We start from the raw sequence: 128723 nt of genomic DNA, 5'->3' as shown, positions 1-128723 counted from the left end.
TTAATGGAACTTGTTCCTAACTGGACCTAACCTGCGAGGTTTTCGTTGATTGGCTAAGTTTTTTCTATCTTTGGAGTCCGGCGGCCGCGAGACCGGCCGCGGGTCCGGCCGTAAATTTGTCCGAGACGTAGTCGGATTCACAGAGCATTAATTATTGTTAGAAGAAATGCAGTAATGAAGGTTTGGTCAATGCATTTCGATATTTTATGAAAATTTGTGACAAATTCTACATAAATTCCAAATTGTTATAGTTAGATAAAGTGTGGGTTGTTTTTAAATTTATATGCAAAGTCAATTCTACTTTAGATTAGGAAATGACGGATTCGTTGCAACTTGTTATATGAACTAAGCATTTAATTCAAAGAAAACGCCAAAAAATTCATTTTGTCTGCAGTGAAAACTTATCGGAGTCCAGCTCCATCATCAGTACAAAAACTTCATTAATACGATTTTGACCAAAATAGGACCTACAAATTGCCTAAGGAATGCAAAACCTATTGCATAGAATTCAACGGTTTCAAGTGGATACGAACTAATAACATCGTTTACTCAGTTGACGTCATAGCTTAAAGAAAGTGAGAGAGTACCACGGGTAGCTATCGCCATAAAAGTTTCACCACGATGGTATGCTGCTAATCTATCCACCGCAGCTATTTATAACCGTCCAATTGTCAAACTCCGAAGACGAGGATCAACAATGATTGAACCGTTACCGATGACGTGAGCTCTAGGTACAAGAGCAGCCACTTAAAGTGCTACTTTCGAGGTGCTACTTCAAGATCCAAAATAAATTTATCGAATTGAAACTTTAAACGCGTGCTGCGTATAAGCTTTACCAGGATTTCTAAGGAGAAGCCGAGCCAACTGCCACAACCAAACATGATTTAGGCTGGATCTTTCCATCACAGAAGACCCGGTGCGGTACTCAATAGTAGCTCTATCGTCCCCTTAGATAATATAATTATTAGAATTGATACATGAACGTGCGTTGATGTATACAAGGCAAGTGAGGATCCTGGGCCATCAAAGTTCGTTGATGCATCATTGAAAAACAAACAGTTTTTGTATTCTTCAAAGTTCATCTTATTAAGAAATAATCTATATACTCGACGAATCGATACTGAACTTTTTTTCACCGCGACATTGACGAATATACACGGCAAACTGTTTAAACGTTGTTAAGGCGTCAGCAAACTTCATTTCTTTTATAAATGTTACAAACTTGTTCAGTCGGAAGTAATTGATGGCAGATGTTGTGTTTTGCTGAGAGCTTTCAAAATAATTGGCCCCTTGCCATGGAAATTTAACCGATTTGCGCTAGCTATACGAAACACATAACGGTATATTTTTGTGTCAGAAACTGGCGATCATTTTCTGGATTATTAACAGCAGGTTTGCCTCAAATGTTAATTTTTTCAATTGAAAAGATGTGATTAAGTCGACGTAAAAACATTAGAAAAATTCAATTTTCACCAGAAAATACGTCAATTAAGCTTATGTTGATTGATTCACATCTGCAAATGGACACGATCGCGTCCAATGCCAGTTTTTACAACACTTCTCTTTAACTTCACTTCTTGTTTGTCTGTTTGTCTGCTACAAATCTTGTAATCGAAATTTAACTTCACTTCTTGTTTGTCTGTCTGTCTGCTACAAATCTTATAATCAAAATTTAACACACTTCTACTTATCCTATAGATATGAAATTTTGCACACTTGCACAAGGTTGGAGACAATGCATGAATCAAATGATAAAATAAATGATTTAATTTTTTTTTTCAATATTAAAAAAATTGAAAAAATAATTTTGTCAGCTACAAATCTTATAACTGATATTTGACACACTTTTACCTGCCCATTGTCCGAGATGACTCAATTGATCTGAAATTTTGCACACTTGTGTGAAGTCGGAGGCAATGCATAAATCAATTGTCAGAATAAATAATTTTAAACAAAATTTTCTATATTAAAAAATGAAAAAATAATTTATGTAATATCGAAAATAAAATGAAAAATTCATTGTACAACTGTAACATTGGAGACACTGGATTCTTTAGAAGTGTTGTCTTTAAAAAGTAATTTTTAAACGTATATTTTTTGTTTCATTTTGCTCATTAGTCATATATCCATGTACATAAAACAATGAATGCAAAGTTACGCCGTAAAAACAATGATCTGCTTATACAATAAAAATTATCACACCGCAGCCGATGAAAACATTTAAAACTTGCAGTAATAGTACTAAAGGCAGCACTTGGTTCACTTCATGACTGCAACTGTGACGTACAATTTACTATTTTGGACAGACGCACGACAGAGTCGTGACTTCTTTGCCACTTCACATGCAGTAGAGGTAGTCGCTGCCGCAAATTCAGAGGCAGCTCAGGGCAAATTTTGGGTTGGATGGCACAATTGCATCTTGCGATTTGCACTACAGGAAAAATTGTCGTCCGTATTTACTCGTTATTTCTAGTACGATTCCGAATCAATTTATTTGTCCTGTTCCCCAAAGTCTTCTCCCATCAAAACTCTTCATAAATTTGCCTCAACGTTTTTCTTAATAGAGTGTTTAATTGTGTGACATTCAATTGTGTAATGGCTCACATTTAATTGAATAATTAATATCGATCACGGATGATCGAAGGTGTATATAGATGCCGGAAACTTGTCTTGGGATGTATGGATGTAATACCTAACACAGCTTTTTAATGTAGTAATTCATAAAATAAGCCCAATTTTGCAAGTAATAATAATGGATGTTATATTGCACTTATGCCTTCATACGCAATTCAAAGTTGAAAGTCCACCTTTGGAAAATTAGATTATCACGAAATGTACTAGTGGAAATCTAGCAAGTTAAATTATTACCTACTACCAAGGCGGCAAGGCTCCTAGGACGATAACGTGATTGATTCACCACTAAATTTTGCAATTCATTCGACATCTAATACATTGTATAGCTCATCGAATTGACAAAAAACTATAGCTTGCCAATTCGAATTCTCGCAGAGCTCGATATTCATTGAATGAATGATTGATTCACACCACCAAATCATTCTGCATTCGCAGTGTCAGTGTTAAACGATCATTGTAACAATGGGTATTATCCTGCTGATCTAAGCAATATTAGTCTGTATTATGCGTTTTTGTACGGTGTAGAGTGGAGATTTACACATTATCATCATGATTTTTGCTATGTGACAACTGGGCGGGGTGGCCCAGTGGTTACAGTTCAGAGTACCGTGATTGGAGCAGAGAGGCGCGGGTTTGATCCCAGCTCTGTGCGCCAGTTTCTGGTCAGAATCGGCAAGGAGGCCGGGCGGTTAGAATAGAAGTGTCGGCGCTGAAGAAATAGGCCCATGGCCTGTTGCCGATTCTTGAACTTTTCGTGACTTGATTCACAAGGGATCCGGCCTTTGATCTAATTCTGGTTAAGCAAAGCAGAATTGTAGCAGTGTGTTGTGAGTTCGAGACCGTAAAATTCTGTGAATGTTCTGCGATGTTAGGAATCGGCGACAGGCCTACGGCCTACTAAACGCTGAAACTGCTATTATACAGGGTGTTTCAGAATTAAGTAACCCTTTTAATTTGTTCATAAATATAGAACTAAGAACGTTATGAAGTTGAAACCTGTTTTATTTAAAAGAAGAACATTTTTATGGTAATATTGTATCCTAGTTTTTAAATATAATATCTTTTAAATGCCCACCACAATTGTTTTGACAAAATAGGGCTCTTCTCTTCGTTGCTTTCATAACCTTCATTAGTGTTTCTTACGAGAGTGCAAATTTTTGATATCCGCAAATTTTCGATAAAGATATTTAAATGTGTTTTTTGAAGGATCCTTGTTTTGAAATGGATCCTCTAATCACGTTGAACTTCTGTTATTGACATCGTTATTGACTGTAGCGATAATTTTTGTTCTTCCTTCTCTGCTGTAGCGAATCATGATGAAAATTTAAGGCTTGATAATTAAACACAAATTTAGCAAGCTATACAGGATAATGACGTAACTATGATACAATATTACCATGAAAATGGGAGAGTCAGCTGTGTTCATCGAGTAAACATCTCTAGTGTCTATCGCCCTTGATTCCGCTAAGTTAACCGGTAAATAATCGCCTATAAGTCACATATTACTTGATCTTGGACTACTATATATACCACGAGTATATTTACTATAATTTAGTGAAGGGTCCTTCTAGCGTCAAGAACCCGGCTGGCTTTCTCTCCCCTCCCCCTCCTCTTCTCTTCATAAGAAGAGGCAGTAGGTAGGAGTAGGTTTGTGAGCCAGCCAAGGTTAGGTAGTTAAAATTCTTGCATTGTATTTAAACATTTTTATCATTTTCTGATTAAGGCTGAATTATTCTATTGAAACCTTGGCTACATCATTGTGTAACTTGTCATCTGTACTTATTATTATTTTTTGTATTATTAATATTTTGTCATCTTTTAGAATCAATCATATACTGCAAAATGCAAATGTCATGTGTTAAGTTTATGTTACATGTCCCAAACCAATTAGGTAGAACTCCTGTATAGTTTTGTATTTGAATATAACCATTGCTTCTGTTTTCAATATCAAATCTTGTTTGGCTCTGTTATCCATTGACAAATTGCTATGTTTTGCGGTTGTCCTGTGGCTTTAAGTCTACCCTGTGTGGACATCCCGAAAAGAAGAAGAAGAACCATGAAAATGTTCTTCTTTTAAATAAAACAAGTTTCAACTTCATAACGTTCTTAGTTTTTTATTTATTAACAAATTAAAAGGGTTACTTAATTCTGAAACACCCTGTATATTATAACTCTGCGCTCCATCACATAAGTTGAGATTGATATGGTTAAAAAATCCAAAATATCACAGAGCCATGGGCACTCACTGGGCAGTGACTCTTAGGTGCAACTAGCAAGGCATTGCTATAGAATGTGGTGTTATGACAAATATGTTATGTTGTTCATGTTTCAAATATTACACATTTTTTCAAGTTTTAAAGCGGAATTCGTCTCGCCACGAAAATTTTTAGATGATTTGTTTGCCACTTTAGCTTTCTAAATCTAAACTTTCTAGAAGTATTTTATGGGTGTGCACCATCTAACTGTACGAATACTTCTTGGAGGAGGCAACTACCGCAGAAGGGTTCAACATGCAATTATAAGAGCAACAATCACCTATTTGACGCAAACAAATCGTCTGACTTCCCTGTAGTGCATGAGCACCACCCTCCCTGGATTTACCTGTGATCAAATCTGGAAGACCAGCTAGCTAATAGATCCTTCAACTTCAAGGATCATTGACACTTGACGCTGAAACTTTCTGCTGAGTCCAGGTGTAACGAGTGGTTATCTTCCGACTACTTCTTCACCTTCAAGCCGTACACAACAACACAACATAGAAGTATTTTCCTTGGGGTTTGGCGTTTTCAACGGTTAACGAGTAACGATAGCCACAGTTGAAGTCGAACGCTACTGAGTTACCTTGCATGATTTTGCCCATCAGAATAGTAGCTGCATATATATCTCGTTCTTTTATATATATCAGCATTATATGTAATTGTAAATGGGTGGGTGCGTCACGTGTGTGACTGTGACTGTGAGGAGCAGAAGTTGAGCTTCTAAGCTTGTGCTCCTAATGACACTTTGAAACTGACTTGGACAATGATGCAGCGCCATAACTAAAAGGGAGGGTGTGCGTCAATGCCAGATTCAGATGAGGACGCCAGCTTCTCCTTTGCCTGCTTCTTTGCCTTTGTTACCATGATCATCATCAACACTCAGCAGTGTGACAGTGTGACTGTGTGTGGAATTCCAGTTTCCAGAGGGGTAATATATTAACTGGTTACTGGTAAACATAGCAAATCAGAAAGCAGGACCTTAAAACTGGAAAGGCCAGCTAACTTCCACTTTCAGTTGATCATCAATCATCATCACTGATGAATCTCTGCAAGCTGCCAGTCCACAGCTGAGCCTGTTAGTGTTTCATTGGCAAAAACAGTGCTTGGCACTGCTTGCATTATCAGTTATCACAGTAGCGAGAATCCAGATTATCCAGTCAATGCTAGAATGCATGCAATATATAATAGCCACAGGAACTGAGGAATCCAAATATCAATCATTGCTAGAAACTAATCATGTGGCTCCTAAGTCTCATATTTTCAATGACTTTTCAATGTTGTGGCTTGATTATGCACTTTTGTCAACAATATGAATTAAATAAGATTTTATTCATCTATTCAATTAATCATTATGGGAATTAAATTGCATATCTGTCTGCTACCAGTCAAAATTTTCCTAGGTACTTGTCTCTGAAATCTTGCAGCCCCAATGTGACAAATTTTTAATACAATTGCATTCTTGCAGCCCAATCATGTACTTTTGTTAACAATTACTTGAATTAGATAGGAGGTAGTTCATCTGGCAGAAATCTTGCGGTCCCGGAAATGGCGGGAAAGCTATAGTCACCAGTTGCGGCCCTAAAGGCTAATTGCTAAAGGTAGGCGTTTTAAAAGCTTGTCTGCTACCAGTCAATCAGACATGCAATTGGCAACTTTGCCATTCTTATTTACTGACCAGTATTGTTTCTTTTGTTAGCCTCAGTTTGAATTCATATTTCTAAGATAACCTTGATTTTCCAGGGTTAGAATTATGTCAACATAAAAGAGACTAGGGTAAACAGTAAACACGGTATATTCCGACACATTAAGGACGCATCGAGAAATGAAAAACTATAAAAAAAAATCGTATGCGTTACGTAAGTTCTGTTGCCTTCACGTGACTCTCAAAACACTTCACTACGCGTCAGCAACAATGAAACGTCACAAAATGTTGCCATATTTATTAAAAAAACGCATGGAACTAAAACAAAGCTTAATATAAAGGAAAAACTAGAGAAGTGACGGAATTACCTACGATGTCGGAATATACCGCGTTTACCCTACGAGTCTTTTCAATATTTGCCAACCAAGTAAAACTATGACCAAGATTAAAAATTTGACAAAAGCTGCTTGTGGTTGTGAAATAAGGTGAATGATACAAAAACTTCCATGCTTGCAAACAATTTCAACCATTTCAATGGCCCTTGCCTAATTTGTTATGCAAAAATGAAGAAATTTGCAGGCACTTGTGAAGAAATTGCAGGCACTTATGCCTGCAATTTTCAAAAATCATGACAGTCCTTATTTAAGAACTGTTTTATGCATACTATGCATGCATTGCATGCATATTTAAGAGATATTTTTCATAAATTAATTTGGTAAACACATCTACATCTCTTTTTCAGGCTTTTCCCAAATAATTTCGTTATCAAGCATGACTCTAGTTTTATTCAAGCAAGCATATTTGAGTTTAGTAATTTTGTTTCATATTGGACTCGTTGTTGGTGTTGCAAGTGAGGCTGCCAGTGAGAAGCGAGATGAGTCTGGAGGATCTCAGACTAATTTGGAGTATAGAACTGACTGTTCCAAACTGAGACCTGGCCAGTATTTATGTTTAGACTTCAACATAGACCCAAACACACAACAACCCAAGAACTGTCATCATCAGCTACACTATGCTAACATTACGTGTCAGAGCGCTCCTGGAATTATCTGCAGCGAGACAGGCAACTCTACCTTTACCAGCACCACACCCTGTCGGTATGTTTCATGAACTTACACCATGTAATAAATAATGCCTTTGCAGTTTGTAGCAATAATGTGTGTTAAGTTACTACAATAATTGTATGATGATACTCAGCAGTCTCAATTAATTGGTTTTCATGCCTGCCCATTATTTGATGTTTGCCTGCCCATTATTTGATCAAATTACATGGATTTGCTTTCATATGCTTGCCAGTGAAATTAATTTCACTCATCCCTCTCTTCAATTTTCAAAATCATTCATTTTATTAATAACCAATGAATTATTCAATTAAATACGAAAGCTGTGCTCTCTCAATTGCTGACAGATATTCATTATTCCTTACTGAAGTGTTACATAGTTTGGGTTTATGTGCATAAAGTTCATAATAAAATAGAGTAACATCTAGCTAAACAAATTTTGCAGGATATTTTTTATTAATGATTCATATATGATTCTATCTGTAGTTCAACTGTAATAGTATAAAATATTAACCTCATCATATTTTACTTTATCAGTAGTAATTCTTATAACTTCATTTGAGGCAGCAATAAATACCTTCATAAAATCACTACCAGCATCAAGTTTATTTAAACCTACACGTCATTTTGTTTTAATTGTTTCATAATTTGCATATCTGTTTAACTGTTTTAATGCTGAAGTGCTTCAAATGGATTCATGGAATTGATACTGTACTTCATGCAAATATACTAATGCTGGGACATATTCCAGCATTAATTCAAATTGACTGTCTTGATGTGGCTATCCTTAACACTCTAATGCTCATGTGATCTAATTCAAGATTGACTCGCTTGAAAATTTTGTGTGCAGACCCACTAGTGGCCACAATTATGAGACTGCCCTGCTGCTCTCCATATTTCTTGGAATGTTTGGGCTGGATCGGTTCTACCTTGGTTACCCTGCAATAGGTCTGGCAAAGCTAAGCACACTGGGCTTCTTCTTCCTGGGCCAGCTGATCGACATCGTGCTGATAGCCACGCAGACCATCGGACCAGCAGATGGGTCTCACTACGTTATCAGCTACTACGGCCCTGCAATCTCCGTGGTGACTCGTGACAATGACACATACCTCATGCCACAGCCTGATTGGCTTGTTGCATCATGAGAGGGATATTGCCCCATTGCGCCTAGTTATAATGTCGTTTTATGAGAAGTCACTCATTTTTTACTTTATCATTAGATATCATGTTTGTACTCTGATGCGTTGTGATGTTACCTAGTACTCAACTGCATCAGAATGTCTCTTGTATCCAAGAGTTGTGCCATTCTATGAGTGCTTTATTACATTATTTAAATGATTGCACGTTACATATTGGGTACCAACGTAATGCGGCACAGTGCTGCCTTTCACCATTGAAATTATATGATAACTTGATGCAGCCACCAATGCACTCACGCATGTTTTGGATGATACCAAATGCACCCACGATTCTGCTCGTCAGTCACGCGAGTCGGGTGCCCCACTTTTTACTAACTGAGACTGTTGGATACTACTTAAGCTCTACATTGAACCGAATAACCTATTTATTTCAACGCTTCTGTGGTAGTATCCTATTTATTGTACATATCATGATCATACATAAATTGTAAATACATTAGATATGTTTACATCGAATGAAACTCAGTATTGTATAACTTTATAAAGAACCGATACAACATAGAATTGTATCTGCAATATTATTTATCACCAGAAAAATTTAATTAAGAATATGAGGATGTATGTGGGATTCAATCCAATAATTCCACCTCCCTATTTCGAATAGTTGTTTGCCTGCTGACTGGAAGTTTTATTGAATAGTTATTTAGTGAATATTCTGAAGATTACTTTTCAATGTGATACATTTCAGGGCAAATATTTCCAGCAGTCGTAAAAGCGAGGTTAGAAAAAATGGAAGTTTATTTTCTTATTTGACGTGAACTGCTACAATCATGCTTATCTATTTCTTCAAATCCGTTTTAAGGCTTTGCTGCACGAAAACGTCTTGTTACATGTCACCCATGGGCTGGAATCATGGTCGTGAATTGCAGCTGGAACTAACGACCATTCTTTTTTTTTCCTGCCCAAACTAAAAATCACACTTTAAATCAAGTCGTCTTGCAAATTACGACCACCTCGGGCATTTTTTATGTCAACTGCGGCCTTTAGCGCTATTCTTCTCCCTATCACCAAAAGCGTTCAGTAATTCATATAGAGAATTTTGTAATCTTCCAATTGATTTCCACGACACTCGTTTTAGCCCCTCCCTGAAAAACAGTCATTTGAATCAAGTAAAGTATTGTAGTGTCCGGCAGCGTTCTTTGGCTGACGTGGATGTTGTAAATGATATTCCTTGTTCGTTGGCGCCGCGGAATGGGAGACACACAGGCTCAAGCAACCTTCGGCGGGCGCGAACCTTAGTAGGTAACTATTATCAGCTGAAAGTTAGAGGGCGCAAAATATGAACTTGCCGTGCCAGAAACTTAGGGAAATGGTTTCCAAAATATCTTGTCGGTATCAAGGATTTTCATAGTCAATTAAAAGTTTTTGTTTGAAGCGACTACCAAACAGCTGAGCAGCTCCTAGTCATAGAAATTCGTTATGTCATTCGATTGCTTTCTTCTGAACGGTATTGAGTGGATGCGGATTTGATAGAGAATTTTCAAAATCGAAGCATTGGATTAGATGCGCCATCTATCAAAATAAGCGCGAATCTGAAATAGGTACAATTCAGCCTTTTGTCTATCCGTAGTTTGTAAGTCTTGGGTGTATGCAAATGAGATCAGATTTGTGACAAGCAATAATCGAACAAAAATTTTCATGCATGTTGTTAGTGGTTAAGATGACCATGAGGCCATGCCGACTAATCCAAATGCTCCACGTCTGCCCAATGATAAATAAAGACGATTCCGATAAAAATAAGTCTTACCGTGTTTTTAACTGTACTTTATTAGTTTTTTTTATCTCAGTTGCTAACCTATTTCATATAAAATGTGCACTTCAATCAAGAACTGGAAGATTTACTGAGTAATAGTATGCATATTATATACAATTCTGATATTTGACTAACCTTGAACGAATTCACAGACGATAGGAAGAGTGGGAGCAAATGCATCAAACGTCAACAAATTTCAGTATGATAGCATTCAGACGTCATGAACAGCTATGAAGCTGTAGCGTCAGTCAAAGCACAAAGAATTTCAGCACAGTTGCCTACTCGGCCTTGGCTCACCCGTTTCTTGAATAAGAGTCATTTTCCATGTGTATTACTGCAACTACATTCTAGCTTCAAATTTTCCCCGATAGCTCGAGTTCTTAAATCTCATTGACAGTGAAAAAAAGCTTTAAAAACCCAAGTCTGATCCTAAGCCTAAAATAGCCCAGGAGACAAGAATGACTAAAGTTCCTGTGTAAGTGCGATCATTGCCCACAAATTAGTTATAATACTCTTCCACTTGCTGCTAAAGTTACGTATATGATAAATGCAACATAAAATATTTGCTGCAAAACCCTCCTATCAGAACCAAAGTTTATTTGGGTTTCTACCTTATAACTACACATATAAGAACGGACACCATAAAGTTTATCTTGAAATAAGAAGTAAGTAAGATGCTTTACCAAGTAAGAAAAACCGTAAAACGACAAGGAAAGACGACTGGAAGCAGAACTTCAACAGATAGGCCTTCGGAAGTTTGCCTTGCGGGCTTAAATTCAGGTTTTAGCGTTTGCAAGCTGGTCTAGCAGGCCATGCAGCTGCTTGTTCTCAGTTTGCTGCTGGGTAAGAGCGTCCTGCAGCGAGGTGATGCGCAGCTCAGCGCGCTTCAGCAGCACCACCATCTTGTGCTTCTCTTGCTCGTGCTTCTGTCGCTCCTCGGCAGCTTCTTCCTCAGCCCTGCGGGTGAAGGCGGTTATGAATATCTTGTGTGTGTGGTTTTTAACACCCTTTAGTGTATGGAATAGCCGTCGATAGCATCCGGGTGTAATAGCTACGGAAAGCTTGCGGGTGGAATAGTCAATCAGCTTGCACATGGAATGGCCATTGACAGCTGACTAGTTTGTCACTGCCGCTTGGGTAGTTATAGCTGGCAATTGTTAGTACCAGTCTAACATAGTAAGTCACGATCCACCAACGAGTAACGAAGAGTCAAGAAAAAACTTTCATGCTATTGTCAATAACAGCCAATGATAATTTAGAACAATATATAACCATAGATGATGCATGAATGAAAACTTAACAATAAATGCACGATCAAGTTCAGTAAAATATCACATGGCACATACAAGGCAAAGCAATAGGCAAATCATTAACCGTTTATTTCAAAATTGGTCCGTAGTTAACTCGCATCATTATTAAATTTTGGTCGCACTTGTGGGAGCTGACAACAATCTTTAGTTCACAGTCACAAGCAGTGAGAAGACAGTTAACTGAATGAATGCAGAATTTCTTCCCCAACATCGTAAATTATGAATCTATAAGAATATACTCCACAATAAACGTACAACTCACTCGATTCCATAGAGAATAGCGGGCATTGGTGGAGTATAAAATGTTTTTCATGAACAATCAGAGCAGTAGCAATATGCAAGCAAGATACGTATTAAATTATGAGCAGAAACTAACTTTTTGAACTTTCCCTCGATGACGACGAGCAGCTCCTTGACTTGCTCATTCTTATTGCGAAGTTTGGTGTGCAGTTCCTCGACGCGAGTTTTGAGCTGCGTCTCGTTCTCACGCAGCGTGGCGGTTGCTTCGCGCAGGCGTTGATACTTCCTGTAAACACATGGTAAAATTTCAAGTCTATGATTCAGTGCCCACTGACTACTCTATATCCTGCATACAGTGGGGGGAAATAAATATTCGTACACTTGAAAAAACGTATTTTAATGTATGTAAGTACACAAACCTAACAGGAAAAGTGATTTAAATTATGCATAGAGACGCATAGTATTCAAAAATACTATCAAAAGAAATTAAATCTCAATGCAACAAAAAACAATGCAACATGTTCACTTTTCGGGTGAAAAAAGTATTCGTACAAAACAATAAATCCGCATTATTTTAGTCTTTCTTGGGGTGCGTGATTTTAATTCGTTTCTGTGAAGTTCATTGTTTATCGTTCGTTTGGTTACTTGAATTCCTGAGGCACTCAGGTGACTTTGCAACTCTCCTCGAGTAATCTGTGGATTTTCTTGGATTTTTCGTCCCAATAATCTAGCAGATCGCGCAGAAATCTTCCTAGGAGCACCTGATCGTCTTTGGTTTTCAACGCTGTCACGGGTCTTGAAGCGTCCAATGAACGAAGCAACTGTACTAAAAGGAACATGCAAGTGGCTAGCAATCTTCCTATAACTTTCTCCTTTCTTCAAACGCGATAGAATTAGTTATTTTTGGGAACTTGTTAGTTCTTTACCTTTAGCAATTTTTGAGACCTTCTTGTACTACGGGCAGTTGCAGATTGATCTGGTAGTTGCAAAATACGTTAACTATGGTTACTGATTACATTACTGGAACGTGCTACATGTTTCTAGTACATTCTGGAATGTTCTGGTGTGAAATATTAGTCAAAAGTTGTTCTGTACGAATACTTTTTTGACCCGAAGAAGTTAACATGTTGCATTAATTTTTGTTGCATTGAGATTTAATTTCTATTGATGCTATTTTTGAATACAATGCGCCTCTATACATAATATAAATCACTTCTCCTGTTAAGTTTGTGTACTTACATACATTAAAATACGATTTTTCAAGTGTACGAATATTTATTTCCCCCTACTGTATATGCTCAACTGATATTAAAAAAATGTAATGCATCACACATGTTCAAGGATATATTAACCGTCGTCAATGCTACTGATATCTTGAGGCATGGTACTGCGAGTTGCCGGTGGCAAACAAGTGATAAATAAAAAATTTAAAAACTTGTAAGGCAAGCAGACTAAAAAGGAGTAATTGCTCTCTCCATATTATATCATATGCATGACCCGTCAAACATTACAGCCACAATAAAAACAAGCATGAACTTCAAATTACATAAAGCAATAATGAACATTTGATTAGTCCATTTGATCATGGAATTAAACTTATATCGTTTAAATACGCAGCATCGAACAGACGTCGCCAGATAATATCCTGATGACTGGACTAAGAAGCACCATACTTACTTTTCTGAAGATTAATTTTTTATACCAATAGCATTTCAGCTCAAAAACTGGCGAACACAAGAAGACACAAATTATCACTTTATAGGCGTGGCCATTTAATGGTAAAAGCAGAAACTTACTGTACAAGGTCGAAGTAATTGGCCTCAAGAGTTTGGTATTCAACTTGCAATTTCTCTGTATCTTTCTTGGCTGCTTCCACTTCACCAGTGAGGGTCTGCACGACAAGGGTTGACTTAGTGATTCACATCAAGAAATGAGCAAGTGCACCAACAATAAAATATATTCAACTATTTCTTAAAAAATACGTCACAGTTTTCGGTTTTGCAATTACTGGGTATACTATCATGATAAGGAAGATATATATTACCCAGTACAACTCTTTAATAGTCATTTTGTTGACTGTGAATGAGAGAACATAAAATAGAACAGGTAACAAGATTTAAATCCACGTACGTTGATATACTGCCGGGATAAACAATTTTGGAATTACATATAATAAATTTGAAACATTTGTAACATAAATATTCGTATTACCACATTGTGATCTGTTGTAAATTGATGTTTCAGGGGAGTAGAAGAAACCATAAAAACGTGTAGAAATAATCACATCAAGGAAGTCACTTTACGTCACAAGTTTTTTTACATACTACTGAAATTAAGCTAAATAAAACCTAGGCAAGCCACTATATGCCTCGGTGATCCACAGAACCTCTTTTACTGCAGGCATCAAAGTTCAAGCAAGTTTCTACAAATACATGCAAGTTAAACACAACTATATAAATGTAACAGACATGTTCAACTTCATAAATGAACAACTCGAGAGGTTGTAGGGCGTAAGATCCAGTTAGAAGTTATGAACTGTCCACTAACCTTGCGTTGCTGGTTCAACTGCTCCTCGTGTTCAGTCTCAAGTAATTTTTTCTGTTCGACGATCTGCAGCATCATCTTTTGCAGCTGCCGCAGTGTGGCTCTGCAATGCAAGATAAGTTGGACCCAACGCACCAGAGTAATGTTTGTTATGCATTCACTCTGGGAACTGAACTCGCTATTGCTACAATGAAAAAACATGGAAGAGTGGAAAAGGGCTGATATTACAAGAGTTAGTTTGTGATCTTAGCCACCCAATAATTTACAGGCTAACGTGTAAACTCTGAAGCAACTGATTTGTTGGACTATTATTGATCCAAATAGTATTTTATTTTGTTTTTCTCACTGAAATTTCTACCGATACACCTAAAGCATTTCAAATTTCAACCCCAGACAATCAAGGGCTAGAATAATTTCAACTAAAAAATGGTTAAGTGCAGCTTACATTGGAGTCATTACATCGTACTAATATTTGTATGCAATGAACTCACACGCTCAAGACACGGCTGAGAATAATTTCACCACATCTCACATCACAACATGGTGTTGTACCTTCTATTCGCTAGTTGTAAAAAAACAACAGTGTACAAAATCAAACAAAAATTGCTGATAAGAATCTTCACCAGGTATGTTAATATCGTTTGGTTAATTCGTGTTGTAAACATTGCACAAACTGACTGCAGTGGAGTTCATGACACACCTAGCGCTGTATTCCGAAAACTTGCCCAAGTACACACAGTGGCTGATTTCTCATCTGCGATTGGCACATGTTTAGATTTTGAAGCCGTCAGTGATTGGCTGACAGTTATGAACTTATAACTATTTTTGGTAGTATTGGCTCATATCATGCCCAGACCAGGGACTCACTCAAGCATGGCCTTATTCTCCTGCAGGTCGAGGCAAGCAATGGACTCTTGTTCGAGACGTTTCTTGTAGTCCGCCACCTGCTTCTCGCACTGCTGCAGGCTCCGCAGGTGTTTGGCCTGCACAAGACCTACATTAATACGTACTGCAAAACTATTTATATCTTAATACTAAGTCCATGTCATGCAACCTCAACTACCAAAATAAATCCAATTGTTACCGTCATGCTTCAACTGTTAATTAATTTGGTAACAGGGATTGAATATGTCTCTTAATTCAAGGCGGCGCATCAGCTTTACCTTTGACAAGAAGTCCTTAACTCATATCATAAGGTCAGGGAGTTGAGATTTGAGAGAAATTAATTTTTTCAAGAGCGAATCAAGTATTTTAATTGCAGTTCACCAGTAACACTCAGTATTTCATTACGGCATCCTGGAAAACTTGTTGGGTTTTGCACCAGCTTATCCATGTTGGGAACATTAGAACACACGAGAACATACACAAGATTCTGCAGCTTTGCAGTTAATTCAGAACGTTATGTTCTTCCTAAAAAAAATTGATTCAAGTGAGAAAAGCGTGTCCGTTTTGTCCTACTCGAAAAAAAAAACAGCTACAACTGAATGCACAGAGGAAGATTTTCAGGAATGAAAAAATAACGAGTACCAATAAATTCATTCGCCAACTTTTTACAACGCAACAAAATGTCCATCCGGACATCCTGACAAAAATGTCAGGATGTCTGGGAGAGATGAAAAAAGAATAAAAAATTAATGAGTTGCTCCAGACCGACGATAATTAAGACTTGACAAGATCATTTTATTTTTGCTAACACGCAAGTTTGAGCGTATGGAAATATGTTTTTTTTAACTTTTAAAGATATAAGTAACGTCAAACATTTCAGGTGCATCTCCTGAACAGAGTGCTGCACCTCCAATGCAATTTCTAGGTTAGTAAGTTCAGGCTCAAGGACGCAGTTCTCATAATACATCACCTCCAATGCGATTTCTAGGTTAGTAAGTTCAGCCTCAGGGACGCAGTTCTCATAATACATCACCTCCAATGCGATTTCTAGGTTAGTAAGTTCAGCCTCAGGGACGCAGTTCTCATAATCCATCACCTCCAATGCGAGTTCTAGGTTAGTAAGTTCAGCCTCAAGGACGGAGTTCTCATAATACATCACCCCAATGCGATTTCTAGGTTAGTAAGTTCAGCCTCAAGGACGCAGTTCTCATAATACATCACCTCCAATGCGAGTTCTAGGTTCTTAAGTTCAGTCTCGGGGACCCAGTTCTCGTCGGTGCTGCAGCGGCAGCAGGTCGTGAGCGTCTGGTCTTCTCTGAGCAAAGATTGCTGAGCAGCACCCGGCACAGCGGCGCCCTGGGAGGCCAACACGGTGCTGTCCAGCACTGACACGTCCAGCAGATTCTGCGTCGTGTCACCAGCCTTAATGAAAAAAAAGAGAACTGCAGGTCAATATGCTGAGATATGCACATTGAATAAATATGTCTCTCAATTCCTTTGCTAAAAACAAGACATTAGAAAATTATGTCCGCAATAAATTAATACCAATATAATATGTCTTTTTTATGGTAAAAAATAAGGTTGAGGGAAATTTTTTAGGTATCGCTCGTTGTGAAATCCTTACAAGTGATACTAACAACATTTCCATTCCCAAGAGCAACAACTAGCACAATCATCAGCACATACTGACAGATCCAGATCAACAAATTAGACTTAAGTACCTACCGTGCAATAATTAAACAAAGAAAACTTTAATTGCGTGCACCCTGACATACTTTCTGGGGGGAGGGGCTGAAGGAGATGAGGCCGCTTGTGCGTCGTGCATTCGTTTCGTCATCACTTTGCTCTTCCAGGAGCCTGTGAGTATAGAAGAATTCTTTTACGATCCAGAATGACATGCTGTCCAAAACTATTACCATAATACTTGACCAAACAAAGCTCTGACATCTGATTACAGACCGATGGAATCTTTATATGTAATAATCTGTATATCATATCAATATTTGAATGAACTCTCCTACTTGTGTAAATAAAACTTGCTGTATATGAAGTTATTAATTTATCCAATATAATAAGAGACCTTATAAAAGCCAAGTAAACTTCTGGTCTGAACTCTAACTCTTTTTAAAATAATGTAATATTTTAGGCCTAGTTTTTCAGGTAACAAACATTTGTTTGAATATGGCTGGAATTTACAAGACTTCATTATTCTGCAACAAGTCATTATCGTGGTATCATTTAAGAAAAGATTTAAACCTGTTCTGATGAAGAAGAGGCGCCAGAGATGGCCGGCCGGCCACTAGAGGGTCAAACTTGACGTAGAGAGAGTTGCGGATGAGGTTATACTTGTAGGACGACTGACTGCCGTGGCATTCCAGCTCATCCAATTCTTGAGGGTTGTTGAAAACTGAAAATAGGGAAGCCAATAAGAGGTGCATTCGTAATTTGCGATGTTCCTGCAACATAATAACATTTAAGAAAGAATTTATAAAAACTGTGATGTTATTCATTATTATATCACACCTAAAGTTTCATAAGTCAAGCGAAAAATATATGAAGGGAAGGTAAATTTTTCCATATTTCTCCAGTGCAAGTTTGCTTGGAAAAACTAAAAACCTTTTGCATGTTCCGTAAAGACCAATAAAATTTGTCATCAGCTTTCCTGGTAAATGACAATCTTCTGTCGGCATTGATTCAAATATTATTGAATCTGTAATGTCCTTTTCAAAAGCAAAACACACGCTTTTGCAGTAAGGGAAGCAATAGTGAAGAAGTTAATTACATCACTTTCCAACATTAACAACCTAAATAACAGGAACTGGTCAAATGCGATACTCACACTTAGATGCGTCAGTAAAAGTAAGGGGAGTGGAGGGAGAATCACTACTGTTGGATGTTGGGGTTTTGGCAGCAGTGAAGCGGCGGCTGCTGCCCACACGGTCAGGAGTGACTTGCCGGACCAGGGCTAAGGCACTGTTAGTTATCTCATCGAACTCCAAACTTGTCATCGACTGCCGCATCCGTGCAGAGGCAGTTTTGCCGGCGCTGTGGCACCGCTCCTCCTCCTTCATTAACACCTGCGTCAGTTCTGAGCTGAAGTCGTCACGTGTCGAAGTGAACTCGTCAAGACTGCCAGACTTCGCAAAGTTGCCCAGCACAACGGGAGAGTTAGAGATGATGCTCTTCTTTGTGAGACTGGCTTGGAAGGAAGGCGAATCTGAGCAAACTTTATCGTCGTTCTTCATCAGTTTTTTGCCATATTTAGGCTTACCAGGCCCTGTGGGCGTTTGGAACACTTCACTGCAACAGCTTGTGTCACCAGGGAGGTCAAGATCAACTTCCTTTAAACCAGCATTGTGAGACATTGAGCTTTCCAGACCCTGATTTTCTTTCTTTGCCGAGTTTCGAAACTCATTCATCACGCTTTTAGCTGATGCAATAGCAGGAAGTGGTGGCGATTTATACACAGTATTTTCTGGAATTGAGAGAGAAACGTCTTCTCCAACTGTAATTGTATCATCAAAAGATTTCAAGGTTTTATCTCTTCTATTAAACAGTGCAGATTTAAGCTCGTTCTCTAGCTCACATAATGTAGCATCAGCAACAGAATAATTGCCTTTGCCCGACAGAATAGATTCATTACCCATTTGTGACCTGTTACAATTTGTGTCGACAAAAGAATCCGAATTGGAGGTAATGGTATTACTTGAGAGGGATTTACGTTCATCTGAAACTTTTGGCTTGACCGTGGCTTGAACTGGAGATAAAACCGCTGTACCGGTATATTTAGTTCCTCCACTAGCTTGATAATCTTCTGATGATGAATGACTGCAAGGAATAGATCCTGACTTTTTGTGATCGGTTGCAAATTGCCATTCAATTTCTGAACCTAATTTCAGTACTTCAACATTTGCTGATAGATTATTTGCTTCAGTTGGCTCTTCAGTAGAATGTTCCTCAGTTGCAGGCAGTGTGACTTCAGCACAAGCCTGATCAAATACGGCGGCAGGAAGTTTCTCAACTTCGGCGGCAGGGAGCTTCTCAACTTCGGCGGCAGGGAGCTTCTCAACTTCGGCGGCTGGGAGCTTCTCAACTTCGGCGGCTGGGAGCTTCTCAACTTCGGCGGCTGGGAGCTTCTCAACTTCGGCGGCTGGGAGCTTCTCAACTTCGGCTGTAGGGAGCTTCTCAACTTCGGCGGCTAGGAGCTTCTCAACTTTGGCTGTAGGGAGCTTCTCAATTTCGGCGTCCGGGAGCTTCTCAACTTCGGCGGCAGGGAGCTTCTCAACTTCGGCAGCTGGGAGCTTCTCAACTTCGGCGGCAGGGAGCTTCTCAACTTCGGCGGCTGGGAGCTTCTCAACTTCGGCGTCCGGGAGCTTCTCAACTTCGGCGGCTCAGCTTATCAGCTTCGGACAGCTTATCAGCTTTGGACAGCTTATCAGCTTCGGGCAGCTTATCAGCTTCGGGCAGCTTATCAGCTTCGGGCAGCTTATCAGCTTCGGGCAGCTTATCAGTTTCAGGTATCACCATTTTAGCCAGTACTGCCACTTCAGACGGCACTGTCACTTCAGACGGTTTCGCCACTTCAGACGGCACTGCCACTTCAGACGGCACTGTCACTTCAGACGGCACTGCCACTTCAGACGGCACTGCCACTTCAGACGGCACTGCCACTTCAGACGGCACTGCCACTTCAGACGGCACTGCCACTTCAGACGGTTGCGCCACTTCACAAAGCTGCTCCATTCTCAAAGATTTCTCACTTTCACTACACCCATTGACTCCAGTGGCATCATTAACATCAGATTTCATTACATCAGAAAACAATGCAATGTTAGGTACAATATCCACCGCAACTTCCATTCCCACTGCAGTGCAGTCCTCAACTTCAGACCTGCTCTCACTTGCAAAAGATTGCTCAGCTGTCATTTTACTGAAATCAATAGGGTCATAAATTTGAGATTTTCTTTTCAGTTCTTTATCTTCACTCACTTGACTAGGTTCAAGTAGCTCTCGGCGTTCACATTTGTCTTCATTTTGTATCACAGATACACTCTCACCCAGTGACATGCGTTCAAGTTGCTCAGGCAGACAATAATTATTGTCTGCCTGTAGTTCAGGTAAAGATGCTGTTACCGCAGTATCTGCAGATTGATTTACTAGTGAACATGAAGAGGAGATAGCTAGGATATTTTCTTCATTTTGGCTGGGGTCAAGGTGAGGTAATGCATCATCAATTGTAGTTGTGTCAAGATTTTTTGATGAAAAAAATGCACACTCAACATTCCCTGAACAGTCTTGAGAAGAGTTTTCAGGAAGGGAAACATTATCACAGGATTTATTGCTGGTTTGAATTTCATTTGGTGAGGCTCGAGTGGCCATTGAATTAAAATCTTGCTCCTCAATACATGTTTCACTCTCTTTAGTCTGACAGTTATTTAAAAGTTTTGTATCATCACTGAACCCAGGACAAACTGACTTAGGAAGACATTCTTTGTCAGTACGATCTGAAGTTAGAGATCTGTTGAAATCTTCTTCAGTAACCACTTCATGCGTAGGAGTAGAGACTTGCTGTGTTGGATCATTGAGAATTACTGTCTCATCCAAGTGCATCTTCTCAAAGCTGCTAAGCAGAGAATCGTTGAAAGTAGAACTTCTGTAAAAGAGTTGACAGATTTGAGTGGTTTATGAAAGAGTAAAGTAACTTGTGGAAACGGTATATGAATTGGAAAGTAAGTATCTCAGGTGGGGAGGAACCGTGTAAATAACCATTTGATAATTAATTGAGAACACAAATTTAAATCTGAATTTCATTAATAAGTAAACTTTCTAGTCTACCCAGTAAAACTTGATTGACTCTTATCTGGGGCAACTTTGGCAATAATTACCAAAAATTTTATTTCCATGCTATTTATCACTGACCAATGTCACATGTTCACGGTAGAAACACACTACAGGAAAATGATGTAACCTTGATGATACAATAACGTATGCTACAATAAGTATTGAATCAATCCTGATAACAATTATCTAAACGTGTGATGCATGGAAAAAAACTTCTGCCCAAAGAATAAACAAGACCAACCTAAAAGAAACAGAACAAGTGGCTGTATACTTTCTAGATGGTCTGAAGGAAATGAAACTTACACAACACAAGATTATGGAAATGAGACTTAACATAACCTAGGCAGTATAGTTATTGAATGTGTAAGAACCAACCTGTTGGCAACTGGAGATGCAAGTGAAGATGACAAGCATGAAGAGAAGGAGTTGTCAGTCACACCTGTAAAAAGTGAACTGTTTAGAGAATTTGGTACATGCTAGAGCCAAGGACAATTTGATTCTAAAACTACACAAATTAATAAGCATCATGTTAATGGCAGGTAAAACAATGGATTACAACAACAATCACTATTACCATTATCAGTATTGTATATATACATATATATATATATATATATATATATATTGCACAAAGTTTGTCAATGTCATGTCAAACCATTTAAAATTGACATACAGAAACAATTACACAGGTTTATGATGATAAATCTGTTGAATAATAATTTAATTTGTGATTAAAATGTCATTCAACCTAGAAATGTGCCTCATTAACTCATTTACAATGCACATTAAATAGTACTGTTCAATGGCCATTTGATGCTAAACCTTTATACCATTCAACATAGTGACAAAGGGTACAGGTCTTACTTGGGCTTGCCATTATGCCAGGATTTCGCATGAGATGAGCTAGTTTCAGTTTGTTGAGCTGAGGAGTGCCCAGAGTCACAGAGCTCTGTGGTATATTGGTCTTGTTCCTGAGCACTGTGACGTTCCTGACAGCTTCCTCTATCACCTCAGACGCATACTCCAGGTAAGCATGATGCGACAGCTTGGTGACCACCTCAGCTCTTTCCCTCCAATTCTCCTTATCCTCATCATAGCTGGTGTTTGATGCCATCACTAAACAGCAATGCTAATGTTCAAGTTCAGAAAATTTTTACTGAAACATTAGAAAGTGGTTGAGGAATTGTTCAGACATAAAACTGAATGGAATGGACACATATATATTGGAAAGTAATCTCTAAAACTTTGCGTTTGGCCACCTTCCCTGTCATAAAGGCCAAAATATGTTATTATTACAATGCGGCAAATACAATCAAAATTTTACTAATTCACTGAGCTACTTACTCATAGGGCTCTCGAAGAAAGTGCAACTGAAGTTGCCAGTATTTTCTCTTTATGTCTGAGCTAATATTTTTAGATTGAGTTAAGATTGGAAAAATCCTGCATCCTCATGGCATGAAAATCATATAATTTCAGTGTATTTGAAATAGTGTACCTCCAAACTCAAAAATTGAGTATTTTGGTTTGATCAGAATTCAGAAATATAGAAATCCAAACTGCTTTTTGATAATATTGAAGTTGCAATCTAATGTGAAAAAGATTGACTCTCTGAGCTGCAACTGTGTTTTTTGGTGCTGTCAATTCATCAAATTTGTAACTGTAAGTTCAGTTTTCAAGATGTGAATGTATTTTATAAAATGTAAAGTTGATGGTCAAATCCCAAAATGTTTAGAGTTATATCTTCAATTTTACCCTATAAAGAGCAACAAAAACCATTTGCTTTATATTCAACTAATTCAAGGCAATGTAGCAAGGAGAGCGCAGCCGTGCACCACCAATTTTGTGTACCAATAAGCCCTGAATTGAACGCCTTGGATCTCTCCGGACCTACACCAATCAGCCGCGCACCACTTGGCTTTGTCCTCTTCCGGCCTTGACCACCACCAGCCGTTTACCACCAGGCCGCGGATCGAATATGACTTCCAGGCATCGTTAAATTACGTAATTTTACGTTCATTGCATCTGAGGTTAGGTTTCAGATAGCATAGTTCTGTTCCAAAATTTACCTTCCTTCGACAAGTGGCCGTTCGACCGAGGGCTGGTTTGACCCACGGCCTAGATACAGGCGGCTTGAAGTGTTGAAGGCTACGTTCCGGAAGCTGGAAGGCAGGAATCATGATGGTCCATTACCAGAGGTGGGCAGCAGCGCACTACATGTAGCGGCCGCTATATTTTCAGTAGTGGTAGCGGTGCTACATTTAAGCAATTGTAGCAGTAGCGGTAGCGCCCGCTTCATATTTAAGTAGCGATACGAGGTTTTGCCACTACAGTGCTACCGCTACATTTATAGATAAAGCCTTTTGATTTTACCTAATAGTATTATATATTATTTGAAAACCAGCATGATACATACACAATATAAATTACAGAATAAAACTGTACGAAAGATTTTGGTGTAATGTTGTCAACCTCAGCCTGTTACTAATGTCAACATGTTAGTTGTTATTTGTTAAGTTGTTACCAGTTACCACTTACAGGTATTTGCCAGTTTGCTTATAGTTATTTTTACAGTTATTTTTATGTTTCACCTTCCCTACATAGATGTCTACTTTAATTTACCAATTTCAAGTATAATCCATATATATATACAAATAAAAGACTGATTTTTTATATGTATATGTGGATAATTTTTGAGATTGGTAGATTAAAGTAGACATCCATGTAGGGAAGGTAAAACATAAAAATAACTGTAACTTTTATTTACTGTATCTAACCCGTACTACTTCGGTTAGGTTATGTGCAATAAAGTTGCATTGATATGTTTTGAAAATGGTTTATTAACATTAAATATTTATGAGTAAATCCCAATAGCAGAACAATAAATATTTAGAGATTTCCAATAATTTTGGCCATTGTAGCGGCGCTACATTTTACTGTAGCAGTAGCGCTCGCTACAATCTAATGGGTGTAGCGGTAGGCTCGGTAGCAGTAGCCGCTGCTACATTTCGAGCATGTAGCAGTAGCGGCGCTACATTTCAAAGTAGCGCTGCCCAGCACTGTCCATTACATCCAGGGCAGTGGTGGTATTAGGCAGGCAACCCGTAGCAAGTTGTATTAATCATTTTGTTTTTGAAAAAAAAATGCAAAAATAGTTGTCATGCAGTTAGCAAACTGCCAGACTAATTGCTGAGTGCTGACTGACTGACTAGTGACTAAGTGAAGGAAAATATTGTGGTGTTAAATTTTGAATAAAACATAGCTAGATGTTAAATGCTTAGCAGAGCATTCAACAATAATTTTTCTATTCAAAATTATTTCTGTTTATATCTGGATTTTTAGGCCTAAAAAGCTCACACTTCTTTTCAATTTCCTTGCTGTAAATTGATGAGCTCAGTGCTTCACAAATTTAGTTACAGCTAGCCTGGCCTGGAGCCCTGGACCAAGCATGTAAAACATCTACCTTTAGGGCTGCAAACTAGAGCTTTTCTGCCATTTCCGGAACCATGAGATTTCTGCCAGATGAATTACGGTACCTCCTATTTAATTCAACAACAAAACAAAATTTAATTCAACTATCAACAAAAATGCAAGATCGGGCCACAAGATTGCAAATGTATTAAAAATTTATCACATTTGAGCTGCAATATTTCAGAAACAAATAGGAAAATTTCAATCCTGGCTGGGACAATAGATAAATCAATAAAAGATGTAATATACATAATAAAATATTTGTTTAAGAATTACCCTAGTTGGCTAGTGTAAAAATTACAAGTTGACTGAGACAGTGGGACCAAGTTGGCTGCTACTAGATCAATACTTTACTCACTCCTTTCAATACTGTGGCAGTGTCAGACATAGTGGCAAAGCAGAGAGTTCTTTAGACTCACCTTCAACTCAAGTTCAATTTTGAGTCCTATAAGTAGACTAGCAAAGTATCATGGATACCAGCATGGCATCATCATAGTTAAGATATTGGTTTAATTCTCTAGTACAGTGGTTCCCAAAGTGGGCGATATCACCCCCCTAGGGGCGGTGGAAAGATTTTTGGGGGCGGTAAAGAAGAAGAGGGCGATAGGGGAGCGAAAGAGGGGGCGGCAGTCTGAAGTCGAAGTCAGAAATTCGAACGTTTGTTTGACGATTTGTCCACATCGCGTGCAGCACATAACTCCCGTCAATGATTTTTTCACCCAGATCTGTTTTTAGAGCATTTTCTCATTTACGGAAAAAATGCACTATTGTGCTCGCCATGTCCGTCCATCTGTCTGTCCATCTGTCCGCCTGTCTGTCCGTCCGTGACTTCACGTTTTCGTGGACGATAAAATGCGCTTTCTGTCACTCACTGCAGTGAGTACCGAGTTATATTTTTTTAACCTCTCCTGGGTTTACGTCTCGGACAAATTAACTGCCGGACTCGCGGCCGGTCCCACAGCCAATTTCCAAATTCAATGATCAAGAAATATCTCTCAAACTAATGAACTTAACTCGATGAAACTTGATACACGTATTCATTAGGACCTAACGGTAATGTAAAGCTCGTGAAAATTTTTTGAATTTTGCCTTCAATTGTTTTTGCCATAATTATATGGCAATGCGGGCTGAAATTCACAGTGATCAAGGAATTTCTTCCAAACTACTGAACAGATTCGAACGAAATTTTGAATTAACAGTCCTAACTACCAAACGGTGATGTTTAGCTTGTGAAAATTTTTTTGATTGTGCCTTCGTTCGCGAGTTTCATTCGTGATTTAAACAGCAAGGCTGAGCAATACGTGCTTTGATTCGCAGTAATCAAGATATTTCTTCCAAACTACTGAACAGATTTGAACGAAATTTAGTATTTGGATATCTAACCTCAGCAACGGTGATGTTTAGCTTGTTACAATTTTTTTAGTTTTGCCTTCTTTTCCGAGTTATACGGCTATACATAAACGGCTCTTGGTTAAACCAGCCGGTAGAAAAGCCGGTCGTTCCTCCTATATCTGTATAACTTGCAAACGAAAGCGAATAAGGAAGTGTGACAATCATGAATGACGGTGAAATGAAAAAAGTCTCACAAACGAAGGTAAAATCAAAAAAATTTTTGGAATCTAAATAGAACCATTTGTTAGTTAGGAATCTAAGGAATGTATATTCAAAATTTCGTTCGAATTTGTTCGGTAGTTTGAAAGAAATTCTTTGATCACTGTGAATTTCAGCCTTTATCGCAAAATAACTCACGAATGAAGGTGATATTTAAAAAAAATTTCACGAGCTAAACATCACCGATAGGTTCTGATGAATACGTGTTCCAAGTTTTATTGAGCTGCCTCCATTAGTTTAGGTAGGAGATATTACTTGAAAATTGAATTTGGAGATTGGTCGTGTGACCGGCCACGAGTCCGGCCGTAAATTTGCCCGAGAAGTCCTAGGTTTCTAGTGCTCAAACAGTTAAAGCAGCTTAAAAACATATTGGTTCACAGCGTTCACTAAAAGGGTTCTATTTGTGAAATATACATTTGCGTTTAACCTTTATCTTTTAAAATTGCAGCGTACTAAATTGTATAGAAAGGCGCATGATTTTATATGTGTATGTGGGGGGCGCTTGAAATTCACTAGGGAGCCGAAGGGGGCGCCAGCCTGAAAAAGTTTGGGAACCACTGCTCTAGTATATAAATGGGAAAATAGAAAATGAACTGATTCTAAAAAATTACTGGTTTGCCACTATGGTATCAGACACTGACACAGACAGAGTAGTGAGAGTACAGACTGTCAGTTATGAGCCAAGTAATGAATAGCTATATCATAGGGGCTTATGAAGTTTACATAGCAAACAGTTAATGCAAAACAAATTAAAAATAAATTGATACAAATAAAAAATACAATACTTATACGGTCTATTCTATTTTAAAAATTCAAACCACAAAACTATGCAAGAATTCTAACTGATTAACTTGTAAACTCATTTTAAAAGGACAAAGTAAACACTGTAAAGTTACTACTACTACAGTATACACAAACGATAAACATAAATTACATAATACTAGTGATAAGTTACATAATGGTGAAGCCAGGGTTAAAAAAAAATACATCCTTAAGAAATTTAGAAAATATTGTTATAGATATACCTACAATGCTGGGATTTTAACTACAGACTAGCCTAGCTACCTAAATACTCCTAGCCTACTAAAATAGTAAATTCAAAACTTGGCTGGAGCCTGGCTCACGTTCAGTCATCACAGACCTAACCCCACCTAACTATATACTCATGGTATATATAGAATTATAGTCCGACTCATAGGAGATTTATAAAGGATTTTTTGCAAGTTAACTTTACGCAATCAAGAACAAAACAAACTAGTAGGTAAGTAGGATGACAACTCGATGAACGCAGCTGACTCTCCCGAAGCACAAGCGGTGGTAGGGCGTTATTTGAATTTGGCTCTACTGTTGCCAACTTCACTAACAATACCCTAAATATCCGTGTCCCTCGAGTTCTGACAGTCAATTTTTCATTTATTGAAATTTGACCATTTTATATTGTATTCAAAGAATTCTACATAGAATTTGAAATTCTAACAATTAATCAAAATAAAATTTCATGGGATTATTACCATTGCTAATCAGGGTTGCCATTTGTTATTTGTTTGGCGCTGAAGAAAGGGTGTCGAATCGGTTTTGGCGCTGAAGAAATAGGCCCATGGCCTGTTGCCGATTCTTTTACTTATCGTGACTTGATTCCACAAGGGGTCCGGCCTTCTGAACCCGATCTTTATATAACTGGCGATTGATTGTGATAGCTGCTGGACTTATTGCAAGGCTCGTAAGGTGCTAGACATTTCAAGACAAAACAAATGCCCCTGTATAGCTTCGCCAAGTCTGTTCTTGAAGACGTTCATACTCGGAGCGTCAGCGAGGTTATAATAATAATAATAATAATAATAATAATAATAGCGGTTTCGGCGTTTATTAGGCCATAGGCCTGTCGCCGATTCTTAACATCGCAGAACGTCCACAGCTTGTTGCGGTCTCGAACTCACAACTCACTGATTAAAATTCTGCTGTGCTTAATTAACTGCCTGGCCGCCTTGACGATTCTGACCAGAAACTGGCGCGCAGAGCTGGGATCGAACCCGCGCCTCTCTGCGCCAATCTTGGTACTCTGAACTGTAACCATTGGGCCACCCTGCCCGTTCCATGTTATCAGGGAGGCTGTTCCATACGTCGATGACTCGAAACGAGAAGAAATGTTGTTGCATAGATGAGTTACGACGCAGTTTTTTTTAATTTATAGCCGCGGCCCCTGGTGTTGGTTCTTGTTTCAAATTCTAGTAATCCTTCAGGGGCCTTTTATAAACCATATCTCGGACAAATTTACGGCCGGACCTGCGGCCGGTCTCAAGGCCACTCCCCAAATTCAGTGAACAAGGAATATCTCCCAAAGTAATGGATGGTAGCTCGATGGAAGGAACATCACCTAACGGTGATGTTTAGGTGGTAAAAATTTTTTCGAGTTTTGCCTCCATTCGTGAGTTCTATGGCGATACGTGCCAAAATTCGCAGTGAACAAGACATTTCTTCCAGAGTACTGAACGGATTTGAACAAAGTTTTTTACATGTTGCCTTCGTTCGCGAGTTTTTTCCTTTTCCCCTCATTCGTGATTCCCACACTCACCATTCCAACAAAAAAAAAGGAATTGATTTTATTAATTAAAAACAGGGAATGGTTTCATGTCAATGATCAGGGCCCCGACCTTAACGCCTCTGATGGTGGCCTACACCGACTCCGAGGGTCACTGAGAAGGAACACGTCACGTCGCAGGCTGTTGAATGCATTCGCCATGTCAACCTTGAAAAACACTCTCCGGCCCGAGGCACGCCCGAGGTACGCATGGGCTGTATGAGCAGCAGCCTCGCACCCACCCCTTGTGGAGAACCCCAATTGGACCGGCCGAAGTGCTTCCCCTATTAACGGAGACAATGGCCATGCTCCAACCTTGGTAGCCAAGCGACGCAAGGTGTTCCCAACCGCTACGGGGCGAATACCCCCGTCTTTTTTTCCGTAGGGCGCACAGTGGCTCCATAGAACACCGGTCTTGCAAACTCAGGAACCCGCCCTCCAATCACCAGGTTGACGAACCCGGTAAGGGAGGCCAGTAGCCTCGCGCCCGCCTCACCCGCCTTCCGCGAAATCAGGGCCACCAGATGACCCGGGCGGAGCCCGTCCGGGCCACCCGCCGAACCCGGCCTGAAGGAAGCGATGGCTTTCCTCACATCCCCTTCCCCCACGATAGAAGGAGGTGGGTAGTCCCCTCCCGCAGGTTCAGGGAGAGATAGGTCCTCAGGTGCAGGAGGATGCTTCTGCCGGAGCACTTCTCGGGTTCTATCGTCCCTCGGGGCAATATCATCCGATGATGCCAGCATACGCACAGCCCCCCTTATGTCACCATCGGCCAGCCTGCTGGCCACTCGCCTTCCGAGCTCTTGACCTCCGTTTCCCGACTCCCGCCTCACTCTTTCTTCCGGAGCCACCAGATGATCAGATTCAATAAATGCTCGAATCTGCCTCTTGACTACTGTGGTTAGTGAGTGAGACGAACCGCTGCTCTCCGGCTGCCGCAGCGCGATCCACCCAAATGACAGCAATCTACCCCACGCTAATGGAGTACTGTCTTCACTTAACGCCGCTTCCAGCAGTTTCTGCAGAGCATCCGCTGCGCAGACCACAGCTCCCCGGGGCACCCTTTTCAGTGCTCTACCATTGGCACAATACCGAGAAACATACCCCAATAAGTCGATATCTACGGGTCTTTCTACTATACCGACACTGGCTCTACCCAAGCAACCCGGGCACAGCCAACGCCCGAAGGCGTCTGCCTGCGCTCTAGTCAGCCCTACGCATGAGAGATGGTAACATCCCTCACACGAGGAACAACCAACTGTCCTCTTCCTGTTGTTAACAGTCGAGCAACTCAGGCACCCGCGTCCTCTCCCCTCCATCCCATTTAAACTGCAATATGTGCTTAAATTCGCAGTGAACAAGAAATTTCTTCTAACATACTGAACAAATTTGGACAAACTTTGCATAAGAATACCTAACCTCCCAACGGTGATGTTTAGCTCGTGACAATTTTTTCGATTTTTCCTTCGTTCGCGAGTTATACGGCTATACGTATACGGATCTTGGTGAATGCAAATTTAACAATTGGCCAGAGAAATGCCGGTCGATTCTCCGTATATCCGTATGACTCCATAATTTCTCCGTATATCTGTGAGACATTGTGATCCTGAAAGAACATTTAGACTCAGACCTTCTTAACAGCTAGCTGCTTTGCTAGCCGTACTCATTTAATATTGGTGCAGGTGATGAGAGAGAAAGCAAGGTTGGAGAGGGGAGATACCTAGAAACCGGTCAGAAGGCAGAGATGGATAGTATCAATTTATCAAGGGCAAGATGACTGCAGATGAAATTCAATTTATGTAGGAAATAATCAGAATTAGCAATAGAATATTGTTATATCCTATTATTTGGATTGCAATTTCGACATTTATATTGCATAAAGGAAGCTTATAGTAGTAACATACCTACTGCACTTCTCTTAATACTAATACGCTGTTGATTTATTCCTTAACGACCTTTGGGACACCCCTACTTCCTCTTCCTTGCATCATCCATTCCTTCTCCAAGGCTCGCTTTCCCCTCAGACTCTTCGCCACGTCAGCCGTCACTTGTGCTGTCTTGCCCCCATTACTGCAATCCATTCACCCCCGTCCTCTCATACACGGGTACACCACTTTATCAACAGTACTGTCATCAACCATTCATCACTTTTCCATTGTACCCTGAGTGTGCTCAGTTCTCATACGACTCACACATACGTGAGAGTTGGTGAGTTTTTATGTATAAGAATGGATGTTATAACGATCAGTTAAATTTTAATGATTTATGTGAATTAGGTTTTTGGGCGCATAGAGCAGGTTTTCAACGGTCTTTAAAAATCTTCTTCGCTGGTGCCGATAACTATTTTAAACTTGGTTCATCAATCGATTTTGTAGAGTCTCCTACAGAGATTTTACATCAGTTTGACTTGTTTGATTATAAGAATTACTATAATTACTTGTGATCAGGATCCCTCGCGAGGACTCTCTGTTTGGAATTTTGCAAATTTATGACATCTGTGATAAGTAAGAGATTCTTCAGAAAAATCTCTATTGTGTTTTGCTTCGATATTTAAAAAGCGATTTTCAGGAACAGAGTGTGTAATTTCTTGAAACTAATTTGTAGATATTTTTTTCGAAAATTGCAAACTTGTGAGAATCCCAGATTCGTTAAATTGATTCATTGTGAAGAAAGATAAATTTCAACGCAAGTGTTAAAATTGCGTGGAAATTGTCAAACCGTTCGGACGCTGTTCAGCTTGAGCCGGTGAGCATCCTTGACTGTCTTTGCAACACGGGTCCTGGTATTGGTATAAAAAATAAATCTGATCGGTCTATGGTACGATCATATTCATATATTAATTGGTCGTACCCATAAAGCATTTATGTTTGTACGTATACAGTTGGTAGTTTTAGGTACCACTTGGCCTCAATACAATATAAATAACTTCAATTCTTTTTTCCAGCCTTCAAGTCCCTGAGAATATTATTTAAAGTTTTAGGCGAAAAATTCACTATTTTGATGAACTGAAGGACGAAAGCACTGTCGTTTTCTAACCGATTTCCTGATCACAATAGAATCTACTGCAATCTGGTGGAATACTCATCTGTTCACAATACTCATCTGTTCACAATAAACCGTAATCAGTAATCTTACCGAAAAGGATTCAGTCTGGCACACCGTTGCAGACTATCATAACATAGATGTCCTATCAATACGTCCGATAATTATAGAATAGAAGTGTCGGCGTTGAAGAAATAGGCCCATGGCCTGTTGCCGATTCTTGAACTTTTCGTGACTTGTTTCACAAGGGATCCGGCCTTTGGAACCCGATCTTTCTATAGCTGACGATTGTATAGTCGAACAAGGTAGTGGACTAGTGGAGTAGAGACGTCTGTTCAGGTTGCATTTAGTTCATCGCATGGTCGGCGCAGCCTAGCAGCTATTACTAATGCAAATTTCGTTTCAAAGTCTCCTGCTTCCAGGTAACATCAGTGTTATGGGGCAATGATATCCGCCACGAATTTTAGTATATTTTTTTTCAATCGAAATTTACTCAGTTTTTATTCTTTGATTCATACTATTGATAACATCTATAGCTTCACAAGTACGAGAATTATGGAACATTGGTATCCGACATCTGCGTAAACCGAATAAATTATAAAGGTTGAAAAAGACTGAGGATAATGAGCTTTATCCAGAAACTTGACAAAACTGTGCAGCAAATTGTCAGGTCAAACTTGTTAAACCGTTTCGTCCACTCGTCAAGTACGGTCAAGTCACGTTATCAAGTCACGTCATCAAGTCACGTCATCAAGTCACGTCATCAAGTCACGTCATCAAGTCACGTCATCAAGTCACGTCATCAAGTCACGTCATCAAATCACGTCATCAAGTCACGTCATCAAGTCACGTCATCAAGTCGTCAAGTTGCACGGAACAAGACAGTCTGAATGGACTTGGCAGGCAGGACGATGTTTATGTATTTCTCTTGGGACATTCGAGGCTGGAGGCTCACGGTCGTCTCTGTTTCCTCACTGCGAAATGAAACAAATCTTTAAGCCTGTTAACTTGGGAAAAAGACTATAAAATAACAATGATAATTTTGATTACAGTCAAAATTCAGGAAAGGAACATAAGTCACTGGTCTTTGATGATCTTCATTACAAAGATTAGATTTTAAGAAAGGAATAGACGCCAATAACAACGGGATCAAGTCACACGCAGCATGAAAGATAAATCTTCTACGTGATGTGAGGCACTTTAAACCGATTTACGTTATAAAATTTGATAACTTTAATAACTATATTGAAGAATAAAAACTACCTGCATGGTCTTTCATCAATAAGTTAACCACCGGAAATCAAATTGCGACCGAATCTCGTTTCCGTCCACTATTTCTCCCTACCATCGGACAAGTCGATATGTTATTCCAATAATTGATGAAATTTTTTCAGTAATAAATTAAAAAGAATTTATAGATTTTCCGATGATAAATAGAGAAAATTTACCACTCCAGCTCGCAAATCAATTGTGAAGTCGCTCAGAAATAAGATTAAGCGGCGAATAAACGACTTTCAACTATTTATGCATAATTTTATGCATCCTAATCAAGGACTACTACACACAGGACATGCATAGCCTATGTCCAGCCTCTGCTAGCAGAGGCGATCGCCTACACTATGAAAATGCTGTTGTTTTAGTGGCATCAACAAATGATATGCCCATAATTGTTTCATACAATAGTATTACAATGTGTGTAGTAGTCCTTGGTCAGAACCATAGACNATACTATTGTATGAAACAATTATGGGCATATCATTTGTTGATGCCACTAAAACACCAGCATTTTCATAGTGTAGGCGATCGCCTCTGCTAGCAGAGGCTGGACATAGGCTATGCATGTCCTGTGTGTAGTAGTCCTTGATCCTAATTTAAAAATTATCAATTACAATTCACCTAAAGCGGGGAAAATGCATGCAACTTGGGAAAAACCAAACACATGCGGACCTGTTGAGCAGCACGACCACCACCCCGCCGTCCGGGTTCAGGAATGCAGACGCTGCGACGCCAGGTAGCGGCGCATGCAGCAGCGACATGTACACGGCGCGCGCGCCCCTCGCGACGAACTTGCTGAAGTGTCCCAGCGCGTAGTACATGGGCTGCCTGTAGAACTTGTCGTGCTCCTGTCACGTTGTTCAATGTCAGGTTATTATTATTTAATTCAGGGATGACACTACAGGGATGACATGACACTACAGCGCTTTTAATTCAGAGAAATATTTTTCGTTACTTTACGAACAGTGTATGGGATTGAGCATTAGATACTCAAGCTGAAGTGCGCCAGCGTGCAGTACACAGATGTCTGCATGTTAGCAGATATCTTAACCACCCACCACATCCCACGTTCACCCACCACACCCCACCACCCACTGTGTCCACAATAATGGGGGAGTCCACGAAGTTGCTGGCCCAGTTAGGGCCGCCCTGGAGGTCCAACGCCAGGTTCCAGTCCACCCAGCCGCTGGTGCCGCGGTTGCTCGTCTGTGATAAAATCACGATAAACAGGTTGGAGAATTTCGAGGTTAAATTTGAAGACAATTTTTAAATTAAGGAAAAATTCACTTCTAAATAATTTGGTTGCACTTTAATGGTGCCCAGTACCTCAATAATGCTGCTGCCATAGCGCTGTTACCGTGCCCAGTACCTCAATAATGCTGCTGGCATAGCGCTGTTATCAGACTGGTACCTCAATAATGTTGCTGGCGTAGCGCTGTTGTCGGGCCAGTACCTCAATAATGCTGCTGTCGTAGCGCTGTTGTCGGGCCAGTACCTCAATAATGCTGCTGGCGTAGCGCTGTTGTCGGGCCAGTACCTCAATAATGCTGCTGGCGTAGCGCTGTTGTCGGGCCAGTACCTCAATAATGCTGCTGGCGTAGCGCTGTTGTCGGGCCCAGTACCTCAATAATGCTGCTGGCGTAGCGCTCGGCTCGTCCCCAGTCGCCGAGCTTGACCCGCTCAGTAGGAGGCGAGTCGTAGCCAAGGCACGCCTCGGTGTGTAGGGTGAAGTAGTCTGGCAGGACGGCGCGGGTCTCCGTCAAGTGGTGCAGGTTTTCAGGCGTGTCCTGGTACCAGTGAATGCCGATGCCTGATACCCGGCGGCTCAGCTCATCGTGTGCCAGAATCTAGAATTGAAATAGCCCAAAATTACACTTGATCCATCAAAAAGTTGAATGCTCGGTAGACTAAAATCTGGAAAAAATTGTGAAAAGTTCTCGAAATTTTAACTCAGGAAATCACCAAAGTTTTGTGATTCAGGGAAGACTCTGATAAATTTAGGGTTTACGCAACGAAATCATGTGAACGTGTTTAGCGAATATAGAAAATGGAAATTATTTATGATATTGGAGATATCGCCAAATAGCTTGCAATGGTACAGGCTTGTGGCCGACCACGATACGTATATCAATAGTCATACTAATGATATTTTTGATCTCTGAGTTAGACGGCCACGATAAGCAATAGTCATCCCAACTATTATGCTCAAGAATATGGGTCATGCCAAGAATATCAAATAATTATAAATATCAATTGTCATATATATGAACTTTGTGTGTGGTCATGAGATTAGTTGGCATCGCACCTGGGCAGGGTAGTGAGGCAGATGGTCCCTGCCCTGGTCAGAGATGATGAGCTCGAGGTCGTCATGCCCTCCTGCGGTCAGCGCGGGCAGCAGGTTCTCCACCAGCCACGCGCGCATGTCTTCCGCCGTGAACACCATTGCGTTGAACGCCACGTCGAACTGCAGCGTTGGGGTTAGAATGGTTAACTGAGTGTGAACGCGTCAGCTGGGGCGTTGGGGTTGAAATGGTTAACTGAGTGGGATAGCGTCAACGGGCGTTGGGGTTGTAATGGTTAACTGGGTGGAAGAGTATCAACGGGCGTTGGGGTTGGAATGGTTGACTGGGTGGAAGAGTGTCAACGGGCGTTGGGGTTGGAATGGTTGACTGGGTGGAAGAGTGTCAACGGGCGTTGGGGTTGGAATGGTTAACTGGGTGGAAGAGTGTCAACGGGCGTTGGGGTTGGAATGGTTAACTGGGTGGAAGAGTGTCAACGGGCGTTGGGGTTGGAATGGTTAACTGGGTGGAAGAGTGTCAACGGGCGTTGGGGTTGGAATGGTGAACTGGGTGGAAGAGTGTCAACGGGCGTTGGAGTTGGAATGGTTAACTGGGTGGAAGAATGTCAACGGGCGTTGGGGATGGAATGATTTACTGAGTGGGAGAGCGTCAATTGGGGCGTTTGGGTTAGATGATTAGCTGGGTTGAGGAGCGTCGTGTCGAAGCGTTAGGGTTTGAGGATGAAGTTATTGAATTATTATTTATTGTGAATAGCATCAACGAGGGCGTTGGGGGACGATGGAGGTGCGACGAACTCGTTTGTTCGCAATGAATAATATAACAGAGTATAATATTAATCATCCGGTACCAAAACAACTCGATATCTCGTGCGCGTGAGCAGCGTCCAGCCATCAAAGTAATTACTTTGATTATTATAGTGAATAAATGAATAAGTAACTACTGATAAAGATAATGAGGACGGTCGAAAAATCTCACTGTCCGAGTTCAGAGTGAGTGTCTTTCACTGTACGACCCAGAGTGCGTGCCCCTCTCACTCTACGACCCAGAGTGCGTGCCCCTCTCACTCTACGACCCAGAGTGCCTGCCTCTCTCACTCTACGACCCAGAGTGCCTGCCCCTCTCACTCTACGACCCAGAGTGCCTGCCTCTCTCACTCTACGACCCAGAGAGCCTGCCTCTCTCACTCTACGACCCAGAGAGCCTGCCTCTCTCACTTTACGACCCAGAGTGCGTGCTCCTCTCACTCTAAGCCCCAGAGTGAGCATAAGGACGGACCTGTAAGCCAGCTAGCGGTTCATTCTGCGTTGTGATGCCCCACATCCGCAGCCCACGGCTGGAGTACTCGTCCAGAAACCTGCTTTCAGAAAAAAATGATGGTCATATTGTCCAAATAGATACATTTGATACACGTAGCACTGATATGTTTTTTTGACGGGCCAAAATGGGTGAGGATGACCCACACGAGGGCAATAAGTGCATGGATATTTGGCTCATTTCTTGAGTGTGGGGGGAGTGCAAAGGACGAATCAAGTTCGGCAAGTCCACGGCACCAAGAATAATTCTGTTTGCAATAAAGAGAACATCTGTAACTAGGTGCAGGCATTCAAGTTTTTATAAAGACGCGAGTAGGATATTACCGATACATTCAATTTGGATTAACTATACCGGATAGGATCGTGATGAAGCTCCAAAACCGACATAACAGCTAGCAACACATGTTTCAAGGGGAACCAAAGTGATGTTGTATTCATGAAGATTCATTTTATCGTGAATTTCAAGTAACAGCCAGGTTAATAACCGGATGATGCAGCTATTATCCAATTATTTCAGCTAACCGGATGATGATTGCGAGACGCATCGCATAACCTGCAGTGCGCTTAATCCTCTGCCGCCTGACACGAATAACCATAGCAATATCGTCACTAGCCTACCCAGAAATGATACATTCTAGTGAGCGCAAAATGACTTGCACTGATGGTTGCCGCCATGTACGTCAACTTTAAAATGTTCTCTGTTGCGTACAAACGTCCTCAGGTTGCTACACTCATTAGTTTACGTATAATTTATGTTGAAAGTTACTTTAAAATGTTCTCTGTTGCGTACAAACGTCCTCAGGTTGCTACACTATATAGTAGACTCCTGCGTCTCGAAATAATTTTCTCGAAATGAACCGGGACAGACGAAACGAGACGAGAAAATTCCGGGAAAAAAATAACGGGACAGAGGGTAAAATTTGTCCCGGAATAAACGTATGAACCGAGACAAGACTTCTGTCCCGGACTTTAAGACTTGTGTCCCGGTAAATTATGAACCGGGACGAGACAGACAGATTTATTTCGTGCCTTGTTCACAGAAGATCTAAAATCGTGTCATTTGACCGGATCTTTTCATGACTGACGTTAGTTTGAAGAAGCTACTAGACTTCCACCGGGTTCGATAAGGAGCTAGGCATTTCAAATCTGAACATATATTTTTCCATGGCTTTATCTAGTCTATTCTTGAACGCGTTCATACTTGGAGCGCCAACGATGTCATCGGGGAGGCTGTTCCACATGTCGGCGATTCGAAGCGAGAAGAAATTTTGTCGCGTGGATAGTTGCAGCGAAGTTTTTTTTAGCTTATAGCCGTAGCCCCTGGTGTTGGTTCTTGTTTCAAATTCTAGTAATCTTTCGGGGGACCTTGTATAGACCATGAGTATACTTGTATACTTCAATGAGGTCCCCACGCAGACGTCGATAACTTCATTATCGGAGCTTCATTATCTTCAATCTTTCTTCATAGGACTTGCCCTTCAAGCCTGGAATTATCCTTGTTGCACGTCTTTAGCAAAATTTGTCTGACTAACTGACATGGCAGTTAATTAGTGGTCCGACAAACACCGCAAACCCGTCGATGTATGCATGGCTAAGTATTGAGTCACAAATGTAACTCTTAAGTCTTATCTAAGGCTTCGATGGCACTTATGGGAACCGTACGAATATGAGTCGAGTTTATTACGCGTTCGGAACGAGTTCAGGCGCCGTGGAAGCGCATAGGGAGTAGGGACGCAGTGCCTAGATTAGTCGGCCAATTAGTAGAGAGTGGAATGGAGACCTGGCAAGATATTCCTAATAATACTAAAGCTAGTATTAGATTATCTCTGCCTTTAGTAAAATTTTGTGCTAAGCCTGCAGGAAATCTTCACAATTGCGCAGTTTCCTGAATTGTTATCAAACACTTGGGCTTGTCTAACGTTGTTTATTATATTTTTTCCAATTTGAATTTCGTTGTATTTTAAAATGTTGTTGATTTTTCTTTCAAAACTTTTTGTTGAAGGAGATTGCTTAAGGCAAGATCGATGAATCTGATTCTGTGATTAAGCTGGAGGCAAATCAAAGTCTGTCCAGTCAGCCGATGTCACCAGCTACAGCTAGTATGGCCTCCTCCAAACCATCATAGAACACTATTTTTGAAAAAAAAAATGTTTTCCATTTTAATTTGCCTGTCTAGATTAACTACCATATTAAACCACAACATGTATTCGTCGCAAAAAATAATTTCAATTGCCGAGCTCCAATCAGAATAGTAAAAGGATACGTCTCAAGTTATTATATAAATGCAGAGGTGGGCAGTGGCGCGCTACATGTAGCGGCCGCTACATTTTCATTAGCGGTAGCGGCGCTACATTTAAGCAATTGTAGCGGTAGCGGTAGCGCCCGCTACATATTTAAGTAGCGATACGAGGTTTTGCCGCTATAGCGCTACCGCTACATTTATAGATAAAGCCTTTAGAGATTTTACTTAATAATATTAAATATTATTTAAAAATCAGCATGATACATACATAATATAAATTACAGAATAAAACTGTACCGTTACGAACAATTTTGGTGTAATGTTGTCAACCTCAGCCTTTTAATAGTGTCAACATGTTTGTTGTTACCAGAGGTGGGCAGTAGCGCGCTACATGTAGCGGCCGCTACATTTTCGGTAGCGGTAACGGCGCTACATTTAAGCCATTGTAGCGGTAGCGGTAGCGCCCGCTACATTTAGAGCATGTAGCGGTAGCGGCCGCTGCATTTCAAAGTAGCGCTGCCCAGCTCTGTATAAATGTGTGACGGTAAGTCAAAGTTTACACCACACCAATAATTGATTAGTCTCGTTATGCCTCGTTAAAATGTCTGTAAATTCCGGGAAATTTTAAGCTACCTATTTTAACCGGGACGTCTCGTCTCGTCTCGGTATCGTCCCGGAATTCCAACGGAAGGCTGAAAATTATCCCGGTTTTTATTGTGAACCGGGACAGAGCCTGTTGTCTCGCCTCGTCTCGTCTCGGATTAGAAAAAATACCAAACGCAGGAGTCTACTATATAGCTTACGTATGGTAATTTAAGTTGAATAATTTAAGTTGAAACTTATATTCCCAGAGAGTCTAATACAGCAGTAGAGGGTTAAGAGCGCACGCGAGAGTTTCGTGATATTTTGTCTCCAATTTGACGTCGATGCAAGAACTGACTTGACTATGTAATCGGCGTACGGCTGCCGCATGGCCGGAATGAGGGAGCCGGAGCCGTTGAAGCGGCCGTTGTTCTTCATCCAGGCAGGGGGCGACCAGGGCGATGCGAAGATCTTCAGCTCGCTGGTCTCTTTGGCCAGCGTCTGCGCCCGCTTCAGGAGCGGCACCTGTCGAAGGCCCGTACTCTCAAATCTAGTAAAGAGTTTGTTACTCCATCAGCCAATCACTGACGGCTTTTTGAATAAATCCACTAATCACAGACAAGGAATGAGCCGCTACGTGTGCTCAGGCCACGATCTAAGCTACTACGTGTAGGTACGTAGACCACTCCTTGTACGTATAAGCCACTACGTATACTGAGGCCGCTTTGTATACTGAGGCCGCTATGTATACTGAGGCCGCTATGTGTACTGATGCCGCTATGTGTACTGATGCCGCTATGTGTACTGATGCCACTTTGTGTACTTAGAACGCTATGTGTACTTAGGCCTTTACGTGTACTGAGGCCGCGACTACGTGAGAGTTTAAATAGTGAGTGCATGAGTGGTGGGTAGGTTAGTGACGCACGTTGAGCAAACGTATTATAAGACGCATGTTGCCTCGAGCACAGAAAGCGAGTATCGACAAGGCCGGCTTCGACAATACAAACGGTTTTATCCTTATAACAGCGGCAAAATTACCTCTCCCAATGAATAATTTGCCCTTACAATTGTCATCATTATACTCCGAATCATTAAGAACCAATAGCCCAACATTAATATGTCAAGTATTAAATAGCATAGAAGTGTCGGCGTTGAAGAAATATTTTATGGCAAATTGCCGATTCTTGTACAGGGTCCGCCATATTTATTGCAACGGATGTTTGCTATATAAAAATAAATTGGTTTCTAGGAGACTTTTCTTTTATAATGAAACTTAATATCATCTATTAATTCATCTATTTTATATTGCAAAAGTCTAAGGTGTTTAAATTTACTATTACTTATGGCAGTAGATAGAAATGCAATTGTAACCCTTCATGAAAAGGGCAAGAGTAATTCAGTCAGTGCAAAAAAGCTCCAAATTCGTTGTGAAACTGTGTGGAAGGTGATAAAAAAATTCAAGGAAACTGGTGAAACATAGAATCGACCTGATCAAGGAAGGAAACGAAGTGTCCGAACAAAACAATTGGTCAAAAACACAAGGGAGAAGTTGAGGAGAAACCCTCGTCGCTCAGCTGCAAAATTGGCTGCAGAAGTAGGAGTCAGTCAGACATTAATGCGTAGAGTCCTCAAAGATGACCTCAAAACCTCCCCTTACAAGATGCAAACAAGGCATGAACTAACAGACCGTCAAGAACGAATGAGGCTTGAAATATGCCAGCACATTCTGGATCTCATTGAGGATGGCACGCTGCCCAACTTGGTGTTCAGTGACGAGAAAAAATTTGACATTGAACAAAGCGTTAACCGTCGAAATGACAGAGTTTGGAGTCGGGATGGATCTGTGGCAACCAGAACAGCAACACGACGTCAAAATGTCCGTGATGGTTTGGGCCGCGGTAACCGCCACTGGGAGGTCCCCACTCGTGTTGTCCCCTCAGGAGTGAAATTGAACAGTCAGCAATACATTTCGGACATTTTGGAAGCTGTGTTGTTACCTTGGGCCCGTAAACACTTCAACGGCTCACCATGGAGTTTTCAACAAGACTCTGCCCCATCACATGGCTCAAACATGACCCAAAACTGGATTCAGGGTCACATCCACGCGTTCATTAGCAAAAATGAATGGCCCTCAAGAAGCCCTGATTTGAATCCTCTCGACTTTTCTGCGTGGGCTATTTTAGAAAGTAAGGTCTGCACCTCATGATTCTTCGGATAGTTTGAAGTCTAAGTTGACACGAGAATGGGACTTGATCCCTCAAGAAATGCTGCGTGTTTCCAGTGTAGATTGAAGGCTGTCATTAAAAATGGTTATTCTTGGCTACTAGGTCATCCAATAAAAAAACAATGCACCTGTTTGTTTCATTGAGAAATAACAAAAAACATGCTTTGCCATAAATATGGCGGATCCTGTACTTCTTGTGATTTGTTCAGAGGTGATAAAAAACCGGCCTATAGACAATAATGAAGTTGGACTGTGATAGCTGGATAGTCAAAGCCCTTATTATTAGCGTACGTTAACTGCGATGGTAAGAGAGGTCTGCCACCTTGTACATGAGGTCCTCCTGTGCGAGGGCGAAGTGGGCGAGCGCGACGTCGCCGGGGCGGTCGTCGTAAGAATACGGACGCTTTGAGAAGTCCGACCCGCCGATAGGCGTGCGGACGATGTTGTAGGCGATGCCGTCCGCACCGAAGTAGGACCTGCGTCACACGGCGTTTTGGGACCTTACTTTCGAAACTATTTCCGTGTTCGTAATTATGTCAGCCAATCACTGACGACTTAGCAAGCTAAATACACCAATATCAGATAAGAAATCGGCCACTGCGTGTACATAGGCTGCGACGCGAAGTTAGGCCGCCATGTGTAGGTATTTGAACGACCCCCGTAACGTAATACCACGCACGAGCAGGATGTGTATTTTGAAGAACAAATTCTCGTCCCATATGTGAACACATCTTTATTGATTATACAACATGATCAATAAATATTTTCCATGTAAACCAAACGATAACTATGACTGTAAATTATAAAATATTAGTATTTATCACATAATTAACCATAATGTGTCTCGTATAAACAAGCCGCAACATATTAAGAACATCACAGATATACCAGGCAAATTAATCCTAAAGCACCACGGTGCGTCCCTAGAAAGACCTGATCAGAAGATCCTGGACGGCTTCGCTGAGGCCGAAAAAAACGATGCCGGAGGCGTCGGTGACAGAGCCACCGAAGCCCAGCATTTGTTGGTAGGCGATGCGCGTGTTGAGGTGCACGACGTGGCCGCCTCCTGCAGTGGAGGGAATTCGGGGCGAGGCTAACAAGCGGCTAGTTAAGTATATAGCTTCTCTGTTACGCTGAACGAAATAAATGCGAAAAAGCATAACTCAGAGTGCATATATAACTGCAGTGGGTTACAGAGAGCGCATTTTCTCGTCGACTAAAACGTAAAGTCACGGACGGACAGACAGACGGATGGACGGACATGACGAGCACAATAGCGCCTTTTTTCCATAAATGAGAAAATGCGCTAAAAACAGTTTAGCCAGACTGACCGGCGTTCTAGCGGCCCGACGCCGCGCGGAGTGAAACGATGTCGCCGCTTCTTTGCAAGCATGGTTCAGGTTTATCATGCTACCATATCGCATGGTTTTATTTCAAGGAGCCTGTCACATTGTTTTATAGCGTTCTTCAGAAAAGTTTTTCAGCAACGCAGATCCTGCTCTATATATACCGTACTGTGGTTAAGGCAATCGACATCAGCAGCAACGCGAGTAGTAACCAATCATTCTAGACGACATACGGTGATGTGTAACAAGTTAACAACGCACAGAATGAATGGCATTTCAGTGTTACTTATATGTCATTTAGTAATAGAATCGTTCCATTCAATTAAAGGAACGAGCGCCCCTGGAAGCCCTGAAAATTTGCACGCATAAGTAGGTAAATTTTGACAACGAAGCGGCGAAATGATAAATAGAGGTGATTTATGGTAATCACCAAAGCAGCTACCATTGTGTATTAATGTTAAAACACTAAATCGTAAAAGATACAGAATTAATTATTACAATCATTAGTGATGACCTGCGTAGGAGAAGTGTTTGGTCGAGTAGACTGCATGCTTGCAGCAATAATGCACTAGACTGTAAGGTAACGATGAAGGCTGTCACGACATTATTTTCGAAGGACCTCGTATTTACAGCCTTAATATCTTAATTGCTACGTGAAAAGTACCTGTAGGTGCAGTAGACATGGTTCCGTGCGTGACGTGGAACCGATGGTGTTGTCTGTCTGACGTGACCACCGTGTACACGTCTGTCTGCTGGGGGTGCGGGATGCTGCCTGGCATGTCGCAGACCGAGGCGGTGCATACGCACACGAAACTGTCCCACCCCATCCGCTCCTGCAGACATTCTCCTGCCACCATAGGCCATCACATTGAACCTAAGATCACTAAGAAATAAATTGCCGATAGCACCTCCTAGCCTGTAGTAGGACAGTTTCCATATTGACTATGCACAGAAACATTTGTACATGCATTGAAACCTAACGCATTCGCTAGTTCACTCACGCATTAGGCAACAAAAGCAAATTTTTAGCTTACAGGTGATATTACAGGTTTAATTGAAATCGTTTCATTTCGCAAGTGAGAAATCTCATGGCCAACGAGGATGCGAACTAAAGTCGTATAAATGCAGCCGCAGCTAAACGGGTCTTTATGTTGTCAACAAGTTTAGGGCGCCTATCCCATCTTTAGTTTCTTACTTGAAATACTTAAGAAAACGATATACTTTCTCGGTACCAATCTTTCCGTATTACCGGTACTCTGCTTATTTTAACCTTCTATTAATTATACGCATAACTTCATCACATTAATAAATTAATTCATAATTTAAGCCGTTCTTTCAAAGCGGCTTGCGTTGCCACGAATTGAGAAAAATCCATTTTAATTTCATACAAACATCTGTTTGGGTTCTCGCAAATGTGAATGTTGGGTGCCTGGAAACTGGCGATGTGTTATTTTGTTCTGGATGATCCATGAGAAAATATGGCATGGCTATACAGTTACGCTGATAAGATTCATCATCTTCAGTCGCACCATCACGATATCGAGATACTGAGGTGGGTACCAACCATACCATGCCAAGCGACGGCGAACCACAATTCTGGTTAAAATTTCAGTGAGCGGCGTAGCTTCAAGGCATGGCAGTGCGAAACTAGGTACGAATAATTTTGACTAATTAATTTACAGCACTCGTTTGTGAGTCGGCCAATGACTACGTCAGGCGATGAATAATATTGAATGATTGGTGTAAGAGGTGAAATGCACTTTTCCTCACGTTTGCTTATTTATCTTCTTAACTGAGAGCATTCTTTAGGATTCGCGATCGTTGAGTAACTTTACTTAATGATAACAGCACAAATATACGAGGTGACAACTAAATGAGGATTGGCGATAATTAAATGATAATTTACGGTAAGTATGTACTGATTGACGGTAAGTGAATGATACTTGACGGTAAGTAAATGATAATTGTCGGTACGCAAATGATAATCGACGATCAAAAAACTGTAAGCGAGCATTGCCCCCTATTCCGATCTCCAGCTGGGAAGAGCCACGACCTCTCGAGTCTCAACTGTTGTGCCGATTCGGCCGCGTTTCAAGCAAGCGCAGTAGTTTGACCTTTCATTCGTACGCAGGCACTTCATTATTTTCGGTGATGTTCTGCGCATTGCAATGGATCCAAGCTGATTTGAAAGCACTTGCGATTTTTCGTCTTCATTAAATTTATGATACATGGAATGAACGGATAATTCGTGTAACGATTCGTTCATACATTATAGCTTGGGTGATAAGGCTACACCGACACGTCTGTACATCTAGCCGTGTTTGAACCACCTAGACTTCTAGAGGGACTCACGAGACGCTATTGACTGCCTGCAGCCACCAAAGTTAGGTAGCCAATGTACACATGCTGTTTAATAATTATACATCGGGGTCCGTTCAATAAAAAATAGTTCTAGTACGCTTAGCGGCAGATTTCTAGTCAGTGATTGTTGGGTTAGCTAAAAAAGCAATCAGCGATTAACTGTCGGAACTCTCAAGTATTTATGAGAGCACGGCCCCATACTATTAATCAGACTTACCCTGACTTGTCCAGGCGTTGTGCCGTTCTTCACAGCCGTCACCATCGCATTGACCATCGGCGTCTGCAGCCGCCACTGCACACAACTCCACGCCTGTAAAGAGCTATGACACTAACATGAAATGACTACCGTCAATTTGTGTCTAACACGAGTCGCCACTGTGTAGATACAGTACTGCACCTAACTTGATGCTCGTCAATAAAAACCATATAATACAAGTGAGACTACGCGTTTGTCGGGTTTGAGTAACGCATAAAAACGTTATAGAGTTATATAGTGTTGTTATACGTTGTTATAGGGAAGTGGCTAAGTTTTATTCATAAAATAGTTTTTTTTTCTGAAAGTCGTTGGCATTAGGTCTTTGGCGATTCTAATGGCATAGACTTTAGTGTTATACAATTAATCCAACTGTATTAAAATAACGCTCGGGTCATATTAGTTCAAACCTCAACAAAATCGCAATTTTGTGTTCGAAGAAATAATCCTCCCTATAGTTGAAAAAATAATAATAAAAAACATAATTATTGCAGCCTGCAGGTAGGTTCTAACTAACAGTAACAGCTAACTGTTACAAGCTCAGTCATTGGCGATCTGAAAAATTGACGATACAACCTGAAATTGTATAGTGAGGAATAGAAGTTATTACGGATTATAAAAATTGCATTTATCTATAATTTAGTTATGCGACACACTTTGGTAGTCAAGGGTGAAAGGTCATCAAGAACGCTCATTGAACGGAAAGATGCCTAGAACCTTTCCTCCTTCAAGAACAGACTAGTCAAAGCAGTGCAGGAGCATATGTTCAGTCTTGAAATGCCTAGCACCTTACCCGGGATCCGACATCAAGTCCAGCAGCTATCTCAAACAATCGTCAGATATGGAAAGATGAAAGATCGGGTTCAAAATGCCGGATCCCTGGTGAATTCCCATGTAACGAAAAGTAAAATAATCGGCAACAGGCCATGGGCCTATTTCTCATTGCCGACAATTCTATACTGTTCTATTACTATTGTGACCTTGGACTAAGAAATGAACATTAGCTTAGTCTCCACATATCCTGAACTGAATAAGTGTTTTGAAATTTAATCACCATGATAGAAAATTATTGCACACGGGAAAATACTTACCAAAAAGAATGATTAACATCATCCATGATCTACCTTGCCGTGATATGTACATTATGAGCGAGATTTTAGCAACACTAACACTGCTTATTGAAAGTTTTCATTGAGCAATAACCTGAATAGCGTCACATAACGACATCACTCAGCAACCGGTACCCGACTGACCGAGTAGTCTCGTCTGACTCGGCTCGCATGCAGTTGATAAGATTCAGCAACAAAAGATCGCTGTTGTCACTCTCCATAGCCAATATATCTGACACGTAGCTTAGAGTCGAATAAAAGCTATCCATGTGGTCAACCATTGACTAAGTAAGCAAAATATTATTGGTTCTATATCTTTACTACATAATGAAGAAATCCATATTCAAATCACCAGGAGAAAATTAAATACAAATGACCGAGATAAACCGGTTTACTTGGCCTTGAGATTTCTTTAACATTTTCAGGGCAGAATCTCAAGTATGACGGACAGATACTCCATCGTAAGAACTTTTTCAACATTTAATTCACATTTATCACAGAAGGTGACTTTACTTGGCATGTTAGTATCTTTAATTAGTTTATACATTGAAAATGAATTTCAAACAAGATGAAGGCGAAACAAAATTTGCAGCAGCTGTTGTCACACGGTTCCTCTCAACTGCCAAACGCACGGTTTGCCGAACTGTGAAATCTTGACTCATGTGCAGAGCACCGGCCAGGTGTCCAGCGGCTCTGTTGTGTTCTGCGGCTCTGCCGTACCCTGTTCTCTTTGAAAGGTGTGCTGTGCATGCTGGAGCTTTCTGTCTTGGGGCCACTTGGACGTGTCTTCGAAGCCCCCATTAAACAAGAACTAGAAGAAGAAGAGTTATATGAGACCCTCGTTGGAAGATAAACATTGCACAATGCATATGCCAACGTAAATTTTAATTAAGCTAAACAAAAATTTTTTTGCCTCACCCGGTATACTTCCAATCAAAAGTGTTGCGAGAAACAATCCTAGGTATGTTCCATGCAACTAAGCTCAGAACAAAAATTATATTAAACGATTGTTCATTACGGCAGCGGCGTTACAGACAGAGTTGGCAGCGCTTTCATTTGGCAACATGTTTCTTATTACTATCGGTATGTCAGCAGAAACCATGGATTTTAAATTTGACTGCCAAAAATCGTAATAAACTCTCTATGTAAGATCTCTGCAATGTTTAGTTCTCGAAAATTTCTATTCTTAAAGATCAAATGGGACTTGAAACAGTTTGTTATTTCCTGACATACTGCATTCGTAGTTTTCTCGTCCGTCATAAAGACTCGGAACCAAATACAATTTCAGCGATAAAAAAATAAGAAAAACTGTGTGAAACTTTGCGACGCCATTGTATGCTTGAGGTCAACGAAGATTGCCCGATTGCTTCGCTTGATATTTGTGGTAATTCTGCTCAAATGCTGCAAGCCAAGAATGGCTAACAAGAAGTGTTAACGCTGAATGTTTTTTTTTTAACGTAGAGAATGCTCGTGAAATTGAGAGAAGACTTTTTCTGAGCATTTTATGTTGGTCATCGCGTAAATATTTTTGAAGATATATAACTAAATTTTGCAAGAAACATTAGAGGGTCTTTCTATCTACGTTTGGAACCTTTCAAATAACTATCGTTACTCATACACTTATTTTCATGGAGATAAAGTCTAGGATCTACAGAATATTCCCGTCAGTTTTTTTTTATTTGATACTTTGAGTATAGAATAATAAACGGATCACAATTTAATAAGTTACGCATATATAAATACGTGCATCTGCACGTATCACATGTAACATAACATAACATATTGATCTCGGCGCTGAAGTGTAGGCCTGATGTGGCCTGTCGCCGATTCTTTTCCTTTTCGTGCCTTGTTCACAGAAGATAAAAAATCGTGTCATTTGACCGGATCTTTTCATGACTGACGATAGTTTGATGTAGCTACTAGACTTCCACCGGGTTCGATATTTTGCTAGGCATTTCAAATCTAAACATATATTTTTCCATAGCTTTATCTAGTCTGTTTTTGAACGCGTTCATACTTGGAGCGCCAACGATGTCATCGGGGAGGCTGTTCTGTTCCAAATGTCGGTGATTCGAAGCGAGAAGAAATTTTGCCGCGTGGAGAAGTTGCAGCGCAGTTTTTTTAGTTTATAGCCGTGGCCCCTGGTGTTGGTTCTTGTTTCAAATTCTAGTAATCCTTCGGGGACCTTGTATAAACCATGAGTATACTTGTATACTTCAATGAGGTCCCCACGCAGACGTCGATAACTGAGGCTTGGAAGCTTCATAATCTTCAATCTTTCTTAATAGGACTTGCCCTTCAAGCCTGGAATTATCCTTGTTGCACGTCTTTGAACATTCTCTATTAAATTTCTGTCCTTTTCAAATCTCGGTGACCACACAACGTTTCCAAACTCTAGATTCGGGCGCACGACAGCAACAAACAACTGATCAGCCCAGTTAACTAAACTGTCAAGATCATCTTGTAATTGCGCTTTATTTGACGCATCCTTCACTGTATTATAAACTTTTGTGTCGTCGGTATACATGGAGCACACGCTGGAGACTGCTTCTGGCAAATCGTTTATAAAAGCAACGAACAAAATAGGACCAAGAACGCTTCCTTGTGGCACGACACTGCGCACTGATGCCCAGTCCGACACGGCTCCGTTAATACTGACACGTTGTCGTCTACCTACTAGAAAATCTCTGATCCATTGGAGTACGTTTCCCTCAATTCCCAAAGACTTCACTTTACGCAACAGTCGCTCATGCGGAACACTCTCAAATGCTTTGGCAAAATCGAGGTACAATGCATCCACGGGCTCCCTTTCGTCCAGCAGACGAGTCCAATCGTTCAACGTAGATAATAAGTTAGTGGTGCAGGATCTACCGGCGATAAAACCATGTTGACAATCTGATATAATAATAATAATAATAATAATAATAGCGGTTTCAGCGTTTATTAGGCCGTAGGCCTGTCGCCGATACTTAACATCGCAGAACATCCACAGCTTGTTGCGGTCTCGAACTCGCAACGCACTGCTACAATTCTGCTGTGCTTAACCGCCCGGCCTCCTTGCCGATTCTGACCAGAAACTGGCGCACAGAGCTGGGATCGAACCCGCGGCTCTCTGCTCCAATCTTGGTACTCTGAACTTTAACCACTGAGATGGTGAGCAGTCAAGTGATCGATAATCCTATCCCTCACAACAGATTCCATTAGCTTACAAACAACACTTGTCAGACAGACATGGCGATAGTTGCCGTGGCTGTTTTTGTCACCTTTTTTGAACAATGGTGTTACTTGAGCTTCTTTCCAGTCGGACGGCAAAGTTCCTTCGTTCAAGGTTTTTTGAAAGAATACTGTCAATGGGCCGGCCAGAACAGTTGCTAATTCTTTGAGCAATCTGGGATGGAAGCCGTCTGGTCCACAAGACTCGTTGGGATTTAGAGCTACCAGGCGCTTGACAACCTCTTCTTCGTGTATTTTAAAACATGTTAACTTCGAGCCGACTGAGCGCTCCTCAATATCTGTGGAATACTGTTCAAGCCAAACTGGTAACTTGTTACTTGGAATGAGATAATTTACAAGAAAACAAATATATTTAAGGAGATCATGATAGATTTATTTGACCAGCTCGCAGGACCGCTGGACCGGAAATGCCTTGTGATTCTGTGGTCAGATTACAGATGTTAAGGGACTATAGGGATTGTATTGTGTCATTTTTTAGATCAGTGGTTCCCAAACTTTTTCAGGCTGGCGCCCCCTTCGGCTCCCTAGTGAATTTCTAGCCCCCCCCACAGACACATATAAAATCATGCGCCTTTCTATACAATTTAGTACGCTGCTATTTTGAAAGATAAAGGTTAAATGCAAATGTATATTTCACAAATAGAACCCTTTTTAGTGAACCAATATGTTTTTAAGCTGTTTTAACTTTTTGAGCACTAGAAACCTAGGACTTCTCGGGCAAATTTACGGCCGGACTCGTGGCCGGTCGCACGACCAATCTCCAAATTCAATTTTCAAGTAATATCTCCTACCTAAACTAATGAAGGCAGCTCAATAAAACTTGGAACACGTATTCATCAGAACCTATCGCTGATGTTTAGCTCGTGAATTTTTTTTAAATATCACCTTCATTCGTGAGTTATTTTGCGATAAAGGCTGAAATTCACAGTGATCAAAGAATTTCTTTCAACTACCGAACAAATTCGAACGAAATTTTGAATATACATTCCTAACTACCAAATGGTGCTTTTTAGATTCCAAAAATTTTTTTGATTTCACCTTCGTTTGCGAGACTTTTTTCATTTCACCGTCATTCATGATTTCACACTTCCTTATTCGTTTTCGTTCGCTAGTTATACAGATATAGGAGGAATGACCGGCTTTTCTACCGGCTGGTTTAACCAAGAGCCGTTTACGTATAGCCGTATAACTCGGAAAAGAAGGCAAAACTAAAAAAATTGTAACGAGCTAAACATCACCGTTGCTGAGGTTAGATATCCAAATACCAAGTTTCGTTCAAATCTGTTCAGTAGTTTGGAAGAAATATCTTGATTACTGCGAATTAAAGCACGTCTTGCTGTTTAAATCACGAATGAAACTCGCGAACGAAGGTACAATCGAAAAAATTTTCACGAGCTAAACATCACCGTTTGGTAATTATATAGGACTGTTAATTCAAAATTTCGTTCGAATCTGTTCAGTAGTTTTGAAGAAATTCCTTGATCACTGTGAATTTCAGCCCGCATTGCCATATAATTATGGCAAAAACAATTGAAGGCAAAATTAAAAAAATTTTCACGAGCTTTACATTACGGTTAGGTCCTAATGAATACGTGTACCATGTTTCATCGAGTTAAGTTCATTAGTTTGAGAGATATTTCTTGATCATTGAATTTGGAAATTGGCTGTGGGACCGGCCGCGAGTCCGGCAGTTAATTTGTCCTAGACGTAAACCTAGGAGAGGTTAAAAAATATAACTCGGTACTCACTGCAGTGAGTGACAGAAAGCGCATTTTCTCGTCCACGAAAACGTGAAGTCACGGACGGACAGACAGGCGGACAGATGGACAGACAGACGGACGGACATGGCGAGCACAATAGTGCATTTTTTCCGTAAATGAGAAAATGCTCTAAAAACAGATCTGGGTGAAAAAATCATTGACGGGAGTTATGTGCTGCACGCGATGTGAACAAATCGTCAAACAAACGTTCGAACTTCTGACTTCGACTGCAGACTGCCGCCCCCCGTATCGCCCCCCTATCGCCCTCTTCTTCTTTACCGCCCCCCCAAAATCTTTCCACCGCCCCTAGGGGGCGATATCGCCCACTTTGGGAACCACTGTTTTAGATGAAGCTTTATATCCTCCTTTATGACGCCCTAACGACGCTGTTTCTGAATGATATTTTATTCAACTGATAGATATAAAGTGAATGCATAAGTGAAAAATTAATGAACATTTTCTCAGTTCTTGGGTAGCATGTCGTTCAACAGTGCGGAACCGTACATAAAATCTCGTAAACGATAAATATTAACTTTATAGCAACTCAAATTGGTTTCGTTATTGATATGAAAAGACTATTGTGTTAATTCATATCAATAATTAAGCATCAGTATTAAATTTTTGGAAATCCTAAAGAAAAATTGTGTATGAAAGATATATACGACTATTTCGTCGTGGGAAATATAGAGTAGTATTAAGGAATAATAATGGAATCGTCTCCTCATTCTAGGTATTCGATCTTGAAATAATTTTTCCAAATAATACATTTATAAAACTCAAATATGATTAAGCTAATAATTTGCAAACATGAAATCATTGCCATTACAATCGCATGTCATGGGAACGCTGTGTAACATACCGAGCAAACAAGCTTAGCTTCCTGCCATGACTTGATAAAACGACATCGATGACCAGGTTACGGATCAATGCTGGGTTTATCGGCGCCGACACGGCCTCTGTGCTAGCAAGGCGCATGTTTGTTTGGCTTCATCGGCGCAGCCAAACAAACAGTGTCTCGATCACTGCGGCCGTGAACACCCAATCTGGCCAGTGTCTCTCACTGCGGCAGTGAACGCTTCTTCTGGCCAGGATCTCGGCCACTGCGGCACTGAACGCTCCTTCTGGCCAGTGTCCCGGCCACTGCGGCAGTGAACGCATTTATCCGGCCAGAGTCCGGCCACTAAGGCCTATTTTCGGCCTATCATTAATTTCAGTAAAAAAACGTATCTCCTTGCTTCAGTTCCGTTAGTTTGTCGCGTTCATAATTACATGAAGCAGATTGTGTTTAATTGTCAGTTATGTTGCGGTGATTGCCGTCTAATATATAGGACACATCTCATTAGAATGTTGTTGTCCGTGAGATACCTATTTTCAGGTTTTTGAAAGTATAAAACACCGCAATAAAATAGTGAGAGGGAAGAATAGAAATAATTAGATTAGCACCATAAAAGTTAAAGTTTTTGTATTGTTTAAAACTTAAGAACGGGTTAATGTAGCTTGATGGTATCATCATGTTGACATCTAATCATTTCAAATTGGTAGTAATCTGACTAAGTGTGTACATAGGAAAATGTTATCTAGTGTAACATATTTATAGTGAAATAATTCCTCATTCTTTTCTATCATTTAAAATATCTTCATTTACATCGGTGAATGAAAAACTGAGTTTGAGTTGTACGTTAAAACCGTGTCCATTAATAAAAGTTTAGGCTTTCCCGTGGTGTCGGGCATTGCACCCGCGCGTGCCTCTGCGCGTTATAAGAATAGCACTGACACAGATGATCTTAGCCAGCAGATCGACATTGAACGGCTTGATGCCATACTGTCGTTTTTATGACTGAACTGTAATTAATTCGAGTGACACTCTGTGATCATAAGATACCCGACTGGTGCTGTTAATTCCAACCCTGCAACATCAATCTGCGCTGGCACAGACGTCGATTTTTTAACTTGGAAGCGCCACCTACAATTTCGTTTGAAGCTGACTTCTCCCTACAGGTGTCTTCAAGCGAAGCGGTTTTGAATTTATTTAATGCAATACCTACTCTCTCTGGTAGAAGAAAAGCTGTTTAGCCCCTCGTTCACGCAACACTCTTGCTCAGACTCAAGAGTAGCTGTTTCGACTTTCGTTCACACAACTCTTGCTCAGACCCAATCGTAGTAGCTGTTTCGCCTTTCGTTCACACAACACTCTTGCTCCGATATCTCGCAATGTCTTTGTCTGGCTCGTACACACACTGCAGGGATGAAAATTTTGAAGAATTTCTAAAAGCAGCAGGTAAAGAAAATGCAAGATTTAGAGTTTTATTTGATAAGATGAAAATTGATCTTTATATAGTTCTAGAATTGATAAGTTATAGAAGCATTTATTGGTCTTAAATAGAGTTGTGGAAAGTGCTACATGGCTTCTTAAGGACGCTTAATGACAAAAATATCAACGTGCAACTGTCATCATTTTGAGATGATGGGGGTTTACCTTTTGATAACATGCAAAGTTCTAAAATATGAGGGGTCTCAAGACGTCTCGGACGAATTTACGGCCGGCCCCCTGCCGCTGTGTCCAAATTCAGTGTACCTGGAATATCTCCTAAAGTATTGAACGTAGCTCGATGAAACTTGGTACACGTATTCATTATTGCCTGACGGAGATATATGCAAAGTTTCGTTCAAATTTGTTCAGTATTTTAGAAGAAATCTCTGGTGCACTGCGAATTTAAGCACAATTTTGTTGTTCAAATCACGAATGAGGGAAAAGGGAAAAATACTCGCCAACGAAGGCAAAACGTAAAAAATTTTTATGAGTTAAACATCACCGTTTAGTATTCAGAAATTCATATTCAAAATTTCCTTCACATCTGTTCAGTACTCTGAAAGAAATGGCCGGTACACTGCAAATTTCGGCACGTTTCGTCATAAACTCACGAATGAAGGCGATATTAAAAAAATTGTCACGAGCTTGACATCACCGTCAGGCCATAATGAATACGTACGTGTACAAGGTTTCATCGAGCTACGCTCAGTACTTTGGGAGATATTCCAGGTACACTGAATTTGGACACCGCGGCCGCGAGATCGGCCGCAAGTTCGGCCGTAAATTTGTCTGAAACGTGGTCTCTCGGACGAGGTCCCGGCGCCCGCGGCCGCGGTGTCCACACTAATGATATTTCACAACCCTCTATTGGTCCAAAAAATTCTACAAGTTATCACAAGAGATGATTTACCGCCAGTTTGGGAATCACTGCATTCCATATCGTAAAGTAACTTCTCTACTGCAAGACAACGCTTACTGTCTAGGAAATATACACATGATAGGAAATATTTGGGCTAAGGAACCATTGCCTAGAGCTGTTCGGCCTCTTATTATTTTTGTATTAAAATTTTTCCTATTTCATGATATTATATGAGACGTTTAATTACAACTACTTTTCAATTTCAGGCGTAAACGATTCCATGATTCGCAAGATGTGCCCCAGCACACCCACGCTGGAAATGCAAGAAACTACGTCTGGCGTGACTATCACGTACGGCCACGGTGGCGACACCTACACCAACGTCGTGACCTACGGCCAAGAATCTCTCGTCGATGTCGCGGGTTTCAAGTATTACGTGGGTTCATCCGTCAATTAATATACAGACTAGAATGTACTTCTGATGATGGTCGCTCACGTTCTCCGAAGGAATCAATGCTTGAATGACGAGAAATCCGTTGTAACTAAGAAATAACGAAAACGAATATTTATTCCTCACTTCCTACAAAAGAAATGCGCTCATCATAAAGAAACTCATATCCGTTTATAGGGAGGAAATTTTCTAGATCACCTTTTTATTAACAGGTAAAGGCGTCGAAGACGCCTAACGGATACGAAGGAACATATCGCCTTGAGAACAAAACTGGTACGTCATCGGCTGAACTCATCGGTGATACCTTGACCAGGGTGAGTGCTGCGTGGAATTTAGGCAACGCTTAGGAAATGCGTGAATATGTAAATTGGATTTCAAGTCTTGCGTTGCAGCCACTCTTAAAACTGATTAATTTTTTTCATTTTTAACTTAAAGCATAGGAATTAAATTGCACTTTGAATCAGTATTAAGTGAGCCATCTCGCAATATCCTTTTATACCGTAAACGCTAAAATATCATTTTCCAGTATTTCTAGTGAAATGTCTCAATCGATACAACTTCATTGCCATCACTTGTTGATGTACAAATAATTGCGTACTGTATTGTTGCATGATACTGATCGTCATAAACAAGTTGAGGTCTTGAAATTAATGTATTGTAGAACGAATATCTTTCTAATTAATAAACGGAAATTTTTAATTCGTTTCATATTCTACAGACGGAGACTCTCAAGTCAATGATTGTTGTGAATGTGATACATGACATATATTTCCATAAATAAAAAACAAGAGCCTTCAATTATATATACATATGTTCTATTTACCATGGCTCTCAATGAATGTGATGGATGTTATCCTAGGACATATATTTTAATAATTAATATGCATATATATCAGAGCCGTTCAATATTTTTCTGTTTTACAGACCATGACTTTGGACGGCGTCGTGTCAAAGCGAATCTTCACGAAGCAGTAGCTATAAGCGTGCTGTCCTTGTAACTGTGCGCCGGCATTTTCGTCTGCAAATCTCTGAAATTTGATCTTGGACAATGGGCACTTGTGTGAATTCATAACACGCAAGCTGAAGGACTTTCATGGCATAGTAGTTTTGTTTTACTTTTAATTATGAATTATGGTTCCATAGCTGGCGGGAAAAATTTCACGCGGGAAAAATTTCACGAACCGAGTCCATGCAAATGTAAAACGGCTTCATCTCGAGCAGATGAAGAACCTTTGTCACGTTGTCTGGCTTGTATTTTTAGGTTGCGAAATTTGTCGCATTGCTTTCACAATTTTGTCGCATGTGCTTTCACAGGATGCAGCAGTAAGATCGCAAACATTCCGGTTAAAATCATCGAAAGATATTTGGGTGACACTTACGAATCTCAGCTTTCGAAGGACCCAATGAGCCATTTCGGGATATGAAATTTATACTGATAAATTTAAATATTGATAGATGGTTTCAAAGCTCGCATTAAGCTTCGTAGAAATTCGAACGCACAAATTTGATTGTTCGGCTTTTAGGCAAGATGGTGAAGTTTTATTAGCTGATTATCTCTATAATTGTCGCTGAGATGATTTTGCAATGCCAGTTCATCAAGAGTAATTCCACATTCCGCCGTCTGAAAAAAAAGAATACAACGTACAAGAACTGAATTCAATGCAGTGAGCAAAATTTTATTTCGCTACAACTGATGATTTGTAAAATTAACAACAGCATACATCTTATGTAAACGAGTAAGTGTTAAAAATATATTATTTTATTTGAAGTGAAAAAATTAGCAGGTATATGACATTTACGTGTAGAGTTCGGCGGTGAACCTTTTATAGGAGAAATCCTGTATGCAACAACCCAGCCAATATGAGGTCTAATTAACGGCTATACTGATTGGCTAGGTTAATCAATCTTCATTAAAATTCAGACTGACATGAATTATTGGCCTTGTGTACCAAACTCATTTACCTGGTCAGTTCCAAATGATAGGGCATGTAGCATGTCATCCAGCAATAATTGAATAACCAAGTAAACTCCAAGTAAATGCATTATAATTTCTTCGAAAAATTTCGGAAAGCAACTATAATAAGGTTTTCAATTATGATGGATTTTCTTGGCATTTTCCTATATACACGTTATAAATTTCGCAAGGACAATTTATTCAATCCGGTGTTTTAGAAATATGGAATCATTTACCGAGGGTATCCTATAGTATCATTATATCAACTTCTTCGAATGCATAGAGATATGATAACAGTTCATCAACAGTTTCGGAAAAATACACGTAATCTAATAAAATGGTGACTAAATGACTATTTTTCACCTCTAAATGCACCCTTTAACTATTTTACCTCGAACGACATCTCATTCAGAAATACACTGTGGGAATCGGAGCTTATTTTTTGGCTTTGCTGCACTCGCCACGTTCCAACCCTCAGGGTCTTGTATTTACTCCTGCTTGTAAACTGGAAGGATAAATACTCAACATGAATTTGTTCTTCAATGAAAAATATTCAAATGAACTTGAATATTTGTACACATTTCGACACAAACTTTTGATGCCGATTTCGTCATGAAAATGATGCGCACTCAGCACCTAAACAATAAATGTCATCACCATCATGCTTTATCGTCATGATCAATTCGACTAGATCGCATTTACCAGGATAATAAAAGGATTAATAAAAAGTTTCATCAAGTCATTGTGTCAGTCGCTAAATTTTTTCTTGACCTTCTGACATTCGAGTTAGTTGAAAATAAAAAAATTACTACCTTGAGGATAAGGGACCACGAGATTGTTTTAATTGTGGACAACGAATTCTCGAGCTGAAAAACTTTTCTATTGTAGCAAAAGTTGCGCCATGTCAACAGGAAATTTGCGAAACTGTTCGCGTAGTATTATGAAGTAGCATTGAACATTTACTTCGATTATGTAGTTCTGATTCTAACCTCGGCATTGCGTTAGAGACATATATATAGCGCAACCATGGTTGAACTAGTATAGTTCAAGCATGAACGCAACGGCGACATTGTTTCTACGAGGACTTTGCAGTTGTCGTACACGTCTATCAGCTGCTGACAGATCGTATAATGTCCATATATGTGCTGCCGAGCTTCTCGAGCGCTTTCAGTTTGTACACTTCTACGCCCGACGGAGTACGGATGTTGCAGATGTGTGAGGCCACTCGTAAGGTAGGGCATGCGTCGATGCGGTTTGTATATCTTTATTATAGAACAATAATGTCAGCACTGGTAACAGGGGGCGAATTAAAACGTGCAAATGTGTGAAATTTTGAATGCGAAGAATGATTTCACGATCAATTCAAGTTGGAGTCGGGAGGTTTATGCAATGAGACGTTGGTCTAAGACTCTAAGTGTATGCAGTGTACGTTGTAGCGCGGGTTGTAGCGCGGTACGTAAGTATGCAGTGCGATGTTGGCGTTCAATGCAGTGGTCTAAGAGAGACGTTAACTTCCGGATGCTTTTGTTGAATAACACGCCGAGCACCAAAATTTTTCTAATTGTAATCTAGTTGGTAAAACATGTGCACGCTTTGAGTCTTTTATTTCAAGTCGTCTAAGATGTTTGAGAATGTTTTTGATACCTATTTTAAGCCGTGTTTTCTAGTTTCTACGTGGCCTGAGTAGCCCGTGTTGCAAAGCGCCGACACCTTCACATATGATACTGATAGTGACTCGCTAAATGACGATAGAACTGCAAATCTTAAAGATGACTCTTTACATACATAGTTTTACGTTCTTTCAATTCTATACTTGGGCTGCAAAGCCTCTTAGAAGCTGATAACTAATCTTATTACGAGTACCATGTATGAGAATCTGATGGCCGACGATGAACTTGGTTCTTATCGTGCTAATGAGCCAAGATCCTTGATGCCAGTTACTTTGCTTATCATGAACCATGATAAGTATTCGTTCATTATTTTTCCGCCTTGTTAGGTAATTAATTGAATCTTTGTGAATCTACCTTGGTTTGAATCACTTTAACCACAGGTTTCCATCGAGTAGATTTGATCCGAAGCTTTGTTAGAAGAATATATATTTCAAATTCGGTTTACCGAGATTAAAGCGGTAAAATTCTTTCTTTTGCAGACTGCCAGAGGTACGAAAGAGTATCAACTTCCGTCAGCCATGGCTACATCGAGTGACTTCGAGGAGCGTAAATTGCGCAAGCTTAGCCCAATCGAGAAATTTTTCCAGTTTTCCAACGATCATACAGTAAATGTGACGGTTTACTGCCTAACAATTGCGACTCTGAGCCCTTTACAACGAAGCTCAGTGCACTCTGTCCTCCTGCACCTGTACAGGTTAGAGGATATTATAATATTTGTACTATGATTACCATGATATCGACTTATCGAGGACGACTGGAATAAGATCTAGAGAGCTGAAATCGTTTATTTTTCATATGATGAACACGATGCACTCAGAAATCACTACCAATATTTTCCAATTTCAGTTTTTTAATAAAAAAATTGTCGTATTTGAGTGGATAAAATTGCAGTCCAGAACTTGTTATGATTTAGGATTTAGTTTCCACAGTTCATAATTAATTTAGCAACGAGGCATGATGCCTCATTGTCATCGATGACTCATAATCTGAGGAGGCCAAAAGTACACTCATTTGCTACTGTATGTACAATTCAAAGTGTATAAATTTTACTACAGAATAGTGTTACTTCATTCTGCTTCTATAAAAAGATAATTCTATAAGCAAGCAATTTTCTACATGGGAATGTTCCTTAATGAGAAAGAAATGTTCCTCAATAAACAATGGATTCTTTCACGACAGGAAACTGCCAAATTTGCGAGTGTGCATCGAAGAGGACAGAAATGGCGAGCTTTGGCTGTGTCAAATGGCTCAAGAAAACATACTTCTGAAGGTAACATTTTATTTACATCGTAAATACATCGCTATTGACTGAACTAAAATTATTTTGAGCACTAATTGAAGCCCATTGCCGATTATTAATTGTCTGAAAGTAGTTTTCACATTTTATACAATATGTTGGCCAAATTTCACGCATTTGTGTGCATTTTTATTCTATCTTCATTTTCCCCCAAAGTTTCGAATCGATCTCGATTAACATGCCTTCTGTTCTGGTATATCACTTTTTAGCGCATTTTCTCCTTTATGGAATAAAGGCGCTATTGTGCTTGTCATGTCCGTCCGTCCGTCTGTCCATGACTTCACGTCGTTCACGATTTTAAGAATACTTTAAAACGTGTCGTGATTTAGATTATAGTTTGAGATTGGCTGAAGATTTGCCTCTCCAAAAATATGTAACTTGACGCAGGTCTTGGTCTCAGATCCTTAATACAGGACTTTGCCTTCCTTGCGCCACGGAAAGAAGTACTTCAACTGATTTATGCACGAGAAAATGCGCTGTCCGTCACTCACTGCAGTGAGTACTGATCTAATTTTTTTGCAGTGGCTGACTTCCCCAGAGGATTTCGACGCTGTGTACATTGGGGAGACCCGCAAGCCCCACGATGCGAGGGTGGGTCCATTATGGCGCGTGACAGTCATGCCAGCTCAGGACGGGCCGACTCCTGATGCAGAGTTCAAGCATCATTATAGAGTGATGTTCGGACTGCATCATTCCATCACCGACGGCCACTCATCCATGCGACTGTGCGGTCACTTTCTATCTTTACTCAATTCTGAACTTGAAGGGAACGAAGTCGACGACAACGAACAGTTTGCTGATTACGTGGGGCCAGAGTTTCACGATAAGCTTGTAGAAGAAGCCAAGCTCACCCTCAGCACGAACTTGTACTTGCAATGTAAAATGCGTGATGATTATGCGGCTATTGCTGCGGCCGAATCTCTCCTCACCAAGGTTTTTCCTCCAAAGGAAGAGGTAGCTGATCCGAAAACAGAAACACTCTTCATCAAATTTGACGAGGCTTCCACTACAAAGTTTGTAAAGAAAACGAAATCAGAAGGAGTGAGCGTGCATTCAGGATTCTGCTCGGTGTTGCACAGCGCATTTGTCGAGTTGTTCCAAGAAGCAGGAGCTTCTTCTGAAAAATTTGACATCTTTTCTTTCCACGACGTGAATGAGAGAAGATACTGGAACTCTGAGTCGGAGAAATCTTACGGCCCACATTTATCTCTGATACGAATAATCTTAACCGTTGACAAAGATTGTCCCTCCAACGTGTGGGAAAGCGCCCGCCAGTTCCATAAGGTCTTCCTCGAGTGCTTGGACAACAAACAGACGTTCTTCATGGAAATTATAGATGCTGAAGTCTCTCCTACTGTAGAGAAGTCCACAGACTTTTACAGTCAGAAAATTTCCAGCCCAAGCGTCTATAGCACCTCGAACATGGGCAACGTCACCAAAATATTCCTAGCACCAGACGGGGCTGAATATCCTCAGGTGAAGGCAACAGAGATACGGCGGAGCACGTCATTACACACATATTTGAATAATAACGGTTTTTGTTTCCAAACATTCCGCGGAGAGTTGCTTGTTTCTTTTGATTACAATACGCGGTATATTTCAACTGAGCTTGCTAACAGAATTGTTGAGAAAGTCCGAGCCCATTTTCTGCGCCATTTGTCTTGAATTACGCATTTAAATTTTTACTAACATCTTGCTCATGCATTAGCTTGTAAAAACCTTGGTTTTTATCACCGTGGTGCAGTTGAACGGTTGAAGCGGAAATAAAGTAAATTAACTCATCACTAAAGTAGTTTTAAAATGCTTTCTATTTGAAAATTGAAATGACGATTCTTCCGATGATATGAATTTTACGATATGAATAGTTGGAAAATTGATTTTACAAAATGCGAAATAATAGCGAGAGATCAATGATAACGACATAAAAATGCCTCCAAACTAAATTTGCATGAATTATATTAAAATTATTATTTGGTTAAATTCAAAGGTGTGGAAGTTTTTTTATACAAACATTTGTGTAGAAAAGATAGCTTCATTTGGGTCAGCTATTGACTTAGTTATGGTATGATCGTTAATGGTTTATTTGTGGTGACTCTTGACTTCGTGAAACAATATTATTTTGCCGTGGTTGTTTTACTAAGCTGATTTTTATTTACTGCAATAATTTTTTTTAATTTTCATAATTGTTGGATTTTAAACTTTATTACCTTTAATTGTGGCTTGTCCATTTCTTAACAGAACTTATTATTGAAAACATCGAATCATTGTCCAACAGTTCAAGACCTTGAAACATAGATATTCTTAGGTTTTAAACTAGAGTCGTTACTTTTAATGAGTTGTTCACTTTATATACTATAGAACATAACTCGCATCGGCATTCATAATTAAATTAAAATATTAAACTGATGAGCTGGAAAATTACCTTTTTTCGGTGTGAATATGTGAAAAAACAACCTGGATCAAGGACCCACGACGACAAATGATTTAGCAATTAAATATACTCATTGTGCAAGTAAATGCAGTGATTTCTTAGCTACGAAATATTGAAAAGTTTTTAGATGTAAAACCTCAAGGAGTTCATTATTTACCCGTTGAATGCGATACGAGCAGAGCACACCGGTGAGTTGTAGCGCACGCAACGGGTTAAGTGGGAAGACGACAATAAAATAAAAATAAATTTTATTTCCTTCTCAAACTTTAATTTATTGGATTTTGTAAAACGGATATACGGCAGTCCCAAGATGAAGAAAACTATCGGTTAAGCCTCTTAATTAGTAGAAGATCGTTGGTTTTTTTTTTTAAGGGAAGAGTCAAATTGTAGGAACATTAGACCTTATTTAAATCAGGTCCTATTTTCATCACGGTGCTAGCGGTATGATCTTATATAACGTACATAATGATATTACAGATGAAGAGGAAAATTTCTGTGAGGGTGGGCGAACCTTTAGTTGAACCATTGAAATGCTGCAGTTGTCGTACGCGACAATTGAATACAGCAGTTGTCGTACGCGACCATTGAAAACAGCAGTTATCGTACGCATCTCCCAGTTACTGATTACTGTGTTCTCTAGCCTCTAACTTCCCTTCACTGCGCTGCCGAGCCCCACGACACCAAGAGTGCCATAACATTTGTTGAACTCGAGTGCAGCTGAAGCAGAAGCGCAAGGTCATTCATGTGGTTAGGATTGCGCGTTTTTTCGTGCGTAGCCGGTAATCAGTTGTAATTAAAATTACTACCTAAATTCAATCGTGTACTTGAGTAAATTTGAATGGAGAGATTAAGATCAAGTGAATTTACTTCTATGTGCAATTAACTGCTATTAATCTACCGTGACCATTGACATTGTCCAGTGCAGTGAAGTGTCAACGGTCGATGACTTGCAGATCTACACAAGTGTGCTCTTGTGTTACTAGGAACTCGATCATTGGTAATGACTAATGAGATATATTAATAAGGCTCAGTGAGAACCGCGAACCCTCAGGCAGGCTCGGATGGTGCCCTATGGAATTCTATGGCTACGAGTCTACAACCGTCAACTACGGTGACTCGGTATAATCTACGCTAGTAAATGATATCTCAATCTGAAATTTTTTCATGAATATTCAGCAATTTATTTGCATTTTCTATACAAAAAGAAAATATATGTAAATATTGTACAACATCAGTTATGATAGTTATGTTAAAAATCGATCTTCATTTTACATGCGACTTGCCTAAAATTTGTGAGACACAAGGAAGTAGTACTATTTATTCTCTATTGATCGGTAGGTATTGAATGCATATCTGAATCAACCTCTATTTTAATGATATTTTTCACCAAAAACGAGTTATATACAAGCACACTCTCATGTGGAGTAGAAACCCCGTATACTACCTGCTCAAATGCACGCGTTGTAGAAGATATGAGGGGAAACAGATATCGTACTCAATTCCTCACCTGTCAGTCCAAGACGGGCGATGCAGAGAACTCAATGAGGGGCGACTCAATGAGTGATACGTGGCCTGAGGTCGGCAGAAGCCAAGTATTAGTTCTAGCCGACCGCTAGCCATTCCTCGGCTACCTGAAAGACACCCGTTACCGCAAGAAAAGGGCTAAAAGACTACAAAGACTACAAGCTCAAGAGTAGCAACTGGCCGATTTTAGGACCGATCGAGTATTTCACAAGATGGTCGCGAATACCCCGCGCTCAGTGCATGGATGCTTGCCGGTCTACGGCTTCGCATCCGCTCTCAGCTTTGCCGCACTATATATGACTACTAGTCTTAATCTATAGATATCCACATACTCACTACATTGCACTCCATTTCAGGTATAATGCATCTCATTTTAATGTTAATTATAAAATTTTAGGAAATCATTTCAATGTGGCATAGGGAGACCGCATAGCTAAGCACCCATCTACTCAAAGCATATGCGCTTGGTTATTTTTTTTTAAGAGGAGACGAGATGATTGTACTCGTATAAGCTTTGTCCCAATTATCAATAAAAATCTGAGAAATTTAAACTTTCCTTGGAAATCCGAGACAAGATGTCCTAGACTGTTGAGGAGCTTAAACATTTTCTGAATTGTCCAGCTTATTGGCGGGACATAACTGTGACGATACTTGGTGACACTAGTTAATCCTTAAAATGAAATCTAAATGAGTATTCCAAAATTATTTTCTTATGGATCAAAATTTTGAGTATTATTGTCAGTAAAACGATACTGCTGATGTCCATCGAAAATGGTAGCAAATTTGAGGTACTGGAGAAAGTAAGTTTTTGCTTTTCTGACAGCCGCATCATAGCGGTCAGACCCGAGCAAACACCATTACATTTGAAATGCGTGCTTACCTCGTACGTTTCTCTCTATAGCCCGCGAATGATGGAAGAGTGTCAACTATCATATATTATGAGAGAAAGGCTAAATGATAGAATTATTTTGCCTGATATACATAGTCAAGTTTGTCTATTAAAATTTACTGTCTAGTTGGTTTTTCAGCCAAATGTCGTCAACTCAGCCCATCAATGCTCAATAGTTTAAATTGTGTAATCGTTAATCCGCGCGGAATATCTCGCTTTATCTCGCATCGTAAGTAACGTCTTGTTTCGATCCTTCTTTACCGTAACGTTTCATAATATTTGGGGCGCAATTTTTTAATTTCGCTACACAATTATTGCCAGGATTGATAACTTTTATCGGACGGGACAATTTAATTTCCTCGTATAATAATGGCGAATATTCCGGCTTCCTGCATCATTTTAGTCAGGCTCTGTGAGACTCTTGATGGGTCATTCTAACCATTTATTTTCGTTCAGAATTTTTTGCCAATTATTCAATCCAGAACGTCCATGGTTTCAAAGTTCGTTTAGACTTTAGAGAGATTACAGCCTCAGACAAAAATTTTCGTTTCAGACTTCCAGACTTACAAGAGATTCAGCTTCTATAAGCACTGGTCATGCATTCTAGTGACTCCGAGAAGCGCAAATTACGCAAGCTCAGACCTATCGAGAAATATTTTCATTATTCTAACAATCATAAGATGAATTTATCGGTTTATTGTTTAACTATTGGGACTCAGCGCCCTCTACAACGAAACTCCGTGCACTCGGCCCTCCTGCACCTGTACAGGTTTGAATATATTATAACCTTTTTACCATGAAAAAATTTACAGCAGGGAGGTCCAGATTATTGAACATAAAGTAGGTAATCTGAGGACATTTATAATATTCACCGGGTAACAGAATTTATCAAAACTCTATACAATATCTTTTTTAGAAGCATATATTCCTCAAAGATATGATTTTATTGGCAGGAAAATGCCAAACTTACGCGTGCTCATCGAAGAGGACGAAAATTGCGAGCTCTGGCTGTTTGACATGGCTCAAGAAATCATACTCCTGGAGGTAACATTTGAAGTCTGAGTCTAAATGTGGGAGAAGTCGCGCAACTTCTTCAGCAAGTTTAAAGATTATAATAATGAACCAAGAAAATAACTAACATGGAATGGATTGTACTGAATATTTCTACACTGTTTTAATAATATTTTTGTCCAATTCATCCAAGATTGTTTGCATTATCAGCGTTTGTAATATCTATTTTCGTGTTCCTACAGTTCTTAGTCGCGCTCGGTTGTCTTTTTCTTTCAAATTGGTATCAAGGTTTTCCTTTTGTGCAGTGGCTGACTTCTCCAGAAGATTTCGACGCTGTGTACATTGGAGAGACCCGCAAGCCCTACGATGCCAAAGTGGGGCCGTTATGGCGCGTGACGGTCATGCCAGCTCAGGACGGGCCGACTCCTGATGCAGAGTTCAAGCATCATTATAGAGTGATGTTCGGACTGCATCATTCCATCACCGACGGCCACTCATCCATGCGATTGTGTGGTCACTTTCTGTCTTTACTCAATTCTGAACTTGAAGGGAACGAAGTCGACGACAACGAACAGTTTGCTGATTACGTGGGGCCAGAGTTTCACGATAAGCTTGTAGAAGAAGCCAAGCTCACCCTCAGCACGAACTTGGACTTGCAATGTAAAATGCGTGATGATTATGCGGCTATTGCTGCGGCCGAATCTCTCCTCACCAAGGTTTTCCCTCCAAAGGATGAGGTAGCTGATCCGAAAACAGAAACACTCTTCATCAAATTTGACGAGGCTTCCACTACAAAATTTATAAAGAAAACGAAATCAGAAGGAGTGAGCGTGCATTCAGGATTCTGCTCGGTGTTGCACAGCGCATTTGTCGAGTTGTTTCAAGAAGCAGGAGTTTCTTCGGAAAAGTATGAAATTGTTTCTTTCCACGACGTAAATGAGAGAAGATACTGGGACTCTGAGTCTGAGAAATCTTACGGACCGCACGTAGGTAGGCAACGAATAATATTCACGGTTGATAAGGATTGTCCCACCAATGTGTGGGAAAGTGCCCGCCAGTTCCACAAGGTCTTCCACGATTACTTGGACATCAAACAGACGCTCTTCATGGATATACTAGAAGCAGAAGTCTCTCCAGCTGCACAGAAATCCGAGGACTTTTACAATTACAATATCATCTGCCCGACAGTCTTCAAGATTTCCAATATGGGCAACGTCACAAAATTATTCCTTCAATCGGAAGGAGCTGAATATTCTCATGTTAAAGCCCTTGAGATCCGGCGGAGCACGTCGATTCACAAATTGAAAACCAATAATGTCTTCTGCTTGCAAACATTCCGCAGAGAATTGCTCTGTTCTTTCGACTACAACACGCGGTACATAACCCATAAGCTTGCTGCCAAAATTCTGGAGAAGGTTCAGGCACATTTGAAGCGACACTCGTCTTGAGTTACCATTTTTTCACAGTGTGTGACATCTCCATCGAGGTTGATCAGCCGCATCGCGTTATTCTTCCATCAATGGCTAGTGGTGCTCAGCAAACCTTGAAAATAATTGGTGTTTGTTAAACAACACGTTGATGAATATTATCATTGTCAGATACAATAACAAAACTCGCTCCTTCATTATAACAACAAAGAAAAGGGCCTCGTCTTCGAAATTTTAGCTAAACCAGGATCGTTTAAGAGCTTTAGATTGTGAGTATTATAGATGTTGACCAAGAATTTATTTGCCCGTAATAGGAGTGACTGTCAGTAACCCGCGTATGACGAGTTTCCAGGTTTTTTCCTTTCCAGAGTAAGTTTGGCCAGTACTATCTACATTTCGATGGTGAATAACTATCCCTTCCGTTTGCAGAGTTTAGTAGCTCTATTTTCGACTTTTCGCTCGCGTCGCATAGGTCATGGCCTCATGGGTTATGCGTGACTTTCACTGAATTTTGATTTTTAACTGAACGAGTCTGTCCAAATTCAGGGGCGTCTGTATACGAGAGGACGAGAATGAAAAGGGACGGAAGAATACCTGCAATATTCACGTAATTCTTTTGAATTTCATAGCGAAATGACTATAATTTTTTCATATAATTTTTCATTTTCATCATTTGTTACCTAGAAAATGATCGCCTATGAAGAGAAAATGAAAAACCTTTCGCTAAGTTCACATACTGGACAATTGTTACACTGGATCAACATTCCATTTCAAATTAATTATTGTAAACATTGGTACCTGCTATTGGTGCGGGCATTGCCGAACTCTGGTCACATTTCCACCATTTTGGTTGTCTGCTAAAAGCTGAAAAGACATATACCTGACATAATTTTTTCATTAGCTCAAGAGATATGAAAAATTTTTACTTATTTTGGCAGCAAATCGGATCTGTAATTTTTATTGGAGTGCTCGTTCCACGCGCCGCGCGTGAGCCTTTGAACACCGATTATGGCAATCACTCCAATGCTGAATGTGCCTTGCTAAGATTTTGCTTCTGTACTAATCTCGCAATTCACCCACAAAATCACTTAAATTTGACCAATTCGGCTGAAGTAGCACATGAATATATGTACTTAGAGTTTTCTTCGAGTCACGACGGTATCTCGGAAACCTATGGTTATCCTCTAAGTTGGTTGAAAATCGAGGCAAAATTCGTTGCACAAAATTGATGAGAACGCTTGATAGATTTTGGGAACTTTAGTGACGGCAGTCACAACTTGAAAATCGCTTATTGCGTAGCTGCTTATCAATACGGAAGCGAATCTGATGAGCTTCTTTTCAGTTAACATGCCTCCTTTTATTAAAGTCAGGTTCGATTCTTAGCACAGCTTTAGAGATATAAGTCGGTGAGACTTGAAAGTGCGCAAAATTGTCAGGTAAAATTTCTCTGCAGGTAAGCCAACAATGTAGAAGCTAAACTAAGTTACTGAAGTTTTTCGGGCAATCTCGAGCTAATGTCGCAGTTGTCGTACGCTTCTCCCAGTTGCTGCCTATGCTGTTCTCTGCACTCCGCTGCCGAACCACTTAAGCGTCATAAGCTCATAACAATTGCTGTTAGGGTACGCGACTATACGTCTGCTGCGTGCTGCCTACAATAGATGCACGCGGTCAATCATGAGGTTAGGATTACGTCGGTGTATTGCTAATGATCTATGACTATGGTAATCGTGTAGCCGACGAAAAAGCAGCCGAATTCAAACGTCTAGATGAGAAAACCTAAAGGGGGGTAATCGTTTACGACCAAGTGAATTTAGTATCATGTGTTTTGTAATGGTTAAAATTATACCGAGACTATTGGTGGTGGTGTGACGTGTCAGTTCAAGACAGTTGTGTCAACTGCCATCTGCAAACGTCAACGACTCGCGGAGCTCCGGACTGGCAGAAGTGTTTTCTTTTGTTTCATACAAGGCAACCTTTGGAAATAAATTAAATTAAGTGAAATAACCATGCAATTGCTGAGTTTATCTCCATTTTCAGGTATTCTGTAGTTTTTTCATTTGTTGATTATAAAAATTCTAATCAATGATTTCAGCGTGGCATGGTACACTCGTGTTTTATAATCGCCAATCGAAGCATAGTTTTTGTTATTTTTTTTTTCAAGAGAGGATTGAGACGATCCTGAAACTCCTGCTGAAATGTGCTTACTAGTTTTCTTGCTTGAATCATCCGTAGGAGACTTATATAAAACTCAGCTTGAATCTGATACTCGCTCCGCCGATTCGCTCGACTCGAGTCAAGATCCTTGAAGCCAACTGTTTCGCTTATCATCAACCATGATAAGTAATGACGCTACACATGTCTCTTCACCCAGCTTGATTACGGAGATGAAAGTTAAATTTGTATTGCATGGTATCCAGACGTTAGCTAATGCAGAGTGGTGACTCGTGCGTTTGATGCATTACGAATGCCGTTTATATTTTACTTCGAAAAAAAAAAAATGATGATCGAAATTCGATATTTTTGTTGTTCTGCTGGGCAAATTGCATCAGCATTACGGCTTGGACAACGATATTTATTTACAATATAATCCTCTCCTAGGAGATTGGATTTGGCTTGATTATTCCATTTACTACTTATAATTTAGTTTCTTGAGTCAATATACTCGTAGTCGTAGATGCAAGTCAAATGAGGAATGAAAGTTACAAGTAATTTTTACTTGAGTTTTTCCTTGAGTGAATAGCGGGCTGCACTGCGGGAGCTATTCCAGCCAAGGTCGCGATGATTTGTGCGTACCAGGGGCGTTATTAGATTTTACAGACACGGGGGCTACAGATTTTACAATTTTACAAATGTGAATGAACGCTTAATATCGCAAACGGCTAACATATTTAGTACAAAGAGTACAACTTCGGTACACATGAACAACGCAGCTGTCTTCAACTCCAATGTCTTTCCATAATGATAATGATAGATAGATCTTTCCATAGATAGTATAATATGCTGCCGACAACACTGTAGTGTTGTTTTTACCGGCACGTTGGAACCATGGTATAGCCGTTGTACCGTAAAAAAAATTCTACTCCCCCCTATCATGGCTATCATATTAAAGTATTTTACATAGGTATTATTATAAATATTATTTCATGTATACAGGACATTTTAGGTTGATCAAAGCACATTGAAAACCAGCAGTAGTTATACTGTAGTACATGTATTGTTTTTACCGGTACGTCCGACAGTTTAAAAGCGGTTGCACCGTAACCAAAACATCGTGTTTTGAACGTCAATTCGTTACCTGGGGACTCCTTGTACAGTACAGCAGCAAAAACTGTAATTACTGTACTAATTACATCATTGACAACATCCAGGCTACATTATATTGAATTTCTCGGCATTTTATGTAAATAATAATGATATTACTTTTAATAAATGAACATCAAATATTTAGGGAGTTTAATAACATTTTATTAGGGCCTGAAGTCCCAGAAAAATACACAATAACGGCGCTGGTATATTGTTTCTGTGAGGTTCCGATATGCCTAAGTTATGAGCTGAGACATCAGTTTCGCACGCCACCATATTCAGGCCATTTTCAACCCTGAGACAAATTTCTATTGCAGACTGCCAGACGTACGAAGGTGATTCAACTCTTGTTAGCCATGGCCACATCAAGTGACTTCGAAGAGCGTAAATTACGCAAGCTTAGCCCTATTGAGAAATATTTCCAGTTTTCTAACGAAAATAACATAAATTTGACTGTTTACTGTCTAACTATTGCGACTCAGAACCCTTTGCAATGGAGCTTCGTGCACTCTGCTCTCCAGCATCTGTACAGGTTAGTGGACCTATCCGACCTAATAATATTTGTACGTTGAAATAATCAAAAGCCGGGATGGCTTGATCACGAATAAGGTTCAGCCGCCAACTGCAACGGCCGATATAGTTTTTCGTGTAACCACAATGTACACATTAGACATTTTAACATTCGTCTGGTAGTAATTTTCTTCATAGATGCGTGCAAAATTGGGTTGGAGAATTTTGGAGGGTCATATTTTGTATTCTTATGTGGTTTTCATCTTTCAAAATTTGACTTTCTGGCTCGACAAGACGACGCTAAACATACTCTCTATTTTAGCTAAAGAATGGAAGAAGTATATTTTACTTTAGAACTGAAAAGCGTCGAAACTTGCGGCCTCTTGTTCACCAGCAGATAATCTACTAGATATGAAATACTAAACTCCCCCTTATTTTACGTCTTGTCAAGTCAAAATGCAAAATAAATTCGTTTCCCTGAGTGGATATGTAAAATTTTTTGCGTTATCCCACTCCTGCTATAGATCCGAAAACGGAATTTTTCAAGGAACAAGTTATCCTCAAAAATGTATTTTTCTACGACAGGAAAATGCCAAATTTGCGCGTCTGCATCTGTGAGGACGGAAATGGCGACCTATGGCTGTGTCGAATGGCGGAAGAAAATATAATTTTGAAGGTAAAATGAATGTTGTGTTTAAGCGCAAATGCGGCAAAAATCGTGGAACTCTGCCGGCAAGTTTACAAAAAAATAATAATAAAACGAGATGATTTCTAAGAAGGCACTCATTGAGCTGAAAATAGTTGAGCATTTATGAACCCACTCATGTTTGTCTGTATTTTTAATTATTATTTTTGTATGTTTCTATTATTCTTACTGGTCTTCGGTCATCTTCTCCATCCGTTTTGTTATCAGTTTTTTTTTATGTACAGTGGCTGACTTCTCCAGAGGGCTACGACGCTGTGTACATTGGAGAGACCCGCAAGCCCTACGATGCCAAAGTGGGGCCGTTATGGCGCGTGACGGTCATGCCAGCTCAGGACGGACCGACTCCTGATGCAGAGTTCAAGCATCATTATAGAGTGATGTTCGGACTGCATCATTCCATCACCGACGGCCACTCATCCATGCGATTGTGTGGACACTTTCTATCTTTACTCAATTCTGAACTTGAAGGGAACGAAGTCGACGACAACGAACAGTTTGCTGATTACGTGGGGCCAGAGTTTCACGATAAGCTTGTAGAGGAAGCCAAGCTCACTCTCAGCACGAACTTGGACTTGCAACATAAAATGCGGGATGATTACTCTGCTATTGCTGCTGCTGGTTCTCTCCTCACAAAGTTTTTTCCGCCGAAGGAAGAGGTAACTGATCCAGAAACTGAAACACTCTTCATGAAATTTGATGAGACATCCACTTCCAAATTTTTGCAGAAAATAAAATCAGAAGGAGTGAGCGTGCATTCAGGATTCTGCTCGGTGTTGCACAGCGCATTTGTAGAGATGTTTCAAGAAGCAGGAGTTTCTTCGGAAAAGTTTGACATTGTTTCTTTCCACGACGTAAATGAGAGAAGATACTGGGATTCTGAGTCTGAGAAATCTTACGGACCACATGTTGGTATGCAACGAATACTCTTTACAGTTGATAAGGACTGTCCTTCAAAAGTGTGGGTAAGTGCCCGCCACTTTCACAAGGTCTTCCATGAATGCTTGAATAACAAACAGATGTTCTTTATGGATATTATAGACGCCGAAGTCTTTCCTCCTGTGAAGAAATCATCGGAACTTTACAGCTATAAGCTCCCTTGCCCCACCGCCTATAACACTTCCAACATGGGCAACGTCACCAAAATATTCCTAGCACCAAACGGGGATGAATATTCTCACGTGAAGGCCACGGAGATCCGGCGGAGCACGTCGATTCATCCATATTTCACAAATAACGTGTTTTGTGTGCAAACATTCCGTGGGGAATTGCTATTTTCATTTGACTACAACACGAGGTTTGTCACAGACGAGCTCGCAAAAAAAATTCTGGAGAAAGTCCGTCAACATTTTCTGCGTCACTCCATTTGAATAGCTAATTTTCACATATCTACTCAGTTTGGCAGAATGAGCTTGTATACACTCTAAGTGTCAGTGCAGCGATAAATAGCGCTATCCGTCTCAAAAAGCATTTTTTTGGGGGGGGGTTAGTGGACCTATCTTTTTTTTTTATCACGCGGAGGTGAACTATATGGTTTTACTTCAGCAATATGATAAAAAAAACACCATTCTGACATTTATGGAGCGGTCGTCCAGCCGATTTCCAATGCGTAGTGACTTTTGCATGATGCATATCTTCTGAACTACTACACAGATGTCAATTAAACCTTACACTTGAACTTCAATCAAACTGCAGCTGTCGTTTAGTGGTGAGGCTGTTTCGATTTTATTCACAAGTTTTCGAGCAGTTCCTAGAGATATTTTCCGTAAATAATTAAGGAACTTCTACGGACTCTATTTATTAATCGTTATCTCAGGATTTAGACCCACAACGTCACTCAGATAATTTTTATTAATCAAAATTGACAGTGTATGGGATCACGACTGAACCGAGGTCTCCACCACAACTCGAGTGGAAAGTTGATGAGATGTTCACGAGTCCAGTTTAATTTAAATTTGAGCATTACTTATATATCATGGCCAGTAAAACATACCGTAATTCCTCAAGCGGACATTTTCGGCTGCGACGAAAAACTTAGAAAAGCTGTTTTGTTTCCATGCTCACTGACGCATGATTTAAATACGGCCAATGGCATGTAGAAGTATGATTTGATGTTAAAGGATACCTATGCGGTTGAGCTCGGCAAAAAATGTTGTGAGTGCAGTAAGTCGTCCAATTCTCGACAAGAGGCAAATATAATAAACGCGACAGAAAAATGATTTATAACAGCAGCGTTCACGAGACCATGTCGCCTAAATATTTTCGGTAAACTATAAACCACAATTAAATTCATAGGATACAAATGTTGACTATTACGCAGGGATGTATTATGTATGTTTTTTATTATATATAAGCAGGTTTTTGATTGCGCTGATATGCAGGTTTACCAGTTCTCAGTAACAACAGCGAGTGATGTTCGTAATGATCGCGTTTTGTGTGTGATTTTACTGGAGGAAGATCGTAATATTTGATTAGTTGATGGGAATTAAATGTTGACTTTTGTGGTACGAATTGGATTAATAATTTATCAAATAGGAAATGTTATAGAGCGATCAACGATATAAAAAAAAGTATCTCTTCAAAATAAATACGCATGCAGTAGCTTAAGATTTTATTGAGGTTAAATTTGATTCTTGGGTTTGTGTTATTTGTGTGTTGGTTTTTTATTTGTGGTGACACGATTTGGTCGAACAATATTATTTTGTGTCATTGATGTTTTATGTAATTGCAATATGATTCGTTTAAATCCTGTAATCGCTTGGTTATAAATTTAATCTCCCTCTATTGTAGCTCCTCTATTCTTATCAAAACATAACTTATGCGAAATTTAAAATGATGCTTTGTTTCAGGCTTTGAAATACAGCTCAAGAAAAGGCTCTGAGCTAGAGACGTCGTTTTGAATTGAGTTGTTACATTTAACACTTTTGATTGTAACTCAAAATGTGAGATGAGAAGCCGACATGATTAAACAACAGGAGTTTCAACAGCATTTTGGGCGCGATAGTTGTTCTTATACTGTACAACTATTTGCGTCATTGACTGAGACGGCTGGCGTTGGAAAAGTTGCAACTAAAAATTTCCTCGTAAAGAAGCGCTATGAAGTAAATTTACGAACAAGACAGGATAATTTAAAATAATTATTCCTCTCACTGGGTACACATAAGCTTTGTTAACATCAAAATACAATTGCCTCTTCAACCCTCGACTAGAGAGGCAAGCCGTGGCTTGGATATTTTATCCTCGCCATTTTTTTGACGATGAAAGTTGATAATAATCTTTATAATAGTTTTGTCGGGGTCGAGAATTTCAAGCTGGGTTGTGAGAGATCTAATCAGCAAGATAAACCCGCTATCGGGAGACTCATGCAATTTTGTCTCGGCTGAAAAGTTTGAAAAATCTCTGAAGAAGTAATTTCAGTGTCGAAGATACAACGAACTTCATTTGCTATATTCTACACCGCTGGTTTGAATTATTTTAACCCCAGGTTTCCGTCGAAAAAATTTGATCTGAAGCTTTGTTAGGTGAATATGTTGTGCGAATTTGGTTTAGAAAAATTATAGCCTTGAAATTCTTTCTTTTACAGACTACCAGAAGTACGACAGAGGACCAACTTCCTTGAGCCATGGCTACATCAAGTGACTTCGAGGAGCGTAAATTGCGCAAGCTTAGCCCCGTCGAGAAATTGATCCAGTTTTGCCACGATCATACAGTAAATGTGACGGTTTACTGCCTAACAATTGCGACTCGGAGCCCTTTACAACGAAGCTCAGTGCACTCTGCCCTCCTGCACTTGTACAGGTTAGAGGATATTATAATATTTTTACTATGAACACCATGATATCGAGGACGACTGGAATAAGATCTAGAGAGCTGAAATCGTTTATTTTACAAATGATAAACACGAAGCACTCAGAAATCACTACCAACATTCTGCAGATAACAGTTTTTTAAATTGTCCCATTTGTGGGGATAAAATAGAAGTGCTGCACTTGTTATGATTTACGGTTTAGTTTTCACCGATCTTAATTAATTTCACCACGAGGCAAGATGCCTCATAATCTGACGAGGCTAAAAAGTACACTCTTTTACTACTGTAAAATCCAAAATGTATAAATTTCACAACAGAAAAGCGCCACCTCTCGCTGCTTCTCGAAAAAGATTTTTCTGTAAGCAAGCAATCTTCCACAAGGAAATGTACCTCAATGAGAAAGAAATGCTCCTCAATAAACAATGAATTCTTTCATGGCAGGAAACTGCCAAATTTGCGAGTGTGCATCGACGAGGACAGAAATGGCGAGCTTTGGCTGTGTCAAGAAAACATACTTCTCAAGGTAACATTTTATTTACATCGTAAATACATCGCTATAGACTGAACTGAAATTATTTTGAGCTTTTATTGGAACCCTATCCAAATTTGTAATTTGCCTGAAAGTAGTTTTCTCATTTTATAAATAATTTTGGCCAAATTTTACACATTTATGCACATTTTTATTCAATCATCATTTTTCCCCAAGGATCGAATCGTTTTCGCTCAACAAAACTCCTGTTCAGGTATCACGTTTTTTTACAGTGGCTGACTTCCCCTGAGGATTTCGACATTGTGTACATTGGGGAGACCCGCAAGCCCCACGATGCGAGGGTGGGGCCGTTATGGCGCGTGACGGACATGCCAGCTCAGAAGGGCCGAATCCTGACACAGAATTCAAGCATCATTATAGAGTGATGTTCGGACTGCATCATTCCATCACCGATGGCCACTCATCCATGCGATTGTGTGGCCACTTTCTGGCTTTACTCAATTTTGAACTTGAAGGGAACGAAGTCGACGACAACGAACAGTTTGCTGATCTTGTGGGGCCAGAGTTCCACGATAAGCTTGTAGAAGAAACCAAGCTCACCCTCAGCACGAACTTGGACTTGCAATGTAAAATGCGTGATGATTATGCGGCTTTTGCTGCGGCTGAATCTCTCCTCACCAAGGTTTTCCCTCCGAAGGAAGAGGTAACTGACCCGAAAACTGAAACACTCTTTATCAAATTTGACGAGGCTTCCACTACAAAATTTATGAAGAAAACGAAATCAGAAGGGGTGCGCGTGCATTCAGGATTCTGCTCGGTGTTACACAGCGCATTTGTGGAGATGTTCCAAGAAGCTGGAGCTTCTTCAGAAAAATTCGACATCTCTTCTTTCCACGACGTGAATGAGATAAGATACTGGGACTCTGAGTCGGAGAAGTCTTACGGACTGCATTTATCTCTGATACGATTAATCTTAACCGTTGACAAAGATTGTCCCTCCAACGTGTGGAAAAGCGCCCGCCAGTTCCATTAGGTCTTCCTTGAGTGCTTGGACAACAAACAGACGTTTTTCATGGAAATTATAGATGCTGAAGTCTCCCCGACAGTGGATAAATCCACGGACTTATACAGTCAGAAAATTTCCTGCCCAAGCGTCTATAGCACCTCAAACATGGGCAACGTCACCAAAATATTCCTATCACCAGACGGAACTGAATATTCTCAGGTGAAGGCCACAGAGATACGGCGGAGCACCTCATTACACATATATTTGATTAATGGCGGATTTTGTTTCCAAACATTCCGCAGAGAGTTGCTTGTTTCTTTTGATTACAATATGCGGTATATTTCAACTGAGCTTGCTAACAGAATTGTTGAGAAAGTCCGAGCCCATTTTCTGCGCCATTTGTCTTGAACTACGCATCTTGACTTTTACTAACATCTTGCACTTGCATTAGCTTGCACAAACCTTGCTTCTTACCACTGTGGTTGAGTTAAACGGCTGAAACAAAGTAAATTAACTCATCACTAAATCAGTTATGTTGTTTTAAAATGCTCTTTATTTGAAGCTTGAAATGACGATTCTTCTGATGGAAAGTTGTATTATTTGAACCAATAATGGTATCCGAATATTCCAGTGGATGTCACTTATAGCATCTGAGGAATGAATGTTTTGCGGTATGAATAGGTGGAAAATTGATTTTACAGAAGGCGATCTAATAACGAGAGATCATTGATAATTACATGAAAATGCCTCCAAACTAGGACAATTCCCATGAATTATATTAAAATTATCATTTGGTTGAATTTAAAGGTATGGAAGTGTTTTATTTAAACATTAATGGCTTCGGTTGGTTCATCCATTTATGGGGTATGGTCGTTTATACTTTATTTGTTTGTGGTGACTCTTGACCCCGTAGAACAATATTATTTTGCTGTGGTTATTTTACTAAACTGATTTTTTACTGCAATAAATGCTTCCAATTTGAAAAACTGTCGGCTTATAAGCTTTAATACCTTTCATATTGGCTTTTCCATTTTTAAGCAGAACTTATTATTGAACATTGATTCATAGTACGAAGAGTTGTTCAAGACCTTGAAATATGGATATCGTGAGGTTTTAAATTCATACTTTGAATGAGTTGTTCACTTTATATACTATAGTATAGAACATAATTCGCATCGGAATTCAGAGTTGAATGGAAACGTTGAAATGATGAGCTGGATAATTATAATTTTTCGGCGTGGTAATGTGCAAAAAAACGCCTGGATCAACGGCCAACGACAACAAATTATTTAGAAATTAAATCCCCTTATTATGCAAGTAAATGAAGTGAATTCTTAGGAATGAAATTTTGAAGAGTTTTTAGATATAAAACCTCGAGGAGTTCATAATTATTAACACGTTGATTGCGATACGACCAAAGCCCACTTGTGGGATGTAGCGCAAGCAACGGGTTAAGTGGGAAGACTACAATAAAAATAAAAATAGTTTTTATTACCTTCTCAAACTTTAAGGTATCAGGTTTTGTAAACGTATATACGGCAGTCCCAAGATGACGAAAACTATCGGCGAAACCTCTTAATTAGTAGCAGATGATCGTTGGCTTTTTTGAAGGGAATAGTCGAATTGAAGGAACATTAGACTTTATAAATCTGAGGTCCTATTTTAATCACAGTGCTAGCGGTATGAATAGAATAGAATAGAAGTGTCGGCATTGAAGAAATAGGCCCATGGCCTGTTGCCGATTCTTGAACTTTTCGTGAGTTGATTCAAAATGGATCCGGCCTTTGGAACCCGATCTTTCTATAAGTGACGAATGACGATTGATTGCGATAGCTGCTGGACTTATTGCCTGGTCCGTTTAAGTTGCTAGGCATTTTCAACATATGCTCCTGCATAGCTTCGTCTAGTCCCTTAGAATAGAAGATCTTACATAACGTTTATAATCATATTACAGATGGAAAGAAAATTTCTGTGAGGGTGGGCGAACCTTTAGTTGGTTATGCCATTGAAATGCTGCAATTGTCATACGCGGTCATTGAATACAGCAGTTGTCGTACGCGACCATTGAATACAGCAGTTGTCGTACGCGTGTCTCCCAGTACCTGATTGCTGTGTTCTCTAGACTCAAACCTCTTCACTGCGCTGCCGAGCCCCACGACACCAAGAGTGCCATAACATTTGTTGAACATGGCTCAGTGGCTGCTGGCTGCAGCAGAAGTGCAAGGTCATTCATGAGGTTAGGATTGCGCGTTTTTTTCGTGCGTAGGCGGTAATAAATTGTAATTAATTACAATCTAAATTGAAGAATGTAATTGAGTAAATTTGAAAGACGAGATTACGATGAAGTGAAATTAGTTTTATGTGCTATAAACTGCTGTTAATCTATCGTGACCATTGTCCAGAGCAGTGAAGTGTCAATGAAGGGCGACTCAATGAGTGATACGTGGCCTGAGGTCGGCCGAAGCCAATTAGTTCTAGCCGACCGCTGGCCATTCCTCGGCTACCTGAAAGACAGTCGTTACCACAAGAAAGGGGCTGGCTAGGTTAAAAGACTACAAGCTCGAGAGTAGCGACTGGCCGATTTTAGGACCGATCGAGTATTTCACAAGATGGTCGCGAATACCTCGCTCTTAGTTTCGCCGCATTATGACTACTAGTCTTAATCTAGATATCCATTCACTCGCTACATTGCACTCCATTTCAGGCATAACGCATCTCATTTTAATGTTAATTATAAAATTATAGGCAATCATTTTAATGTGGCATAGAGAGCGCGTATTGCTAAGCATCCGTCTACTCTATGCATATGCGTTTTTTTTTTCAAGAGAAGACGAGATTATCGTATAAGCTTTGTCCTAATTAGCGATAAAAATATCAGAAATCTAAAACTTTCCTCGGAAATCCGAGACAAGACATCCTAGACTGTATGAGCTTGAAAAATTTCTTTATTATCCAGCTTATTAGCGGGATATAACCGAAACGATTCTTGGTGATACATATTAGTTAATCCTTAAAATGAAATTTAATTAAGTATTCCGTAATTATTTGCAAAATGTTTTCTCATGGTCCAAAATTTCGCGTATTATAGTCTGTAAAACGATACTGCTGATGCCCTTCTTGAAAATGGTAGCAAATTTGAGATTCCGCTACACAATCATTGCCTGGATTGATAACTTTTATCCAGGACAATTTAATTTCCTCGTAAATAAATGGCGAATATTCCGGCTTCCTGTATCATTTTAGTCAGGCTCTTTGAGATCGTTGATGGGACATTTTAACCATTTATTTTTGTTCAGTATTTTATCGGCAACTATTCAATTTAGAACGTGGATTAAAAGTTCGTTTAAAGATTAAAGTCATCAGACATCAATTTCCGTTTCAGACTGCCAGACTTACAAGAGATTAAACTTCTATCAGCACTGGCCATGTCAAGTGACTCCGAGAACCGCAAATTACGCAAGCTCAGGCCAATTGAGAAATATTTTCATTTTTCTAACAATCATAAGATAAATTTATCGATTTATTGTTTAACGATTGGGACTCAGCGCCCTTTACAACGAAACTCCGTGCACTTGGCCCTCCTGCACCTTTTCAGGTTTGTATATATTATACCTTTAAATCCTGAAAAAATTGACAGCAGGGACGTCCGGATTATTGAACACGTGGTACACTGAAGACATTCATAATATACACCGGGTAATAGTATTTCTCAAAACTATTTACAATCTCTTTTTTTAGAAGCATATATTCCTCAAAAATATGATTTTATTGGCAGGAAAATGCAAAACTTACGCCTGCACATCGTCGGGGACGAAAATGGCGAGTTCTGGCTGTTTGACATGGCTCAAGAACTTATACTCTTGGAAGTAACATTTTAAGTCTGAGAGTAAATATGGAATAAGTCGCGCAACTACTCCAGCAAGTTTAAATATTCTAATAATGAACCATGAAATGTAACTGACATGGAACCGATTGTACTGTACATTTCTCCACTATTTTAATAATATTTCTGTCCAATCCATCTATGATAGTTTGCATTAATTATCAGTGTTTGTTAGATTTATTTTCGTGTTCCTACAGTTCTTACTCGCGCTCGGTTGTCTTTTTCTTTCAAATTGGGATCAAGGTTTTCCTTTTGTGCAGTGGCTGACATCTCCACAAGATTTCGACGCTGTGTACATTGGGGAGACCCGCAAGCCCCACGATGCGAGGGAGGGGCCGTTATGGCGCGTGACGGTCGTGCCAGCTCAGGACGGGCCGACTCCTGATGCGGAGTTCAAGCATCATTATAGAGTGATGTTCGGACTGCATCATTCCATCACCGACGGCCACTCATCCATGCGATTGTGTGGCCACTTTCTTTTTTTACTCAATAGTGAACTTGCAGGGAACGAAGTCGACAACGGACACAGATTGCTGCCTACTTGGGGCCAGAGTTCCACGATAAGCTTGTAGAGGAAGCCAAGCTCACCCTCAGCACTAACTTGACTTGCAACGTAAAATACGGGATGAATATGCGGCTATTGCTGCGGCTGAATCTCTCCTCACCAAGGTTTTCCCTCCGAAGGTAGAAGTAGCTGATCCGAAAACAGAAACACTCATCGTAAAATTTGACGAGGCTTCCACTACAAAATTTATGAAGAAAACGAAATCAGAAGGAGTGAGCGTGCATTAAAGATTCTGCTCGGTGTTGCACAGCGCATTTGTCGAGTTGTTCCAAGAAAGAGGAGTTTCTTCGGAAAAGTTTGACATTGTTTCCTTCCACGACGTAAATGAGAGAAGATACTGGGACTCTGAGTCTGAGAAATCTTATATACGGACCACACGTAGGTAGGTAACGAATAATATTCACGGTTGATAATGATTGTCCCACCAATGTGAGGGAAAGTGCTCGCCAGTTCCATAAGGTCTTTCACGATTGCTTGGACTACAAACAGACGCTCTTCATGGATATACTAGAAGCAGAAGTCTCTCCAGCTGCACAGAAATCCGAGGACTTTTACAATTACAATATCATCTGCCCGACCGTTTTCAAGATTTCCAGTATGGACAACGTCACAAAATTATTCCTTCAATTGGAAGGAGCGGAATATTCTCACGTTAAAGCTCTGGAGATCCGGCGGAGCACGTTTATTCACAAATTGAAAACCAATAATGTCTTCTGCTTGCAAACATTCCGCAGAGAATTGCTCTGTTCTTTCGACTACAACACGCGTTACATAAGCAATGAGCTTGCTAACAAAATTTTGAGAAGGTTCGGGCACATTTGAAGCAACTCTCGTCTTGAGTTACCATTTTTTCATAGTGTGTGACATCTCCATCGAGGTTTATCAGCCGCAGCGCGTTATTCTTTATCAATGGCTATAGTGGTGCTCATCAAACCTTGAAAGCAATTGGTATTTGATTAACAACTCATTGATGAGTTATCATTGTCAGATAGAATAACAAAACTCGCTCCTTCATTATAACAACAAAGAAAAAGATCTCGTCTTCGAAATTGTAGCTAAGCCAGGATCGTTTAAGAGTTTATAGATTGTGAGGATTATAGACGTTGACTAACAATTCATTCGCCCATTCAACAACAATTCATTCATTTCATTGTATGACTCGAAATTGCGCAGAATTGTCAACTTAAATTTCTCTGAGGGTAGGCCAACATTGTAGAAGCTAAACGATATGTTACTGAAGCATTTCGGAAATTCGGGCAATCTAGGGCTAATATTGCAGTTGTCGTACGCGTCTAACAGTTGCTGCCCACGCTGTTCTCTGCACTCCGCTGCCGGGCCACAATTGTTCTACTTAGTACTTTGACAACGCGCTGCAGTAGAGGCACACGGTGAGGAATGAGGATAGTGTTGATGTATTTTGTGTACTGCTACTGCTAGTGATCTATCGTAATTATGCAGCCGACGATAAAGAAGCCAAATTCAAGCGTCTAGCTGAGATAACTTGAAGGGTAATAGTTTACCAAGTGAATTTAAATCATGTGCTTTGTACTTGTCAAAATTTTACTGTGATTATTGGGGGTGGAGTCAGTTGTGTCAACACAACTGCCAGGTGCCAGCGACTCACACTCACAGATGTGCCGTCTGCAGAAGTGTTTTCTTTTGTTTCTAGCAATTCAACCTTTGGAAATGAATGACAGTAGTGAAATAACCATGCAATTGCTGATTTTATTTTTTTAGACATTCCTTAGTTTTTTCATGTATTGATTAGAAAAATTTTATTCCTTAAATTCAGTGTGGGCACGATTCTCGCGGGTTTCAAAAACGTCAATCGTAGCATGATTTTGTCATTTTTTTCAAGATTGGCCAGAGACGATCCTAGAACTCCTGCTGGAATATGCTAACTAGTTTAATTCTTTAACCATTCGTAAGAGACATATAACTCAGCTTGAATGATAGGCTCAGTTATCTGATACTCGACTCAAGATCCTTGAAGCTGTTTCGCTTGCCATATCATCAACCATGATAAATACCTAATGACGCTACAAATGTCACTTCACCTAGCTTGATTACGGAGATGAATGTTAAAGGTTTATTGCATTGTATCCAGACGTTAGCAAAATAAGCAAATGCCGAGCGATGACTCGTGCTTGATGCATTACGAATGCCGTTCATATTTTACTTCGATAATTTATGATCGAAGTTCGCATTTTTTTGTTCTGCGGGGCAAATTGCAACAGCATTACGTAAGTCATGGACAACAATATTTATTTGTTTCTTAATCCTCGTCTTTAGGAGATGAAATTTGGCTTTATTTTTGGTTTTACTACTTATACTGTAGATCAGTTTCTTGAGGCAATATAGAAGCAAATCAAATGAGGAATAAAAGTTACCGTACAAGTAATTTTTACCAGAGTTTTTCCTTTAGTGAATAACGGGCAGTGCTGCGGCAGCAGGCAGCTGAGGGAGCCAAGGTCACGGTGATATGTACGTACCAGGGGCGTTATTACATTTTACAGACATTTGGGCTATAGATTTCACAGATGTGAACGAACGCTTGATTTAACAAACGGCTAACAACATATTTAGTACAACGAGTCCCCTGGGTACGAACTTCCAAGTGCGAACTTCGGTACATACGAACAACGCTGTCCTCAACTTCAATGCCTGTCCATAAGGATAGTTCGCATGCCTGCTGCCGAGTAGTTTTACTGTAGTATTGTTTTTACCGGCCTGTAGGACAGTATAGCCGTAGTACAATAGCCCACCCACCCCACAAAAATGTAAGAATAAAGCCTATAATGTAAGAATAAAGTATTTTACTTATTATGAATTTTATTTCATGTATACAGGGTATTTGAAGGTAGTTCAAATTATATTAAAAACCAGCTGTAGTTTTACTGTAGTACAGGTATTGTTTTTACCGGTACGTCCAACAGTATAGCCGGTTGCACGCAGCAACCAAAACATACCTACTGTTTTGGACATGCGAACAAATGTATTTACGAACCGCCTCCAGAAAGGAACTTATTCACCCTCAGACATAAATTTCTATTGCAGGCTTCCAGACGTACGAAAGTGATTCAACTCCTATTAGCCATGGCCACATCAAGTGTCTTCGATGAGCGTAAATTACGCAAGCTTAGCCCCATTGAGAAATTTTTCCAGTTTTCTAATGAAAATAACATAAATTTGACTGTTTACTGTCTAACTATTGCGACTCTGAATCCTTTGCAACGAAGCTCTGTGCATTCTGCTCTCCTGCACCTTTACAGGTTAGTGGACAATAATATTTGTAGGTTGAAAAACTAAAGCAGGAATGCTTGATCACGAATAAGGTTCAGCCGCCATCCGCCCCCGCCGATTTCGTTTTTCGTGTGAACACAATGTACACATTAGACATTTTAATATTCGTCTGGGACTGGTGGTAATTTTCCTCATAGACGTGGGCGAAATTGCGTTGCAGAATTTCGGAGGATCATATTTTATATTCTTATGTGGTTTTCATCCTTCCAAATTTGACGTTCTGGCTCGACAAGACGATGCTAAACATACTTACTATTTTAGCTGGACAATGGAAGAAGTAAATTTTACTTTAGAACTGAAAAGCGTCGAAACTTGCTGCCTCTTGTTCACCTGCAGATAATCTACAAGATATGAAATGTTAAACTCCCCCTTATTTCACGGCTTGAAAAGTTAAAATACAGAAAAAAAAGTTCGTTTTCCTGAGAGGAAATGTAAATTTTTTTTTGCTTTTTCCCAATCTTGATAGTATAGATCCGAAAATAGCATTTTTCAATAAATAAGTTATACTCAAAAATGTATTATTCTACAACAGGAAAATGCCAAATTTGCGCGTCTGCATATGTGTGGACGGGAATGGCGAGCTCTGGCTGTGTCGAATGGCTGAAGAAAATATAATTTTGAAGGTAACATTTTTTGTTTAAGCGTAAATGCGGCATAAGTTGTGGAACTCTGCCAGCAAGTTTACAGATAATAATAATAAAATAAGATGGTTTCTAAGAAGTCACTCATTGAGCTGAAAATATCTTGAGCATTAATGATCCCACTCATGTTTGTCTGCATTTTAAATTATTTTTTTTGGTGAATTCTATTGTCCTTAATGGGTATTCGGTCATCTTTTCCATCTGTTTTAATATCAGTTTTTAGCGCATTTTCTCATTTATGGAAAAAATGCACTATTGTGCTCGCCATGTCCGTCTGTCTGTCTGTCCGTCCGTCTGTCCGTCCGTCCGTGATCTCAAGTTTTCGTCGACGAGAAAATACGCTCTCTGTCACTCACTGCAGTGAGTACTGAGTTATATTTTTTATGTGCAGTGGCTGACTTCTCCAGAGGGCTTCGACGCCGTGTACATTGGGGAGACCCGCAAGCCCCACGATGCCAGGTTGGGGCCATTATGGCGCGTGACGGTCATGCCAGCTCAGGACGGACCGACTCCCGATGCAGAGTTCAAGCATCATTATAGAGTGATGTTCGGTCTGCATCATTCCATCACCGACGGCCACTCATCCATGCGATTGTGTGGACACTTTCTGTCTTTACTCAATTCTGAACTTGAAGGGAACGAAGTCGACGACAACGAACAGTTTGCTGATTACGTGGGGCCAGAGTTTCACGATAAGCTTGTAGAAGAAGCCAAGCTCACCCTCAGCACGAACTTGTACTTGCAACGTAAAATGCGTGATGATTATGCGGCTATTGCTGCTGCTGGTTCTCTCCTCACTAAGGTTTTTCCGCCGAAGGTAGAAGTAACTGATCCGGAAACTGCAACACTGTTCACCAAATTTGATGAGACATCCACTTCCAAATTTTTGCAGAAAATAAAATCAGAAGGAGTGAGCGTGCATTCAGGATTCTGCTCGTTGTTGCACAGCGCATTTGTAGAGATGTTCCAAGAAGCAGGAGTTTCTTCAGAAAAGTTCGACATTGTTTCCTTCCACGACGTAAATGAGAGAAGATACTGGGACTCTGAGTCGGAGAAATCGTACGGACCGCATGTTGGTATGCAACGAATACTCTTTACAGTTGATAAGGACTGTCCTTCAAAAGTGTGGGAAAGTGCCCGCCACTTCCACAAGGTCTTCCATGAATGCTTGAACAACAAACAGATGTTCTTTATGGATATTATAGACGCCGAAGTCTTTCCGCCTGTGAAGAAATCGTCGGAACTTTACAGCTATAAGCTCCCTTGCACCGCTGTCTACTTCACTTCCAACATGGGCAACGTCACCAAAATATTCCTAGCACCAAACGGGGATGAATATTCTCACGTGAAGGCCACGGAGATCCGACGGAGCACGTCGATTCACCAATATTTCTCAAATAACACGTTTTGCGTGCAAACATTCCGTGGGGAATTGTTATTTTCTTTTGACTACAACACGAGGTTTATTACAGACGAGCTGGCAAAAAAAATTCTGGAGAAAGTCCGTGAACATTTTGTGCGTCACTCCATTTGAATTGCTAATTTCTACAACTCAGGTTGGCAGATTGAGCTTGTATACCTCTAAGTGTCATTGTAGTGATAAATAGCGAAATATGTCTCAGACATTTTTTTGGGGGGAGTGTATATCACGCGGAGGTGAACTAGGTATATGGTGTTACTTCAGCAATATGATAAAAAACACCCTTCTTACATTTTATCGAGCGGTTGTCCTGCCGGTTCCCAATGCGTAGTGACCTTTGCATGATGCATATCTTCTGAACTACTATACAGATGTCAATTAAACCTCACATTTGAACTTCAATCAACCTTCAGCTGTCGTTTAGTGGTGAGATCGTTTCGGTTTTATTCACAAGTTTTCGGGGAGCTCCTAGACTGATGTTTTCCGTAAATGAATAGAGAACTTCGACGGATTCGATTTAGTAATCGTGATCTCAGTGTTTAGACCCACCCCGTCAGTCAGATAATTTTTTATTAATCAAAATTGACAGTGTATGGGACCACGACTGAACAAAGGACCCCACCCCAACTCGAGTGGAAAGCTGATGAGATGTTCATGCGTTCAGTTTAATTTAAATCTGCGCATTACTTTGTTAGATATACTGTATCATGGCCAATGAAACATACCGTAAGACCTCAAGCGGACATTTTCGGCTGGGATGAAAAACTTAGGAAAGCTGTTTAGTTTCAATGCTCGCTGACGAATGATTTAAATCCGGCCAATGGCCTGTAGAAGTAGGATTTAATGTTGAAGGATATACGGTTGAGCTCAACAAAAAAAAGTGAGTGCAGTAAATCATCCAATTCTCCACAAGAGGCGATTAATCAACACGACAGAGATATGATTTATAACAGCAGCGTTTTTGAGACCGTGTCACCTAAATAATTTTGGTAAACTATTAACCACAATTGTATTCATAGGATGCGAAGGTTAACTATTACGCAGGTTTTTTTATTATATATAAGCAGGTGTTTGATAACGCTGCTTTGCAGGTATAACTCTCAGTTCTCTGTTACAACACCCAGTGATGTTCGTAATGATCGCGTTTTGGGTGTGATGTTGCTGGAGGAAGATAGTAATATTTGACCGGTTGATTAGCATTAAATGTTGACTTTTGCGGTACGAATAGTTTGATTATTAATTATTCAAATAGGGAAATGTGTTAGAGCGATCAACTATACCAAAAAGGCATCTCTTCAAAGTAAATACGCATGCGTTAGCTTAAGATTTTATTGGGGTTGAGTTTGATTCTTGGGTTTGTGTTATTTGTGCGTTGGTTTTTTATTTGTGGTGACACGATTGGTCGAACAATATTATTTTGTGTCATTGATGTTTTATGCAATTGCAATATGATTCGTTTAAATCCTGAAATTGTTTGGTTATAAATTTAATCTCCCTCTATTGTAGCTCCTCTATTCTTATCAAAACATAACTTATTATACATTTAAAATTTATGCTTTGTTTCAGGCTCTGAAATACAGCTCAAGAAAAGGCTCTGAGCTAGAGTCGTCGTTTTGAATTGAGTTGTTACATTTAACACTATTGATTGTAACTCAAAATTTGAGGTGTGTAGCTGACATGAATAAACAATAGGAGTTTCAACAGCTTTTTGGGCGCGATAGCTGTACTGATACTGTAAAACTATTTGCGTCTTGACTGGAACGGCTAGCGTTGGAAAAGTTGCAAACTAAAAATTTCCTCGTAAATAAGCGCTATGAAGTAAATTTACGATTATATCGCTAAATGTAAGCTATTGGTATTAAAGGGGAGAAAATACTGAACACTAATCCATAACTACAGCGCGAATGCTTCAGTAGGCCTGGTAACATTCAGTCACAGATTTACCAAGCAAAAGACGTCCGTAAACAAACTGGCGTCGTCAACACACGTCAAGTTGCTTGTGTCGAAACCGACATCGGTAGAACACGAAGAGTCGAAACTCTTGCAAGTTAAGTTATTCCATCAATCACGATCGCGTGTGTGCAACATCACAGACATTTTCGATCTACGCGGCGTGGATGTCTGGATGAAGTAACTGAAGGAACGGCGATGGAGGGGATATGGTCTCAGCAGCGGGATAGGAAGAGGCTGCAAGAGTACGATGGAGGTGATTCAATCTAAGTAGCGAGATTAGAAGAGGCTTTAAGAGTAACTATATAGGACGCGGAGATATACTGGGCCGACTGCTGGATGTTGCTTGCCCACCGTGTGCGCAAAGGACCCCGCATCGAAACAGATGCAGCTAAGGAGAAAGTTTCTGTAGAGTTACGATGAAAATTATGCTTTGTATGAAATGGTGGAGGAATGGTTTTCAGTGGCAGCATATGAAGTCAGCTTCGCCTAGACAATGGGGGATGAAGAGGCTTTAGGGGCGACGATGGCGGTGATCCAATCGAGGTAGGATGCGACTTTGGTGTAAGCTCCCAAACGACCGCACAGCGGCCCAAAGCTGACGATGCCGGCCACCTCCCTGGGCATGCAGGTGCCCGCTAAGACCTCCGGGAGGTTTGACTCTTGCATCAGAGGCCCCCCGCTGTCGCCCTGCCCGTCAAATGTTGGGATTACGGACGTGAAATTTTGGAAAAATTTCATTCGACTGATTTCCTTTAAGACTCGGCAGGAAATACAAATCGTATCAACTATCTCAAGGAAGTATGGTAGGAAATATGAATTATGTATCATTCAATGCATGGGTGATGCTTATGAATTATTCTTTACATGCGACTGGATTTATGTGTGATGGGAGCGAAACGTTGTATTTGCGTTGGAGATTCATTATATTATCACATGTATCACATTTCGATCAAGGAAAAGTACAATTTGTGAAATATTACGTACTTACATACGAATAACCCTCGTGCATTAATCATTGTTTCGGATGTGACGGAAATACATGATGTAGAAAAAGAATGTTGCTCACTGGAAAGTTTCCTATGTCGGCGTAGTGTATTATAATAGAAGTCCTCAAATATCATGAACGAACGAAGCACATTTGGCAGATTGGATTTAAATCGATCAGTTAAGGAACGTTTACAGGCTAGACAAAGTAATGTGAATTATATTATTCATCACTGCAAGTTATTCAAAACAATCAGCAATTTAAAAAAAGTAACTGCTTCCATGCATGGAAAACCCAGAAGACGTTTTTCATAACGTTTGGTAAAATTCAGATTGCATAAGTGAATCACAACCCAAATGTTAGGGAAGCACAACCCCTACTGTGTTTAATAGGTTTTTTAGCACCGAATCGCCTCTCGCACTAAAATATCCTAACACATTTTCCAATTCTCGCCCAACATTCGCTCTTTCACAACGTTAATAACACTCCATACCTACCTACATGTACGATGTACCATTGTCGGTGAATGGAGCGGGCCGGGGTATATGTCAACTTTCAGCCCTAATCTCACATTAAGACATGTTTTTGCAAAAGCTGGTCCTTTCCTAACTTATAAGTCACTAAAAATATTAAGAGCTTCTCTAGGCAGTCACCTTGGCGTCCGTTAAGTGTGTGCCACAACGGACGAATGCGGATTATTTAATTATCATAACCTGCACATTAGACCCTGGTTCTGATCTAAATCTTTTTTCGAAACCGAGCACTCACCGGTTTTTATCCAATTTTTTTTTTCTGGAACCAATGACTCACATATTTTTGCAAAATTTTGTTTTTGCAACCAATCTCTCACAAACTTTCTTCTAATTTTGTTTTAGCAACCGATCACTCACAAATTTTCTTTTAAATTTTGTTTTCGGAACCAATCTCTCGTATATATTATTTAAAATTTTATTTTTGGAATCGATTTTTCACCACTTTCCTTCAAAATTATGTTATCGCAATCGATCACTCACCCTACACGAATCCTTCCCCTCAGCGCCGGCGCAGATGAGGTCGCTGGTGATGCCCCAGGGTGGCCGGACGAGGGGGTTGGAGCTCCACATGTCGATGCACTCGTTCGGGTCGATGTAGTTGATCTTGGCCTTGCGTAGCTTGTCGCTGTTGTCGCCATGAGCTGACGGGCGGAAGCGAGTGGATCTTGTTATTTATGTTTGTTTATTTATTTGTTCTATTTTTAGCGCATTCTCTCATTTATGGAAAAAATGTACTATTGTGCTCACCATGTCCGTCCGTCTGTCCGTTCGTCTGTCTGTCCATCCGTGACTTCACGTTTTCGTCGACGAGAAAATGCGCTCTCTCTCACTCACTGCAGTGAGTACTGAGCTATATTTTTTTACCGTGTTAAGAAGAGTAGGGAGTAGGATATTATTTAGGGATATGACGTAATATCATTAAAGTATATGTTTCATAAGTTATTATAATATTTTAGCGTAGTTATGAATATGTTATTCGTTCCTGTCACAATATATCGGAAATTTAATATAATAATCCCAATTTGGTTATAAGTTGATGTACTGCTACCCGCCTATATATTGATATAACAATCTCCTTTTCAATATATTTTGACTATTTTATCAATCATATAGGTTTAATAGTATCATACTTCACTTTTCTTTAGTTCTGAGTCCAGACATTGTAAATGTTTCAAGCATTTTAAACTAGAAAAGTGATCAACGCAATTTATTGGATGATCATGAAGCGGTTTCCAAATGTAAAATTTCACTAACGGTTCAACTCAACTCAAGTTATTTTTTAGCCTGTAACATGTCGCAATGAATATTGACATGAAAAATGAACTTATTAGGTATTCGCCGACCATCATTGATTGACATTACGAAATAGATAATGGTTTACGTAATGAATAACACAAAAAATATTAATAATATAAATCGAATAAGTTGCAAAATTTTATTTAGATTAGCGCCAAATTAAAATGCAGTAGGCTAGATCTATTTAACAGTCCTCTAGAAAGTTTTCAAGTATGTAAAATCAAACTGTTGCATAGCGCCCCACCTCGCCACTGCATCGAGGTAACTCACGTGTAACAGCGCCCCACCCCGCCACTGGCATCGAGGTAACTCACGTGTAACAGCGCCCCACCCTGCCACTGGCATCGAGGTAACTCACGTGTAACAGCGCCCCACCCTGCCACTGCATCGAGGTAACTCACGTGTAACAGCGCCCCACCCTGCCACTGCATCGAGGTAACTCACGTGTAACAGCGCCCACCCTGCCACTGGCATCGAGGTAACTCACGTGTAACAGCGCCCCACCCCGCCACGATGAACGAGACGCTGGTGTCGAAGTGTTGTACCCTCGAGTTCGGCAGACATGACGGCAAGACGCGAGCCGTCAGCGTCGCCTACAGGAAGTTAGATACGAGCACTAGAAAATAAGTTGTGTATTACAAAATTTTAAATCATAATATTTCATTGCATGGTAAGTTATTATTGACAAAATCCATCAACTGCACCGCCGTTTGAAGAGGGACAATAGGAAATATTTGTGGAGTGATAAATATTTCATCTAAATTTTCACCAATCAAAGAAGCAATTGTAATAATTGATGTGGTAGGTCATAACATTAGCCAAATAATTATACAGTCTACAACTATTTTCCTAGTAAATCCTACACTGCAAGTAAGCATATAAGTAAAATCGTTCGTACAGAAATAGTAATAACGGATTCAGCGCTTATTAGGCCGTAGGCCTGTCGCCGATTCCTAACATAGCAGAACATTCACAGAGTGTTGCGGTCTCGAACTCGCAACTCGCTGCTCCAAATAAAAATAGTAGGGACAAGCATCCTGCAGCAACGCAGGACTCACCGGATACTGGAGCTTGAGTAGGGCGATGTCATGATAGCGGGATTGGTATTCCGGATACACGAACACCTCCGTGACCTGCCCAGCACAGTCGTTAGTCTTATGACCACACATGGTTATGCGCACGGTAAGAAGTTACACTTAATGTGGTGATCAACCTTTATCATAAAATTTAGAAGTTTATCCTGATTTATTACCTTTGAGAGAACCAGAGCATACGTTCTAATAAAACGCAAGTTATACTTTGCACCGATGAAAGTGTCAGAAACTTTAAACATATTTTTTTAGTTTCAATAACTCACTGTGCACCACGCTTCAATATATAAAGACTTTAACTAACTCTGTTTCAAAAAAATGAGCATACGTTTCAGTTATATTTCTCACCAATGGTTTTATTATCTCTAATTATAACTATACTGAAAGTATTGCTGCTCTTAAATCGATTGCGTTCTTCGCTGAAGTGCGTCCATGTCTTGATTGAGTGACTTCGCGAGTAGGACTTCCAGCAATTATAGAATTGCGTCTATTTCTGAACGGTAACGGAGCTAAGCTAACGTCTTGCTATGTCACTCAGCACATCACTAATCTCACTTACTGGAACATATTTGTGATATCTGAAAATGTGATCACACTAAATCTGGAAAACTAACGTTCTAACAGGTGCACAGGAACAGTGACATGCATTCATACCCAAAGACTCACTGATTCTCTTTCCACAGCTACACTGAAGAACCTCTTGGTACACTGACACAATCCTGATGTTCGGAAACGCCCTCAGATACGGTGATCTCATGATCTCACCAGGTAACATCTACCCGGAATTTATTTTGAGGGACCAATCAAGGCCATGCTGAAGCACCGTCCACGACGGCTACCAACAAATGCCCGCCAGCGAAGCCGAGAAATGAACTGATTTTTCCTGGACTCGATCTAATGGCTACCTTTTCTCATTTCGGTGCCGCTGCGGCGCTGCCACTCAGCTACATTGGTAAACGAAGAACCCCCTGACATGCTGACTCACGTTGATCATTTGCTCGATGCTGGTGTGCGGGACGGCGTTGAAACGGAAGCGTTCCTCCCCCCACAGTCCCGGTGGGAAGCCCAGGTCGAGACGAGGCAGCACTCCGGTCCCTGGCGCGGACCTGTCGTGCTCCCCCAGCGTGACCACATGGTCCGAACTGAGGAGGAGGAGGGAAGAGATGGTAGGTGGGTGAGGGAAGTCTCACTTGCCATCATCGCTTCACCTAACAACACACTATACACACGGATTAATTGGTCGGCGTCTCTTTCCGAATGTTTTCTTACATGCTGTGTTCGATTCTAATGGCATTTATATATTCACTAAGTTGGATTCTAATCTCGATGAATGCTCACGGTTTTATAACTCATTCGGCTGACGGCAGATCACTAACTTGTCAGGCCTTCAGTTAAGGAACCTTATCCACCAACTTTAGCTACGCACAGACTCACCTGATACAGTGGGCGGCCGTGAGGACGAAAAATGGCGTGATGAGTGTGCCGCCACACTGCCACTTTCGCTGGCCGTCTTCCCACTTGCCCAAGGAAACCTGCGGACACCTTGGTATTAAATAGGTAAACTAGCGTGCGCACCATAGTTGTTCTTAATGCATCACAAGTCACAGTGCGTTTTAATTTAATCATTACATTTCACCACTTCAAAAATCCCATTGTTATCACAACATCGTTATAAATAGCCATAGAAGTTTTAGTCATCTTTTGCAACTAAGAGTTAATTCGTTCTTCAATTAAATGGAATCAATTGTTTAGCAATGACTTATTGTACATCCATTTTGCTGATGAAGCGTTTGATGTTAAGATTGCGAACTCCTCCAACACCCACAATGTTGGTGGACTCGTCAGTATCGGCGTGTTTGGGAGCTTCCTCATCACATATTGCTTTGGGGAAATTCCCAGGCATCCATCATGTTTGGGAACTCTCTTAGCACCCATCATGTGGGGGATTTTACCCCGCACTCGCAATTTTAGAAACTGCATCGAGGAAATCTTGTAGCACCCATGATGTAAGTTAAACTTTCCATGCAGCACCCACCATATCTGGGAACTCCCTATCACCCACCATGTTGGTCCCCATCACCCGCCATGTGGGTCCCCATCACCCACCATGTTGGTCGCCATCACCCACCATGTTGGTCCCCATCACCCACCATGTTGGTCCCCATCACCCACCATGTTGGGTCCCCATCACCCACCATGTTGGTCCCCATCAATCCCCATCACCCACCATGTTGGGTCCCCATCACCCACCATGTTAGGCCTCCATCACCCACCATGTTGGTCCCCATCACCCACCATGTTGGGTCCCCATCACCCACCATGTTGGGGAACTCCCCCAAGATGGCCTCCTCCCCGTCGTAGATAAGCGGTCGCTGAGTCACGCACGTGTTGTTGAAGGTGCGAGAGGCGGCGCTCCAGTAGCGCGACCACACGGAACACACTGCAAGAAGTGGGTCAAAGGTACACACTGCTAGAAGTGGGTCAAAGGTACACACTGCTAGAAGTGGGTCAAAGGTACACACTGCAAGTGGGTCAAAGGTACACACTGCAAGAAGTGGGTCAACGGGACACATTGCAAGAAGTGGGTCAAAGGTACAGACTGCAAGAAGTGGGTCAACGGTACACACGGCAAGAAGTGGGTCAACGGTACACAATGCAAGAAGTGGGTCAACAGTACACACTACAAGAAGTGGGTCAACGGTATACACTGCAAGAAGTGGGTCAACGTTACACAATGCAAGAAGTGGGTCAACGGTACACACTACAAGAAGTGGGTCAACGGGACACACTACAAGAAGTGGGTCAACGGTACACAATGCAACGAATTAAGGCTGGGAAGCAACTAAGGGGCGGGAGTTGCTAAGTAAGAATTGACGCTGCATGTGTTAATATCAATATATCAGGATACATATCATAAGTCCCAATATTATATATCAGGATACATATCAATAAGTCCCAATAAATTGATAAATAATCACCTTACGAGTAGAGGCAAAGCTGTTCTAGCGATAAATTGTAAAAAAAAATCAAATCTTCATCATTGAGAGGTCAGACTGACTTGATACCGCACTCTGACAGACTTAATTCATAGCTGGGGTTTAGCTGATTAGAGTCGGAGGTACATCAAGGCTAAATACTGCGCCGGGCTGGCGCTAGGAATATCGTCTCCAAATAGGACATTCCTGCTCTGTCGTGCTTGAGATGAACTCACTGTTTTCGGCGATGATGTGCGGCCGCCTGCAGCAGATGTAGACGCCAGTAGAGGAGCTGGAGCAGACCGATGCGGCGGCGCCCCTCGTGGTGGTGCTCAGGCGCCTGATCACGCCGCCTGAGGCGCGACAAGCGCGCAGTTCCGTGCACTCGCCCACAACACCGTCAGCAAATTCACACGGATCCCCGGGCTTGCCACGCGTCCGGATCACAGCTGCGCGCGAGAGGTAAATGTCCAGGAGCCGTACTATCATAAATAGTAAAATAGTATGCGTTCGTAACTCCGTGAGCCAATCACTGTCATCTTTTCAAGCTAAACACACAAATTTTGGATGCTACGTGTGCATTGGCTGCTACCTGTTCTTAGGCCAGTTTTGAAAGGACCTTTTGCTATCGATTTAGGTTGTCGTCTATTTTCAGCACACGCTGTGATGATTTTATAGAAAAATTATCATTTATGGCCATTGGCAATCCTTCATCGTAATTCATCATGTATTCATCGAATTCATGTATGACCATACCTCGAGTGTAGTACCATTTCTGAGCAATTTTGTCGGGTGAAATTATTTTCACAATTGAGAAAAACAAACGTGATTGAACTTAAGTACAAAGTTTTTTCCTAGGTACATAGTATTATTTGTGTGACTTGATCAACATAATTAATGTATTTAATAATTGAACATGCATGATTATATCTCACCAGTGCCCTGCGAGTTGACAGTTGCCAGCTGCGCGACAACAACCGCACACACCAGCAGCCATGAGCCCATGACGTCACGCATCTTACTAGGCAGTCGTCGCGCGGCTTGTGGAGTCCCTCCTGCAAGTCAGGCTACATTAACACAATATAATACGCAATACAAAATACCCATATAATATTCAATTCATACCGACCTTACCAACATGTGGCCAGTGGGTAACATAGGGTTAGCGTGCTACATTCGGCCATCGGGACTCATGTACATGTCCATAACCTGAAGGCCGCAAATTAATCCGGCTAGGGCCACATTGTGGCCGCATACGGCCAGCGGGATAAATCCGGCCAGGGCCACATAGCGGCTGCATTCAGCAAGCGGGATGAATCCGGCCATAATACCGGCCAATAAATCCGGGAGTAAATTGGCGGGATAAATCCGTCCAATGTATCCGGCCAGTGGCCTCATACAGCCAGCTGGACAAATCCGGCCAGAGCCACATAGTGGCCGCATTCGGCCAGCGGAACATATCCGGCCAGGGCCACATACCGGCCGCATTCAGCAAGCGGGATAAATCCGGCCAGGGCTACATATTGGCCTCATACGACCAGCTGGACAAATCCGGCCAAGCCACATAGCTCCAGCAGGTCGTATACGGACAAGTATGAAAGTGGCTCAAGCAGCCTGCAGGTCGTATGCGGCACAATAAAGTGGCTCAAGCAACCTGCAAACCAGACACAGGACGATGTCACCACTATTGCCCGACAGAACTAAAGTTTCCGCATTTTAGACAAGATTTCTCAGAAGATAAAGTAGTCTCGGGGCCTCTTTAACTTACAGCACGCGTAGCGTATCGTGTAGCGTCGGCTGCAGTGTCGATCGCAATGAGCGTCAAACCCTGCATTTTTTAATCATCCTGAGAGCTGCCATAGGGCGAAAAAAACTGCCCTGTTCACGTGACACTGTGACAGCCACTTACTTATTCGATCCATGAAAGTCACTTATTCGGCCCAGACAGTCACTTATTCGTCCGTGACAGTCACCTATTCGGCCCTGACAGTCACTTATTCGATCCCTGACAGTCACTTATTCGATGGCTGACAGTCACGATCTCGATCCTCGAAGCACAAAAATATGTATCGGTCGGACATTTCAGTCTAATAAAAATGCAAAGCAAGGAACGAAATAAAAATTTGAGCGAAGCATAACTCCCTAAACTTTATTATATAGAACAAAATAAGTTTCTCATTCTCCTAGATTGAACTTAATTTTTCACCGTATATAGTAGGCTCATTATAGGTATAACAACCTTGTATGCACTCAGCAATGACTATCCGAAAATACGTGTCAATTTACGAAAATACGTGAAAAATACAATCAGTTATTATTCATCAATGGGAATGAAGTCTTGATATTTGAAAGCACCCCATCCGAAATCTTCAATCAAATCATACACTTTCATTTTCGTAACCGCGATTGAAGAAAAAACGAACACCTGTTGAAAACAAAGAAAAGCTAAACTGAATTATGTATTGTATTGATGGAAAAAATTTAATAAGTACCAAGGCTATTTGTACAAATTCAAGGCTTTGGCGAGCGTTAACTTCAGTTATAATCATTGTTATTAATATAACGGCATCTAACGATTTGCATATGACGTGCTTTGAAAATTATGTCATTACGGCTGAAGGCATCATGCATACCAATACTGCATACAAGTTCTTACTAAGAACTCCCACATGGGCACTCCAAGTTCATTTATACATGAAAAGTGAAGACTTCTCCATGAACGAAACCTGTCTTAATTTCCAAGTCTTCTCAAGACTCAAGATTAAGAATGCAAGTCAAGATTAAGACTGCCAACAAATTAAATTCTTGAGCTACGGGAGTTTTTTCAATAGAACACTATGCTGAAATCCTGCTACAAGAACGATAAGCTACTCATTTCAGCATCAACAAAGCTTGGATATTTACAGAAGTTAGGCTGCAAGCTCCTGATAATAAATATATTGTAGGTAGTAAGCAACCCTTGATGTTTTGCAAGAAGTTTAGGATAGAAACCATAGCTTTTACCAGTACCACAACGGGACAAGAGGCTCCGTTATCTGTTGTAAGATATTCCTGTTTACGCTGTCTGTGGGATTTACTGTTGAGAAAGAAGGTGGGAATAAATTAATTATTTTAAAGTTAGAATGTGTTTTCTTATTTTCAACACGCTTCATGAATTTGTCCTCGAAAAATTCGAGGATCATCACCAGTGTACCATACATGATTGAGATTGTACCATTATATATAAGGAATTTTGAGCAAATACCTTAAAGAGTTAAAGCGCTGCACGTTTATGGACGCTGCTAGGCACTCACACCCAAACACAAACGCAGTCAGAGGGCAACTGGCGAGTGACAAGACATTAAAGTCACAACCCGCAGGAGTTGATATGTTCAGCACCGCCGCTGGTTTTTCGCAGCGGAAACAGGGTTAGGTATTACCACGCTTGGGAATAGTCCCAATACATATTTCCTGCAATCAATATATTATGCAGGAAAGAAATATATCTGGACCTCTGTAGCGCTTACAATCTTCATATATCTTGTTACTAGTGTCTGCAATTATGGGCTTATTGTTAAGATTGACTTGTTATTAAGTTAAGCATATTGAGCCAGACGATTCTGGAGGAGGATCTGCTCTGTTGCTTTGTTCACCCTCACCGCGTTTATTTTAATTAAAATATCATCATGTCAAACGAAGCAAGCAATTCCATTATCTTTGTGGTTAATGTTACTTCAAATGAATGTAAAGCTTAGCCTAATTTTCTTACGTTAATTTCAAAGATACACTTAGCAATAACAAAAACCATACCGCATGATTACGACCATACCGCATTATTATGTCCATACCGTGGATGACCGTATGGTATTACAAATACCATACCGCATGGTACCATAAATGGTACATACATGTGCATGTCTTCATAGATGCACAGGAAATTATTTTATCAACTGTTTTATAAGATCATTTCATGGAGGAACTGCAGCAGACATCCTGGTGTACCATGCTTTGAGATTCGACTTCACAGTAAACACATTGAACTGTTGAAGTCCTTTGTATTTACATTGAGTAAAAATGAAGCTAGAACCGAACCAAGTAAAATTTCGAACTTTGCAGCAATTTTCCCATCAGGTGCATCAGTGGGCTCAGTGATTAGGACCTGAATCATCAGTATCAAACATCAGTTGACCAATCGCTAAGAAATATCAGAGCCAACTGCAGTGATTTTTGTAGTCATCTCTGGGCTGGAATATCTGAAGCTGGCTTTGAGAGAATTTGATAATGAATTAAGTTTCTGATTTCACCTTGGCTGAAAGCATGTTTGAATTAAACCATGGGCTGAAACTGTTACACAATTTACAGACGGTTTTCCGGTTTTGTCTTTTGTCTATCTGACTCCATACTTGTGAGAAGCGATTAAACAGCTTGAGACATGGACAACTGGAACATCCCATTAACAAATTGGAAAAATTTGTACGTATAATTAGTTCATGAACGTATTGCCTGCATGCTAAACTAAAAGACAGCTTCTGCAGCTTCTTTTACAGTAGGGAGCTCCATGAAGCATGTGTACCAATGTTGCTGGCAGTGACGTCAGAATATGTCAGCTTGATTCTGTCGTGGAATTGTCAGCCATCAATTCACCGCAAAAAAAAAAAAACATTTACTTACACTTCACCAGTTCCGCTCGGAATATTGCGGAAAAATAATCTAGCAGAAAGATCTAGCAATAACTAAGAATATAATAAATAAAGATCTAGCAATAAATAATCTAGCAATAACAAATTACCAACGAAGAATAAGAAATGCAACGCCTAATTTTCAGTGAATTGCTGAAAATTGGTCATATTATATCATTTGATATAACTAAATCAGCTCATGTCATAAAATGGCCTAGCTTTTCTTTTAAATCATACTGGCATTATTACCAAAATAATGATGTATTTGTGCAACCAGTAAATCTTGAGACATCTTATATTGAGATATAAGTTTTTGGCTTCATACTGAGGCGAAGAGGAAAATTTGTAGAGGGGTCAGAACATAATAAAATTGTGTTCTAATTTTTACCATTAATTTCATTGGTACCATGCATAGTGGATGCTTTATATACGGGGTGTACTTTCACAGGTATAATAATTCTTAGGAATACTTTCGGACGTACATATTCGGAGGAGTAAATTTCAGGGCATAAATTAATGGTATAAATTCGGCGGGATACATTCAGGCGCATATATTCGGGATACATATCCGGGACAATAAATTCTAGGGCATAAGTACAGGGTGTTTCAGAATTAAGTAACCCTTTTAATTTGTTAATAAATAAAAAACTAAGAACGTTATGAAGTTGAAACTTGTTTTATTTAAAAGAAGAACCTTTTCATGGTAATATTGTATCATAGTTACGTCATTATCCTGTATAGCTTGCTAAATTTGTGTTTAATTATCAAGCCTTAAATTTTCATCATGATTCGCTACAGCAAAGAAGAAAGAACAAAAATTATCGCTACAGTCAATAACGATGTCAATAACAGAAGTTCAACGTGATTACAGGATCCATTTCAAAACAAGGATCCTTCAAAAAACACATTTAAATATCTTTATCGAAAATTTGCGGATATCAAAAATTTGCACTCTCGTCAGAAACACTAATGAAGGTTATGAAAGCAACGAAGAGAAGAGCCCTATTTTGTCAAAACAATTGTGGTGGGCATTTAAAAGATATTATATTTAAAAACTAGGATACAATATTACCATAAAAATGTTCTTCTTTTAAATAAAACAAGTTTCAACTTCATAACGTTCTTAGTTTTTTATTTATTAACAAATTAAAAGGTTACTTAATTCTGAAACACCCTGTATTAGGTGAACAAGGGTATTCATCCGGTCCCATACATTTAGTTGCAGACATACTCAGAAAATTCAATTGATAAAATATGTTTAACTGAGTGGGAATTATTGCGTTCATGGCCGAGCCCTTCTCTACATAAAGTGTGTTACTTACAAAAGTAAGTATATGAATTTAGTGCAATGTGCACATATAACAGAAATAATGAGGTGTGGTGGTATGAGGTGTGGTGGTATGATGTGTGGTGGTATGAGGTGTGGTGGTATGAGGTGTGGTGGTATGAGGTGTGGTGGTGTGAAGTGTGGTGGTGTGAAGTGTGGTGGTATGAGGTGTGGTGGTGTGAAGTGTGGTGGTATGAGGTGCGGTGGTGTGAAGTGTGGTGGTATGAGGTGTGGTGGTATGAGGTGTGGTGGAATGAGGTGTGGTGGTATGATGTGTGGTGGTATGATGTGTGGTGGTATGAGGTGTGGTGGTATGAGGTGTGTTGGAATGCGGTGTGGTGGTATGAGGTATGGTGGTATGAGGTGTGGTGGTATGAGGTGTGTTGGTATGAGGTGTGTTGGAATGAGGTGTGGTGGTATGAGGTGTGGTGGTATGAGGTGTGGTGGTATGATGTGTGGTGGTATGAGGTGTGGTGGTATGAGGTGTGTTGGAATGAGGTGTGGTGGTGTGAAGTGTGGTGGTATGAGGTGTGGTGGTATGATGTGTGGTGGTATGAGGTGTGGTGGTGTGAAGTGTGGTGGTATGAGGTGTGGTGGTATGAGGTATTATGATATGAGCATATATAGCAAGAAAATTCATGCTATACTCATGCCCCAGAGTCATATTAGAGTTATATTCATGCCACAGAGTTCCAGTCTCGTTATACTCATGCCTCAGAGTTCTATCCATGTTATACTCATGCCTCAGAGTTCTATTAATTATAGCTCTTCTCAATTTACTCATTCCTCGGAGTTCGTCTTCACAAGTTCCGGGACTGTCCTAGACCGTATCACTGATACCTATCACATTACCGCCGCGATGTCGATTCCAACGGCAAGTTTACCGGCTGGAATTACCTCCTATTTGTTCATTAATTATGCTGTGCACCCAGTGCAGTGCTTGCTGGTCTGTATAAATGTACACTGTGCAGGCGCCCGATTAGCGTAGTGCTTATACGTATCCGGAATAATGTGTGACACAATACGGTGGGCATTACTAAATGGTGAAGAACATACTGTTAGATGATGTTCATTTTTACAAAATTTATTTTTATCTTCACTTCTTGTTGTTTGTTTGTTTGTCTGCTACAAATCTCATAATCGATATTTAAGACACTTCTATACCTCCCCAATCGATCTGAAATTTTGTACACTTGCGTAAAGATGGAGACAATGCATGAATCAGTTGACAGAAAAATAAAAATTAAAAAATTAATTTTCTTTGTTAAAAAAAAGTAAAAAATAATTTAGTCAGTTACAAATTTTATAATTCATATTCAAAACACTTCTACCTGTCCAACCAATCTGAAATTTTGCACACTTACGTAAAATCAGAGACAATGCATGAATCACTTGTCAGATTAAATAAATTTTAAAATTTAATTTTTTATATGTTAAAAAAAATTAAAAATGAATTTTTTAGTTTTTTAAAATAAAATAAGAAATTCATTGTACATGTGTAACATCGGAGACACTGGATTTTTAAAAAGTGTTGTCTTCAAGAAGTGATTTGTAAACTTATATTATTTTACTATGCTCTAGCATAGTATTTGCTGACATCCCACTTCGCAGCGCTTTGTATTTAATGATTAGTTCAAAAATATCTTAGTACTGCGTTATTGTTTCGTTGATTTAGTATTTTTTTTAGAATAATGTCGTGTGGATGTGACGAAGCGTTATATTAACTGTGAAGAATATGATAAACTCTCGCGATCCGGCTGCAGCAAGTTCAGAATATTTGATGAATTTGTCGAATTTCACTTGTTTTAGCATTAACTTCAATCCAAAGGACTGAAAATTGATACTTATAAGTGTAGTGTAGGTGTAGCGACCACCGAATTCAATAATATGACACTGAATGCCGCTTGTATGCAAAATACTCGTCTCTGCTATATTTGATGAAAAAGAATCAGCTGGTAATCGTACATCATGACGGAAACAGTACTTATATAGTAGATGGTGAGATGGTGAATACACTTTTACGACGCGGGTCTGCATAATCCATACTGCAATTTAGCATGTTAGTAGTTACATGACCGAGCGCATGGCGCCATTTTCCATAAACAGCTTAAATCATAGACCACCACAACCATTTACCCCGAATCTTGTCCAACAAAATTAACCAATTGCTCCTGAATAAAACCTATTCATTTACTCACAATCTTATTTCGAATATTACCCATCGTAACACTTTCCATAAACAGCTTAAATTATAGNATTCCAATCTCTGTTTGATGATAGTATCATGAAAATGATAATGGTTTTTTCAGAAAAGAAGGCAGTAGAACTTGGTCATCCTGAATGGAAATTGGAGAGAGAGATATCTGTCTCTTATACACATCTAGATGTGTATAAGAGACCCGCTCTAGGTTAAGTCCTGAGTTTTCGGTTAAAGAATGCTCAATCGGGGTAAATGATCGTTAAGTCGTGATTCGGGAGTAATTGGTTAATTGTGTTGGGCAAGATTCGTGGTAAATGATCCTGTTAAGCTGTTTATGCAGATTTGGGGGTAATTGTTCGTAATAATATTGAAGGATCAGGGGTAATTAGTTAATTTTGTTGGGTAAGATTCGAGGGTAAATGGTTGGTAAACTATAATTTAAGCTGTTTATGGAAAGTGTGACGATGGGTAATATTCGGAATAAGATTGTGAGTGAATGAATAGGTTTTATTCAGGAGCAATTGGTTAATTTTGTTGGACAAGATTCGGGGTAAATGGTTGTGGTGGTCTATGATTTAAGCTGTTTATGGAAAATGGCGCCATGCGCTCGGTCATGTAACTACTCATGTTTGTATGTCGGTGTGAAGTCTTCATAATTTCATTAGTTCTTTTAATATTTCACATATTCCACGATCATGCCCAAGAAGCCATTATACAGCGATAATTGTATTAAAATTTGAGTAAGATAATAATCTAGAGATCAACTATCACAACTTGCCACTAACACATGAGCCTCAAATTATTAATTGACTGTTCTATTGGCTATAAAACATGAATGGTGTTTGCACAAAGTTTTGATTGCTTGCCATTAATTTTATATTGTGGACATCCGGTAACAATCCTACTTGCAGAGATGGTATAAGTAAAGTTAAGCTATCAAAGCTATCATAAAATTTGTAATTATGGGAATGGAAAATTTCAATCATTGAAATGTGAGTTCTAACTCACGTGTTGTGCATGTGTTTTAGAGACAGGATCGTGACCGCAACATCGGTGATTTTATTAAAATCAAATAAAAGAAAAAAAGTAAAAGTCAACTTCAACTTCAAGGATCCCAGGGATTTTTCCAATGAAATGTATAACTTTGAGGTTCATCCGAACTTTAACGTCAGAGATCGTTAGAGAGAGACCTGAAGTTGTGTTCAGCGTTGATTCTGCCGCTAGGCGAGTGACCTCTGCCTGTCACGTCGAATAGATGCTGGGTGGAGACCGGCGCGACCTCAGAAGTTTAATTTCAGTAATGATAGAATGAATTGATTCATCGAAGAGGAAATAGTACATTCTGTGTGAGTAGCTCGTGTGTGGCAAGTAAGAGTGGCTCGTGTTTTGCGAGTTGAAGTTGGCAAAATGTGTCAGAGGAAGACGATTCAGCAACTAATGAATTACCAGAAATTCATATGTATGTAAACCTACGATTGGAAGGCCGAGTATAATCGGTAATATTGAATTGTAAGAGAAAGAGCATTTCCAATGTATGTATGTCAACGGGTGGAAACGCAATAGAGGTCAATGCAATGGTGATAGCGCATAAGAGGTCAATGCATGGTGGCATCGCAATGGAGGTATATCAGTGGTTGGCAACACTTTAGAGGTCAGTGGGTGGCAGCACATTAGAGGTCAATGGGTGGCAATTAACGCATCAGAGGTCCATGGATGGCAACTCATTAGAGGTCAATTAATTAATGGCAACAGGCGACAGGTGTACGAGAGACCGGGCTCGAAATTAGTGGGTTGATCAGGAAATAATCATTTCACTAATTTACTGAACCTGATTAGACTTTTTAGTGTCTTGTATATTTTAGTTGTGCGCTGTACTTATTATGTGTTCTTTTCAAGCTAATCATCAACTATTCAATTACGTTCAGTGTCAGTCAGCGAGTTAATATGGCGCTGAAAAATTTGTATAAGGTCATTGAGCTGTAAAGGGCGGCAGTGAATATCATAATATCAATTAATCAATTGGAATTCAATATTAATAAACAGGCCCTTCAACGTTACACCCTGAAATTATACAACGAATTGGAATAATCATGGTGCAATATTTAATATAACTCTCAAGCAGAAAAAAACACAGAGAATCATGACAGGATATGCTTGGCGTTAAACTTCAAATATACCAGTAAAATTATTTGAAATTATATTAGTTATTAAACCTGGAAAAAATGAAATGATTTCCGTATTGATTATTGCCACAATTGTTATCACAGCTTTTTTTACAGATTTTAATTACGTATATTAATCTTATCACCTCATCTAAACGATGTAATGTAAAATGTTATAAATATAAATGGTATATTTGAGAATTTATTAAGTTATTTGAGAGCAGAGAGTGGCTCTCGGCCACTCGAGTTTCCCACTAGACGCTCCTATTAATTTTTGAAGTGCACAACAACTCAGGCACTCAATTCTGTTATCCGTATTGTCATTACACTAGAGCATACTAATGTGAGTGCAATATAAAACTTGTTACGCAAAATGGAAATACAGGTTAAATCTTACATGCTCAATCTGTTGAGCAAAATTGAAACACGTGGCGAATCTGATAAACTCACTCCGTACAGTCTCACGGGGGTTTGAAGAAAATGAATAATAAGATTATCAATGCTGCATTAATAATATTCCATATGCTATTTTAAACCTTTTGTACAATTGTCTTCATGTTTATTATGAATTTGGCGAATAAAAAAGTTGAATGGAATTTTTTAAACCTTTTGTATGTATGTTTTCATATTTATTATGAATTTGGTGAATGAAAAGATGAATGGAATTAAATGCAATCAATGCATACTGAGTCTGAAGTCGTGTTGCTGATTTTTTTTTGCTGTGGAGAAGACTGGTGTAAATTTAGTTTATATTCAAATTCATTTTATGTGGTCAGAAGGTCTGTCATGTATATATTTTAATCAAAATTACAACCAATGTATTTTATTCATCATCTGACGATGCTAATTTTCATAGGTTGGCCTAACTTACAGCAATGAAGCCATTTCGTGTTCAGTGAAGAATTTTATTTTGTTCGTCCTCTGTGAACACAGATATAAAATAATATGTTAAATAAATAAAATATATCAGTCTCCCCTCCAAACGACGAACGAAGCGAAGATCTGGCCCAAGTACTGATAACCTGGAAATAAAAAGTTTTTTGCCTATAAATGCCGAGTTAACTTTTTCCTCTTTGCCTCAAAACCATCAGATAACATGGTGAATTGTCCACAGTATTCACTGCTGCTACGATTTGTGCTCATCAACCAAGGCTTTCTTGTCGAAGGTTGAACTCTATTTATTTTTAATGCTTTTCCACTACACAAAGGGAGTTACATAAAATTAAAATCCCGGAATTTACATACGGTATATCTAGAGCAGATGGTCGAATTATTACTTTGATGACAAATTATAACATTCCCGCACTGAATTTTTCATTTTTTTTGGGGGGGGGGGAAATTTATTATATATCTGCTACTGCTGAATAACTTTTAGGTACTAATTAAATTTCGAGATATATGAAATTTTTTTAAGTTTCGCAAAGTCAAGTTATTCAATCAGTTTTTTTGCTTTCATGTTAGCTTGTGTTCAGTTTATGCGGTTCCACATATTTATTTTATATTTGTATTATTGTATAATAATATTGTATAATATTATATTTGTAGAACGCAGCAGGTTGAGCAAATACGGAGGACCGGATGAAAATGTCTAAAACATTCAAATAAAGTTTGGTGTCTTTATGAGACAACCGCCGTATGTTCAGAAAATTTGAACTCATCGAAAAAAATGTTCAGAATTAATTATAACACAACTACAGGTGCTTCCTCAACCCCAACTTTGGCGTTCCTATCATCCGGAAGTATTAATGTTTTATTATTGTTTCTATTGTAATTGTGCCGATCTAAACAAGTTTTCTGTACAACCTTTATGGCCGACATTGAACACTACATTTAAATCCAGAACAGCTAAACTTCGATTTTTCCCCGACAGGTTCATACCGCACAACCTTATTTTCGGTTATTTTTCATTCCCGCACTTTTTAAAATCATGTTACCAACAACGGACATTAAAAACCTGCAGGTTCTAAATTCTCGATGTATTTTGAAGATTGCTGCCACAAATTGCATTTACAGCTAGAAAAAAATTTAGCCGTTATTTTTCAGAGTTTCTTGTTCGTAAATTTGCTGCCTGACTGCCCTTACCTACAAATTCTCTTTGCCTAACTTCACCTGAAAGCGGTGTACTGGAGGACAGCCATCAGACGGTCCAAAAATTTTAAACCAATTTTCAGTGATGCTATAAAGTTATTTTGAGTGTACGAACAGTTTAAACCTCTGAAATTGGAGCAAAATTATCTCCTTTATAACTAAATCTATCGCAAATCTATTTATAATTTTCCCGTCCTCAAATCTAATAATCAAAAAACCCGTTTGATGGTGTAGAAGCTGCTGGGTCGCTCAATTTCATAATAATTTTCAGTGAAAAGGAAACAAGCTTCGTGCATGATCGCTGTGTTCACATGTTTTAGAGGCAGAATTAATCTTAACCATAGCATGAACCTATTTTACATTCATTTACGTGGGATCAGCTGTGCTGCTTTACACAAATTAAAATGAAGTGTAGTCAATTATATGTGAGTGGCAGTTACGCCGGGATACGTGTAATCAATGAGATCTAATAAGCATTTATTAGCGATCACATGTTTGCCAGGCGAACAACAATTGCCATGTGATATTAAATTATAATAGTTATCAATGTATGACGGTTTGTTCAAACCCTACTATTCAACAGAGAACCTCTATATATATACATATATCACGTTTGACAGAATTTTTAACAAAATTAGACAGAATTTTTATTTTTTTTCACCCAGAATTTAAATTTCCTCCCACAATGATCAATTTATAACTATAATTTATTTATTTAGGTAAAAATGATCAGTTTTATTTGCCTTTACGTTATCAAGAGTGTATTCAACTATTCTACGAAGAACAAATTTGTACTGAAGGTTGTGAAATTTTTGTTAGTGAAAAATTAGATTGCTGGAGGATTTTTCCAAGTTTCAACACATCACTCACGTAATCAGAAATTAGTTTAACCGAAGCTTAGTATTTTTCACACCGACGATTTAAAGCAGTGGTTCCCAAACTTTTTCAGGCTGGCGCCCCCTTTGGCACCCTTGTGAATTTCTAGCGCCCCCACACAGACAGGCGCCTCTTTTCTTTAAATTTAGTACGCTGCAATTTTAAAAGATAAAGGTTAAACACAAATGTGTATTTCAGAAATAGAACCCATATAGAGAACCAATATATTTTTCAGCTGTTTTAACTGTTTCAGCACTAGAAACCTAGGACGTCGCGGGCGAATTGACCGGCCGGACTCGCGGCCGGTCTCACGACCAATCTCCAAATTCAGTTATCAAATAATATCTCCCAAACTAATGAACGCAGCTCTATGAAACTTGGAACACGTATTCATAAGAACCTAACTGTGATATTTAGCTCGTAAATTTTTTAAATTTCACCTTCATTCGTGAGTTACGCGTATATTGCGAATAAGGCCGAAATTCGCAATGATCAAAGAATTTCTTCCAAACTACTGCAGATTTGAACGAAATTTTGAATATACATTCCTAACTACCAAACGGTGATTTTTTTAGCTTATAAATTTTCTCGATTTAACCTTCGTTTGCGAGTTTTTTTTTCATTTCACCGTCATTCTTGATTTCGCGCTTCCTTATATTCGGCCCGTGTCGCCGGGTAATTTGTCGCTTAAATTCGCGTCGATCAAGAAATTTCTTCTAAACAACAGAACAGATTTCAACGAAACTCTGTATATAAATACCTAACCTCCAACGGTGATTTTTAGCTCGTGACAATTTTTCTATTTTGCTTTCGTTCGCGAGTTATACATATATAGGAGGAACGACCGGCATTTCTACCGGCTTAACCAAGAGCCTTATACGTATAGCCGTATAACTTGCAAACGAAGGCAAAACAAAAAAATTGTAAACCTCACCGTTGCTGAGGTTAGGAATTTAAATACTAAGTTTCGTTCAAATCTGTTCAGTAGTTTGTAAAAAATTTCTTGATTACTGCGAATTTAAGCACGCATTGCTGTTTAAATCACGAATGAAGGTGAAATGAAAAAATAAACTCGCGAACGAAGGCATAATCGAAAAAATTTTCACGACCTAAACATTACCGTTCGGTAGTTAGGACTGTAAATTCAAAATTTCGTTCGAATCTGTTCAGTAGTTTGGAAGAAATTACTTGATAACTGTGAATTTCGGCCCGTATTGCCGTATAACTATGCAAAAACAATCGATGGCAAAATTCCAACAATTTTCACGAGCAAAACATTATCGTTAGGTCCTAATGAATATGTGTACCAAGTTTCATCGAGTCAAGTTCATTAGTTTGAGAGATATTCCTTGATCATTGAATTTAGAGTCCGGCCGTTAATTTATCCGAGACGTACACCCAGGAGAGGTTAAAAAACAGATCTGGGTGAAAAAAACCATCGCTGGGAGTCATGTGCTGCACGTGTTGTGTACAAATCGTTTAACAAACGTTAGAACTTCTGACATTGACTTCAGACTATCGCCCCCCCTATCGCCCCCCTACCGCCCTCTTCTTCCTTATCGCCCCCCAAAATTTTTCCACCGCCCCTAGGGGGCGATATCGCCCACTTTGGGAACCACTGATTTAAAGCAAGGATAATATTTTTCCCTGGTAGTCCTTCTCTCTACCAATATTTTAATTTCTGAATCAGTCCTTTGCCATGAAAGTAATAATAAAAAATATAACTCAGTACTCACTGCAGTGAGTGACAGAGAGCGCATTTTCTACGAAAACGTGAAGCCACAGACAGACGGACGGACGGACGGACATGACGAGCACAATAGGATTTTTTTTCATAAATGAGAAAATTCGCTAATAATACAAATTTCTGATTTCTTTTTGTTTACGAAATTCTTGTGTTTTGACAATCCCGATCTAGTTAACGATGGTTAGTACATATGAGAAAGCGCTAAACTTTGATCACAAATTCTTTTTCTTTCTGCATTCAATTATCGCAAAATATAAGGCACGTGTGGAGACTGTGGCGGCCTCAAATTCTATCACCAAGCCCCGTTATAGTCGAGTGATGATCGTATCAATATTACGCATCATTCAACATCGCAAGGCAAGTGATTCTCATTTCTTTATAATGAGTCACTAAGCACCGCTGGGGCGCGATAATATACTTTCTTTATTTCGTGCTACTGCTTTAAGCCAGACAAGTGATATATATATATAATCGCATCATCCTCTCGTGTCATAGCTTAAAGAAACGCTAGAGATAATCACATCTGCATTACGTGTCACTGAACACCACGGCATTTTATTTATATCATTATTATAGTTATTATTTTGATCGTATTTATTTGTATTACGTTTCAGTAAACCCCGCATGGTAATATTACCTGTAGTCTTACAAATGCAGAGCAGTGTATACGACCATCAAAGCAGATCTTTATTGCTCGACTTTAATTATCTTAGAGCGAAGGTTAAGTGTCGACCTCATCGCGGGGCGGACGGTGCCCCTGGGTACACATCATGGCCTTGAATTTCTCCCATAAGAGCTCCGCGAGTCAAAAATGTGGCAATTCAACACCGAGTTTTAATACCGCCAACGAGCCCATTATTGTAAAAGCCTGAACTGTAAATTTGCGCTTGAGGTGCGATTGAGTAATTGGTATTATATTGTACATGTGTATTGTTTGTATATTGTATGAGCTCATCGTTTTTGATGAGAATTAGGAGGATTGTTCTTATTGCGCAGTGCGATCTTTCAGTAGAGAGAAAAGTAGATATTGGAATAAAATTCGTTCGATGCTCGATCGAGTGGAGATGAGTTGTTTCAGATCGTGGCTAAATTTTTAATAAATTTCAAGAGATGTTAACATAATTTCGATTACTGTTGTTATTTTCGATGATGAGTTGTTACAAAATCAAAATTATAAAAAATTATGATTAGCTTTATTATTAAGATTCATCAATTGATATAACTTGAAGCGACTTTAGGACTGAACAGATGACGAAATAATGTCTCAGAAGAAAAAAAGGATTCGTAGAATGAAATATATTTCAAATTGTATTATATATTTTTAGAATACAAGCTAATTAGACTACAACTTTGCGTTACCTTCGCCAAGGATTATGAGAAACTCCACAACTAAATGCAAAGAAATATATATAGATGATTTTTCAAAATAGGAATGAAAATAATGCACCCATACACTTTGATTTCACCTTAATTGCCAACTGACAATAGAATACAAACCAAACATATTCAAATTCCTGAAATTATTTTAGAAACACCAATAACAAAAACCTGGCGGAAAACTGATTGGAATTGAATAGCCAAACAAGGGCGTGAAAAAGCGAAGGAAGCTCGTCAGGATCCCGGGGTCTTTTCCTATTCGGTTTTGTGCTCCATGAATTGTCAAATTCTGTGGTCAGAAACTTCAGCTGACATTTTCTTCTGGACTGAAAATCGGATAATAATAAGCTGGAGATATTTAAGTTTTAGGCCATAAAGTCTATCATATGGCTGGGGTACCCACAACTGCAAAGCGGCGGTGGAGACACCAAACACAGAATCTTCTGCGCCGGACACGAAGATAGAAAATTACATTCTGCAGAAAATTTATGTTCATCAAAAATGAAATTACATTGTTGCAAATTAAAGAGGCTGTTTCACATGCCGAAAATAAGTTCATAACAGCGTTGAATTCAGCTACAAAATAAATCGATTTGATGCTATTGATTTTGAAAAAAACAGCGTTCACAATAAAATTAACCAATACCATGAGCATTTCTGACAGGCTCAAAATTAATGTAAGATTTCAGAGACCTCACAAAAATAAAAATGAGGAGATTCCTGAAAAGAAGTGCACAAATATTAAAACCGACACACCCACTAGGACATAACTATATATGAAGGTTTTAACTCCATAACTTTTTTGGTAACATAACACGAGGTCAAAACTTTTGTACTGTCGCCAAAGAATGCTGAAAAAGGGGTCTAATCTTTCCTTTGTTAGGATCGAGATTAAATTAATACTCTTAAGTGCTCATCGGCTCAACAAAGCAATGGTTCTTTGTGGCCTGACAAGCATAGAAACGGGAACTTTAGGTGAACTGAGGAAACTCTTGTATCAAGATTCCGTGGCCTGTAGGCTAGTGGACAGATCTATTAGCTCGCTTTTGCATTCTCGGTTTAGCCGACAAAAAGAAATTGGAGCGATGCTGGAACAGCAAGAAAAAATTAGGTTAACGATAGGGAAGAATACAATAACAATATTCAAAATCTGCATGACAATAGCTGAGTGCAGCATTGGTTAATATCTTTGGCTTAACATTCATCGGAGCATCCGTAACTGTCAATTGTTGGCGATGACAATCGTACTAGCCGAACGAACAAGCACTTTATTGGGAGGCAATTAAGTACCTCGAGATCGTATGACATCCATGCAGAAAAAATCGTACGTATTGAAATGTTCGATGACCAAATTCCTCTCAATAACAAGTATTCGTACTTCTGTTTCGCAGAAGACAAGCGGTAAGAACAACTAAATGTGGATGCTCGAATATATAAAATGAAACGAAATTTAATGTAAACACGACGGAAAAAAAAAAGATCCACATCACACACACACGTAGAATCTTCATTTGGTTCACAATTTCACATACAAACATCGGCGACAAAAGTCACGCGCACACACGTCCAACACACTTCACTAATTAAGACGCTATGCATGTACACGCCACGCACACGTAAGTCTTGGGAGTTTTTCTAAACCGGAAACCTAGTCTGGTATCCGGTGATAGTTTTCACTTGCATCCCCAGTCTCAGCTAGTTACCAGTCTTAGTGCTTGCAGTGCTGGTGTAGGATGCGTTATAGGTACAGTTAGGGATTATCTGATACTAAAATTTATCGTATACCTTCAGAAAAAAGTCTCTCCGGAAAATGGAAAAAATTGTTTTTTTTTATTTAATGAGGTCATTTTGTAGCTGCGAAAAAAGTCTCGTCTAACCCAGCAAATGGAATATATGTGCATTGTGCATGCCTTAGTTTGTACGTGAGGCAGTTTTTTGCTTGTGAAAAATTTACATTTTCTGACAATCAATACAAATTTTTCTTATAAAATAACTTGTTAGTCGACTATTATTTACTATAAACTTGTCAAAAAAGGAGTCATGTGACACAAGATGGTGTCCTAATTGCGAGTACTAGTCGATGAAGGGAATACATTAACAAATGGTATATTTAGCCTTCTTTTTGAAACTATTTAGGTTTCTATGTTCCCTGAACAAATGAAATTTCCAACTTATTAAGCTATATTTTTCATTATGGAGCAGAAGCATCGAGAGAGACATCATTACAAACAGTATCATTAACCTCGTAATACAAATATCTATCGACTCTAGATACCTTTTTTCAATTATTTTACATATTTTTTATATATTATTATGAAATGTAAGGGTGTCAAGAGAGGTATAAAGTGAGTAAAGAGGAGGGGATATGAGGTGTATGGTTAACGTAAAGCTTCCCCCCCTCAAAAAAAAGTGAAAAAATAAAATGAAAAAATTAACGAAATAAATGAATTTCTAGTGCCGATAGGCATATGATATAAATTTTTTCAGAATTTTAATACTGAAATTGTGCGAGGAGATTCCTTCAAAGGCCCACTTCTTTGGCATTCTTCAAATTTTACGTTTTATTATATAAGTGTACAAAGTTTCAAGAGTGTGTTATGAAGGCTGTTCTTCATCGGGTTCGTTTCAACTGTGGGTCCTTCAAACGTTGAACGTTGAAACGAACGTTTCAACGTTAACGTCCTTCAAACGTTAACGAACAATAGCAATTTGTTTAAATACGAGAAGGAGGCTAAAATTACATTAAAGGAAAACAAAATACATGAAACCGTTTGACATACTAACTGCCAAGTCTAACTGTTCAGCACGAGCTAGAGATCTGTTCTTGTCCTGGAGCCATACTTTCAAAACTCGCTTAGTGAACGTAAGTACTTACGCTCTATTTTCTTGTCTATGTTTGGTGGATTTTGCTTGAAAAGCCGTCAATGATTGGCTGATGAACTTACGATCTCTTAACTTTTTTTGAAAGTATGGGCCCTGGCACGTGACAGCGGTCGCGGCACCTCCATGGATCTGAAAGTGCACACGAGGCTTTCTTCAAGCAAGAACTTCAAACTCGGTAGTCTCGAGATCCGCAACCCAATAAAGGCAGTGTTATTCAACTCAGAACCAAAACATTTAACCCTCTCCCGCCTGACATGAGTACCGGAGCAATATTAAAACACGCCTACTTCCAAAAAAGGATACGTTCTAGTGAGTGTAAAATGACTTGCACTGATGGTTGCCGCTACGTACGACAACTTTAAAATATTCTCTGTTGCGTACAAACATCCTCAGGTTGCTACACTCAATGGTTTACGTGTAATTTAAGTTGAAAGTTATGTTCCTGGGCCCATACTTTCAAAAAAATTAAGAGATCGTAAGTTCATCAGCCAATCATTGATGTCCTTTCAAGCAAAATCCACTAATCATAGACAAGAAAATAGAGCGTAAGTACTTACGTTCACTTAGCGAATTTTAAAAGTATGGCCGCTGGAGATAAACATACGGCGGTAGAGGGTTAAGGGGCGTAGTGACAATAGTCAAAGATGCCTCGAAATGGGTTATTCACAAGAGGACTGCCTGGGAACGACTGGCCTAAGGCACAGACTATCTCTTATATCAGAGATTACCAGTCGATGTCTTCAATAACATTTAATTTACAACCTTACAGAGAGAATAGTTAACCAATAAAGAATATTAAATTAGTTTGTTGGTTTGTTGTAGTTAGATCCTTCACGAAAACTAGCAGTTTTTGGCAACATATTTACGATTATTGGCTAGCCGATGCTTAACGAATTTTGCTGCTCCTTTATCTATTAGTAATCTGGTACTGACACAAAGTCGCGTTACTAAAGAATTAATGTTTTGTGCGTATCTAAATACTAATAAATCTTGGTTTTACTTAAAATGACCCATAATTCTTAATTAGTCTGCCTCGTCCTCATGATTTCAGAGAAGAATTTCAAGGAGAAACCGTGGTCATAAAAAGGATGATGACTTAAAACCAAGTGATTTTTCAGAGCGTGGTCTTTTCTGCAAGTGTTTTTGCAAGAACAAATGGTTGTAAAACAAAAATTTGTGCAATACAGCAAAAGTATTCTAGTGCGCGCTGGTGCATGCAAGTATTCGTGATGTCATACGCACCGATGAGCATCATGTTGGCGATAATCTGTTCGTTAACACTTGCTTATGGCGGCCAGTGCTCAGGTTTTTACCTCGTGCAAAACTATTCTAACCCTGACTACATGCCAGCCGTTAACTCCATATCTCACAATCCGACGTATGTTTGGAGGTTTTCACCTCACCATTACGAAGCTAAACACCCACTCGTCAGTAACGATCGACGCTCATCAATTTCTGACGCGATGATAATCTTTCGTCCTAACCTGAACCGAACAAAAAGAAGCCCACAAGCTCGAACGCGCTCTCAAGCAGCAAGAGAAAGATCAAGAGCTTCTGTCCCGGTCATCGGTCATCAAGAAAGAATGTCTACCTCAATGTCTGTAACTCCTTCACAAGGCTCCCAGATGTCCCTTTCATGCAAGCACTATTCAACAGCCAAATCGAATTCAACTAACAATTGCCTTCCAGCTAATGTTAAAACATTCACTAACGAAACTTATGAAAGCCGTAGTATGAATGTGACCCTCAACGTATTTCCGTTGAACTTGAGCGCACAAATACGGCTTCGTTTGGTCTTTTGTTGCGATGAAAAAGACATGCATCAAGCAAGTAATTTTAACACTGATTTCTCACAATTGGACATCATCAAAACTGAACTGTGGTATGAGCTTATTATTCAAGTTCTAAATATTACATCTACGAATACGCGTGCAAGGAAGACATGGGAGATTTCCTTCTCATCCGGGAATGTGACTTTTAAAATAAAAAGTAATTACTCACTTGGGAAATCATTTAAACAGTGGAATATCAGCATGAGCGGATGCGACGTTCTGTGGTATATAGGACCGCCTGCAATTTGTGACCACTACCCTTCGTCTGCTAACGTGAACGACGAGACGGCAGAACGTCACCAGACAACTGAGACAGAGAGAGGCAAAACGAAAGATGAAACACATGAAGCAAAATACGCGGATGCACCTGGGGACGGTAATATAATAAATAAAGGCGGCGAGAAATATGTTGAACAGGAAAATGCATCTAACCCGACCACGACCAACATACATGCATACAACACTAACAGATCCAATCTTTAATGGGAGGGGTTATGTATTTTAATTTCCTTTTCTATTTCATCAAATGAAATGTTATAATTTTGCAACTATCAAGCTGAGAATACTTAACAGCGAACAAGGAGAAGCCTTGTCGGCTATCATTCGGGAGGCTGAAGCCCCTAAATAAGAACGAATTAATAGCCTTCCTTATGATTCAAACCCATCTAAGTTGTTTGCTCACATCACTATAATACTAAGAGCCTTTTTAAATCTCGCCTAATAAGTTTGTGTTCACATCCAGACCAGACAAACCTCGCTGTCCCTGCTGACGCAGAACAACCCGCCTCTCCTGGAGCGTCTGGGCCGCAGCTGCTCTGGCTGCTGCTGCTGGCCGTCCCGGTGGTGGCCTGCATTGCTGTGATCATAGCAAGGATGAAAAGAAGAGGTAATATTTAAGAGCCGTTAATATATCCAAAAATATCCTACATATCCTACTTACTAATACATACATAATCCCTAAAAAAGTCTACGAGATAAATACTACACAAAAACACTTTTCTGTTTAAAGTCAAAAGATCCAGAGCTCACATCATACAACGATCATAAATAAATTATAATTAATATGTTGGACACTCAATGATCGGAAATCAATTTAACAATTTAAATTGCTATTTTAAAACGAATTATTCAATCTATCAAAATAGCATTAAATTACTTGCGTACAAAGACTTCGAAAGTTTCTCTAATTTCAGAGAAGGAAACTGAGGCGAAAATGTCGAAAGGAATCCGAAATGAGAACATCAGTCCCATTAACGATGACATTCGTGGTCAGACACACCGGACCCAAATCACTCGCCAAATGTCGGTCAACAGTCTGTATGGTCAAATAGCTCCCGACCAGATCCCAAATCGACTGATTTTCAACAGCCATTCTGGTGGGAATAGTCAAACCCAAATCACTCGCCAGATGTCAGTCAACAGCCTCTATGGTCAAGAAGTCCACCACCAAATCGCGAATCGATCGACTATCAACAGCCTTTTTGGCCCTGACGCCCCTCGTTATGTTCGCTTTGACCATCAGAAAAACTCGCGCCAAAATTTGGCGAGTAACATTACTGCCCCAAACAAGTGCATCAACTCTGGCAGGAGTGGACCCGAGGACGAAGCTCATAACGAATTGTATCTTCGGACGAATGGGCCTGTGAACAGTAACATATATGAGAACGACGGAGAAATGTAGATCCTAATATAAAATATACATGAGAAGTTGTTATATACGTATATAGGTACATCAGTCGATATCAAGTAGGATGAGCCAAGCATGATAAACTGAACGTCACAACTATTTCTTTTCTAAATAGGTTTAAGCAGAAATGAAATTATTTCATACAATCGTTCAAATCCAATTTTATTTGTTATTAATTAGTGTATAAATTTTTTTAACAATTGGACAACTAACATATCAAACCGATGTTGTTCAGGATAGATAGACGATACATGAGACTCGAGAACACCGCATTCCTGAATCCCTTTAATGAATTTTAGACCAAAGTATTATAAATTAATGAAACAAGCATTGGAGTTTTGTAGTATCCGGTCGTGAACTAGAAAACTGCAGGAAATAACCCACAACATGGATTGGGCTGAAGAAAACATGTGCAACACAGGAATGCCAGATAGGCCTCTTTCCGGCAAAATTGACAATTTGGGCCTTTTTCAACAGCGTTGACCTGCAAAAACCAATGATGGCCTCAAGTTTATTGATTTTTCACTGTATAAAAAACCCCCTAAAATTTAATTGTTGTGCTTCATATTACAAATTTACTATTAATAAATATTGCATTTAAGCAGATTTTGGCAGTTCTTATGAGTGGATTCAGCAGTTTTGTCTTGCCACCATATGGCAGCCGTGATGCATTATAATTCTCATGGAACTAATATTTATGAATATAAATGAAATTTTACAATCAAAATTTAAAAATTTAATATAATTATTTTGAAATTAATCTGAATATGGATTCTAATTTCATTTTTAAAACAGGGTTTCAACGAAATTTAAATAAATGTAAAGTAAGTCGCGTAAAAGTACTTGCTCGGGTTTGAATATAACCCCAGGCTTATGTGAATAATGTGTATGTATTTATTTTAATTTAGTTTTGTTCATAATTGCATTAATTATGTGTTCTCCAAAAGTCGAAGCGGAAGTGCTTGAGGAGGTAAATGTAGAGGTATCGCCTTCGTGAAGTGGGGAATTCAGTAAGTAATTATGGGGAGGATCTTCTTACCTAATGAGTAGCGGCATGTATTAGAAGTGATAGTGCAGGGGTTAAAATCTTTATAGTACGACAAAACGACCTTAGGACCTTAGACTAAGCGATGTTGTAGATTGTAGAGATAGGATGTGTTAGATAGATCATTTTCTTAAAAAGGTTGGATAGATCATTGAAGCAGGGACTTTAGACTGCCGAGCTGAGTATAGCTACTGCATGTGAGGGTGGGCGTTAGTTAATTAAAGAGGGCTAACTCAAGAGTTAAAACGGTGGCATAAGACTGCGCTCCCTTCTCGATTGCGTCGCTGAGTTTACTTTTCTGATATCCAGTTGCTGCCTGAGTAATAGTCTAACTTACGGCGTGCAACGTTGTGCAGAACTTTTGCGACGCGGACTGTGTAATGAGCTAATGGCAGATTGTTAGGAATGGCCGTAGTAACTACCCGCTCTGGATCGCTGTAGTCCTTCTGTACCGTTCCGAGGCGTTAAGCCGACGGTATTCATGGAGCTAAACCTACAGTTCTACACTAGTCATCACTACACTACATCACTAGTCATTCTACACTAGTCATCACTACCTCTCCGAACTATTCCGATCTTTACGGTTTGCTGCTAGCGCCTTACCAGGATTAAAACATCTGACTACCTCCCAAGCGCGGTCGGCCTTAACAGATGTGGTTGGTTGCTCCAGTTGCGTTGGTGCCCCTGAGAGTGTGGTTATTGTAGCGCCCATTTCACTCCGTTGGTGTATGGCTAGTGCCCCCAGATGAGGTGGTTAGTGCCCCAGATGTGCTCCAATGATTTTGTTCTGGAGTGTGAATCTCTGCCCTGGAGTGGGACTCTCTGCCATGGAGTGTGACTCTCGGCCCTGGAGTGGGACTCTCTGCCCTGGAGTGGGACTCTCTGCCACTGGAGTGGGACTCTCTGCTCTGGAGTGGGACTCTCTGCTCTGGAGTGGGATTCTCTTCTCTGGAGTGGGACTCTCTGCTCTGGAGTGGGACTCTCTGCTCTGGAGTGGGATTCTCTTCTCTGGAGTGGGACTCTGCTCTGTGTAGCGGGGAACCACTAACACGAACTGGTCGTAATCGAAAGTTTACTGTACATTGCGTTGCAAATAAGCTGGGAATATAAGGTACACAATAAAAGAATTTTAAATTAATAAATATTTTAATGGAATAAACCTTGACGAACATAAGTTATTCATAATTAACGCGAATTATCTCTGTACAGGTCAAATAATCTGTCAACTTGTTTTGTAAACTGTAAACTTGACAACAGAGCTTGACAACTACCGCTGACAACTATCGGAAGAAGCCGTACCAATACAACGCAAATATTGCGTCTCTATGGCGTCAACGGTTGAAGTTTCTTGTACTGTCAGGGATATCCGATAAAAAGCTTATCCTTCTGAGTGAGGGGCAACTGGCCTGCGAACGTTCTTGAAGAACATTTTTAATTGCTAGTCAGGCAGATAAATAATAACAATAGATGATGATTTCGGTGGATGGGTTCAGCCAGCAAATTGTTATGAGGTTGTTGGTCGATGTTGAACATATAGTTCCAGACCCAATGGTGATCAGAAAATCTTACTTCGCTAGGATATTGCGCAATACCAACGAAAACAGGAAATCACTCATCCGCTTCACCGAAAAGTCACCACGACGACGCTAAAAGGTATGTTTGATCAGCGATAGCAAGAAGCTAGGGGCGAAAGTATCGCAGTCACAATGAGCGGGGTTAAGTAGAGACAATTAAATATATTGCCTACTCTTTACGTTCACCAGGCTTAATACGATCGTAATCGTTTAGACGAAATGGTGATAACTCAGCCTGGAATCTCTTGCAACCCCTTGCGACTGATGCTCTCATCATTCTCTACTGTGACTCTCGTCTCTCTCTTCTTTTTCAAAAGCTATAAATGTCGGAGCCCCAAACCCCACATAGCTGTAGAACACCACAAAACTTCAGATTTAGCATAAATATGAACCTGATAATTTTGAATTAAACAATTTGATATGAATAATGTAATTGGAATAATTGAATATTAAAAAAATCCTAATAATTTTTCCTTTACCAATTTCGATTAATAAATATTCTTTAGAATTGGAGTCTATGCCATTACAACTCTCCTCCCTGGCGTGTGATTCTCTGCCTTGGAGAAGGACTCTCCTCCCTGGCGTTGTCTCCACCTTGTTGGCACTTGGCCCTGTACTGTGACCATTCTGACGTGAGGACTTCTTGGACGAGCCTGCAGGACTCCCAAAAACTCTTTTCACTTTAAAGCAAAACTCTGGCCACTACAACTAATCGTCCTGTCGTGGGGCCACATTGGACAAATCTTCAGAGGCTCGCATGAAACTTCGAAAGAAAAAAATAGTTTTTACCATTCGCTTCTCACATTTCCCACCAGACGCTGCGTCTTTGGAAGCCCGCATATCGATATCAAACCGAAAAATAAAAAAAAAAATTTACCCAGGCATGAAACTGACCAAAGGTTAATTTTTGCAGGAGGTAATGCACTCACACGAATTCCAAAATAGAAGTTTTTCATACAAATTAGGCATATAAGTGCGATGCCGACGGGTTTTGGTATGCATGTACTAAATTGAACGGTAAAACGGACAATTTCGCTTTATTACTCAAGCCAAACTTTTTAAATTACGCATCTTTAGATATGTAAAAAACACGATTTTTAGTCCAAATAAGCATTAGGTAGCTTTGTCAAAACTTTTCCTACTCCTATGTTAATTGTATTGCCCAAATGCTTGGGCGGACCTATACATAATCCCTTCTGTATTATCATAACCCTTCGTGTACTGACGAGATATCTCTGTCCCAGGCCAGGCAAAAACTGCCTTATGTTCACGGTTCTATATATATAATAGACCTGATGGATGGAGGAAGCGTCTTCAACATAACCTAATTTTCCTTCTACTCAAGAGAAAAGAACCTGACAACGAAGATAAGGAGCTAGAGCTTTAGCTTGATGTGGTTTCTTGGACAAGAGAAGAGATTTAGAATAGCGGCATGCTACGGACATCCTGTAGGAGACGACTGCGTTTTCCTGCAGCCGCAGCCAGCGAGTGCATATCCAGTGTAATGACTGGCCGAGGCCAGAGCGGCCTCTGGTTTGAGCGTGCATGGTTACCACGGGTGATTACAGAAATAGTATTTGTGGCAAGCAAACAGTGTATCAACAATTACATTTATTTTCAATCATTCGTCATATGGACAGTGAGGGACGAATGGAATCATTCGTTGTTATTTTCTGAGGGAGCAATGTGGTACTCATTTTTTAATTCCAATTGGGAACCAAAATGAGCGAACACTATTATCGCTCATGTGGCTTAGTCGTCTTCTTATATCAACTATAACTAGTGAATAAAAATTATCTTGGTATATTATTCGTCTTTGATGGTTCAAAGATCGTGATTCAATTTTTGCCTAAACAATAATTGCGTGTAATATTTATTGATCTTAAAAGTGAGATATTTCGAGACGGGAAATTTTGCAGCTCTCTGAGAAATCTCTGAACTCTACGATTTTGAAGCTCTGATTTCATAATTGCAAGAGTGCCGTTTCAGTTTCTGAGCTAGAATCCAGGATGAGAAGAATAGCAGATCTTACGGCAGTGCTGTTCTTTTTAGTGATTTCATTCACATCTGCTGGAGATGCTTCAGGCTTTCAGCTGTTACGGGGACTGAAAATTAGCCGTACATATTCAAATAATTCCCATTTACTGTCGTCGAAAAGAATGGAAGTCAGTGGTCCCAGCATAAGAGACGTCAACTTTGGCAGTTCAAACAAGCAAGATTTCGAAAAATTGACTATAAGCGATATTATGAAGGCCGCAGTACGCGATGCAGTCCGTGAAAAAGCTTACCGTGATAGTGCACCGAAAATCTCTGGTCCGAGCGAACTTTACTCAGTTAATTCTAAGAAACTCGAACGAGAAGGACAACACAACTGCACATCCCGCTCTTCAAGCCACACTCAGCATGAATTGATGTCTGGAAAAAATCTCACCCTAGCGACAGCAGTCTTCAATGCAAGTCAAACCCTGAAAACAAATTGGTCAATCGTCCGGGATGTGACCTACCCTAACGGGTCTCGCTTTGGCTCGGCCACCAGCCCTAATCAGACCCCAATATCGGCTCATACAAGACCGCACGAGGCGTTAAGTCATCCTAGGAGTCAATTTGGTCACGATCGCCCCAGACGGTCACGGGATTCATGTGATGAACCTGGCTGCCTGCCGCCAGGGAGCGTCGTCAAGTGCAAAAAAGACGATGAAGAACGCATCATAGAAAATCGTCCAGTATTTTTCAACTTATATCGGAACAGAGTAGCGTTTAAAATCCGGGCTACCTTGTGGCTTGCAAATAAAAACATGGATGAAAAAGCATACAAAACAGCAGCCAATCTGAACGACGGAAGTACAATTAAGACAGCAAGTGACTGGAAACGGTTCAAAATTGAGGCTACCACAGATTTTCCAAGTAAAAACTGGACGATTATCTTCACGATTGAAAGCGACAACTTTTCCCGACCGGTTGTAACCAACTACACCATCGACGACTATCGCTTTGGTCAGCTAGTTATCTCTGTTCCGGTGAGAGACGTGCTTTGGTTCGTCGGAGCTGCTCCAAATTGTTCCGCGTTCTCCACACTAAAACCTTTGAAAGAAAGACTGTCTACTACTACAGGTAATATATAGTACGTCATTTCACTCCGTAGACAGATGGGAATTAGGGATGAAAAGTTTTAATTTAAAAATTGTGATTGTGTCTGCATTAACTCACACATTTATTTTAGCCAGTTGCAAATATCTTTAACGTGTAAATAAAATGTTTCAACTTAATGTACTGTTGATTTTATAGCCACATAAATTCAAAATGAGCTACTTCCAAAACTGTTGGTCACTTCGTCTAAGCATCTTTCTTGACAGCTTGTGAGCTTCAGTGACGTTGCCGCTTGACACTTTCCGCCCCTTGTGTAAACCGTGTGGTTTCAAATCGTGTGTGCGTAAAACGTGTGTGTCATGAATGATTTCAGAAATTTCCAATAATTGAGACCGTGCGCCATCCTGGTGATGTCTATTTCAGATTTTTGGCGCAAAAAATCCCAATAGCTAAAGAGCTGGTAAATCACTTTTCTTCACTACTACGGTACTGCTCAAGAGGTCCACTCCACAATTTAAGTATATATATAACTTATTTTTTCACATAAATAAGCTGTTAATATTTGAATGAAATTTTCCCTAATAAGTTTGTATTTACATCCAGACCAGACAAGCCCCACTCTCCGTGTTTACGCAAAACAACCTGCCTCTCCTGGAGCGTCTCGGCCGCAGTTGCTCTGGCTGCTGCTGCTGTTCGTTCCGCTGGTGGCACGTATTGCAGTGATGAAAAGAAAAGGTATTGATTTGCTCTTGTTTCATTATATTAGAATGAGTCTGTAAAGGTATCAATACTGCGATATCGTATTCCACCATGATGTTGAGAAATCATTTAAATATCATTCAATGAATATTGGTACAAACAATTATTAAATTTCACGTTAAATTAATACTGCAATGTTTTGAACACGGAAAAGTCAGCTAGTGTTTTTGGACAATAATATTCTGAAAATTCGCACTTAGTAATTTATTAAGAAAGCAGACGTGCTGAATGTCTTATAAACTTTCAGGACAGGAATCTGCGTTAGACACTTCGATGGGTGTCCAAAATGAGAACATCAGCCCCATTTACGATGACATTTGTGGTCCGATACACCTCACCCAAAAAGTTCGTCAGATGCCCATCAACAGCCTCTGTGGTCAAGTAGCCCCGGACCAAATCAAGAGTCGATCGACTATCAATACCTTTTTAGGCCATGACGCCCGTCGCTTTGAGAACCATCAGCAAAGTTCGCGCCAAAATTTGGCGGGTAACATTACTGCCCCAAACGAGTACATTAACTCTGGCAGGAGTGGACCCGTGGACGAAGCTCATTACGAATTGTATATTCAGGCGAATGAGCTTGTGAACAGCAACATATATGATAACGACGGGGAAATGTAAATCCGTTTATGAATTATAGATTAGAAGTTGTTACACTGGTACGTCAGGCGACATCAAGTAGTGTGAGAAGAGTATGATCAACTGAACGTCATTATTATTGCTTCCCTAGATATGTTTCAGCATGAATAAAATTATTTTATACAATCGTTCAGATCCAATTTCATTTTTCATCCTTTTTCGTTCAAAATTAGTGTATACAATTTTTAACATATGAACCATTAGAATCTCAAGTCGATGTTGTTCAGGAAAATAATCCATGAGACTCGGAGAACACCGCATTCCTGAAGCCGGACAATGAATTTCAGAATTCAGAACACAATTACTGAAAGAAACATTGGCGTTTTTGCAGTATCCAGTCTTGAATAAGAAAACTTTCTGGGATAATCCACAACCTGGCTTGAGTTGACGAGAAGATGTGCAATTATGCAATATAAATCCAATGGAACTAAGGCATAAAAATATTGCTGACTTATGAAAAAAATATTGGTAATGTTTGGCTTATAGATAAAATGCAAATTTATCTAAATCAGGATTTGAATTTCATTTATGAACTCAGGGTTCAACGTTGATGAAATAAATGTAAACCAAGTCGTGTAAAAGTACTTGCTGAGGGTTCAAAAAAAACTCCTGGCTTCTGTGAATTAAGTGTACTTATTTAAAATTTATTTTGTTCTGAATAGCATTAGGTGTGCGTTTTTCACCATTCGAAACGTGAGTGGTTGAAAGGGTAAATGCGGTCTGCGGAAGGTTGGCGCTAATTCGGCGGCCTCCTGCCATAATGAGTTACAGTATGTGTAAGAAATGAGGTAAAGAGGTTAGAATCTTCGAAGTGCGACAAAACGACTTTAGACTATGTGGTGTCGTAGATTGTGGGGGTGGATTGCGCTGATTCAAAGAGATTTGATAGATCAATGAAGACGTTTTTCGGATGCCAAGCTGAGTATAGCTACTGCGCGTGGAAGGGGGTACGCAACCGTGGACCACCAAATTTGTGCACCAATGTGGCAGTTCGACCTTATATATAGGCTGATTCAACACACGGGACAGATACGGACGGCTCCGGCGCGCTCCGTCCGGGTGGTTGTAAATTTTTTTCGCGTATTGGCAGACGACGCTGGGCCATACGACGTCAGGCTATTTTCCTGTGGGCTGATTGATCTAATTCAATGGATGTGATCTGTCTGGTGGCGTGCGGCTGATAATGTCACAGTCAAGAAGTGTTGTAGGCTACGTTCTTCATGGAAGGGATCATGATAATCCATTCGAAGCACGGCAGTGGTGGTCTCCTTAGGCGTCCCGTCGGTTCTGTGCCATACCCTAACCAAGTAAGATTTTCTGATCAGGATTGGATCTGGAACTAACAGTGCAACCTCGACCAACAACCTCATCACAATTTGCTGGCTGAACGCACCCACCTAAATCATCATCTATTGTTAGTTAGTCAATAGTCATCTGCCTGGCTAATAATTACCAATTTCCTTCACTCACGTTCGCAGGCCAGTTAACCATATCCCAGAAGGAAAAGCTTGGAATCGGATATCCCTGACAGTACCAGGAGCTTCAACCAGTGACGTCATAGGGACGCAATATATGTGCGTCATATTGGTACGGCATCCTACGATAGTTGTCTAGCAGTTGTGATGATCTGTTGTCAAGTTTACAGTTTACAATTTAAATTGAGACATTAATTGATCTGTACTGAAGATGATTCGTGTAAACTACGAATAACTTGTTTTTGTGATAGTTCTCCATTAAAATATTAAATTTACAGTTTTTCTCTGTCACAATGCATCACTTGCCAAGTGCAGCGCAATGTACGTAGACTTTCGATTGTGGCCAGTACTTGTTAATGGTTCCCCACAACAGCACTTCGGCAATCGCGGTCAAGATCTGGTAGAGGGTTTAAGTTTTCAATAACTAACGCATTCTTTTTTCTCTGACGATGCTGGACATGAGCTTGAAAACATACTGTACATGGTTATGCCAATAGTAATTTTACTGAACAATGCCAGATTTTAAATAAATAATATGTTATAGGGGTAGTTTCGTGCAAAAACTTGGTACTTAAATAACATGGGAAAAAGAAAGATTTTGATAAAGCTACTTGATGCTACATTAGAATAAAAACCCTGTGGTTCTCATCACAATATCTGAAATTTTTCGTTTTATCGTTCAATTGGGACAGAACAAACGCCTTTGACATCGCTCGTTTATACGTATTTGCTTTAAAAATTTCCTTCTTAAATTCGTGTTAGTGCATTCACTCTTACAAAAATTAAGAGTTGGTCAGTTTCTTGCCTGGCTCGAAATTTTGGAATTGTCAGGTTTAAATTTCGATGTAGAATAGCCCTGTACGTGTTAGCTTCTAAACACAGGGCTTCTAGTGAGAAATGTGAGAAACGGATGATAGGAAAACTAAATTCAGAAGGGCAAACTTAGTGACGAA

The 128723-nt window shown here is 39.9% G+C and overlaps 12 protein-coding genes across 13 annotated transcripts; 9 read left to right on the top strand and 3 right to left on the bottom strand.

The window, feature by feature from the left end:
• The first annotated feature begins 7274 nt into the window (after positions 1-7274).
• On the top strand, positions 7275-10664 carry LOC108667720 (TM2 domain-containing protein CG10795). The gene is made up of 2 exons (XM_018154775.2): positions 7275-7631; positions 8446-10664. Exons 1-2 carry the CDS (start codon positions 7306-7308, stop codon positions 8738-8740), a joined length of 621 nt encoding a protein of 206 aa, XP_018010264.1. The 5' UTR covers positions 7275-7305; the 3' UTR covers positions 8741-10664.
• LOC108667718 lies at positions 10520-22481 on the bottom strand. The gene is made up of 13 exons (XM_018154773.2): positions 22232-22481; positions 21743-21806; positions 21003-21179; positions 20151-20260; positions 18366-19916; positions 17783-17933; positions 17302-17383; positions 16748-16948; positions 15509-15624; positions 14645-14744; positions 13894-13988; positions 12234-12383; positions 10520-11504 (listed from the first exon to the last, which is right to left on the bottom strand). Exons 1-13 carry the CDS (start codon positions 22479-22481, stop codon positions 11324-11326), a joined length of 3228 nt encoding a protein of 1075 aa, XP_018010262.2. The 3' UTR covers positions 10520-11323.
• Positions 22482-32870: 10389 nt separating this feature from the next.
• On the bottom strand, positions 32871-47249 carry LOC108667733 (lysosomal acid glucosylceramidase). 2 transcript variants are annotated; one of them, XM_018154793.2, is made up of 12 exons: positions 47054-47249; positions 45927-46019; positions 44013-44195; positions 42936-43068; positions 42325-42478; positions 40137-40303; positions 36917-36995; positions 35647-35805; positions 34964-35188; positions 34437-34547; positions 34014-34189; positions 32871-33040 (listed from the first exon to the last, which is right to left on the bottom strand). In XM_018154793.2, the coding sequence occupies exons 1-12, from the start codon at positions 47103-47105 to the stop codon at positions 32929-32931; spliced, it is 1644 nt and encodes a 547-aa protein (XP_018010282.1). In that variant the 5' UTR covers positions 47106-47249; the 3' UTR covers positions 32871-32928. The 2 variants fall into 2 exon arrangements, with proteins under 2 accessions (XP_018010282.1, XP_018010283.1); XM_018154794.2 differs by having other exon boundaries at positions 45927-46001.
• Positions 47250-53692: 6443 nt separating this feature from the next.
• Positions 53693-57989, top strand: LOC108667736 (fatty acid-binding protein, liver-type). The gene is made up of 4 exons (XM_018154798.2): positions 53693-54343; positions 55502-55671; positions 55899-56000; positions 56611-57989. Exons 1-4 carry the CDS (start codon positions 54277-54279, stop codon positions 56659-56661), a joined length of 390 nt encoding a protein of 129 aa, XP_018010287.1. The 5' UTR covers positions 53693-54276; the 3' UTR covers positions 56662-57989.
• Positions 57990-58798: 809 nt separating this feature from the next.
• Positions 58799-63595, top strand: LOC108667723. The gene is made up of 4 exons (XM_018154777.2): positions 58799-58872; positions 59790-60004; positions 60490-60580; positions 61130-63595. The coding sequence occupies exons 1-4, from the start codon at positions 58843-58845 to the stop codon at positions 62270-62272; spliced, it is 1479 nt and encodes a 492-aa protein (XP_018010266.2). The 5' UTR covers positions 58799-58842; the 3' UTR covers positions 62273-63595.
• Positions 63596-66408: 2813 nt separating this feature from the next.
• On the top strand, positions 66409-68491 carry LOC125179245. Its single transcript, XM_047884750.1, has 2 exons — positions 66409-66495; positions 66768-68491. The coding sequence occupies exons 1-2, from the start codon at positions 66409-66411 to the stop codon at positions 67908-67910; spliced, it is 1230 nt and encodes a 409-aa protein (XP_047740706.1). The 3' UTR covers positions 67911-68491.
• Positions 68492-71389: 2898 nt separating this feature from the next.
• On the top strand, positions 71390-73881 carry LOC125177532. The gene is made up of 3 exons (XM_018154779.2): positions 71390-71724; positions 72288-72378; positions 72633-73881. Exons 1-3 carry the CDS (start codon positions 71549-71551, stop codon positions 73773-73775), a joined length of 1410 nt encoding a protein of 469 aa, XP_018010268.1. The 5' UTR covers positions 71390-71548; the 3' UTR covers positions 73776-73881.
• Positions 73882-75051: 1170 nt separating this feature from the next.
• LOC108667724 lies at positions 75052-77135 on the top strand. The gene is made up of 3 exons (XM_018154780.2): positions 75052-76203; positions 76655-76736; positions 76976-77135. Exons 1-3 carry the CDS (start codon positions 76028-76030, stop codon positions 77126-77128), a joined length of 411 nt encoding a protein of 136 aa, XP_018010269.1. The 5' UTR covers positions 75052-76027; the 3' UTR covers positions 77129-77135.
• A 5037-nt stretch (positions 77136-82172) lies between these two features.
• LOC108667725 lies at positions 82173-90530 on the top strand. Its single transcript, XM_018154782.2, has 4 exons — positions 82173-83545; positions 85215-85429; positions 85993-86083; positions 86493-90530. The coding sequence occupies exons 2-4, from the start codon at positions 85254-85256 to the stop codon at positions 87633-87635; spliced, it is 1410 nt and encodes a 469-aa protein (XP_018010271.1). The 5' UTR covers positions 82173-83545; positions 85215-85253; the 3' UTR covers positions 87636-90530.
• Positions 88460-99379, bottom strand: LOC108667726 (chymotrypsin-like protease CTRL-1). Its single transcript, XM_018154784.2, has 10 exons — positions 99364-99379; positions 97290-97409; positions 96591-96803; positions 95698-95819; positions 94814-94911; positions 94365-94521; positions 93347-93421; positions 92776-92881; positions 91473-91633; positions 88460-90161 (listed from the first exon to the last, which is right to left on the bottom strand). Exons 2-10 carry the CDS (start codon positions 97369-97371, stop codon positions 89961-89963), a joined length of 1215 nt encoding a protein of 404 aa, XP_018010273.1. The 5' UTR covers positions 97372-97409; positions 99364-99379; the 3' UTR covers positions 88460-89960.
• Positions 99380-116616: 17237 nt separating this feature from the next.
• Positions 116617-119724, top strand: LOC108667716. The gene is made up of 3 exons (XM_018154770.2): positions 116617-117880; positions 118247-118390; positions 118698-119724. Exons 1-3 carry the CDS (start codon positions 116887-116889, stop codon positions 119183-119185), a joined length of 1626 nt encoding a protein of 541 aa, XP_018010259.1. The 5' UTR covers positions 116617-116886; the 3' UTR covers positions 119186-119724.
• Positions 119725-123171: 3447 nt separating this feature from the next.
• Positions 123172-126421, top strand: LOC108667715. The gene is made up of 3 exons (XM_018154768.2): positions 123172-124921; positions 125501-125632; positions 125904-126421. Exons 1-3 carry the CDS (start codon positions 123820-123822, stop codon positions 126275-126277), a joined length of 1608 nt encoding a protein of 535 aa, XP_018010257.1. The 5' UTR covers positions 123172-123819; the 3' UTR covers positions 126278-126421.
• Positions 126422-128723: the final 2302 nt, after the last annotated feature.

This window comes from Hyalella azteca, unplaced genomic scaffold, assembly GCF_000764305.2.
Source record: "Hyalella azteca isolate HAZT.00-mixed unplaced genomic scaffold, Hazt_2.0.2 contig16078, whole genome shotgun sequence".
Taxonomy (NCBI): domain Eukaryota; kingdom Metazoa; phylum Arthropoda; class Malacostraca; order Amphipoda; family Hyalellidae; genus Hyalella; species Hyalella azteca.
The sequence above is the reverse complement of the archived record's forward strand: the minus strand, read 5'-3'. Positions and strand labels throughout refer to the sequence as shown.

Coding starts and splice junctions, on each gene's coding strand:
- LOC108667726 (XM_018154784.2), bottom strand. CDS start 97,371: ATGCGTGACGTCATGGGCTCATGGCTGCTGGTGTGTGCGGTTGTTGTC. Junction 96,804..97,289: donor TGTCAACTCGCAGGGCACTG/GTGAGATATAAT, acceptor TCTCGCGCGCAG/CTGTGATCCGGACGCGTGGC. Junction 94,522..94,813: donor ACGGCCGCCCACTGTATCAG/GTGAGTCTGTGC, acceptor CCTCCTCCTCAG/TTCGGACCATGTGGTCACGC.
- LOC108667725 (XM_018154782.2), top strand. CDS start 85,254: ATGGCCACATCAAGTGTCTTCGATGAGCGTAAATTACGCAAGCTTAGC. Junction 85,430..85,992: donor GCTCTCCTGCACCTTTACAG/GTTAGTGGACAA, acceptor ATTCTACAACAG/GAAAATGCCAAATTTGCGCG. Junction 86,084..86,492: donor AAGAAAATATAATTTTGAAG/GTAACATTTTTT, acceptor TTTTATGTGCAG/TGGCTGACTTCTCCAGAGGG.
- LOC125179245 (XM_047884750.1), top strand. CDS start 66,409: ATGCCAAACTTACGCGTGCTCATCGAAGAGGACGAAAATTGCGAGCTC. Junction 66,496..66,767: donor AAGAAATCATACTCCTGGAG/GTAACATTTGAA, acceptor CCTTTTGTGCAG/TGGCTGACTTCTCCAGAAGA.
- LOC108667718 (XM_018154773.2), bottom strand. CDS start 22,481: ATGGCATCAAACACCAGCTATGATGAGGATAAGGAGAATTGGAGGGAA. Junction 21,180..21,742: donor GCATCTCCAGTTGCCAACAG/GTTGGTTCTTAC, acceptor ACTCTTTTACAG/AAGTTCTACTTTCAACGATT. Junction 17,934..18,365: donor TTTTACTGACGCATCTAAGT/GTGAGTATCGCA, acceptor CCCTATTTTCAG/TTTTCAACAACCCTCAAGAA.
- LOC125177532 (XM_018154779.2), top strand. CDS start 71,549: ATGGCCACATCAAGTGACTTCGAAGAGCGTAAATTACGCAAGCTTAGC. Junction 71,725..72,287: donor GCTCTCCAGCATCTGTACAG/GTTAGTGGACCT, acceptor TTTCTACGACAG/GAAAATGCCAAATTTGCGCG. Junction 72,379..72,632: donor AAGAAAATATAATTTTGAAG/GTAAAATGAATG, acceptor TTTTATGTACAG/TGGCTGACTTCTCCAGAGGG.
- LOC108667736 (XM_018154798.2), top strand. CDS start 54,277: ATGTCTTTGTCTGGCTCGTACACACACTGCAGGGATGAAAATTTTGAA. Junction 54,344..55,501: donor AGAATTTCTAAAAGCAGCAG/GTAAAGAAAATG, acceptor TTTCAATTTCAG/GCGTAAACGATTCCATGATT. Junction 55,672..55,898: donor TCGCGGGTTTCAAGTATTAC/GTGGGTTCATCC, acceptor TTTTATTAACAG/GTAAAGGCGTCGAAGACGCC.
- LOC108667723 (XM_018154777.2), top strand. CDS start 58,843: ATGTTGCAGATGTGTGAGGCCACTCGTAAG. Junction 58,873..59,789: donor TGTGTGAGGCCACTCGTAAG/GTAGGGCATGCG, acceptor TTTCTTTTGCAG/ACTGCCAGAGGTACGAAAGA. Junction 60,005..60,489: donor GTCCTCCTGCACCTGTACAG/GTTAGAGGATAT, acceptor CTTTCACGACAG/GAAACTGCCAAATTTGCGAG.
- LOC108667724 (XM_018154780.2), top strand. CDS start 76,028: ATGGCTACATCAAGTGACTTCGAGGAGCGTAAATTGCGCAAGCTTAGC. Junction 76,204..76,654: donor GCCCTCCTGCACTTGTACAG/GTTAGAGGATAT, acceptor CTTTCATGGCAG/GAAACTGCCAAATTTGCGAG. Junction 76,737..76,975: donor AAGAAAACATACTTCTCAAG/GTAACATTTTAT, acceptor GTTTTTTTACAG/TGGCTGACTTCCCCTGAGGA.
- LOC108667716 (XM_018154770.2), top strand. CDS start 116,887: ATGCAAGTATTCGTGATGTCATACGCACCGATGAGCATCATGTTGGCG. Junction 117,881..118,246: donor CGCGGATGCACCTGGGGACG/GTAATATAATAA, acceptor GTTCACATCCAG/ACCAGACAAACCTCGCTGTC. Junction 118,391..118,697: donor AGCAAGGATGAAAAGAAGAG/GTAATATTTAAG, acceptor CTCTAATTTCAG/AGAAGGAAACTGAGGCGAAA.
- LOC108667715 (XM_018154768.2), top strand. CDS start 123,820: ATGAGAAGAATAGCAGATCTTACGGCAGTGCTGTTCTTTTTAGTGATT. Junction 124,922..125,500: donor AAGACTGTCTACTACTACAG/GTAATATATAGT, acceptor ATTTACATCCAG/ACCAGACAAGCCCCACTCTC. Junction 125,633..125,903: donor TGCAGTGATGAAAAGAAAAG/GTATTGATTTGC, acceptor ATAAACTTTCAG/GACAGGAATCTGCGTTAGAC.
- LOC108667720 (XM_018154775.2), top strand. CDS start 7,306: ATGACTCTAGTTTTATTCAAGCAAGCATATTTGAGTTTAGTAATTTTG. Junction 7,632..8,445: donor ACCAGCACCACACCCTGTCG/GTATGTTTCATG, acceptor TTTTGTGTGCAG/ACCCACTAGTGGCCACAATT.
- LOC108667733 (XM_018154793.2), bottom strand. CDS start 47,105: ATGTACATATCACGGCAAGGTAGATCATGGATGATGTTAATCATTCTT. Junction 36,996..40,136: donor TACGCCGATTACATAGTCAA/GTCAGTTCTTGC, acceptor TTCTGAAAGCAG/GTTTCTGGACGAGTACTCCA. Junction 33,041..34,013: donor GTGGTCGTGCTGCTCAACAG/GTCCGCATGTGT, acceptor TTCATTTCGCAG/TGAGGAAACAGAGACGACCG.